This window comes from Schistocerca cancellata, chromosome 3 (assembly GCF_023864275.1).
Source record: "Schistocerca cancellata isolate TAMUIC-IGC-003103 chromosome 3, iqSchCanc2.1, whole genome shotgun sequence".
Taxonomy (NCBI): Eukaryota; Metazoa; Arthropoda; class Insecta; order Orthoptera; family Acrididae; genus Schistocerca; species Schistocerca cancellata.
Window position 1 is genome coordinate 642,005,524 of NC_064628.1, and position 144,179 is coordinate 642,149,702.

The 144,179-nt window shown below is 42.3% G+C and overlaps 1 pseudogene; it reads right to left on the reverse strand.

Annotated features, from left to right (window-relative positions):
• Nucleotides 1–97,919: 97,919 nt before the first annotated feature.
• On the reverse strand, nt 97,920–98,038 carry LOC126177294 (5S ribosomal RNA; annotated as a pseudogene).
• Between the last annotated feature and the right edge of the window lie 46,141 nt (nt 98,039–144,179).

The window sequence follows — 144,179 nt, forward strand, 5'->3', positions numbered from 1 at the left end:
CGAATTATCTGTGTGTTGTCGAAGTACTCCCGTCGCCAGTATGATACCCAGACCTGTCCCTGGTAGAATATACGTTGGACTAGCTCGGACGTCCACTCCGTCCTAGTACAGTACCCAGGCTGTCAAGGGCCAGTTACAACAGGTGTGGGCTAGTTTGCCTCAGGGAACGATGGAACAGCTTTACGACCTGCTTCCTAACGGGATCCGTGCATGTGTCCAGGCCAGAAGGGGTGCAATGTCACACTGATAAGTGGGCTCATACTGCCTGTTTCTTTATGCATTTGGCGTGATTTATAACCATTGAAATAATATCACATAACCTCTAAACCCATGAAATTTTGTTTCCTCCTTCCCTTGTGGATGCTTCACATTTTTTCGATAGGCAGTGTGTATGTGACCTTATTTTTGGCACTTACAACACATAAAGAAACTATTCTTACATATGAAGACATGTGTGATTACATTATGGCTATTGATTGAATCTAACGTTACTGGAAATTATCAGTTGGATATAGCAACACATCATGCTCTGATAACGTGAACGTGCCGCTTACGTCATCTTCCAGACTTGGAGAAAAGTGTTAGTCGACCCGAAGTATAGTCTAAATAAACTTAAGATTTAAAAATATTAGAAAGAGTAACTGCTTTCTCATTAACATTTTAATCAACTTTTAATGTTATTACGTCTTATTCTTGCAATGAAATCAGTGATGTTGAGCTTGCTTCTTCATCATTAGTTCATATCTCGGCACATGATGGGAAGTTGTGACTCGCAACTCTTTCTCATTCGCGATCTATATTTCGTGTTGATGACTGCCAATGGTGAGATGCTACCTCACATATGTAGGATGTTGCAAAGTGTATCGAAACTGGTACGGCCTTGTTATCTACTTGTGAACACTCCTATTTCACGAAGCTCAAAAATCCAAGCAGTTATGTGGAAACTAACTTCGGTTGCAATGTAAAGTCTGAAGAAATATCAAGAAATTGTTCGTGTTCTTCAGTGGTCAGATTCACTGGAAGTTATGCACTGAAAGTATTTTCGACCCGGTTGTGTTGGTCAACTTCTTCTGGAAAGTACCTCGGAAAGTAGTCACATAATTTAGGTAAATGATCCACAACCATGTGAGAAACGTAATGTACGCCATTATACCACTTTTCCTTCTAAAATAGTAGTTTCTTTCTAAAGACCAAAATTTTGTATGATAATTTCAGGCTGTTGGTCCGATTAACTTGAAAAGATTCATACATTCAATGAATTGAGTTTTTCAGAGATGTAGTTTCAAAAGAAAGTGAATCTTTACGAACTTCTCGGAAATTAAATTTTTCTCTTGAATAAGATGAGAGTAAGGATCGTTCCTGAGATCATACTCCATGTTAAACATATTCCTATGTGACAGCCAGCGAGAGTTACAGTAATTAATTAGTGAAATGTACTCAGCTCCCTTATCAATACAGATTTCTTAAAAACACCTCGACTCAAGTTGCTACTTTTGATAAGGCCTAAAACAAATTGCAGAAGACAAACGACGATTAAAAACGATCTCCATTCGACAAAACGTACCTTCAAACTGACTGTTGCTGAATAAAAGCGAGTATATCACCTAGTATGATTGGACTGCCGCACCTGCCACGCTGCTACAGAGACAAAACTCACTTGCCGTCCCGCTAGACTTTACTAATAGTACACACGTTGTTCCTTTACTCAGAAATGGAATAAACTGAAATATTATCTTTATGAAGCCACTAATGAAAGGTAGCGAAATTCTGAAAACCCATGGTATAGACACAGAGAGAGCTTGCACACTGATTAGAATTCTGTGGTGTTGAGCCATTGTTATCGCTTCTGTCTGTGACGGCCAGGTCGACGCCAATGTGTTCGTAGATGAGCTCGTGAAATGTTTCTGAGACACTTACCTTTCCGACTCTTGGAATTATGAGGTGGGATGCCACTGGGTGAACTGGGTGAAGGGTGGCTCAACACTTGGGAGTACATGTCAAGAATGGTAAACTCTCTTGTCGTATCCTTAATAATACGGCTACCAAATGGCATGTGTGCACGTATATATATGTATATATAAACGAATTATCGCGAATCGGTAGATGTGATGTACATGTACGGGCAGACAACTGATTACAGTCCAAAAGAATTGGATGAGTAATTCAGAGAAAGAGCTTTACGAACTGAGCGAGTCAGCAACCCTTAGGTCCAGCTCTGGTCCTTATGCAAGTAGTTATTCGGCTTGGCATTGATTAATAGAGCTTCTGTATCTCTTACTGAGCGATATCGTGTCAAATTCTGTCCAACTGGCACCTTATACCGTCAAAATCCTGGGACGGTTTTAGGGCCTTTCCCATAATGCTCCAAACACTCTCAGTTGGATAGAGATCCGGTGACGTTGCTGACCAAGACGATGTTCGACAAGCACGAACATAAGCAATAGAAACTCTCGCCGTGTGCGGGCCAGCATTATCTTGCTGAAATGTAAGCTCAGGACGGCTTCCCATGAAGAACAACGAAAGGGGGCGTAGTATATCGTTAACGAAGCTGCTGTGCTGTAAGAATGCCGCGGATGACAACCAAAGGAGCTCTGCTGTGAAAAGAAATGGTACCTCAGACCATCACTCCTGGTGGTTGGGCCCTATGGCGGGCGACAATCAGATTGGTGTCCCATCGTTGTCCAGGGTGTCTCCAGACACGCCTTCGCGGGTTACCAAGGCTCAATTCGAAGCGGGACCATAACTGACGACATTCCTATTCCAGTCAGTGAGATTCTAGGTAGCCACGTTTTGTTGCTCTTTATGGCAAGCCACCCTGGGCTTACATTTCAGCAAGATAATGCCTGCCCGCACACGTCGAGTTTCCGCTGCTAGTCTTCGTGCTTGGCCAGCACGGTCGCCGGATCTCTCTCCAATTGAGGACGTTTGGAGCATTATGGGCAGAGCTCTGAGTTCATCTCGGGATTTTAATGTTCCAAAGCGCCAGTTGGACGGAATTTGGCATGATGTCCCACAGGAGGTCAGGAGGACATCCAAAAACTTGGTCAATTATTACAAATCCGAATAACTGCTTGCATAAAGGCCAGAGGTGGACGACGTGTTCAGTTTGTGAAGCTCATGCAATTTTTCTAAAATAATCATTTGTTTGTCTGTTCGTGTAGATCACATTTACGGATTTCCCTCCCATTCGGATAATTCCTTCGTAGTGCGTCGTTTTTGTTTTATCTGAGTGTGTAATTCAGCAGGATATTGCAAGACATCACAATGCAGTTCACACCAAGAAAGTCTTGAGAGATGTACGGATCCTTGATCGGCTTGCGCAGTGCACAGATAGTCACCCACAGAGCTGGTGAGACGCGATAGGAAGACGTATACAGGATGACAGTTACTGAACTATATGAAAAAAAAGTAAATTAGTTGCAAACTGTTGCGTTACATACTTTATTCAACATGTAAACGTCACCCCAGATGTTTGGATTTAGGTTATGGCATGTTCGATATGCCTGCCATCATTGGCGATGATGTGACGCAGACGAATAGCGAAATTCTGCATGACCCGCTGAAGTGTCGGAACATCGATGCTGTCGATAACTTCTTGAATGGCTGTTTTCAGTTCGGCAATGGTTTTGGGGTTATTGCTGTACACCTTGTCTTTTTTTATTGTTATCGAGTTGAGCCTCCATGGACTGCGTACACACCAAGAAGGGCCTGTTTATGTTCTTCGGATAAAGATCCTCTCCGTCTTTTGGACGTTTGGTTCAAATGGCTTTGAGCACTATGGGACTTAACTTCTGAGGTCATCAGTCCCCTAGAACTGAGAAATACTTAAACCTAACTAACTTAAGGACATCACACACATCCATTCCCGATGCAGGATTCGAACCTGCGACCGTAGCGGTCCCGCGGTTCTAGACTGTAGCGCCATTTGGACGTTAATGCCATTTTAAAACCTTAGTAGTTGTTCATCAATCTTCCAAATTTGTTCCTGTCAGGAATTTCTCTTTCTGAGATACCAATCTACCTATGATCTTTTTCACATTCTTCGAACCATCTTGCCCTCGTTTTCTTAGATTGGATGAAACTCCAGTTTCTTTTTATTAGTCGGTCACCGTCCATCCTCATGAGATGACCGTAAAATAACAATCGTCTCTTCTTAATCGATGCTGTGGTAGGTTCTGTATTGCTGTACAAGTCCTCATTTGCTCTCATCTGCCATTGTCCATTAACCCATCTATCACTTACGATTTTCCTTAATATCCTACGCCCTCGCTTTTCCAGCCGCTCAGCTTGACCTTGTCTATTCATGATCAAAGTTTCGGACGCATATAAGCCCTCAAGTTTTACAACTGTATTATAATGTCGGAACTTGGCCCCTATACTCACAAGCTTTTTGTTATAGATAATCTTTGTCAGTGGGTATGCTTGGTCTAATTTCCTCATCCTGACGTTAATTGCTTCTTCTTCTATTCCATGCTCCTGGATGACTTCAACGAGATACCTGAAATTCTTAACTCGTCCGATTTTTCCCAGATTGGTGACCATCCATTCAGTTCCATCACAGACGTTCGTCATATATTTTGTCTTTTGACTAGAGATGTGGAGTCCAACTTTTTCAGCAGTTTCTGACAGCCTATTGATCTTGTTGACTGCTGACTCTATGTTGTTAGCAAAAATGGCCAGGTCATCCGCATAGGCTAAGCAGACTTTAATATAGCCCCACAAATAGAATTCATTTGTGTTCGGATCCGGAGAATACCGCGGCCAATCGAGGCTCATGCCAGTTGCCTCTGGGTACCCCAGAGCCACAATGCGGTCCCCAAAGTGCTCCTCCAAGACATCAAACCCTCTCCTGCTTCGATGGGGTCGAGCTCCGTCTTGCATGAACCACTTATTGTCACTTTGGATGACGGAGATGAAATCATCTTCCAAAACCTTCACGTATCGGTTCGGTAGTCACCGTGCCATCAAGCAATATCGCACAGATTATTCCGTGACTGGACATTGGACACTAACTCGGACACCTGTTGAGGGTGAAGAGAGTTCTCGATCACGAAGTGCGGATTCTTAGTCCCCAAATTGCCCCAATTTTGCTTATTGACGAACCCATCTAAATGAAAGTGGGCTTCATCTCTATATCAAACCATATTCACATCTAAGTCCTGTTCGTCAATTCTGTGGACAGTAGTGTTGGCGAAACACGACCGCTGTGCTATGGCCCTGGGGCTCAATGACTGATGGGTGTGAATTTTGTATGGGAACAGATGTAGGCCTTCAATAACAATTTGTCACGGTGTCTCCCGGTTGATTCCCACCTGTTGTGCAGCTCGTCTGATCGATATCCTGGGGCTGGTTTGAAACACAGCGCGTGTCTTCTCGATGTTTTCGGGCTTTTTCACCTTTTTTGGACGACCGACATTGCCAACACTGTCATCATGAACGCCACCCATTCTCTCAGTTTTGCGAACCAAATTCTTGGTCGTTAGCTCACTTGGACCGATTGTCTTTAGCTTGACCTCGGTCGCAAACTTCCTTTGAACCGCAGTTGGGTTCCTTTACAAGCGCTATGCGCACAAAGTGACAACGTGGCAACAACAAGGTGCCTGCGCATGCGCAAACTAACACCCATCATGCCTTGCAGCCAATCGAGCAGCTTGACGTCCTAACGGAGACCATTCAGAAGTTATGACGATTTTGTTTCTTATCTTTCAATAACTGTCACCCTGTACCATCATTTCAGCCTCTAATCTTCATAAACTGACACAGCATGTGTCTCAGGAATATCTAGAAATTTCGTAAGGTGACATTCGTAGGCTGTTTGCTTCATGACACTGCAAATACAAGAACATATTCGTGCCTTTTGGGTCACTTCTCATGTTAATGTTGGCAGTGGATATCAGTTACGGAAAGAATGTAAGTTAATACCCGTTGTGAGATGATCATCTCCACCGAGTTCGATAAAATTTCAGACTTTTTCAAATGGTTCAAATGGCTCTGACCACTATGGGACTCAACTGCTGTGGTCATAAGTCCCCTAGAACTTAGAACTACTTAAACCTAACTAACCTAAGGACATCACACACATCCATGCCCGAGGCAGGATTCGAACCTGCGACCGTAGCGGTCGTGCGGTTCCAGACTGTAGCGCCTTTAACCGCTCGGCCACTCCGGCCGGCAAAATTTCAGACTGGTGGTTCATAGTGTAACGCTGCCCGTTTCGTTGCTGTCTCGCAATGCATTCATGGAAAGGGATCGTGGAACGTGCATTTTCTGGAAGCGATAAAGCCTTACTATGAAGGTAGTTAAATTTACTTTCGATGAGGAGAAGAAGAGACCGACAACGTTGACAGAAAAGATACGGAACGTGCAAGCAAACTGTCAAGGCTGAGTTTGGTGATGGTATACAAATTACAGTAGGATGGTCACGATGCTGAACGCTGTGTCATTCAGGTGTCTACCCAAAAGAACAAGAAAGACAATTCACAGAGTAAAAATCCGAGAATATTTTTAACGCTTGTGCCAATTGAGAGACACAAGGTGAGCTCTGGGCTTGTCTTTGGTTGTCGCAATATGTTTCAGTTGGACTGCCGAGATACAGATCTCGCTCCATGGACTTAGATGCGGTTATAAAAACAGCAGCACAATGGAACAAAGATACGACAAAAAGGGTAGCCCTAGCAAATGAGTCCTGGGCGTTGGTCCTCTCGTAAAAATGTTAAAGAATAGGTAATTGAAAAGGGAGTCAGCTAACAAATGAAATGAAAGATTCGTCAAAAAGTAACGCCAATTTATTAAAATAACCTCTGCTACAACACACATGAATATGATCTAATGACAGAATGTTACTGTGACCTATAAAACACAGAGAGTGCGAAAACCAACATTTACAAAAATTGAACAAATCAAAAATAACAATTAACGGACTTGACAAAGCCCGCGTGGAATAGATGAATGGAAATGACTATAATCTCACTAGTCATCAATGAAAACACCGCGATGGGCGAACAGTGATAGCTCTGATTTCGCCAGAAGGACGTATGACTACCAAATGCAAACAACAAAGCTACCCTGGTAATCAATGAGCCCTCATTCACTTAAGCAAAATGTAGAAATCACGAAACCTAATCGCCACAAAACAGTTCACCTACAAACAGTTAATAACGCCCGTTCCCCACTCGCCTGTGCTGCCAGTCCTCTTCATACTCTGATACTGAAAAGTGGGAAGCTGTAAGTGATGTGAACAGCTGCCCACAGCAACACATTTGACGTTAGATGTTTTAGTGTACCTCAGAGTAAAGTCTGTCCTCTATTCCACCATAGAGAAACCAAGAGTATAGCTGAAGACCCAGACTCGACTGTCTCCAAAAGAGAAGTGTCTCCTCTCTCTGCTCTCTGAAAAGTCCCCGCAAATCTCCTTCCCCCATGCAAAAGCTCCACTAAACGCTGAGCGGCGATATCATTTTTTTAAAAGAAACTAACTAAATCCCCACTTGAGAAAGGTTTTATGAAGTTAACGGGCCAATCGGCTGTCTTCCCATGTAGACCACTTAAAAAAATATAGTTCCAATCTCTCACTCTTTAGTTATGTCTCTGCTGCAGACAATACTCTTACCTCCCAAGCCTGAAATTTTACCCAGTGATATTTTTCCTCCCTATATTCTAGATGTGACGCTGTTCACTAGGCCTACAATGGCGTCGTAATGTGGGCGCATTGCCCTTATGAAGAGAGGAAAGAATATCGAAACGAAACAGAACTGCACCCATTCCCAAGAGACAACAGAGAGATCAGTGACTGGCCTTTCACTCCCTGTCTTCTAGGAAGTTACCATTTACAGAATAATATATTCTTTAGAACTATACCTTGACCACATGGTACGGCTTGTATGATGGCAATATTCTGCCCAGTACTGTGATCTCGTCACGGTTCATTTTTGACTTCTTTGAAACTTCCTGGAAGATTAAAACTGTGTGCCGGACCGAGACTCGAAATCGGGACCTTTGCCTTTCGGGCAAGTGCTCTACTATCTGAGCTACCCAAGCGCGACTCACGCCCCGTCCTCACAGTTTTACTTCCGCCAGGACCTCGTCTCCTACCTTCCAAACTTTACAGAAGCCCTCCTGCGAACTATGCAGGACTAGCACTCCTGAAAGAAGGGATATTGAGGAGACATGGCTTAGCCACTGCCTGGGGGATGTTTCCAGAATGAGATTTTCACTCTGCAGCGGAGTGTGCGCTGATATGAAACTTCCTGGCAGATTAAAACTGTGTGCCGGACCGAGACTCGAACTCGGGCCTTTGCAGAAGAGCTTCTGTAAAATTTGGAAGTAGGAGACGAGGTACTGGCGGGAGTAAAGCTGTGAGGACGGGGCGTGAGTCGTGCTTGGGTAGCTCAGATGGTAGAGCACTTTCCCGTGAAAGGCAAAGGTCCCGAGTTCGAGTCTCGGTCCGGCACACAGTTTTAATCTGCCAGGAAGTTTCATATCAGCGCACACTCCGCTGCAGAGTGAAAATCTCATTCTTTGACTTCTTAAGTTAGAGACTCCGACTCCACACTGCTCAGGATACAGCTAGTGGAAAACCTTTGCGGCCGCCGTCTGCCAGGTACTTGGCATGACAGTACCTGGCCGTAGCTGCTTACCTACAGCCACCAGATGGGTCGGACATTACTCACCATCCCCTCGTGATATCTCCATTGAAAGCCAGGATGAGCTCCCCAGGGGACTCTATGGGGCTTCGAGGCACTGTCCTACACTTCTCCTCTCGCCTCGTCTCATCGTGATCCAGCTAAATGTTCAGCTACAGAAATATGCAACATGAAAATTGTCACCAGAATAGAGAAAATTTTAAGATAGGATTGTCAGCTTAGTTCTTCCAATCATTGATGATACCCACGATCAACATTAAATATTTTTTATTCGGTAGGGATAAAACTTCTAGCTTCTCCCCATTCTGTTCGTGACTGTGATAGTGATAAATTGCACTTTCTTATGGGGTGAAACGATGCTCTATTCCAAGTGGCTGCATTTATACACAGTGAGATGAGCAATACACGTATAGGGTGTCCCACCTAAACCTGCCACCTCATGTATTTCCGAAACTAAACAAAATGTAAAAAATGCAATTGCCCAGGGATGCATCTGAGTCGGGGGCTCACACAACGGACAGGAATATCCGATCCAAAACTGTAAACAAACATCACTTTCAACAGAAGTTACGTTTTTCTAAATGACACAAGCATGTTTATTCTACGGAAGTGAAAACTAGAAGTACAATTAGAGCCGGTAGACTTGTTTTCAATATTACAAGCCTCACACTTTCTGAAATATGTAGACTTCAAAGGATGGTAACGGCGTCACAGTTTCTACCGTAAGCGCTGAGCAAGGATGGCCTACAGCAGGCTTCAGGTCAGTGCGGGCAACTCTCATTAGGGCAGAAACTGTGGCACCGTTTCGAGAAGGTATAAGGTTGGGAGAAGTGAAACCAAGTCTTCCATTATCAATAGATAAACTCCAGAGGAAGACTATGCAGGAGAGACGCTCAGTAGCTCGGTACGGGCTTTTGTTGAAGTTTCGAGAACATACCTTCACCGAGGAGTCAAGCAGTATATTGCTCCCTCCTACGTATATCTCGAGAAGAGACCATGAGGATAAAATCAGAGAGATTAGAGCCCACACAGAGGCCCACCGACAATCCTTCTTTCCACGAACAATACGAGATTGGAATAGAAGGGAGAACTCCGCCACACACCGTCAGGTGGCTTGCGGAGTATGGATGTAGATGTAGATGTAGAATTGTACCTCTAATTTTCGTTTCGGCAGAAAAAAAACATGCGTGTGCCATTTAAAGAAACCTAACTTCGTGTACTTTTTGAGACTGTGCATTCCTGCCCATTGTGTGAGTCCCTGACATGGGTGCATCCCGGGTCAATAGCATTTTTCACATAATATATGAGATGGCAATCTTTGGTGGGACACTCTGTATGAAGGTAACAATTTTGAATTTACTGAATGTAGACAAGCCATGATGGCTTGTCGAAATCTGTTGGAATTAAATACTAACCGTTGCGACAGAATGGCTCTCGTTCAAAAATGGTTGAAATGGCTCTGAGCACTATGGGACTTAACATCTGTGGTCAGCAGTCCCCTAGAACTTAGAACTACTTAAACCTAACTAACCTAAGGACATCACACACATCCATGCCCGAGGCAGGATTTGAACCTGCGACCGTAGCAGTCGCGCGGTTCCGGACTGCGCGCCTAGAACCGCTAGACCACCACGGCCGGCGTGGCTCTCGTGAATGCGATTCAGTGGAGTACGAGGTGCATTCAGGTTCTAAGGCCTCCGATTTTTTTTCTAATTAACAACTCACCCGAAATCGATGAAACTGGCGTTACTTCTCGATGTAATCGCCCTGCAGACGTACACATTTTTCACAATGCTGACGCCATGATTCCATGGCAGCGGCAAAGGCTTCTTTAGGAGTCTGTTTTGACCACTGGAAAATCGCTGAGGCAATAGCAGCACGGCTGGTGAATGTGCGGCCACGGAGAGTGTCTTTCATTGTTGGAAAAAGCCAAAAGTCACTAGGAGCCAGGTCAGGTGACTAGGGAGCATGAAGAATCACTTCAAAGTTGTTATCACGAAGAAACTGTTGCGTAACGTTAGCTCTATGTGCGGGTGCGTTGTCTTGGTGAAACAGCACATGCGCAGCCCTTCCCGGACGTTTTTGTTGCAGTGTAGGAAGGAATTTGTTCTTCAAAACATTTTCGTAGGATGCACCTGTTACCGTAGTGCCCTTTGGAACGCAATGGGTAAGGATTACGCCCTCGCTGTCCCAGAACATGGACACCATCATTTTTTCAGCACTGGCGGTTACCCGAAATTTTTTTGGTGGCGGTGAATCTGTGTGCTTCCATTGAGCTGACTGGCGCTTTGTTTCTGGATTGAAAAATGGCATCCACGTCTCATCCATTGTCACAACGAACGAAAAGAAAGTCCCATTCATGCTGTCGCTGCGCGTCAACATTGCTTGGCAACATGCCACACGGGCAGCCATGTGGTCGTCCGTCAGCATTCGTGGCACCCACCTAGATGACATTTTTCGCATTTTCAGGTCGTCATGCAGGATTGTGTGCACAGAACCCACAGAAATGCCAACTCTGGAGGCGATCTGTTCAACAGCCATTCGGCGATCCCCCAAAACAATTCTCTCCACTTTCTCTATCATGTCGTCAGACCGGCTTGTGCGAGCCCGAGGTTGTTTCGTGTTGTTGTCACACGATGTTCTGCCTTCATTAAACTGTCGCACCCACGAACGCACTTTCGACACATGCATAACTCCATCACCACATGTCTCCTTCAACTGTCGATGAATTTCAATTGGTTTCACACCATGCAAATTCAGAAAACGAATGATTGCACGCTGTTCAAGTAAAGAAAACGTTGCCATTTTAAGTATTTAAAACAGTTCTCATTCTCGCCGCTGGCGGTAAAATTCCATCTGCCGTACGGTGCTGCCATCTCTGGGATGTATTGACAATGAACACGGCCACATTTTAAAACAATGCGCATGTTTCTATCTCTTTCCAGTCCGGAAAAAAAAAAATCGGAGGCCTTAGAACTTGAATGCACCTCGTAATTTCCGTTCTTACTTTCATTCAGCAAACAGGCTGTGTCTTCCATGATTCTCTTAAGATTTTCACTGCACGGAACAGCTTTTACTTCTCTGGTGTTTTCGATCAGTCATGTGGCTGCAAATGCATGCAGGACACAACACCAGCAGAGAGTGTCCACTGCACCGGACTACGCACATTTGCCGTCTTAGGACAGCCTGGAAACGCGAAATAAGTGACAACAGCTGTCCTTTGGAGTGGACTGATCGATGAGAGGATACGGATCAAAAAAGGTCTAATGAACTTATGTTCGGAAATGCGTGGTTTCCATGCCAGAGACTATTTATTCAGTCCTACTTTGTTACAAAGACTGCGGTCTAATAAGCGCTGTACCAGCTACAGTTACAGGACGCACGATTTCCTCCTAGAGGGTGGTACTGTTCCTCATACGTGTGCCCTAGCGCCCTCTCTTGCCATGTTGTGTCCGATTCACTTCTCTTTCTGACTCAACTTGTACTGGATATGATACAGTGTTGTACGCAATGGTTCCGTAGTCGAAACGAGAGCTCGCCGACATGGTGTTTACTTACAGGATGGCAAACGGCAATGGGCAGCGGGCAGAAAGGTTGTACTAGGGGACCTATTACTGCGAACAACAACCGCAGCATTTAATGTTTGAAACAGTGTCTCACCGTTTGTCTGAGACAGGGTCGTTTCAGGAAGCAGGAAATCATGTGGAACGTACCCTAAATGTTCGGACACCAGACTTGGAGGAAAATGTGATTAACACTGTAGAAAGTGACAGCCGTGTCAGTACCAGATACATGGCCAGCCAGTAAGGGTAAGCCAGACGACCGTGTGGAACATTGTTACTAACATAGCAATTGTTACTACTCTTATCACTTCATGCGTGTGCAGGGTTTACTAGCGACAGACTTTCCACGTCTGGAGCAGTTTTGTTACTGGTTTCTTCACCAGACAATCACGATTCCGGGATTTGTGTCATCTATCCTCTTCACAGATGAGGCCACGTTTACGCAGAGTGGTATCTTCAAATTTCATAACAGTCAATTGTGGGATAATATGCAGAATCCCCATAATATGGTGACAGCGAATCGTCAGCATTGGTTCAGCTGGAATGAGTAGGCCGGGATAATTGGCGACCGTATTTTGCGACTAGTCTTCCTTCCATGTCGCCTAACAGGCCGGAACTATCGGCGTTTCTTGCAGGTGACTTTGCTTCCCCTGCTGGAAGAAGTGCCACTTCGGGTAGACCGTTCGCCTGGTGCAGGTCTTTCGGTTTGACGCCACTTCGGCGACCTGCGCGTCGTTGGGGATGAAATGATGATGATTAGGACAACACAACACCCAGTCCCAGAGCGGAGAAAATTTCCGACCCAGCCGGGAATCGAACCCGGGCCCTTAGGATTGACAGTCTGTCACGCTGACCACTCAGCTACCGGGGCGGACAGTGCCACTGATGATTCGAAGGGTTATGTGGCTGCCACATAGTGGTGCTCCAGCCCACTTCGCCGTTAAAGCCAGGACGCATCTCAGTCGTGTCTTCCCTGGCCGACGGATCGGACGAGGAGTTGCATGTCCTGCCCGTTCACCGGATCTCAACCAGTGATATTTCTGGTCATGGGCCATCTCAAAAGCATCGTGCATGCAGAGCCCATTCTAGAGACACTGGAGCAGCGTATTCGTGCTGCCTCTGGTACTGTTCGGATACAGCCCGGCCGGTGTGAACGTGTGAGACAGAACATGCTACGGAGTGTACACGCATGCGTTGAGGCACATGGAAACCATTTTCAACATATACTGTAACTGTGGCTGTCTGTTAAATGTTATTAGATATGTTTACTCTGGTTTCAGTAAAAGGAAAGTTAACCAGTGGGCAATATAAAATTATTTCGGGTATCAAGTACTGCACTATTTAAGTATCGGTGGCTGGCAACCATAACTTTGATTAGTCAGGCTGCGTTACATTAATTTAGCGTTTATTTATTTTGCAAGTAGGGCAGCTTCTACTTGGGGCTTAGTCGCCAACCAATGTTATAATACAATCACGTAAAAGTCTCCATTACGCACCAGATAAATCTTACAGCGCTGCGGGTTCGATCTGGCGAATCATTCATGTATAGTGAGAATGCTACCGTTTCTGTAGGAATTCGCCATCCAGTATGACGCGCTTGGTTCTATTAGTCAACTATTCATCGAGCCAGTCACGTATTTGCGAAGTTACTCCGTACACAAAATTCAATAATTCTCGCCGAACTGCGCATTCTGTAGAAAGAGTCTGTTAAGAAGTGAAGTAAATAAGTAGACAGTGTTAAATTTTTGGAACTACACGTAGATCGTGGCCTAAAGAAGAAAACCGATGCTATAGAATTAAAAAAGCACCTTAGTTTACTTGTACTTGGAGTGCTGAAGATTACAGCTGTAATTGATGTAAACATTAAGAGCCTTGTTTTTTCTGCATGTTTCCATTCGCTAATGAGTTCCGTAATGATATTTTTTGTTGAAGGTGAACTTAAAGCGGTAGTATTTCCAGAATACATTAATGAGTTCCGCAATTATTTTTGGTGGGTGGGGAAATCAGTGTACAGTAATAACATTTTAAGAACTATATAATTTGGTGTTAGCTCTAGAACATTCTGTAAGCACGTACGGTATTCTGACGACTGTTTCACAACGTCTGTAATCATGAATGCTTTTTCTCATTACAAACATTTCTCATTTCACAAAAAATAGTGTGTAACATGGTTATAATACTATAACAAAATAACAGTCTCCAAAATTTTCAGGGGCTAAAATTAGTACATAAAGCAGAGAGATCCGTGGGTTCATATGTATTTAACAATATGCCAGAACTCGAGTTACCGTTTTATTTTGGTGCTGGTTAACGAACGCAAATTGGAAGAAATTTAAACTGAAAAAAAAAGAGACAATTACGAGTAGGACTCGCACTCTAAGTGTTCCGTACAAACCTGATAATGTATGTAGATAATAACAGTAATACTTTTGTGTGGCTCAGTGTCCTGGTGCAAGCCTTTCTATCAGACACCACTTCGACGATTTGCGTGTCGCAAACCTACAGCAGTTACCCAACAGTGCAAAAGAGACCTACCGTTTAATACGATATCAAAGCCATGTGTTCCTGGCTACTTCTCACATCGTTTAGAGATGAAGACTACGTTAAAACGAAGACTGAAAAATCAGTGGTCCGACCATAATTCGATACCGTGACGCCTTCGGTTCCACGCATGCGCTTTTCTACTAACAAGGGAACCTCCCTATCGCACCCCCCTCAGATTTAGTTATAAGTTGGCATAGTGGATAGGCCTTGAAAAACGGAAATCAGTACCCAGAACCACCACCATTGGTCGTAATAAAGGCCTTCATACGCCTGGACATTGAGGTAAACAGAGCTTGAATGGCGTGTACAGCTTCAACACAATACTACAGTTCATCAAGAGTAGTGACTGGCGTATTGTGACGAGCCAGTTGCTCGGCCACCATTGACCAGACGTTTTCAATTGGTGAGAGATCTGGAGAATGTGCTGGCCAGGGCAGCAGTCGAACATTATCTGTATCCAGAAAGGCCCGTACAGGACCTGCAACATGCGGTCGTGCATTATCCTGTTGAAATGTAGGATTTTGCAGGGATCGAACGAAGGGTAGAGCCACGGGTCGTAAAACATCTGAAATGTAACGTCCACTGTTCAAAGTGCCGTCAATGCGAACAAGAGGTGACCGAGACGTGTAACCAATGGCACCCCATACCATCACGCTGGGTGATACGCCAGTATGGCGATGACGAATACACGCTTCTAATGTGCGTTCACCGCGATGTCGCGAAACACGGATGCGATCAACATGATGCTGTATAGTCTGTCGGTAAACTGAAGAGCGAGCGAGCGAGTCCCCATTCTGCCAACCCAGCTACATCACAGGGCGCTTCTACAGGCTGTTTCACAACATAGTACCCGCCCTGCCGTGGCGCGCGCTTTAAATCTTAGGCGACGTCGTGTGCAGATACGTCTCGGGTGCGTTCTTTTTTAGACAAATGTATTAAGACCATAAGGAATTACAAAAACGATACCTTCTTTCGCAACACAACATTATAGAGTAAATATTATTAACATAAGAACGGAAGTCAGAATTCTACTACAAACATAGAACGGAATGCCTGTTCGTGTGAATGTATGTTCCTCTATTGCTATTCGTAAAACGAACCCCATATAATGCAATCAGTCTGTAGAATTTAAGGCTTGTTCTCATTTTGTGTTTCTACTAAAGGCAGAAGTTTTCTTTGAAGGGCTGCATTGAAACTTAACAATTCTTGCAACACGAAACGTGTTTAAAAAGTAAGCAGAAATTTATAATTTTGCGTGTAGTATTAGTCCGATTTGCACTACTTTTTTGTCACTGTCTTTTTAAACATGCCTCAAAAGTATGTGTACAATGTTATGCACATTGGATGTTTGCTCTGTTGTCAGCTTCCAGAAAGGTTACATGTGTTTTAGTAGCATCAACGATTATTTGTTTTGTATAAAAATAAATTAGAGAATCTGTATTAAATTTTCTTATAAGAATGGAATAAAGTGTATGAAATTTTTAGAAATGGTAAATATTGCTTTTGGTGAGCCTGTTATGAGTAAACCAAGGGCAGACATGTGGTATAAACATTTCAAAGCAGGTCTTAAAGAACAGCGGTTTTACAAGCATGGATGAGATTAAAAATGCTCAGTTAAGAGACGTATAAACTGAGCCGAAGAAACAGCTCCCAAAGTGTTTCGGGAATTGGAAAAAGCACTGGCATAAGTGTCTAGTATGTATTGGGGAATATTTTGAAGAAGATAACACTGCTGTAGATTAACAAATAAAGTTCTTACCAAAAAATAAAAATGAATATGTGAACGCACCTCGAATGTCAATGTTTTTGCGTAGAAGTCCAGAATCGCTATACATGTTTCGAAGGAAATTTCAGCAGTGTTTAGAATAGCTATTGCGCACACGTTTTAAGCAATATGTCTTAGAATCAGGTGAATAGTGACTGAGATACAGATTTAGTGTTCCATAAGCATCAAAGTTTTCACGTGATTTTGAAACTGTCTATAACGATGGGTTTCCTCCCAAAATTATTAGATTTCTTCGTGGCTATTACAGCAAACCATGCGGCTTATTTTTCCGTTCCTTACTTATGTGTCCTATTGGGTGAGGCTGACGTTTGCATAGATTGCAGCCCCTTAATTGGGACTGGTACTATTAGCCAGCAATTCTTTTTGGACCGCCTCTATAATACATGCTGTAATAACATTAGAGACGATCGAACGCTCGTCACTACGCAAATACCTCCACTTCTTCGTATTCTGCGCCGGCCGCGATGGTCTAGCGGTTCTAGGTGCGCAGTCCGGAACCGCACGACTGCTACGGTCGCAGGTTCGAATCCTGCCTCGGGCATGGATGTGTGTGATGTCCGTAGGTTAGTTAGGTTTAAGTAGTTCTAAGTTCTAGGGGACTGATGACCACAGATGTTGAGTCCCATAGTGCTCAGAGCTTTCGTATTCTGCATATTTCTTTGCAATGCTAGACGGTTATCCATCACTTCCGGATATCGAAGTACATCAGTAAGTATACAAAGTTAACTCACTAACACTGGCAACTAAGATCCCACGAACAGAAACGACGTATATCACTGCACGCCGATCTACACCGCTAGACCGATAACAGGCAACAGATTTTGGGTGCCCGTGTAGGCCGGTGACAGCGTTCTTCCGGGAAAGGCCACTTTCCCCACCAAAAGCGCTGCTCGCTCTTGAGTTTACAGACAGATTATAAACAGAACCTGGATTCATCCGAAAAAATGACGTTTTGCCATCCGTGCGCCCAGGTTCGTCGTTGAGTACACCATCGCAGGCGCTCCTGTCTCTGATGCAGCGTCAAGCGTAACCGCAGCCATGGTCTCCGAGCTGATAGTCCATGCTGCTGCAAACGTCGTCGAATTGATCGTGCAGATGGTTGTTGTCTTGCAAACGTCCCCATCTGTTGACTCAGAGATCGAGACGTGGCTGCACGATACGTCACAGCCATGCGGATAAGATGCCTGTCATCTCGACTGCTAGTGATACGAGGCCGTTGGAATCCAGCACGGCGCTCCGTATTACCCTCCTGAACCCAACGATTCCATATTCTGCTAACAGTCATTGGATCTCGACCAACGCGAGCAACAATGTCGCGATATAAACCGCAATCGCGATAGGCTACAATCCGACCTTTATCAAAGTCGGAAACGTGATGGTACGCATTTCTCCTCCTTACACGAGGTATCACAACAACGTTTCTCCAGACAACGCCGGTCAACTGCTGTTTGTGTATGAGAAATCGGGTGGAAACTTTCCTCATGTCAGCACGTTTTAGGTGTCGCCACCGGCGCCAGCCTTGCGTGAATGCTCTGAAAAGCTAATCATTTGCATATCACAGCATCTTCTTCCTGTCGGTTAAATTTCGCGTCTGTAGCACGTCATCTTCGTGGTGTAGCAATTTTAATGGCCAGTAGTGTAGGTAGTTCATCTATAGGGTTTAACGAGTGAGTTTCCGAATGTCAAAATATTTGAATATCTGGCCGTATATTTTGATAGCATTGACGTTGCAGCTTAAATTACTTACACCTCCAAGAGACCATAGGCATCAGTATTTGACTTTAATTTCAACTTAATACATCTATCCGTTCTTGAGGAAAAGGGGTCTTAACAGACGGGAAAGAAAGTGATCCTGTACGTGTTCCGTTTATACTGACTGAGATACGGAGTTCTAAACAGAGTAAAAAATGTTTCTTTTCTTACATGAGGAACGCAGCAGGTAAGTGGGAGCCGACGGCACTTTTCCTCGCTGCACGAAGAGTTCGCGTCGCCGGATGTACTCTTCCCGGACCGACGACCGTGCAAAGCAAGAAGATGGCTGAAGCTGGATTTAACTGCCGTGGTAACTGTTATAACAGCGTAAAAATAAAGAAAATACTGTGAGAGATGAAATAAGTTCAATTTGTATGGAGAGAGCGTATGAAATATTGTATTCACCACCCTCTAGTTAATTTCGCAATTTACAGTACGTGAAGGTTAATAACCTGTTGTAGATTCGTCGTGAAGAACGTATTTATAGTATTGCTGCTTTGTGAAAGTAGTTAAGTAATGCATGTGATTTGAAATGAGAATTTAGTAATTTGAAAAGTAAATGCCAGATGTTAAGAAAAGTGCAAGATCACAAATATCTTTGGAAATCAAATACTGAGATAAAACTGAATTTGCATCGATAAATGGATATTTAACCGAATAAAGGAAAGCAATATATGTCCCCATTTAAAAGAGTACAATATCTATTAATTAATAAGAATGATTAAACTAAAAGTAAAATCTTCCAGTATCAATATAAACATATTTGAAATCAGATACTCTGGATGCAGAGAGTAGTGCTAAACCTGGAGTCAGAGGGGAAATTCCTATTCCAGAATGTTTGGTTGCTACTATAACTGTATCAACTCTGATACTAATACGTATCATTCTAAGTGAGAATTTTGAAATTCATTATAGTAAAAAGAAAAAGATTTTATGTCCGCGGTTTAATAGCCAGAGCGATAAAAAATCTACGTAGACACAACCAGACCCTTCGGATTATTTAAAGTGTGAGGCTAATGGGAGGAGCAATTTCAGTCGTAAAACGACGATACGGATATTACATCCGATAGCCTGAAGTAGTCCCGTAACAGAAGGGTCGTACCACTGCATCAGGTTGTTTCATGATAAATATTAGCACTGAGATATTGTAATATTTCATTAATTCAAAGCATTAAAATTCACTGCACAGCCGGTCGGAGTGGCCGAGCGGTTCTAAGCGCTACAGTCTGGAACCGCGCGACCGCTACCGTCGCATGTTCGAATCCTGCCTCGGGCATGGCTGTGTGCGATGTCCTTAAGTTAATTAGGTTTAAGTAGTTCTAAGTTCTAGGGGACTGATGACATCAGAAGTTAAGTCCCATAGTGCTCAGAGCGATTATTTCACTGCACACAAATAAAATTTACGTATTTGGTTCTTTCCACATACCAAAGCCTCCTCACGCAATGTTGTAACAGTGGCGAAATATCATCGCATTCGTTCAGAGGAGTGATTCATGCAATCACTGAATGAAAAACCTGTTTTCACACTGTCTCTCTGCTAAGGGCATGACGCGCAGGAGAGTCCCGTAGTTTCTAGACAGCATTTCTCGAACAGTGAACGTGGCCGATGAGTGCGGCACGATTTCAATTTGGAACGTCCTTCCCCTCTCCGTGGACTGTCGTGCCAATACTCGGTGGCGTCGCCGCAACCTACACGAAGGCACCATCAGTGTCGGAAAGTGAGGCGTGACTTCATTCAGCTATACGGTTGGAAAACGTACTGCTGTATAAATGCGAATGAGTTGTTGAAATAGCTATGTTGTGTCCCTAAAAAAAAAAAAAAAAAAAAAAAAAAAAAAAAAAAAGAAAAACGCCGAAACACCAAAAACGCAACAAATTACCATGGCTAATACGGTGTAGGAAACCCCGCTGGCATTCAAAACATATTCTTGTCTCTCCTGTATCGTTTCCAGTGGAATGTTACACCGTTCTTGCTGGAGGTTCTCAACCAAAGTATTCGTCGACTCTGTGATGACCTCGGCTGCAGACTGCTAGACCTGCGCTACCACGTGGGGGGTCTGTAGAACTCCCCTTGATAAGTCAGGGGTGCGTTATACAAAGGAAGCAGCTACTCGTGTAACAGAGTATTTGCGGAGTGCACATGGTTTTCTTCGGCCAGGCGGTAGTCCGACATACTCTGATGGACACTCAGTCGATACGCACCAACGGAAGTTCAGACTGCGATCAGAATAAAGGCAATTCGATTGTCAAAATTTTATCAGTAAATTGTCGAAGTATTCTGACAAAGTTTCCGGACTTACTCCCCTCCAGGGAAGTTTTCGGTGTATTTATCGTGTTTTAATGTCCCTGTTAATGCATATCAATAAAATTAATATCCCACTAGACTGATATGCGACCATTCCTTCGATTGGGCACATAAAATTCCGCTTCAAAAATCATTTTGTTTGTAACAGGAAACAAACCAGAGCTTTCCGTCAACATTGGGCGTCGGATGAAAACCGATATCAGCAGTATTTGTTTGGGTTGTCTCCAGGTACTCACTGAAAAAGCGAAACTCCATGAATCTGCAGAAACACTAGAAGAAACGTGCGCGACGACTCTTAGGAGAGACAACCTGCTTGAAACTGCAGTCGCCGTCAGGAAAGAAAGCAAGCATAGAGGATGGAGGTGCAATAATGTTTATGGAGTTCACAACTGTTACGGGAGCCTTCCATTACCACCACACTCGCAAGTAAGTCCAGGTGACTGGCACCCACCGACAGGTGTGAAGAAATGTTCAAATGTGTGTGAAATCTTATGGGACTTAACTGCTAAGGTCATCAGTCCCAAAGCTTACACACTACTTAACCTAAATTATACTAAGGACAACCACACACACACATGCCCGAGGGAGGACTCGAATCTCCGCCGCGAACAGCCACACCGTCCATGACTGCAGCGCCTCAGACCGCTCGGCTATCCCGCGCGGCACCGACAGGTGTAAGTGGCTTAGTTCATGTTTCGAGCAGATGCTCACGTGTTGAATCGAGACACGACTATCGCTCTGGTGCAATAAGAAAGATGACCAGACGATAATTTTCTATTGATCTGCGGTATAATCTCTATGATCTCATGCTCACTGCAATCGTAACAACATGGTGAAAGGTCTCTGTTGGATTCCTTTCATGTTAATTCCTTAAATCTGTTGTCATTTAGGGCATAAATTCCTCTTCAAAATTTACTGTGGCGTTTCTGACTATCTGGGAGGAGACTGAGCAGTGAAACGTGTTACTTTTACACATAAACAAGAACGATCTGTCACACTACTACACTTTAAAACACAGTTTATATGTTATTCATGTCACACAGTCTCATACGGAACCTACATCCGCTTTCTTTTATATACTGTATATGATAAGATACTGTCATCCCCCTTCCCTTCTGTGGGAGAGGATGAATGAGCAAATGTATTTCTAGTTGCATGCTTGAGGGTAGCAGACAAGCCTGTCTGCTAGAGAACAGTAGGACCAACATCGGAACAGGTAGCTACGCTTTCTAAAAGCAAAGAGGTTTCTATCCTTAGTATGGTCCTGTCCGTCCCTTGTCATGTTGGTATAGGAAGCTGCCCCTCTGGCCACTTCCGTTTGTAGTGGGGAGCCACCCCCAGGAAGGGACCAGGGCAGTCTGTCCGTGGCGAGCGTCTGAAGTGGTAAGATCTCTGGCTAAGCGCATGTCTGCTAAGTCCGTAGGACAATGGATTTCTTAAGTTCAGCTAACTAAAAATTTAATCACCTTTATTTCAGGTTTAGCTCTAAAATATCTAATGTTATCTTAAATTGCAACGCAGTGTAATTCGCGTGTGAAGTTCAGATTATTTTCCGGTAGTTGCTTTGTCACTATTTTGTGAGTAAAGTGGAACCACGTGTTGATCAGTAACTCTAAGATGATCAATCTTAAATGCGAATGTGCGAATGTGCATGAGATTATAACGTCTTGTCTTGACAGTATTTTTCAATATAGCAACTTTTCTTTATGTTCAACCCATGTGGGGTGTACTTTGTGAAACCAGTACCACGTGCTTATACAATTGTTTGACCCATCAGGTTAATAGTAAGACGTTAGTAACCAGTTCGAGGTTTTTCTTTTGTAAATTGCTTTTCGATCTAATTTATTTTAACTATCAAAATTATTGTGGAGTTACCTCTTTGTGTAAACCAAGTTGACCACGTGAAGCATGTGGTGCAATCATCAAAGTAGCCCTCAGCTATTCTTTTCGCGAAGATTTCACAAAGAGTTAATACGAATTTAGTATACCAGTGTGTGGTAATTACATGACGGACAGGATTGTGCTACGAACGTAACTTCTTTGGGTGAAAATTGAATCGGTTGGTAGTGGTTAATTTTCTCTTGCATATGTTTCAACGTTCTTTGTGTGTTGTTTTATGAATGCAGTGTTGTATGCAGTCTCCCAATCTTGGCTCCATATTTGATGTGTTCCGTAAGATTACAATCTCACATTTTCACAATCTTAAATAAGGCACCAGTTTATTTATGAATCAAATTTAATATGCTGAAATTTCAATGATCAATGTTAAAATAAATTTCCAAATATAAACTGATTTATTTCTTTTTATTTAAATTCTCTTTTTTTATATATATATCACCGGTTGTCTTATGACTATCAAAAGATTATAAGTAATGTTAGTCTGGTTGCGAATTTGGTAAGCTAAACTGGATGCCTGGTGAAACAGTTGCTCAGTAATGCAAGGTTAACTTCCCCAGACAGCTCACAGCTTTTAAACCGCTTTTATTGTCTATCAGTACCGCTATCATAGCAAATTAACCAACAACGCTATACATGGCCACCCTGTTCTGTAATTCCGCTAGACTCTGGAATCTCTGAAACGTTAGATTGCGAGCGTTGTATAATCTTAATTTTTTTCCCTGCAGCGCTCATACAACTTCTGCGTTGTTTCTGAGCAGACTTTCAAAAGATTCACGGCGTTGTTGAGCGGCGTTGTGTTGTTTGTCTTGTTTTGTTTTCTATATTTGTGTGTTTTATATATGTGTGTGTGTGTGTGTTTTTTTTCGCTTGTAAATTGCACTGTTTTGATCAAAGATAAAAATTTGTTTTGCGTGTGAAAAAGTGCGTACTAGGTTGGGTACCTTTCGTGTGACTGTCGTAATCGCGAACGGAACAATAATCGGGACCGGCCGTATAGAAACTGGGGTAACAGTCGCGAACACAGGTGGAACAACGGAAATGATCGAGGACGTGGACAAGATCGTGAACGCTACAGGTACGGCAACCAGAATCGATACTACTATGAATACGGTGGGAATAGGACTGTAGGCGGAGCACCTCATGATGTTGAAATTCGGCCGGCTAACCCTAGACATAATCCAGCAAATGGAAATGAACAAAATCGGCAATGAAAAAAGATCAGCGCAGAAGGCGCCCAATCGGAACAAATGAGCGACATGGCAAATAAGTAGAAAGGACAGTGAGAATTAGAGAGGACGGTGAAGAGAAACAATTGATTAGTTTACATTTGTGATAAATGCATTTTGAATAATATGTTGGTAAAAATAATGATAAAGATGTTTCTATGTGATTGATTGAAGTGATGTTTTTAGTTTTTTTTCCTTGTGCAATTAGGATTTACGTTGATTCAGATGTGAAGATAAAAGGTTTGTTTGTGAACGAGTGAAATGCTGTTTATGTTTTTATGTGTAAATTGAAAAGAGTCGCTCCTGAGAGAAGCAAGATCTGTGTTGAATTAATGCAACGGGGAATATCCGATCTGTGGGTATTATGGGTCTGGCAAACCCAGGTCCCCAGCTGTTAGTAGCCGTGTTTCCGATTTTCTGCTTTCAGTGCTACTATCTATCTATTACTATTCTATATCTGTCAGTATAAATGAGGATCTCTTACTATAGTATGCGTGCTGTATGAATATTTTAAGATAGGGGAACTCTGAGAAAGGAATGAGTAAGTTTAGAATCTTGAGAACAGGATTCAATAATACGATTGTTTAACTATTGGCTTCCCAATATGCGATTATATGTTAATATTGATGATATATATCTTTTTTGTCCTTTATAGCTGAGTACGTAAAGTGCTGCCTTTGGATTTCGTAAGTAGATTGATTCCCTTCAAGGTGAAAGAAGAGTTGTGGTTTGTCTAATTTACGTGGCCCTGAAATAGTATTATGGCAGTCAAATGACGAGCGGTTTCCCAGCAAATGGAGAATGGAACGGAAATATGGATCCTTTTTGTAGTCTTGACTGATGTTGAGCCAAAGCCTGAAAAATTATTCTTCGTTAATACTTGTCCTAGAAAAGCGACGTTTATGTGTTTTGCTGATGCTGTGAGTATTACAGCTTACTGTTTTCGCTGGTGCGGGATACACTGCAGCCTATATGATTTGTACTGAGGAAATTTCCCTCTTGAAGGTAGAGGAAGATTAAATAATTTTGATTATGGGACCGAAGGAAAGCTTGGTTTAAGGTAATAAGGATGAAGCAAAACATTTGTCATTTAAACTACAGGAGGATTCGGATCTTTTGTGTCTATTGTATGTTCAATATGTTAAGATGAAACTGTTTTACAGAATAGAGGAGACCACAATTTTGCCATTCATGAGAAATGAATCCAGAATAACCACCACAGGCGAAATAACTGATTTGGAAGCGAAAGGTAACTTAAAGAAGGAACGAAATGGGTAAGAAAATGTAGTATAACCTATATAATGAAAATATTTTTACCCTTCTCAGAGTCATCTGTGTGATTAATTCTTGTGATAACGTAATTTTAGATGAAATTTTCTTACTGTTTTATGTGTGAATATATGAGTATGATAAATGTATAATTGCGAATCTCTTATCAGGTGTGTCAACTGGTATAAATGTTTTGGCGTGTAAATAACCATTGATCTTTTTACTGTGTATGTTTAAGGAAAGTTCTCCATATTTATCATGTGACAAGACATATGCCGCGAGCGTCAGGAAGAGGACGAATTAGAACAATGTTATAGTGGTATAAACACTGTGTTGAAGTAGCATTGAAGTAGCTTGTTGGATTAACTAGTAGTGGATTGAAGTAAAATTTTGAGTAATACATCTTTATGGGTAGTTAGTATGTAGTATAGACAACAGGTGTGCATGTGTGTGTGTGAGTGTAAATAACATGTGAACACTATGCTGCCCTGGCCTATACTTGCACAAGGCATAATCCTATTCATTTTTAGTGAATTAATTACTAGCATTTGATTTATTAAAACGCAAGTGAACCACATTAGTGATGTGGATTTAGGTATTATATTGTCAGTTCATTTAATTTTTATTTTTGTACTGTCAAGTCATTTCACTTTTATTTTTTATATTGTCAAGTCATTTAACTTTTATTTTTATATTGTCGATTCATCTAACTTTTATATTTAAAAAAAAATTAAGTCTCACTTTTGTTCTTAAAAATTGTGAAAGACAATACTAAGTGGTATTATGTATGACATTTTGTAATCACATAACTATGATGAACAATTTCTGTGAATGCAGTTGAAAACGTCAAAGCATACCGGCTAAACTCTCACGAGACAGCGGGAGCAGCGAGGAGGAGGACTAGTTGTAAACAGGCAGGTTTCCCAGCAGGACACGCTGTCAACCGGGCCACTTCGGGAGCGCGGTCGACAACAAAAGAAGGGCACGCGACAAACACTTTCCCTTGCACCTGGAGCTAATGGGCGGCCGCCCCAGTGCGACCCTTCTTGGAGGCGATGACCTGAGATGGGCGAGCGGTCCACCGCGCGGAAATCCATCTGCTGGCAACGCACCACACGCACGCGACCGTGGCGAGACGGGCGCGGTGAAACGACAGAAGACAGGGGATAAAGGGGCGTGGAGCCTTTTGACAGGTACTGTCCAGAGAAACTTGCAGACGTCAACGACGCCTATCGACATTTCCTGACGGATGTCTACTGTCAAGCGACAGTAAATCTTGGTTCGATGTTCTCTGGTCGCTAAGGGTGGCACAAAGAAGAGCCATTAAGTGTCATCCTTGCCCAGGAATATCAACCTGGCGTGTCAAACGAGGATACCGCACGAATTTGACAACACAAACATGGAATCAAATCGAGATGTATGCGACTCGGGCCACCAAGAGAAACTTCATGAGAGGACAGAGACGGCGGGATTGCACGCAACAGATGGACAAAAATCCCCACTGACAGCTGCGGCGACGAACGCCCCCCCCCCTTCCCCTTATATTGTGCCTCGGAACAGTGGAACTACTGAGTGTGTCAGTGAACAGTGATTATACGGTTCTTTGTTCAATGCATATACGTGTGTTTATGTCAGAGAAACTTTGACTCGTGTGTTTTGCAGGGGTTCGATTTATTGGTGTTTATTAAACTGACGCTTGTATTTTGCAGGTGTTCTATTTATTGTTTTTTTTTAGACTTTGACTCTTGTATTTTGCAGGTGTTTTATTTATTGGTGTTTTTTTTAGATGTTGACTATTGTACTTTCAGAGCTGTTTTATTGGTCAATGTTTGTTCTTGTGTGATGTATTAGATTTGTGATATTTTGTTTCGTAAATTCATTCCTGTGGCATTGCTTCGTTTATCAGTCAGATAGCTATTCATTCTCATTGGACTGTGATCGATTAGCCTTTGCATGGGGCATATTTATTGTGAGGAACCCCTTAAGGGTAACAATCACATAATTATTGTAGTTTCAGTATAATGACACAGTGCTCATTGTTTGCTAACTAACTGAAATATAGTAGAGTGATTAAATTAGTGCCACAAAGTTATTTTAATTCTACAAATTATTAGTTTTATAAGATATAGAATTTTTTAGTGATAACCACTTTGTAAAACATGTTTTTTCTCTTATATTTTTTTTGCTATTGCGGATTGTGCATTGTAATGTTCTGCTTTGTAATACTGATGTTATTTTCATGTTTTTTTAAATTGCTGTGGCACCTTTGCTATTTTCATTAATTTTACTTATTATTAAACAGTCATAAATTTTCCTGTGATCAGTTGGCTCTTGCAATGAGCAAATACTGGTGAACTCCATAAGGGTAACAACCAGAAATTGTTTTCATATTAATGACACAGGAACCATTGTTTTTACTTGCTGACCGAATTAGGTCTACACTATCTTTTAAATAGGTGTCACAGATTTTTTTTTCTCTTTGAAATTGGTAGATTCTAAAGATGTGTTGAAATTATTGTGTTTTAGCAAGTAGCTGGTGACCTTTTGCCTTTTCTTTACATTTTTGGTTTAAGTAGGGTGTGAGAAGCCTGCTTGGGAATGTCCTAGCATGGCCAGAAAATTCCCTGCACAGTATTTTCCCGGAGCGTTGGGGTTATGAAAAGTCTCTCCTTTCATGTTAATTTCTTAAATCTGTTGTCATTTACGGCATAAATTCCTCTTCTAAATTTACTGTGGTGTTTCTGACTATCTGGGAGGAGACTGAGCAGTGAAACGTGTTACTTTTACACATAAACAAGAACGATCTGTCACACTACTACACTTTAAAACACAGTTTATATGTTATTCATGTCACACAGTCTCATACGGAACCTACATCCGCTTTCTTTTATATACTGTATATTATAAGATACTCTCATCCCCCTTCCCTTCTGTGTGAGAGGATGAATGAACAAATGTATTTCTAGTTGCATGCTTGTGGGTAGCAGACAAGCCTGTCTGCTAGAGAACAGTAGGACCAACGTCGGAACAGGTAGCTACGCTTTCTAAAAGCAAAGAGGTTTCTATCCTTAGTATGGTCCTGTCCGTCCCTTGTCATGTTGGTATAGGAAGCTGCCCCTCTGGCCACTTCCGTTTGTAGTGGGGAGCCACCTTCAGGAAGGGACCAAGGCAGTCTGTCCGTGGCGAGCGTCTGAAGTGGTAAGATCTCTGGCTAAGCGCATGTCTGCTAAGTCCGTAGGACAATGGATTTCTTAAGTTCAGCCTAACTGAAAATTTAATCACCTTTATTTCAGGTTTAGCTCTAAAATATCTAATGTTATCTTAAATTGCAACGCTGTGTATTTCGAGTGTGAAGTTCATAATATCTTCCAGTAGTTACTTTGTCACTACTTTGTGAGTAAAGTGGAACCACGTGTTGATCAGTAACTCTAAGATGATCAATCTTAAATGCGAATGTGCGTGAGATTATAACGTCTCGTCTTGACAATATTTTTCAATATAGCAACTTTTCTTTATGTTCAACCCACGTGGGGTGTACTTTGTGAAACCAGTACCACGTGGTTATACAATTGTTTGACCCATCAGGTTAATAGTAAGACGTTAGTAACCAGTTCGAGGTTTTTCTTTTGTAAATTGCTTTTCGATCTAATTTATTTTAATTATCAAAATTATTGTGGAGTTACACTCTTTGTGTAAACCAAGTTGACCACGTGAAGCATGTGGTGCAATCATCAAAGTAGCCCTCAGCTATTCTTTTCGGGAAGATTTGACAGAGAGTTAGTATGTATTTAGTATACCAGTGTGTGGTAATTACATGACGGACAAGATTGTGCTACGAACGTAACTTCTTTGGGTGAAAATTGAATCGGTTGGTTGTGGTTAATTTTCTCTTGCATATGTTTCAACGTTCTTCGTGTGTTATTTTATGAATGCAGTGTTGTATGCAGTCTCCCAATCTTGGCTCCATATTTGATGTGTTCCGTAAGATTACAAACTCACATTTTCACAGTTCTGAATAAGGCACCAGCTTAGTTATGACTCACATTTAATATGCTGAAATTTTAATGATCGATGTTAAAATAAATTTTCAAATATAAACTGATTTATTTCTGTGCATTTTCAACTTCTCGCGGCGTAATGAATAATCCATTAAATTTCGGGCATGCAGCCGCGCAAATAAAATTTCTTCTACTGGACTAATTAAATTGCAGAGAAGTCGTCACCGTGTCATCGCCGCCGATCAAACATCGATAAGCACATCGAACGTCCGTACGCTTTCGCCACAGGCGGCGCAGCATCTGTGACCCGCATGCGCAGTACCGCCGCGGTGGAGCATATAAGGCCGCGCTTGGCACCTTGTCATCAGTCTTGTGACTCGCTCTGAAGATGGCCGGACGATACGCGGCCGAAATATCAGTAGAAGAAATTTTATTTGCGCGGCTGCATGCCCGAAATTTAATGGATGATTTATTTCTTTTTATTTAAATTCTCTTATACATATATATATATATATATATATATATCACCGGTTATTGTATGCCTATTAAAAGATTATAATTCATGTTAGTCTGGTTGGGAATTAGGTAAGCTAAACTGGATACCTGGTGAAACAGTTGCTCAGTAATGCAAGATTAAATTCCCCAGACAGCTCACAGCTTTTAACCCACTTTTATGGTCTTGACTAGCAGCACCGCTTACATAGCAAAAAAAAGCAACAACGTTACATGATGTTTTAACGAATACCGGATATTCACGGTACACTCATGAAATGGTCGTACTGGAAAATCCCCACTTCGTCGCTACCTCAGAGATGCTGTATCCCATCGTTCGTGCGCTGACTATAACACTGCCTTCAAACTCACTTAGATCTTGATAACCTGCCATTGTAGCAGCAATACCCGATCTAGCAACTGCACCAGCCACTTGGTTGATATATATAGGCGTTGCCGACAGTAGCACCGTATTCTGCGGGTTTACATATCTCTGTATTTGAATACGCATGCCTATAACAGCTTTTTGGCGCTTCAGTGTAACTAATACTCTAGCAGCGACAGCACCGCCCAGACCCGCGCTGACAGCTGCCGCCATCCATAAGCAGCGCACAGTCACTGCCAGAGTACTGGATATTCTTCTCGGTTAGTGGCCCTGTCAATGCGTGTCAATAAAACTAATATCGCACTATAGAACTTTGGGACTGCTCCATCGATGTGGCACATAAAATTTCGCTTTAAAAATTATTTTGTTTGAAACTAGAAACAAACCAATGCTTTTCATCGACACTGTGCCACATGAAAGACTGTTAGTAGGTTGACGACTCTTAGGAAAGGCACCATATATACAGTGTGTCGTAGAAATTTTGCGACATACTTGGAGAGGTTGTAGAGAGTGCCCTGAAGAACAAATCGAGAATAGGAACGTGTATCCGGAAACATCGTAGTATGACACATGGCATCTAAAAATCAATGTGACAAAAACAGTAAGCACAGTCATGCATCTAAACAACAAGGAAGCGAGAAGGGAACTGCGCCTGGTTATAAGTGGTAAAGCTGTCAGCCACGAGAATTTCCCAAAATATCTCGGTATTAAGCTAGATCGCAGCATGACTTTCAGACAACACTTAACTGTTACTGCCCAAAAGCTGAAGACAAGAAATAACCTGCTCAACAGACTAGCAGGCACCACTTGGGGTTGTGATGCTGCCACTCTACGAACTGCTGCACTGGCACTGGTGTACAGCGCTGCAGAATACTGTGCCCCAGTCTGGATCAGAAGCCCGCACGCCAAAAAGGTGGACGTACAGCTAAACGCCACTCTGAGAACCGTCACCGGCACTCTCGGGCCAACCCCCGTTGAGTGTCTTCCGGTGCTGGCAAACATCGCTCCTGCTTCCATACGTAGAGAGAAAGCAACCCAGGACATAGTAGAAAAAATTGAAGCAAACCCAAGGCTACCCATACATGCCGACATGGGAGGACCCACGAGACTCAAGTCCGGGGAAACCTACCGACTGGAGCAGAACATTGGGCTCAGAGGATCTCGATGCTGAATGGAAGAATTCATGGCAGGGTCTGAGAAGAGGCGTCGTGGGAAACCATCACCTAATCCACGACCCAACCAAAAGGGTTGAAGGCTTCAATCTCAACAGGAAACACTAGTCGGCTCTAAACAGGTTTCGCACGGGAGTTGGACGATGCAGATAGCAAACAACCAAATGGGGCTATACAGACGATTCGTATTGTGACTGTGGCGAGGTACAAACAATGGACCATCTTCTGGTTTGTAACATTCATGGTATTAGAGACGGCTCTCCGTTGTCGCTCCACTAGTTAACGGACAATGCCAGGAAATGGCTCCATAATCTTAATGTTACTGTGTAATTAACTGTCTTCAATTTATGTGATTTTTGTTCCATTTATTGTAACAACGTAGTTTCCCTGACATAACTGTAATGTAATAATTGATATAATTTGTTTCCACATTGTAAGTTCCAAACGTTTATTGTGATTTATATTAATCTTACCTGTTCTTTGTAAGATCGAACGAGAAATAAATAATCTGACGGCGACACAGAGCGTTGAATTTATAGGGTCAGCGTCTGCCACTAGGCTAATCCTTCGGTGACTTTGCATGCTGAGGGACCATAGGCGGAACTTCTCTCAGTGTTGCTTGTCATTAGTGACCGTGACTCATTGTCACAATCATCACTGGAGAAGATTTAGCTGCTGCATAGAAAGGCTTTGTCTGTTCCGACGGTTTAGGTTTCAATCAGCAATTAATTTTTCTCCTGGAACCCTCTAAAATTTCCAATGTTTTTCGATATACATGAGAAAAATATACTGCAGATGGAAACCAAGGCAACAGAGCATCATATTCATAGGAGACAAAGCCTGTCTACAAAGCAGATACCTCCATTTTCTCCACTGGCTATCGGTCGCGATCACTGAATAACAGACAACATTGCAAAACGTTCCGCCTGCGGCCCTCGATCACAAAAGGTCACATTTTCTTCTGAAGGTGTAGCTTAGTGGCAGGCTCCGGCAGCTATAACTTCAGTGCTTTGTAGCTTCCCCCCCCCCCCCCCTCGCAAACACACACACACACAAATCCCTACAGAACTAAACTGATGATCCCTTGATGCCTCAGAATGTGTCCTACCATCCAATCCTTTCCTTTAGTAACGTTGAACACAAATTTCACTTCTCCCCAATTCTATGCAGTACCTCCTCATTAGTTGCGTGATCTACCTATCTAATCTTTAGCATTATTCTGTAGCACGACATTTTAAAAGCTTGTATTCTCTTCTTGTTTAAACTGTTTATCGTCAGCGTTTCACTTCCATACATGGCTACAGTCCGTACAAATACTTTCAGAAAGGATTTCCTGACACTTAAATCTATCCTCGATGTTAACAAATTTCTCTTCTTCAGAAACGCTTTTCTTGCCATTACCAGTCTGCATTTTATATCCTCCCTACATACACCATCATTAGTTATTTTGCTTCCCAAATAGAAAAACTCCTTTACTACGTTAAGTGTCTCATTTCTTAATTTAATTCTCTCAGCATCAACTGACTTAATTCGACTACATTCAATTATCCTCGTTTTGCTTTTGTTGATGTTCATCTTATATCCTCTCAAGATACTCTCCATTTCGTTCAACTGCTCTTCCAAAGCCGTTGCTGTCTCTGACAGAATTACAGTGTCATCGGTAAACCTTAAAGTTTTTATTTATTCTCCCTGAACTTTAATTCCTACTCCAAACTTTTCTTTTGTTTCTTTTACTGTGTGCTCAATATACACATTGAATAACAGCGGGAATAGGCTACAACCCTGTCTCACGCCCTTCTGAACCATTGATTGCCTTTCGTGCCCTCGACTCTTGGAACTGCCATCTGGTTTCTGTACAAATTGTGATGTATATTCAAGGTTCTAGTGGAGGCTTGGATTCTAAAAACACCATTACTATGAAGAAATGGCGATGAAATGAATCTGAAAGACAATTACAAACAATGAAGTCATGAAGTCTAAAATACATCAGTGAACATCTGTCGATATGCTGTACATTGACCGGTGCTTTAGACTTCATGTTTTCCAAAGGACCCAACTAATTGTTGTACGTGGTGACGATGTTCTTTCGTGGATCACATTGAAGATGGCTGCTTGGTACCGAAACGATCGTGACGTAATATGTATACAGGGTGAGTCGCGTAAGACGTAACACCCCCTTTATTCCGGGGGCGATTGCACGTATCGGCATGCGGTTTTCGGAGAATCATAGCGGACTATGGGGCACATACGTTGGTGCATGCACAATAATCACAACGTTTGTATTGAGCGAGATAATGAGGCAAGTACATGTTTTTTAAATGGGACGCTACACTTTTTTTTACCATCATTCGAATGCTCTGGAAAAGACGAGTATAGTGATGTAACGCATGTTGCTATTGTGATTCAAACTTTGCTTAAAAGAGGGCGGATGAGGATTTACCTACGTAGCGTAGACCGTGCATGCTGCATAGAGCACAAGTCGGCCTGCGGGTCGCGCGAGGTGTGTTTACAGTCTGCAGCCGCTTTCGACCGCCTACAATATTTCCCAGCGTCTTTTAAGCGAAGTTTGAATCACATATAGCAACATGCGTTTCATCACTATACGCGTCTTTTCCAGTGCGTTCGAATGATGGTAAAAAGTATAGCGTCCCATTTAAAAAACATGTGCTTGCCTCATTATCTCGGTCAATATAAAAGTGTTGATTATTGTGCATGTACCAAAGTATGTGCCCGATAGTCGGCTATGATTCGCCGAACAACGCTTGTAGATACGCGCCATCGCTCCCGGAATAATGAGGGTGTTGCGTCTTACGCGACTCACCCTGTATGTATACTTTGTCCGTACACCAACCTGAACCTGTGCGGATGCAATCATTAATATAAAGCGCCGACATGAGCATGACGCGTCATCTTACGTTGTTTGTTTAGGTAGCAACCATGACGATGTGTACATGCTGTAGAAACCTTTCGGGGCAATAGGCAAAAGCCGTAAGTCATGAACCAGCGCGTTATTGTTTGAACGGCTGCTCCTGTTACGTACGCTGCTCGTCTGGGAGCGCCGAGACGTCGGCGACCGTGTAAATGAGACGCGGCGCTATGTCTTCATCGGCGGAGAGGCGTGCCTGCCGTGACGACACGGCGGCCCGCCTTTCATTCCGTTGGCTGGCCGGGGTGCCCGATCCTGCACGCCGGGGCTTAACAGGCGGGAAACGCGCAGCCCGGCCGCCAGCCGCGTCGCGTTCTCCCATCCCGGCGGCCCATTGTGCCGCCACTTTCTCTGCCGATCTCTGAAAGAAGCGGCGCGTAGCTTTCCTCTGCACGGTATCTATCGAGCCGCGGACAGAAGAAAGCCTACGGCTGCGCAAACTGACCAGCTGGGTCCGAAAGTGAAATTCACTCTTTTTAAGCCAAACCCTGTTAACAGCTCTAATGTATTGGATCGTACATTTTTTATAAGTACGACACGTCGATTTTTCTCACGACGTCGTTGGGTGCGAAGGGTAATTTTTTTTTTCAATTTACTTGACTTTCTCTGGTTTCTCGTTACTATTAGCGTTTTACCTGCAAACAGGCACTGTATGCGATTGCAGTCTTTCTCGGCGTATTCCACTGATGAATTCTTCTCGGGTTATCAGCCGAGTGGTGGCGTCGTCTTGTCGCAAAGTTTCAATGAGTTTCGTACTCATCATCTTCTGGTGAAGTGTCGGGACGCTGCTGCTGCTCTCATCTGTTACTTTCCCCTCTTTGGGGAAGCGTGAGAGGGAGTTTGTAGCCTTTCGGCATTTACTGCCCTGTGTACGTGTGTATGTGATTTTTTTCTGTTGTTTTTTGGTCTCTGTGAAATGTGATGATTGTTCTGTTTGTGCCTGTTACTTGCCTGAGGTTGGCGAGATGGTTGGTGTTATATGAGAAGGAGCAGGATTAAGGAATTGGGTATTGGAATTTTCTCTTCGACTTAATCGTCGAAGATCGTCATGGGGAGCTTGTGCTTGTCGCGGGACATGTCATACCGACCTAGGGAGTGGATGAGGGCGTTTCCTGATGTGGAAGAACCTTCATAGAAGGCCCTTGCCAGATCTTGGAAACGCTCTCTCAGGAGTGGGACTTCAGCTGCGGCGTGCAGATCATCTACGGGGAATCCAAGAGGTAAATGCGATGCCCTCCAGAGGGCGCGGTTCTGCAGCCTCTGGAGTTTGTCCAGGTGCTGCTTCGCCGCGTATCCCCAGACAGGGCACGCATAATCCATTACTGGCCGGATCAGGGCCTGGTACACATTTACTGCTACTGGGCAGGGAAGGGAGCTGGTTGAGTTCAGGATTGGGTATAGGATGGACATTCTGGCGCAGACCTTCCTGTGCACCTCGTCTACATGAGGTTTCCACGTAAGACGAGAGTCCAAGGTTACGCCAAGGTACTTGGCGGTTCTGCGTCAGGGGAGTTGGGTTCCATTTAGGTGAAGTTGGAGGGGGGGACGTTGAGGAGGTTCGCGCCTTCCGAGCCTGCTGGTAATCAGCATAGCCTGTGTCTTTTCAGAGTATATGGTGATTCGCCAGCGACGGGTCCAAGTTTCTGTGTCATTTAAAACCCTTTGTAGCCTACGGATGACCAGGTCCTTATTCGCATTTGTCGTGTAGAAGGCTGTGTCGTCTGCGTACTGTGCAGTGTGCACCAGGGGGGTCGTTGGTGTGTCCGCAGTGTACAGACTGTACAAAACGGGCCCCAGGACCGATCCCTGTGGCACCCCAGCACGAATACGCCTTTTTGTGGAGGTGGCAGTTTCTACTTTGACGGAGAAAGTTCTGTTCGTGAGATAGCTTTTAATCAGCTTAACTATACTCACGGGAAACCCTTGTGTGTACATCTTGTAGAGTAGCCCTCTATGCCATACTCAGTCAAAGGCTTTGACTACGTCTAGTAGCACTATCCCGCAGTAGCCTCTGTGAATGAAGCCCTCTGTGGCTGCTTCAACCACTCTCATGACCTGTTGTGGGGCAGAGTGGTTCTGCCGGAACCCGAATTGGAAATCCGGCAGAAGTTGCTCTCTGGTAATGTGTTCCTGTATGGTCTTAGCAGGAGGCGCTCGTAAATCTTGCTGAGAGTTGGCAAGAGGCTAATCGGCCTGTAGTGCTGCGGGAATAGAGGGTCTTTCCCTGGTTTGTGTATCGCGACCATTTCCGCATGTTTCCAGCAAGCTGGGAACTCGCGGGATCGAGTAATCTCTTGACGACGTTCGCGAGGTGTGTGATCGCCGTGGGTGGGAGATTTTTGACTAACTGATTGGTGACACTGTCGTGTCCTGGCGCCTTTTTTGTGGGGAGCGACCAAATTACTTTTGCCACGTCCTCGGGGGCGAAAAGTATGGGTTCGTCCTCTGGGTCCTCCTCAGCATTGAGGAAGACAGCCAGTTGACGACTGACTACCTCTTCATGCTCTTCATCCTGGGGTTCTGCCGCTTGAAACTGCTTCTCGAAGGAGTCGGCGAGGGCGTTGGCCTTCTCAGCATGGCTGTAGACCAGACCCCGCTCGCCGTGCAGTGGCGGCATCCTAGCGCGTCTTTTTGTGGACTGTTTGGTTGCTTGCCATAGTGTATGATCGTCTGCTTTGAGAGCTGTGAGGCGGTTTGCCATTGCTGGTTTCTGTGCTCATTGAGCGTTACCTTCAGCTCTCTCTATAGACGATTGAGCAGCCTCCGGGTGGCCTGATTTCTGATGATATTCCACTCTTTTACCACTCTGTTCTTATGTCGAATTTGAGCTAGCTAGTGTTCCGGGAGTTGTATTTGCGGCGGTGGGCCATCCCTTTGTGGAGGGGTGGCCTCTTCCACTACCTACAAGATGGTGCCTGTTAAGTCTTGTAGCCCTTGTTCTACTGTTTCGGCAGTAGGTGGCGGAGCGCGAGCGATATCAGAGGCGACAGTTTTTCGGTATCGCTCCCAGTCTGTACGTTTGTAAGACGTCTGGTACCGTGGGAGTGCTACCAATTCTCCCACATCGACCTCTAGGATCACTGGGTTGTGGTCGGAGGACATTGTCCTTGCGGCCACAAACCCTGCGATCCTCCTAGTGAGAGCTGTGTCTGACATGTCGGGCCTGCCTCCATTTTTTGGAAAATGTTTGGGCTCGACCGGACCCCATGTTTCGAAGTGGTGGATGCGTGCTAGTTGTTGCAGTTTGGCACCTGCTCTGGAGGTTACTCTAGAATTCCAATCAGTGTGTTTGGCATTGAAGTCACCCCCTATTATGAGGTTGCCTTCAATTTGAGCTAGAGCAGCTATGTCTCCCTCATCTACTCATCTATCTGGTCATGTGGGGGTCGGTAGACTGCAACAATTGTTAGGGGTTCGGTGGCAGTGGTTACTTCCACCGCCACTGCTTCGATTTTGTTGGTAGCTCGTAAGAATACCTGGTGGTGGGGGATCCCTCTTTTTACGTATATGGCCACTCCTCCGCCTTGGGTTGGCCTGTCTTTACGGTAGCTAACGTAGTTGGGGACTGTCGCTTTTATTCCCGGTTTTAGGTGGGTTTCCCCCATCATGCATATGTCGATAGATAACTCCTTCATGATTTCTCTGAACTCGACCTCTTGATTGCCAATGCCGTATGCGTTAAAGACGAACGTTGCCAGGCCTTGGATATTTGGTCGTCTATTCATGATGGGGTTTTGAAACTACTGAGGAAGTCGCAGAGGGGAGCGACTGCTGGACTGCTGCCTGAAGGGCAACGAAGATCTGTGTGTTCTGCTTCTGGGCTTGCTTGAATTCCTTCATCATTTCTATGACGAGGTTCATGGTTGCACCTAAAGTTACTAAATTATAAGGTTGGGCAGTAAGCGCTCTGCTCTGCCATTGGCTGGCCTAGTGACGTCAGCGTGGAAGCAAGCGCTCACAAGCAGACGACACGGCATGCGCGCTTACGTCAAATTTTTGGCGGAAGATTTTGTTTATACCAGAAATGAGATGTCTAAACTGCTTTTCTGCTGCTAAAATATTACAGTTAAAACTGATGAGTTATATTCTTTCGCAGCTTATGCCTCACACATCGGTAAAATGTCAGATCACAACCACACTGACACACACTTGAAATTCGAAATCTCGGCTCAAATAAATCAGAAACTATTCATTTAATCGCATTGAAATGAATTTACTTAAAGAGCTCGAAGTTGCACACACTTGTTTGTAAGAACAGCATTCCTTCTTTCTAAAGCCGCTATAGTATTCATCAAAGTAACTTTATCTGAGTCTGAAAAAGAAACTGTCATCTGTACATGTGCTCTTATTATGATGTTTCTTATTTGGTGACAGCTTTTCCAGAGTTTCCAGAGATTTCTTATGTAGTTCTCGTTTCTTATACCGTTTGGTTCTATCTTCTGTTGCGGGTGACACATTGACAGTCGCACTACTGCACGGCAAATTGCGCGAAGGAACTGCATCTGGCTTGAGCATTCTTTTTCGGGGCAAATTAAGCAATTCAGACTGTAAATCCCTTAAGTAATCTGTTTCTGCGAAATGGCGAGAACATATTCTTGCATGCGCAACATTTACACTGTCTTTCCTACAACATTTTGAAAACCATAGTTTTTGTAATGTTTCATTACGCGGGAAACTGTGATACATTACGTCAGTTCCCTTTGTGCTCCAGTTGTAGGAAAAACAGCCCGTTACAGCACAGCCTGGCATTGTAAAAATTAATTTTCTCACTCACTTGTAGGTTCTCCAATAAGAATTTCACAGGACGAACCATAAACTATAGAGCTGGCGAACACAATGTTGATTCCGCTGTCCACTATCGCTAACTATTTCAGTTCCGAATCAAATATCAATTACAGCAAAAACCGTTAACATTGCCGAATTCCGAATGTTTCCGCTGTTGACTGAGTACCTCAGAAGAAAGAACTCAATCAAAATACTCCTTCAAACACGAAACAACACAAGAAAAACAATCACATACAATTCGAACTGTGTACTGTTTGGCACAGCTGCTTCCACCGTGACGTCATGCGCACAACTGAGAAAACACGTTGCTTTCTGCGCCCCCCTGGGTTGCACCATTACGCCTGACAACTGATCCACGGGGAGGGGGGGGGGGGGTGACTGTGTGTTGGGTTCCCTAGAGCTTTCGTCGGGATTGTGTGTTCTGCATATCTATATAGCTGTTTGGCCGTCGTCCGCTACTGTAGGCCGGCCAATCACGTTCCTCCGGTAGGGGTACCGCGTCTGTAGAGTTGGAAGAGGGGGGGGGGGGGGGGGCGACACGGACCTGTGGCTATCCAATCTGTCTGCGGACGCCGCTGCCTTCAGATCGGAGCGTTCCTGACGTATTTTGTCATTTGTGAGATTCCACGCTGCACTGAGCTGAAAACCGCTCTCCCTGTTTACTAAATTGTTGTGCAGGCGTATCTCCACTGCCTCTTTGAAGATCGAGTCCCAGAAACCGATGGCGCTGCACAGCTTCTTCGTTTTTTCGAATTCGAAGGCGTGTCCCTCGATAATGCTGTGTTGTGCTACTGTGGACTTGTTTGCCTGTCCTAGTCGTGCGTTCCTGATGTGTTCAGTACAGCGCTGGGAGATACATCGTTGACCTCTGCCCGATGTATTCCATCCCACATTCGCACTCAATACTGTAAATGCCCGGCGTCCGCAACCCCAGTTGGTCTTTGGTTGAGCCAAGTATATTTTCGACTTTTTTCGGTGCCCGAAAGATGGTCGTTATTTCGTGCTTCTTTAATATTATTGCGATCTTGGCTGTTGGTGGTCCAGCAAACGGCAGAAACGCCACACGTTTTGCTTCGTCTTCTTCTGGTTTCTCCTCCCGCCTCTTGTCTGCACGCGAAGCGTGTCTTATTTGTGTCTCGGTGTAGCCATTCTTACTGAAGGTTTCCCACAGATGTGCTAAATCACGCGGCAAACTCTCTTTGTCACAGATAGATCTAACTCTTTGTACTAAGGTGTTCAGTACTGAGTTACGCTGTGATGGATGTTGGCAGCTCCGAGCATTGAGATATAAGACCATGTGCGTCTTCTTCCTGTAGACAGAGTGCCCCAACGTACCGTCCGGATTTTTATTGATCAAAATATCCAAGAAGGGAAGGCAGCCATTCTCTTCTACCTCCATGGTGAATTTGATGCTGTCATGTATGCCATTGAGATGGCGTAGGAACTCCAGTAGTTTTTCTTTGCCATGGGGCCACACGACAAAAGTGTCGTCTACGTATCTGTAGAACACCTTTGGTTTATGGCGGGCGGTGTTCAGTGCCACATCTTCAAAGTGCTCCATGTACAAGTTGGCAATAACTGGGGCCAGGGGGGAACCCATGGCAACACCATCTGTTTGTGGATAGAATTTCCCACCACATTTGAAGTACGTTTTGGTTAACACGAGATGAAAGAGTATGGGTGTGTCCTCATCGAAGTATCTTCGAGCAGAGCTAAGGAATCATCCGGCGGCACCCGGGTAAAAATAGAAGTGACATCAAAGCTGACTAGTAGATCCTTCTCGTCCAGGCGTAACCCTTGGAGTACCTTAACAAATTCGGTCGAGTTCTTGACATGGTGAGGGCAGTGATCCACGAGTGGTTTTAACAGCTCTGCTAGGGGCTTCGGTACACCATACGTCGGACAATTTATGGTATTTAATATAGGGCCTAGTGGGACATTCTCCTTATCGATCTTCTGGAGGCCATACAGTCGCGGTGGAGCCGGTGCCCGAGGTTGAAGCTTCCTGATGGTGTTTCTGTCAAGTCCTGAGCTGTTCAGAAGATCGATGGTCTTGCGTGTAACAGAAGCAGTTGCGTCTTTCCCCACTTCTTTGTATGCTGGATCTTGTAGTAAGGCGTCGATCTTCTGCCAGACACTTCGCCAGAAGATGATGGGTACGAAACTCATTGAAACTTTGTGACAAGACGACGCCACCACTCGGCTGATAACCCGAGAAGAATTCATCAAGATGCACTCTATCTGAAATACATCAAATACCTCTTTATAGGCTAAACCATCTCGACATTTTTAAGGTATCAGACTGTACGGTTTTTATAATTACGACACCCCCATTTTTCTCAAGAAGCCACAGGGTGCGAAACGTTTACGGGTTTCGTACCTCTACCGGTAAAAACGGAACTCTTACAGGATTACTTTGTTGTTCGTCTGTCTGTCTGTCCAACTGTTACAAACCCTTTTTCTCAGGAACGGGTAGACATCAAATTGAAATATAGGTCACATACTAGGCTACGTAAAAAATTGAAGCTTCGAAGTCAATGCATTCACAACATACGGCCATTTGTGTAACATATTTTGATACTCGCAAACTTCACATCAAAACCTGCTGGGTACTTCCCGTTGATCTAGACTCATCAAAATTTTGCATCAAGCAAGGTTTCGCATTACAGGTAAAAGAAAAAAAATCACGAAATTATTTATTTATACTTATATCACACGAAAGAAAATCATCTCGAAAGTTCTGGAATTCCCCGACGTATTGCCAGTGTCGATATCGATAACAGGTACAAATCGTCTCGATTCTCCATTGTAGGGATGGACGAAATAACTATATACATTATTAAGTTTATACGGAACCCTCGGTGCGCAAGTGCTACTCGCAGCTACTCGGATATTTTAAATCCACTTAACGTCTACTGTTTCTGTCATTTGAATTTGATTCTTAACAGCATAACGCAAAATGTTTATTGCTTTTACACTTGTACTGTAAATAGACTGTGGCAGTTATTGAACTATAAGAAATAAAATCGTCGTGACTTCTGAACGGTTTGCGTTGCGACGTTCAAACTGCGCGGTTGGCAGCGGAGCATGATGGGAAATAGTATGCGCTGTATGGTTTGGTTTAACGACGAAGCCCGATTTTTAGTTGGATGGGTTCGTCAGTAAGCAAAGTTGGTGCATTTGGGGGACTGAGAATCCGCATTTCGCCATCGAGAAGTCTTCTCACCCTCCGTGGGTGAATGTCTGGTATGCAGCGTCCAGTCACGGAATAATCGATGCGATATTCCTTGATGGCACGGTGACTATCGAACGGTACATGAAGGTTTTGGAACATGATTTCATCCCCAGTATCCAAAGTACCCTGATTTCGACAAGACGCGGTTCATGCAAAACGATGCTCGACCCCATCGAAGCAGCAGAATGATGTCCTGGAGGATCACTTTGGGGACCGCATTGTCGCTCTGGGGTACCCAGAGACCACTGGCAGGGGCCTCGATTGGCCGCCGTATTCTTTGGATCTGAACACATATGAATTCTGTTTGTGGAGCTATATTAAAGAGTGCTACGGGAATTCCACTGTTAAATGCAGAGGAGAAAGCAGATAGGTGGAAAGAATACATTGAAAGCCTCTGTGAGGGTGAAGATTTGTCTGATGTGATAGAAGAAGAAACAGGAGTCGATTTAGAAGAGATAGGGGATCCAGTATTAGAATCGGAATTTAAAAGAGCTTTGGAGGACTTACGGTCAAATAAGGCAGAAGGGATAGATAACATTCCATCAGAATTTCTAAAATCATTGGGGGAAGTGGCAACAAAACGACTATTCACGTTGGTATATAGAATATAAGAGTCTGGCGATATACCATCTTACTTTCTGAAAAGCATCATCCACACAATTCCGAAGACGGCAAGAGTTGACAAGTGCGAGAATTATCGCACAATCAGCTTAACAGCTCATGCATCGAAGTTGCTTACAAGAATAACATACAGAAGAATGGAAAAGAAAATTGAGAATGCGCTAGTTGACGTTCAGTTTGGCTTTAGGAAAAGTAAAGGGACGAGAGAGGCAATTCTGACGTTACGGCTAATAATGGAAGCAAGGCTAAAGAAAAATCAACACACTTTCATAGGATTTGTCGACCTGGAAAAAGCGTTCGACAATATAAAATGGTGCAAGCTGTTCGAGATTCTGAAAAAAGTAGGGGTAAGCTATAGGGAGAGACGGGTCATATACAATATGTATAACAACCAAGAGGGAATAATAAGAGTGGACGATCAAGAACGAAGTGCTCGTATTAAGAAGGGTGTAAGACAAGGCTGTAGCCTTTCGCCCCTACTCTTAAATCTGTACATCGAGGAAGCAATGATGGAAATATAAGGAAGGTTCAGGAGTGGAATTAAAATTCAAGGTGAAAGGATATCAATGATACTATTCGCTGACGACATTGCTATCCTGAGTGAAAGTGAAGAAGAATTAAATGATCTGCTGAACGGAATGAATAGTCTAATGAGTGCACAGTATGGTTTGAGAGTAAATCGGAGAAAGACGAAGGTAATGAGAAGTAGTAGAAATGAGAACAGCGAGAATTTTAACATCAGGATTGATGGTCACGAAGTCAATGAAGTTAAGGAATTCTGCTACCTAAGCAGTAAAATAAACAATGACGGACGGAGCAAGGAGGACATCAAAAGCAGACTCGCTATGGCAAAAAAGGCATTTCTGGCCAAGAGAAGTCTACTAATATCAAATACCGGCCTTCATTTGAGGAAGAAATTTCTGAGGATGTACGTCTGGAGTACAGCATTGTTTGGTAGTGAAACATGACTGTGGGAAAACCGGAACAGGAGAGAATCGAAGCATTTGAGACGTGGTGCTATAGACGAATGTTGAAAATTAGGTGGACTGAGAGGGTAAGGAATGAGGAGGTTCTACGCAGAATCGGAGAGGAAAGGAATATGTGGAAAACACTGATAAGGAGAAAGGACAGGAAGATAGGGCATCTGCTAAGACATGAGGGAATGACTTCCATGGTACTAGAGGGAGCTGTAGAGGGCAAAAACTTTAGAGGCAGACAGAGATTGGAATACGTCAAGCAAATAATTGAGGACGTAGGTTTCAAGTGCTACTCTGAGATGAAGAGGTTAGCACAGGAAAGGAATTCGTGGCGGGCCGCATCAAACCAGTCAGTAGACTGATGACCAAAAAAAAAAATTAAAGACAAAGTGTACAGTATTAACCTCAAAACCATTACAGAGCTGAAAACAACCATTCAGAAGATCTCGACAGCATCAATGATTCGAAACTTTTGCTAGTGATGCAGAATTTCGCTATTCGCCTGCGCCACATCATCGCTAATGATGCCATGCTTATCGAACATGTCGTAACCTAAATCCGAATATCTGCAGAGACGTTTAGATGTTGAATAAAGTGTGTGCGCGAGGTAGTCTGTAAGTAATTTATGTTTATTTTTCACATAATTCACGTGAAACCTGTTATAGCTATCTGTGTACCGTTCCTATTACGTATTAACATTTAGAAGTTTCAGATACACTTGATAATAGCCTAATATAAAGGCCGAAACCGGTCGTGTGTCCTTAATAAAGCAACTGGAGTGGCTTCTCATTAACTGAACCGCAGTTGAAGAATCAGCATCACACAAACATGGAGAAATTAATAAACCCTCATTTGGGTCAGTATATTTTCTGACCAATTTTGCTTCCAAGTTCGTCGCAAATATAGGACTAGCATTAAAATGATAACGGTCAGGAAATACACTGACTGACAAAAAAAGTGAAGCACTCAGAATGTGAGGAGGAAATGAAATGAAACTTCACAGGTCGAGAGAGTATGTGATCTATTTCGCTGATCACAATATCGTATCAAACCAACAAAGAACTTGGCTGACTTGACTCCCCTCTAAGGAGGGGGAGGGGTGTGAGGGAGTGGTGAGAGTAGAGAAATATGCATTGATTCGAAGCTTACTCGTAGATTAAAACTGTGTGTTGAATCGAGACTCGAACTCGGGATCTTTGCCTTCACGGGCAAGTGATTTATCAGCTAAGCTACCCAAGCACAACTCACGACCTGTCTTCACAGTTTCAGTTCTGCCAGTACCTCTTCACACAGTCACTATGCTAACTGGACTGCGGTTGCACTTTGGAACTCACGAGTGACTCCTTCCACGGGTATAACGCGATTTTTTACAGTCTGTTCTTGGACTTGGTTTTGCTGTAGTTGTTCATTCACCTTTCCACTCCACGATCACATCACCAACAGTCGACTCGGGCAATTTTAGAAAGGTTGAAATGTACCTGATGGCTTTGTTACTCGAGTGACATCCAATGATAGTCCAGTCACGGAGCTCTCCTGGCAGATCCATTCTGTTGGCAATACTCCCGCCTCCTTTTATACTGGCCAGTCCACCTCTCGTGGTCAATTCCGCTTGACATAAATGTCCAATCTGCTAGGAGTCTTACCCCGGAAACCCTGAGACCTCCCGGCACACATTTATCTGATGCTTTATGCCGCTAGCGGTAGTTTCGATTGCCGCTTTCGGCAGGAAATATGGAGCCGGGATATCCGCCGAGGCCGTTTCTCAGTCTGGCGCGGGCCGTTCCGTTAGCACTCGTGATTACGGCCCGGCCTGGTCCCAGCGCGGCTGGCGCCCGCAGCTGCCCGCTGTCTGGGGCACGATTAATGACGACGCCACAGGCTCACCACACATCTGGACACACGGAAGCAAAGGGGCGGAGGCAATGGCGCCGTTGTTATCGCCCACACGGAAAGCACACCACACTGTGTGAGAAGCGTGTGCTCACAACGCACACCACTCGCAAACTCGAATGAGGAAGGGGGATGGCCTGGGTTTAAAGTCCCGTCGACGATGAAGTCACTAGTGATGGAGCATTTGGTGGTAAGACCTCACCAGCTCCGAAGAATTTTGGGTCAACTGAAGAATGCGATACAACTCGTCGGCTTTGCCCAGTGACGTCATATTTTATCCATAGTTATTAATTTGTTTATTTTCCAAACATAGATAATAAATCGGTTATCTTCTGTAGCGAAGCACCATAATCGTAAATAGAAATAAATGCATGTTTTATTAAGGGAAAGATTTTGTGTACGCTTTTTGTCGTTTTTGGTAATTTTACATCATGTATGTAATTTTACATCATGTGTGTACATTTTTTTAATTATGCGTTTGTCTGACAGTGAGTCGTTCCAATTGCTGTTTGCTCTGAAATTGATTTGTGTTTTGTACTACGTAGGTCAACTGCAGAATAAGAGACTACTATCAGCGAAATCCAAAAAAGCGGCCTACATAACACTGGCATCCCATACCTCAGCTGAACTACGCAGGCTGTATCTCATTTTTCAGTTGACACGTTGGTCAATTTAAATAAAGGACACAAATTTTACATTTGTCGCTTTTTTTTCGCCTTCGCCAGTTCTAGTATTCTATTCTTCAGTTGATCTATACAGGATGGTCCATTGATAGTGACTGGGCACAATATCTCACGAAATAAGCATCAAACGAAAAACCTACAAAGAACGAAACTCGTCTAGCTTGAAGGGGGAGACCAGATGGTGCTATGGTTGTCCCGCTAGATGGCGCTGTCATAGATCAAACGAATATCAACTGCATTTTTAAAAATAGGAACCCCCATTTTTTATTACATATTCGTGTAGTACGTAAAGAAATATGAATGTTTTAGATGGACCACTTTTTTCACTTTGTGATAAATGGCGCTGTAATAGTCACAAACGTATAAGTATGTGGTATCACGTAACATTCCACCAATCCGCTTCGTGATACATTACCCCTGTTAAATTAGACCGTTTACCAATTGCCCGAAAAAGCCGATATCTTGTTGATGTATGGCTATTCTTATCAAAATGCCCAACGGGCGTGTGCTATGTATGCTGCTCTGTATCCTGGACGACATCATCCAAGTGTCCGGACCGTTCGCCGGATAGTTACGTTATTTAAGGAAACAGGAAGTGTTCAGCCACATGTGAAACGTCAACCACGACCTGCAACAAATAATGATGCCCAAGTAAGTGTTTTAGCTGCTGTCGCGGCTAATCCGCACATCAGTAGCAGACAAATTGCGCGAGAATCGGGAATCTCAAAAACGTCGGCGTTGAGAATGCTACATCAGCATCGATTGCACCCGTACCATATTTCTATGCACCACGAATTGCATGGCGACGACTTTGAACGTCGTGCACATTTCTGCCACTGGGCACAAGAGAAATTACGAGACGATGACAGATTTTTTGCATGCGTTCTATTTAGCGACGAAGCGTCACTCACCAACAGCGGTAACGTAAACCGGCATAATATTGTAAGTAGGCTGTTTAGATTTTTATATTGGTAATGCCACGTAGCGCTCTGTATGAAAATCACTGGCTGTGCTGTGTGCAGTATGTGGCTAGTTTGCATTGTTGTCTGCCATTGTAGTGTTGGGCAGCGGCAGCTGGATGTGAACAGCGCATAGCGTTGCAGTTGGAGGTGAGCCGCCAGCAGTGGTGGATGTGAGGAGAGAGATGGCGGAGTTTTCAAATTACATATATTATGACTTGTGATGATATTAAATACATTGTTTGTTCTCTATTAATATCTTTCGTTTGCTAACTATCCCTATCAGTAGTTAGTGCCTTCCGTAGTTTGAATCTTTTATTTAGCTGGCAGTAGTGGCGCTCGCTGTATTGCAGTAGTTCGAGTAATGAAGATTTTTGTGAGGTAAGTGATTTCTGAAAGGTATAGTTTAATGTTACTCAGGGCCATTCTTTTGCAGGGATCTTTGATAGTCAGATTGCGTTGCGCTAAAAATATTGTGTGTCAGTTTAAGCACAGTCGTGTATAAATTGTTCTAAGGGGACGTTTCATATGGCGACCCTGCCAGGATACCTCACTGGAATCTTCTGATTTTTTCTTGTACTTTGTGTGTTTAGTGTTGCTTTTGTTTATTGCTAGCTCGTAATTATAGAGAGAATTTCCTTGGTAGTTGTGGTTTTTCATTGTTGCACAGTAAAACAGTTGTGGCATGCATGTAGATTTGCACCAAGTATTTTGCAGCTGCAATTAACTAGATATTATTTTCAGTGCTATGTTAATGTGTTCTTTTATTTTTGCTCTTCAAATTGTGTTTTTCTGTGTTATAGTGTGAAATATTGTCACAATAATGGCGTGTGAAAAACGTAACACTAGGCTCCAAAGTAAACTGAGAAATAATAGTGACGACGAGCGTAGCTTATCAGCACCAATGTGTAGTGAATTAACAGACGTTCCAAGTAGTAATTTGGTAATTGTGCATAGGGAAATGGAGCGGGCGGCAAATAATGGTGTAGACAGTGAAACAGGTTGTGAACAGGGAAGCATTGTCGATCGATCGGTCGGCAACAGCTCGCCCCAGGAATCCGAAATGACTGGACACAATTTTACAAATACTGTAGATTCAGGTTTTGCGTCCTCACCGTTTTCTCAAATAAGTCAAGACACATTTTCAGCTTGTCAAAATGTGAATGTTTCCGGTGCAAATGCACTGCCGAAAAGCGTAGAGGAACAGATTCCAGACACTAATGCATTGTTATTACAACTAATGCAACAAATGGAACAAAATCAGAGACAAACACAGCAAAAGCTTCAAAAGTTAGACACAATGGAACAAAATCAGAGACAAACACAGCAACAGCTTCAAAAGTTAGACTCATTGGAACAAACTCTCGAACAAACACGTGAAGATTTAACTGCTGAGTTACATAACATTGAATCAAAATGTCAGAAAGTCTACAATGACGTAAAAACACAAATTTGTGAGCATTTCCAACCTATTTTTTCGCGTCATAAAATGCATTACTGAATCATGAAGCAGCCATAAAAGAACTGAGAACTATTGTTCATGAAAATCACGAAACCTTGCAAGCTAAAATTGACTCAGTTGCATCTACCAATTCGGTTACACAACTTGCAAAAACTCAAGAAAACTTAAAGGACACAGTAGATACGATTTCAACACAAATGGACACTCTGAAACCTGGTTCAGAAAAACACACTGAGGAAATAAGTACACTATCGGAGAAAGTAGCCGAACTTTCGGATCAGGTCACTAACTTATCTACAAAGGTAGATGATGATCTGAATGACACAAGACCCGTAGCCTTCACTGACACTGAAGAGTATGAACAAATAAGAAAATTCAAACAAAATCAAAATCAAATCAATACACAGTACAAAAGAGAAATCCGGGAAGTACAAGATCAGTTGACGCAGGCAATACAAGAATTACATATTTCAGAGGACACTCGCGCTCCAACACGGGAAGAGGGACATAGAAATACGGAACAGCCACAAAATAATAATTCAGGGCACTTCGGAAATTATGAAAGAAATTGGCAAGGTACACCGAATTTTGAGATGGAACCGCTGACACTACGTAACAATGACCGATATGCTACTCGCCGACACGATGATTTTGACTATAAGCTGTTCATTACTACACGTAAATTCAAAACGTTTAAGAATTCTGCCAACGACATTCATCCACAAGCGTGGCTCCATAAATTCTCTCATTGTTTCCCTCCTAACTGGTCATTGGAACACAGATTAGAATTTATGTGTGGCTACTTAGAGAATGAACCAGCTGTAAGAATGCGATCGGTCATTCACGATTGCCACAGTGAAGGAGAATTTTACCATGCCTTCCTCTCAGCATATTGGTCTCAAGCCACACAAGACCGAGTAAAACATGGCATCATAATGATGAAACATTTTGAACAATCTGAATTTTCCAGTCTTGTGAAATATTTTGAAGACATGTTGCACAAGAATCAGTACCTGTCAAACCCGTACAGCCCCTCAGAACTCATCCGCATTTGCTTAATCAAATTACCTGAACATTTATGGCATATTATTTTGGCAGGACGTTGCAAAGACGACATTGAAGCTTTTCAGGGACTCTTACAAGAATTAGAAATTGACACAGACAGTCACGGGATGCGAAAACAGGAAAACAATAACTACAGGTCACATCCGTCGCAATTCCGCGATGAAAGAAATAATAACTGGACACGACACGGCTATTCTCATAACATAAATCGTGACCAAAACAGACACCACCCGTATGACAACCATTGGCAGAGTAGTAATAATTACAGGGAAAGATCACCTCTCCGTGGTAATGACTATCATAGAGACAATCAGAGAAACAGACAATATGGGAACCAAAACAATTATTATCAAGGGAGACAGAATAACTTTAGACGCAACGGTCCAGTGCGCAGTTACGACTCAGGGAGAAATTCTCCACCACGTGACCGACACGAAAGAAACTGTGTAAACTACCGACAAAACAACAGACCTGAATTTCATCAGAACTGGCGAGCTTTAAACACGGCTGGGCCCTCTCGGCAAGGCGAATTCGTAGAAGTTAGGCCTCCTAATCCCAGTAACGACACGCGCCAACAAAGAAACAGACAATAACTCGCACCGCAGGCAGCCACCTGCGCCCGCTGGCTCAGGGAAAAATAACATTGACGCTAACCTTGAGCAAAATTCCAGTATTCTTTACGGACGAATACCGCATGATAATTGCATTCAAGTTGAAACTCTGCGTACTGGGAAGAGTAAAGGTTTACACCACATTTCACATGTAAAACCGTTTATTGAAAGATAATCTGCTTTTTAACTTTGTCTTTGCCATAAAACGTTTCACTTCACGTTACTAGTATGCTTTAGAAACTGTTACCATGCAACAATGTTTGAAGTTAAATATCCAGTCAAGAACCAAGAGAACTTATTCAAACAGAAATTACGAATGCATTGTTATTGCGAACAGACGACACAGTGTTATTGTGTGTGTACATTCTTGCTTGTTAGTTGCACGATTAGAACATTTACCAGTACTGCTAATGAGACTTTAATGCAACATTTTGGTTTACTGGAAAATACTTTTGGGATTTAAAGTACTTTCTGTGAGTTTAAAGATGACTTAGTATTTGGTTTCTTTGACAGCTACACGGTTATATTACGACACTACTAATGTGTGACACAATTTACATTGTTGCTTTTGCGGTGTATCTGTTTTATATCTGCACAGTTTTTCTGAATTCTTCTGGAAAGCAAAACATGTTTTATCAGTAACTTTTGTGGTATAGCTACAAGGAGACAGCCTTTTCCATAGCACAACAATACGTTACAGCACAGTACTTTCATCATCACAACAATAAGCGTAATAACTAAGAAATCTATACGCAAAGCATTTCACTTTTGTTTATCATGAGGTAAGTACATTGGCTTCTGCTGAACTTAGCTTTCGGAGGACAATAACTACGACACTCCCACAGAGATAATCTTACAGCAAGACGCACATTTAGCGCTACAGGACACGTATTTGAGTGATTAATTTTGTACTTAAAACATTTATTTTTAAAGATTTTTGAATTACAAAGAAAGTTTTCCGTGATACATTTCATTCCATTGCTGTAATCTGTAATACCTGAGGGTATAATTACATTAATCCTCAGGGGGGTACACGCCTACTTTGTGTACCATGTGTTTGGCAAGCACAAGGAGCCCTAGCTAATATGGTATTTACTTATACAACTTTACACATCGGTACCATATTTCTCTAACACACAAATTACACAGCTATCTGATCATTAAACAGAGAAACAAACATCTTTTTACTACGTCAGTGACACATGTTTACGCAATTACACAGTTGGGTAACTTATGAAATTGTATTTTGTCTGTACTGTGTGAACTGTTCATATTTTTTCGGAACCATTGTGATACTATGAGAGCTTTGAATGATGTATTTGGTATGAGATCATGATTTTTAAAGTACGTTTGAGGCAGATGACACTATTCAAATGAGCAGAGATTATTTTTATGGTTTGAAATTATTGCAGAAAGCTACGACTTTTTTGAGATTTGACTGAGGTGTTATGATGTTATTTTTACGACGACGATGTGTATTATGCTGTTGAGGTATGTTTATGGCAATAAGATGATGCTACCATATATGAGGAATGTGATTACGTGTTTATATGTATATGAATAATGAATAGAAGTTAGGGACTCTTGACTTGTGAAAAAGGATGTTGGAAACCAAGAATCGTACTTTAAGAGTTATGAAATGTGTGTAAATGCGTGAATGTATCACAATGCAGCCGAAAATTTTTTGGACACTGTCATATCAATAGCATTTTGTTTCTACAGATTTGTAACGCAAATTCTTGACCTGTGAAATATTTTGTATATGAGACTGTCACTGTAGCGGAAACTGCTGTCGTAAATATTTCCGTAAGAAAGTTAAGTGACCACCTGCACGTAATGCGTCGTGGGCACGCAGCTGTGTCAGACGCCGGGAGAACAAGTCATTAGTGAGTGCCTCGCCAGAAGCACAGGTAGAAAAAAAGAAAGGGGAGGCCATTGTCCTCGCTATTGACACTTCCTTGTTGAAAGCATACTGTGGAGCTCGTGATATGATATTTACTAAAATGCCTAATGAAATGATATTTACTGAAATGCCTAATGAAATGACAAGAAATATTTTTACATCTGCACACCTGATTACGACAAGCGTCTTTCTACGAGAGTTGAGAGAATTTATACTAACTTATGAAATGGCACATGACTATTGAATGATATTTTTATGCTTTGGTTTGCGTAATTGCTTATTTCATTTGATATCTGGTTTCCAGCTGTGTTGCAGCATTGCTTTGATAAAATAAAATGCATTTGCTAATGTGAACACTTTCTGTCAACAGATCTATTAAATAATAATTTTGTAATCCACATTCTTTAAAAAAGGAGCACTTAGAAAGGAAAGAACAATAAGAAGGGACTAGTAACAGTAACTGAACACATAATTTTCTTTTCAAGTACAAGGTAATATTTTTTTACAATAAGTTGTTGTGGTGCACCACTTTAATTACATAGACATTAAGATGTGAATAGACATTTCCCTTTTCTGCATTGTTGTTTTTACTGTAATATTTTTTTTGCTTGAGCTATGTCATGTCTAGGTATAAGTTGCTGCTGTTTGCCAGGCATAGTGTTATTGAATTTGTCTTTGTATTATTATGTTAAGCCAGTTTTACTAATGCTTTAGTTTTCTTGTTTGCTGCACAGTGCCTTATATTAGTTGTAATATTGCAATTGCTTTGCCAATTTGTATTTTCTTGTCATTGATGTTTGTGTTAATCGTTTTGTGCTGCTGCATTGCCTCGTCCCTTAGTTTAGCATCTGAGCTCAGTAGATTTAAGTTAGCTTAAGAAGGGGTAGACTATATAAGAAACTAACTATGATGAAATGGAAGAAATGCATTAAGAAGCTATAAGTAAATAGTTTGGCCAAAAAGTAGTGCACAGTGGAGAAAAATTATTTTTGAAAGAGGATGTGAACAGAATACAGAAAGCATGCTTGGACAGGATTTTTTTGGTGGAAACAAATGTTGAAATAAGACGAAAGATCTATCGAATGAAGTTGTGGGGTGGACTGCAGTACCAAATGTTACACTGAAAACGAACCCTGTCCTTTCCTTTTGTGTTATCCCACTATGTGTTTGTGTACCCTTGTGTATTTGTTTTCTTCCTGTCTCTGTGTAGTTTCATAGAATTTTTTCTTCTTTTAATATTAAGCTACATTCACTATGATGAGGAATACTGTTCTCCTCAAATATAATTTGCATTAATAATCTGTTATGTACTTTGTAAATATGCTTAGACATTATTTATTCTGTTTTGTTTTAATGCTCATGTGTGAAGTTGATGTTTCAATAATTATTCTGGTCTTTTATGTATGTACTCATGTCATAATTCCTGTAACACTGATGTATATGTCTATTTCTATTCTTTTGTAAAGCCTGTATTACTACAAATGTTATCTGTATTGTTGTGTTCTTTAATGATGTATTTTGTACCTTTGTTATTGTATTTTTATGTTATAAAATTGTAATTGACACCAGTTCATCAAATTAAGTAACTTGTAAGTTCCATTTCACTGCACACATTTCTGTTGGTCATAGTATATGGACAATATGTGAGAAGTTGGGGCTCTTAGTTTTTACATGTGTGTTGATAATTCAGCAAGGGACTGGTTAACAGAAATTGCTGGTTCTAAGGACAATTAGAAAAAAAAACTTTGTGAGTGCACGAGTGGTGGTTTATGGACTTGCTATATTATCCGCAAGACTCTTCAATGGTGATTGTGCACCCGCACAGTCGCAACAGATGGCACCTCTGGTGGCCCACCAATACTCTCTACCAGGACTGCAGTGGGTCTGCTCTGTGATGACCTACCTACCAATATCCTTCATAACTTCGACTGTCTCTGCTGTGGGTTTGCTCTGTTGTGGCCCATTACCTGTCTGCATGTCAAGAGTCAGCACAGTCTTTCCGTTGGAAGAACAACACTACTACTTCACGACTGCATGGAAATCCACTACTTCTGTGTGCAATTTTTTTTACTAATGAGACTTTGCAAAAAAAAAAAAAAAACTGTAATTACTATTATGATGAATGATCAGGACTGTCTTTATGGACTGTGAGAAAATTTTAGCTTTTGACCAACATTGTATCAATAAGTGTGTGCATTGGATATCTTTGTTAGTGTAATTATAAAAAAATTTATCAAATCATTATTGGCCACTGGCCAAAAAAATTTGTAAAATTTTTTGTGGGGAGCATGGGGGCCATGTAAGTAGGCTGTTTAGATTTTTATATTGGTAATGCCACGTAGCGCTCTGTATGAAAATCACTGGCTGTGGTGTGTGCAGTATGTGGCTAGTTTGCATTGTTGTCTGCCATTGTAGTGTTGGGCAGCGGCAGCAGGATGTGAACAGCGCATAGCGTTGCAGTTGGAGGTGAGCCGCCAGCAGTGGTGGATGTGAGGAGAGAGATGGCGGAGTTTTCAAATTACATATATTATGACTTGTGATGATATTAAATACATTGTTTGTTCTCTATTAATATCTTTCATTTGCTAACTATCCCTATCAGTAGTTAATGCCTTCCGTAGTTTGAATCTTTTATTTAGCTGGCAGTAGTGGCGCTCGCTGTATTGCAGTAGTTCGAGTAATGAAGATTTTTGTGAGGTAAGTGATTTCTGAAAGGTATAGTTTAATGTTACTCAGGGCCATTCTTTTGCAGGGATCTTTGATAGTCAGATTGCGTTGCGCTAAAAATATTGTGTGTCAGTTTAAGCACAGTCGTGTATAAATTGTTCTAAGGGGACGTTTCAATATGCACTATTGGGCAACGGAAAATCCACGATGGTTGCGACAAGTGAAACATCAGCGACCTTGGCGGTTTAATGTATGGTGCGGTATTATGGGAGGAAGGATAAGTAGCCCCCATTTTATCGATGGCAATCTAAATGGTGCAGTGTATGGTGATTTCGTACGTAATGTTCTACCGATGTTATACAAAATGTTTCACTGCATGACGGAATGGCGATGTACTTTCAACATGATGGATGTCCGGCACATAGCTCGCGTGCGGTTGAAGCGGTTTTGAATAGCATATTTCATGACAGGTGGATTGGTCGTCGAAGCACCATACCGTGGCCCGCACGTTCACCGGATCTGACGTCCCCGGATTTCTTTCTGTGGGGAAAGTTGAAGGATATTTGCTGTCTTGATCCACCGACAACGCCTGACAACATGCGTCAACGCATTGTCAATGCGTGTGCGAACATTACGGAAGGCGAACTACTCGCTGTTCAGAGCAATGTCGTTACACGTATTGCCAAATGCATTGAGGTTGACGGGCATCATTTTGAGCATCTATTGCATTAACGTGGTATCTACAGGTAATCACGCTGTAACAGCATGCGTTCTCAGAAATGATAAGTTCACAAAGGTACATGTATCACATTGGAACAAGCGAAATAAAGTGTTCAAATGTACCTACGTTCTGTATTTTAATTTAAGAAATCTACCTGTTACCAACTGTTCGTCTAAAATTGTGAGCCATAGGTTTGTGACTATTACAGCGCCATCTATCACAAAGCGAAAAAAGTAGTCCAACTAAAACATTCATATTTCTTTACGTACTACACGAATATGCAATAAAAAAATGGGGGTTCCTATTTTAAAAAACTCAGTTGATATGCGTTTGACCTATGGCAGCGCCATCTAGCGGGCCAACCATAGCGCCATCTGGTTTCCCCCTTCAAGCTAGACAAGTTTCGTTCTTTATCGTTTTTTCGTTTGACGCTTATTTCGTGAGATATTTGGCCCGGTCACGATCAATGGACCACTCTGTATATGTCAACCGATGTAAAAGGTAAAAATTTTACGTTTCTCGTTTTTTTTCGCCTTCGCTAGTACTAGTATCCTGTTCTTCAGTTGTTACTAGTGCTTGCGAAGCCGAAAAACCCGATGTACGTAAAATTTGCATTTGTGTCAACTGAGGTAGTCTGTGCCAATGTTAGGATGCCGCCGTTTTTGCTTTCGCTAGCACTAGTATCGTATCCTTCAGTTGACGTATATAGGTCATCTGAAGAACAGGAAGAAGGAAGATTCAGTTTAACGTCCCGTCGACATCGAGATCACAGACGGAGCACAGTTTCGGATTGTGTCAAAAAGGGGAAGGAAATCGGCTGTGGCCTTTCAGAAGAACCATCCTATCATTTGCCTACATCGATTTAGGGAAATCACGGAACATTTAAATCTGGATAGACGGACGCGGATATGAACCGTTGTTCCCGGGAATGCGAGTCCAATGTGCTAACCACAGCGCCACCTCGCTCGGTGAAGAATAGGATACTAGGATTATCTACTATGAAAAAAGTAACATTACATTCGAAATATGGACGTACATTATACATGTCCATGTCAATATGCGGATTTAATTAGATATATAACTGCGACAAATATCTAAGATGCTTGTCGTTGCCAACTATTTGGTGAACGAATTGACATTACTTTTCTATAAATTTTTTACAGATGGAAAAAAATTCATGTTACTTCCGAACAGATTCAAGTATTTCAGACGACATCGAACTTTTTTCTTTAAAAGCAAGTCAAAACTCTTCACAGAAACTTTACACACTTTTTGATAATTTTATTTCATTCTCCACATATAACATGAATCACGTGATGTAAGTAATGAATACTCCTACCATACAATACATTATATAACAACCATCTTTAGTAAGAACATGACTCAGACTGGCCCTAAACAATTAAAAAATTACACGACATGTTCTTTTTTTTCGAAAGTAGTCGCTGTCTCATGTCGACACGCGAGGCATCTTCTTCCCCGTGGCCATTGACTGGATGGTGCAGTCCACCAGATACTTTGACGGCTGACTGGGTGGCTGAAGATTGCCGTCGTCGTCGACTGCTGCGTCGCTCACGTAAAACAGAAAAAAAGACCATCGTTTGTAGGCACCAGATAAATTGATATCTTACGATGCACAAACAAGAAAAAAATTAACAGCTACACTTATCTGTTACGATCGGCGTATCATTTGCGCCGACCAAGAAAACTACATAAGTCAAAAAAAGTTTTGCATCACCACGGTTCCGGAATTAGAGTAGAGGTCAACATAAACATCATTTCCGCCCTTTTTATTGGTCATGAAAACCACACATTGCATGTTGTACCACCATATAGCGAGACCTCCAGAGGTGGTGGTCCACATTGCTGCACACAGCTAACTCTAATATCCATTAGCAAGTCCTCTTGCGTTGATACATGCCTGTATTCGTCGTGGCATACTATTCGGACGTTCATCAAGGCACTGTTGGTCCAGATTGTCCCACTCCTCAACGGCGATTCGGCGTAGATCCCTGAGAGTGGTTGGTGGGTCATGTCGCCCATAAACAGCCCTTTTCAATCTATCAAAGGTTCAAATGGCTCTGAGCACCATGGGACTTAACAGCTGAGGTCATCAGTCCCCTAGAACTTAGAACTACTTAAACCTAACTAACCTAAGGACATTACACACATCCATGCCCGAGGCAGGATTCGAACCTGCTACCGCAGCGGTCGCGCGGTTCCAGACTGAAGCGCGTAGAACCGCTCGGCCACAACGTTCACTCTATCCCAGGCATGTTTGATAGGGTTCATGTCAGGAGAACATGCTGGCCACTCTAGTCGAGTGATGTCGTTATCCTGAACGAAGTCATTCACAAGATGTGCATAATGGAGGCGCTAGTTGTCGTCTATGAAGACGAATTCATCGCCACTATGCAGCCGGTATGGTTGCACTACCGATCAGAGGATGGCATTCATGTATCGTATAGCCGTTGGACCTCGCCATGGACATCAGGAGTGAAGCTGGGCGTCATGCAGTCTGTTGCGCACAGTTTGAGTCGTAACAAGATGTCCTGTGGCTGCACGAAAAGCATTATTCAACACGATGGCGTTGCTGTAAGGGTTTCTCCGAGCCATAATCTGTAGGCAGCGGTCATCTACAGAAGTAGTAGCCCTTGGGTGGCCTGAGCGAGGCATGTCATCGACAGTTCCTGTCTCTTTGTATCTCCTCCATGTCCGAACAACATCGCTTTGGTTCACCCCGAGACGCCTAGACACTTCCCTTGTTGAGTACCCTTTCTGGCACAAAGTAACAATGCGGACGCAATCGAACCGCGGTACTGACCATATAGGCATGGTTGAACTACTGACAACACGAGCCGTGTACGTCCTTCCTGGTGGAATGACTGGAACTGATCGGATGTCGGACCCCCTCCATCTAATAGGATGTATATTGATCAAGCAGTAAAGGAAACAAAAGAAAAATTTGGAGTAAACCATGGGGAAGAAATAAAAAAATTGAGGTTTGCCGACGATATTGTAATTCTGTCAGAGATAGCAAAGGATCTGGAAGACCAGGTGAACGGAACGGACAGTGTCTTGAAAGGAGGATATAAGATGAAAATCAATAAAAGCAAAACGAGGATAATGTAATGTAGTCGAATTAAATCAGGTGATGCTGAGGGAATTAGATTAGGAAATGAGACAGTAGATGAGTTTTGCTATTCGGGAAGCAAAATAACTGATGATGGTCGAAGAAGAGAGGATATAAAATGTAGACTGGTTATGGCAAGGAAAGCGTTTCTGAGAACAGAAATTTCTTAACATCGGATATAGATTTAAGTGTCAGGAAGTCTTTTCTGAAAGAATTTGTATGGAGAATAGCCGTGTATGGAAGTGAAACATGGACGGTAAATAGTTGGGACAAGAAGAGAATATAAGTTTTCCAAATGTGGTGCTACCGAAGAATGCTGAAGATGAGATGGGTAGATCACGTAACTAATGAGGAAGTGAGAAATTTGTGCCGGCCGCTGTGGGAGAGCGGTTCTAGGCGCTTCAGCCGGAAACGCGCTGCTGCTACTGTCGCAGGTTCGAATCCTGCCTCGGGCATGGATGTGTGTGATGTCCTTAGGTTAGTTAGGTTTAAGTAGTTCTAAGTCTAGGGGACTGATGACCTCAGATGTTAAGTCCCATAGCGCTTAGAGCCATTTTGAGAAATTTGGGGCACAACTTGACTAGAAGCAGGGATCGGTTGGTAGGACACATTCTGAGGCATCGAGGGATCACCAATTTAGTTATGGGGGGAAGCGTGGAGGGTAAAAATCGTAGAGGGAGGCCAAGAGATGAATACACTAAGCAGATTCAGAATGATGTAGACTGCAGTAGTTATTAGGAGATGAAGAGGCTTTCACGGGATAGAGTAGCATTGAGAGCTGCATCAAAGCTGAAAAAAGCTCTCTGGGCTGAAGACCACAACAACAACAACAACAACAACAACTTGTTCTCTAACTTACTTTTCGACATTTCACAGTTCACTACAAAATATTTAAATTCCATTACCTCTTGAATTATTTTTACATACACTTCCAGTTTGCATCTAATTAGTTCCACAGATGTGGCCATAAATTAGTTTTTTTGTGTGGGTATGACCGTATTTAGGTTTTTGAGTGCCAAGTGTATGTAAAGGTTTCTACAGGTTTGCAGTCACAACTACATCGTCAGCCTAATAAACGGTTTTCATTTCTTCGTCTCCCACTCTATAACCATTAAGAGCCAGTACCTTCTTTATCATCTCGTCCATGACGACTAGCGGCCTCAAAGAGTCATCTTGTCTAATACCACTAACTGCAGCTAGTTAACATGGAACCGATTCCCTCCTGGATGTAGTAGTTGCAATAAATGTATTCACTTCTTTTTCTTAAGTTGGAAAGAATCCCCGTGCTCTAGAGGAGATTTAAAACATCCATTGATTGAATCCTGGCGAAAGATTTCTAAATCAATAAGACAAATATATGCTGGTCTGTTGTATTCAGCTGACTTCTCTGCAACCTGTACAAGAATGAATACTACTTACGCGCACAACCTACCGGATCTAAAACCATACTTCTTCTCTGGAAGGCTTCTTATTTTATTTTGTTATGAATTTAAAACTGACATCAGTAGATTTATTCCTCTATATCTGGATGTATCTTTCTTGTCTCCTTCTTTGTACACGATAATTATAATACTAATTCTCAGTTCGTTTGGAATGTTATTAGCAATTACAATACTGTGAAACAACTTGGTTGGTTATTCAGTTAGTGGATATTCTCCATAATTCAGTAATTCTTTGGGAAACCTGTCTTTCTCTGGAGATTTCCTCTTAACAGCTTCTTCTACCTCTGTATGTGAAACAGCTACATTATCATCTACTCATATACTGTTCTATGACCTCTCTCTGTTTTCTGATTTTTTACCTTTATACAACTCGGTTAAATATTTAACCTCTATGTCGTACATTTTCAAAATTTCATTTAATTCTTTCTCCTGCTGTCGTATCATCTTCCACATTTGTTTCTGCAACCTATGTAAGTCATCTTCTAAATTTTTAAAAGAGATTTTCCATTGTTCCTATTTAAAACCGTTCACTAATGATTTTGTCTTTTTACGAGTTATTTTGTAATCTTCATAAGACTGTTATGTTTTGTTTTATATTTCAATTAGGCACAATTTTTTTACACGTTTCTTTAAACTCTTTGCGAAACCATGGTTTTCTATTTCTTTTCGTTTCTCTCTTTATAACTCCTTACCTAGTGTCTCTTGAGCTGCTGTTTCAGTACTTTCTTTGATTTTTCTTTCAAGCCATTAATGCGTTACTCTTTTATTTTCTCTTGTAATCGTTTCTGATATAAAGTATTTGTAGATTTTTACAAAATGATTCGACATAAATTTCTTTTAAGATTGATTCTTCAACAATCTTACTCCTCCTTGCATGAAATCTGATTTTTGCCACGAGTAGGCTGCGATCAATCCCTACGTTGTCAGACTTGAAGTCCTAACGTCTAGCACTGACTGAGGATGGACGTTCCTTGCTGTGTAAGACTTCACACACACCGGTAAGGAGAAGTAGGCTACAGAGTAGTCAGCAACTGTCATTGTAGGAAAGCTGGACAGGAGTAGAAATGATAAGCGAGCGAGTTATTACAGTGAACAGAAAATTTACTTAACTTGTATTCCTCCAAGCATTATTACAAATAATGCAGCACGAAACAGAGTCCAGCTATCACAATGCAAACCAGGGTGATGCACAAACAAAGGTGTTGTAGCGTAGTGGCTCCATGTGCAAGTAGGCTGAGCAGCTGCCACTGGCCAACCTACAGTATATTGCAGCAGCAGCAGAGGGCGCCCGTAGTACAAAGTTGCTGTGGAGGTGTGGCTCAGCAGACCTGTATCATTGGGTCCGCCAGGTATAGCGCGACCGCTGTCGGTGACAGACGGAAACTTATCATTCTGTTATCAATCTTGATAATCTGTGGGATGCTATCAATACTTGATACCACAGTACCTTTTTGTAACAGGGTAATCAAATGTAGACTTATGAGCTGTTGTGTTCTGAAATGTGTATTCATACTGTTCTTCGTGTTCATAAAAGGTATTATTTATTTTAGTTCGTTATTCTTGAGCTTAAGATGGTAATAATATCACTATTTTCATTTAGAAAATTTCCACTAAATCATTGTTTAACTCCAGGAATAACACTATTTCCAATAAGAGCAATGAAATTCCACATTATGACAGCCAGTCCATTTACAGGTATCATATTGGTAATTTCTTGTAACTGCTCACAGAAGGCCTCTCTTTCTGTTCTACATTTATAGTTCTCTGGGCTGTACATGGAGATAATGTACAATTAGTGATGTGCGACTTTCAGTTTTAGTAAAACTATTTTCTCAGAAATGTATTGGCACTCCTCTATAAGAACTTTGTGTATCTTGTGGATATGTATCCCTACTCCTGCTTTAGCTCTTGTCTCCTTTGAACTCCACTATAAATGAGTAGAAACTTGTCATATTCTTTCTGCCCTTTGCCTATCTTTTTTACCTCTTGGATACTACATTGTGAGATTTCCTGATGTTTCAATCCTCTTACAATCCTGTTATTAATAGATTTTGTGTTTCATGTTCCAATTCTCAATAATTTTTTTTTTTTAATGTCATACTCGTTCCTAGATTTAGTCGTCATATTTTTAGTCCGTCCTTTCCGAGGCACAGTACTGGTATTAACAGCAGTGAAGCAGCAACCCTAGTAGGTCACTGACCTGACTGTCGGTGGGTTTGTTTTCAGGATTTTCCTTTCGCTTGGCTGGCTGCTCTCACTACAGCTTAGGAGCACAAGCTGCCCTATCAGCCTTTGTGCTCCCACAGAATTAAATCTGCAAGGCAGCAGGATGCGCTGTTTTTTGTCCTGCATAAGTTTCTTCCCTAAGTCTTGGGTGATCCAATATCCTATTCTACAACGCAGCAGCTTTCAAGATATGAGTTGAGGACAGAAAAAGAAAGATTCCCGTGAGCTCTGACTACAGTATGGGCCACAAATGGGGAAATCCACTGACTTAAGCGGCTTGGGCAAAGGGCAGAGTGTAATGGACGATGCCTGACAACGAGCATTGTGCCTTATACCTCTCGAAACATACTAAGGACTTGTCAAATCCATGCCAAACCACGCTGTATTAAGGATGGAACATCACTTTTGTTAATCAGGTGATCAGAATGATATTGCTTATCAATGTAATGGTGGGGCATAAACCTAATGTTATTTGTGGAAAGACGCAGGGAACGATTGAAAATGCTAATTTACATATATTCCAGTCGTGGATGTTTCAGTTCTGCTATGGCTGTAAAAATTTTTGTGAAATCACTCACCATAACCTCAGAGAATAATAAAGGTGATAGAAAGCCTAAATAGAGGTACAAAAATACGAATAAAGACCCACCATTAATCGGAAGACATACCTACGAACCAAGGGGTCCGCCAGGGCTGTAGCTTATCACCCACACTCTTTGATATATATATAGACCATACGGTTGAAATATATCATGTGACATATTTTTTAAAACAGTGCTTTTGTAGACAACCTTGCAATGTACAGGAAGCGAAACTTCGCTACAAAGATTCATCTATAAAATTAACCAAGTTTCTAAAGACTATGATATGAAAATATCCATTCCCAAAACAAAAGTGGTGGCTTTCGAAGGAATAACAGCGCAGAGGTCTAAAATCATACAAGGAAACAAAATCCTTGAACATGTTAGTCACTTCAATTACCTGGGAAGAATTACAAGGGTCGTTCAATAAGTAATGCCCCGCATTTTTTTAAAGAGCCATTAATGTACATAGACACACGTCCTTATTGGTGCTTCAGATTTGATGTTTGTTCTGTGCTGCGGTGAAGTTTCGAACTGTTCTGGCAGGTGGCAGAGCCGTAGTACAGTGCCAAAATGGTATCTACGTACGACTCACGTTACAAGCAGCGTGCTGTTATTGTATTCTTGTGTGCAGAAAAAGAAACCGTGGTGATCATCCATAAACATTTGTGTGCAGTGTAGGGCGATACTGCTGTTGATAGAGATGGGAGATGGGTAAAGAAAGTTACAGCCTCAGGAAATACAGAAACAGAGATCCATGATGAGCCACGCTCGGGACGTCCTGTCACAGCCAACTGCTCCAGACATGCTGAATCGTGCGGATGCCATTATTCGTGCCGACCATATCTTTAGGCTGCTTAAAGATTCACTACGGGGAACACACTTTGAAGATGACGAGAGTGTCAGTCATGCAGTGAAAACATGGCTACGCCTACAGGACAAGAGCTTTTACCAGCAGGGAATACATGCTCCTCCACAATTTTGGTGTACGGCCATAGAATGTGATGAAGACTAAGTAGAACAATAGGGCGGATACAAAACATGTTGATATACAGGGTGAGTCACCTAACGTTACCGCTGGATATATTTCGTAAACCACATCAAATACTGACGAACCGATTCCACAGACCGAACGTGAGGAGAGGGGCTAGTGTAATTGGTTAATACAAATCATACAAAAATGTACGGAAGTATGTTTTTTAACACAAACCTACGTTTTTTTAAATGGAACCACGTTTGTTTTGTTAGCACATCTGAACATATAAACAAATACGTAATCAGTGCCGTTTGTTGCATTGTAAAATGTTAATTACATCCGGAGATATTGTAATCTAAAATTGACGCTTGAAACCTCCGACGTTCAGTTGCGTGTTGTAACAAACACGGGCCACTGTTGGCGAGCAGCATCTGCAGGGACATGTTTACGATGACGACCGTGTTTACAAGTGTGGATGTAGTGCACTGTTGTGGTTTGGTCTAGCTGTCGCAGTGTCCGCATGTAGCGCTTGCTGCTATTGTTATTCTGCATTCGTCTCTGCACGCAGACCAACTGTAGAACACCGTGTTACCAGCTGAAGCCTGCAGGGTGTACGCAGAACGGTACCCGGGCAGAGAGCATCCAACGTGCCGCACATTGCAAAACATCTACCTCCAACTGTATGCAATAGGTATGGTCGTAGCACGCAAACGGGTCCGTAACAGGCCCGTCACAGGAGAAGCGGGTGCAATTGGTGTGTTAGCTGTTGCCATGAACCCACACATGAGTACACGGGACAAAATGGCTCTGAGCACTATGGGATTCAACATCTGAGGTCATCAGTCCCCTAGAACTTAGAACTACTTAAACCTAACTAACCTAAGGAAGACACACACATCCATGCCCCAGGCAGGATTCGAACCTGCGACCGTAGCGGTCGCGCGGTTCCAGACTGAAGCGCCTATAACCGCTCGGCCACGTTGGCCGGCTACACGGGACATTGCGAGAGCCGGTGGACTGAGTCAAAGAAGTGTCATGCGCATACTGCATCGTCACCGCTTTCACCCGTTTCATGTGTCGCTACATCAGGAATTACATGGTGATGACTTTAATCATCGAGTGCAATTCTGTCAATAGGCATTAAAAGAGAATGCGTTGCAGTTCTATCTGTTTACCGATGAAGCGGGTTTCACAAACCACGGGACAGTGAATCTACGGAACATGCATTACTGGTCCGTGAACAATCCTCGTTGGCTCAGACAGGTAGAGCGACAGCGACCGTGGACTGTAAATGTATGGTGCGGAATCATTGGCGACCACCTCATTGGTCCTCACTTCATTGCAGGGGCCCAAACAGCTGCAACATACATCGCGTTTCTACAGAATGATCTGCCAACGTTGCTCGAAAATGTCCCACTGGAAACGCGTCGACGTATGTGGTATCGGCATGATGGTGCACCTGCACATTCCGAATTAACACTAGGCTGACCCTAGACAGGATGTTCGACGGCCGTTTCATAGGATGTGGAGGACGCATAGATTGGCCAGCCCGTTCTCCTGATCTTAACACCTCTGGACTTCTTTCTGTGGGGTACGTTAAAGGAGAATGTGTACCGTGATGTGCCTACAACCCTAGAGGATATGAAACAACGTATTGTGGCAGCCTGCGGCGACATTGCACCAGATGTACTGCGGCGTGTACGACATTCATTACGCCAGAGATTGCAATTGTGTGCAGCAAATGATGGCCACCACATTGAACATGTATTGGCCTGACATGTCGGGATACACTCTATTCCACTCCGTAACTGAAAACGGAAACCACGTGTGTACATGTACCTCACCCCTCATGGTAATGTACATGTGCGTCAGTGAAAAAGACCAATAAAAAGGTGTTAGCATGTGGACGTAATGTGCTGTTCCAGTCTCTTTTGTACCTAAGGTCCATCATCGTTCGCCTTGGATCCCTACGTAATTCGGTGCTCTCCGATGCACACGATCGAACAGCGGAGGAGTGGTACTCAAGCGTCAACTTTAGGTTACAATATCTCCGGATGTAATTATCATTTTACAATGCAACAAACGGCACTGATTACGTATTTGTTTATATGTTCAGATGTGCTAACAAAACTAACGGGGTTCCATTAAAAAAACGTAGGTTTGTGTAAAAAAACATACTTCCGTGCATTTTTTATGGTTTGTATTAACCAATTACACTAGCCCCTCTCCTGACGTTCGGTCTGTGGAATCGATTCGTCAGTATTTGATGTGGTTTACGAAATATATCCAGCGGTAATGTTAGGTGACTCACCCTGTATATTGTCACCAAATTCCGACTCTTAGCAACAAATATGTTCTGAGAAAAAAAAGTGGAGCATTACTTATTGAACGACCCTCGTATAAGCTATCAGAATGAACTCGGCATTGAAAAAAACAGACTGCCGAAATATCAAATGATATTCAGAAAAATCAATAGAACATCACGAAATAGAGCGAGAAAAGACACAAAAAAACAAGTTTCGCACGGTAATGGTCACCCCTACATTGCTATTTGGAAGTGAAATTTGTACAACTACTGAAAAGCAAGAAAGCACATCCGAGGGAGAAATGAAATTTCTCAGAGGGATGAAGAGCTGCACAAGATTAGATTGACTAATAAAGGAAGGCATAAGAGCAGAGTTTGAGATTTATGCTATAAATGAGAAGGTCATGTATAATCGACAAAGCTAGTTAGAACATCTACAAAGAATACCAGATTCAAGCCTACGAAAACAAACCTTAAATGTCAGACCGTCAGGTACATGATCCGCAGGAAGATCAAGAAAAAGATGGCTGGGCACTTACAAGACGGAACAGGCGTATGGCCTAGACCATCATGAAAGAAGAAGATCACTCACCATGCCTAACGGCAGCAAACAACCTGGATACCCATTGCTTACTAGGCTCAAGGTGTGAGTTCACGAAAGTGTATACTGCCACAGCAGGTCTACAATGGCCCTCACTGAAATAAAAGTAAGAGGGTATTTATAATTCGTTCCTTGTTTGTCCTGATAAATAACTTCGTTTGTGGCACCGCAATAGTTTCATCACGATTTTAGGTAATCCCTACTTCATAACTACCCGGAGTATTAAATTACTGCACACAGAGCACTAGCAGACGTATGTCTTTGCAGGATTGGGTGCACTATAATCGTAAATATAACTAACTGGAAATCTGCGTAAGTGCTTGAAACTTCTAATGGCAATAAAATAAAAGATTTTCTAAATATATATTGGTTCTTTGCGATCTCCAACACTTTATAAAAACAGTACGTTCGGGCTAGTAAGTACACATGAGAACTTCCTGTCGAGTTTCGAATCACTAACCTGAAAATGAATGTTCGACTGCAGAGACTACCGTGATTGAAAAGAGATGCAAGATTAATAGATTTTTACCTGACCTGTCATTAACCTATGAAAACGAAATACTTGTCGGGTTAGTGAACAATAAATAGTGGTATTTAATTGTTTACTTGTCCGCCTCCGTAGCTGAGTGATTAGCACAGCTGACTGGAGCGCTGAGGACTCGGCTTCGGTTCCCGGTACTGCCCGGGAATTTTCCAAGGTGGGAGGACTTGAACGGGATGCACTCGGCCTCGTTGAGGCCAACTGAGGAGCTACTCGACCGTTTAATAGCGTTTCCAAGGTAAAGAAACTCGACAACGACCGGGAGAGTGTTTTACTGACCACATGCCGCTCCATACTGCATCCAGTGAAGTCACTGACAGATGATGACACAGTGGTCGGCCATCAGGCCGTCTAGAGCAAGAGTGCGGAACTTAAATAGAAGTTTATGTTGAACGAGGACAGCCAGCTTTATTTCCTTTTGTATCGATTATTAGACAACTGCCGTAATTTTACTTCTCAGTAATATATCTCAGTTTAATGTTTTGGATATTTACGACGATTCTAGCAGCTACTCCGACGTCTAAACCTCCCTACCGAATTACCCAGCCGCTAGTTCTATGCTGTCACTTCTGTTGCTAGCATGACAATTGCCACTAAAACTCCAGTCACTTTCACCACACTTGTTGGGAGTGAATGTGTTAGTATACGTACATAAAGACGGAGAAATTGCTCAAGTCACACCAATACCCAAAAAGGGAAGTAGGAGTAATCCGCTGAATTACAGGCCTATATCACTAACGTCGATTTGAAGTAGGGTTTTAGAACATGTACTGTATTCGAACATTATGAAGTATCTCGAAGAAAACGATTTATTGACATATAGTGAGCACGGATTCAGAAAATATCGTTCTTGTGAAACGCAACTAGTTGTTTATACTCATGAAGTAATAAGTGCTATCGACACGGTTCCCCACAAGCGTCTTCTAATCAAACTGCGTGCCTACGGAGTATCGCCTCAGTTGTGCGACTGGATTCGTGATTTCCTGTCAGAAAGGTCACAGTTCGTAGTAATAGACGGAAAGTCATTGAGTAAAACAGAAGTAATATCCGGCGTTTCCCAAGGAAGTGTTATAGGCCCTCTATTGTTCCTGATCTATGTTAACGACATAGGGGACAATCTGAGTATCCGTCTTAGATTGTTTGCAAATGATGCTGTCATTTACCGTCTTGTAAAGTCATCAGATGATCAAAACGACTTGCAAAATGATTTAGATAAGATATCTAAATGGTGCGAAAAGTGGCAATTGATCCTGAATAAAGAAAAGTGCGAAGTTATTCACATGAGTACTAAAAGAAATCAGCTAAATTTCGATTACGCGATAAGTCACACAAACCTGAGGGCTGTAAATTCAACTAAATACTTAGGGATTACAATTACAAATAACCTAAATTGGAACGATCACATAGATAATATTCTGGGTAGAGCAAACCAAAGACTGCGATTCATTGGCAGAATACTTAGAAGGTGCAACAGGTCTACCAAAGAGACTGCTTACACTACGCTTGTCCGCCCTATTCTGGGGTACTGCTGTGCGGTGTGGGATCCGCATCAGGTGGGACTGACGGATGACATCGAACAAGTACAAAGAAGGGCAGCTCGTTTTGTATTATGGCGAAATAGGGCAGATAGTGTCACAGACATGATACGTGAATTGGAGTGGCAATCATTAAAACAAAGGCGTTTTTCGTTGCGACGAGATCTTCTCACGAAATTTCAATCACCAGTTTTCTCCTCCGATTGCGAAAAAATTCTGTTGGCACTCACCTACATAGGGAGAAATGATCAACACGATAAAATAAGAGAAATCAGGGCTCGCACGGAAAAATTTAAGTGCTCGTTTTTCCCGCGTGCCGTTCGAGAGTGGAACGGTAGAGAGACAGCATGAAGGTGGTTCATTGAACCCTCTGCCAGGCACTTTATTGTGAATAGCAGAGTAATCATGTAGATGTAGATGTAGTATTACTGAACTTTGCAACGAAAAGTAGCTATGAAGGAAAAATGCACTCAGGAGTATATACGTTGCTTTGTTTGACATATTTGTGAGAACAAAAGACGGCAGTATGAAACTAAGCATCTTGAGACTGCACGAAACAGTTTGCGAATGTAGTAATGACCACTAGTTACGGTAATTACAGTAACACCTCTAATTTTATTCGACAAACACGGAGAGTACGGTAGACGTCCATGACGGAGAACAGAAATTTAAAATAGAGTGGATGAATGGTTGTGAGTCTGTTACCTAGTTGTAATACAATTACGAATACCGCTAGTGAAAGAAGCGTGTTTATGACCGCTGGATACCTGCTTCTGACAGTCCCAGTGAGAAGGATAAACAAACTCTTGTCCAGCGGCATAGTGAATCTCTTCCGGAAGCTAACTGTACCGCCGAAACGCACTCAAGGAATGCTAACTATAGAAGTATACGAAATACCATGGCCAAGCTCCCAAGCCGAGTGACCTGCCTGCACCTTCGCCGATGAAGATGTGCGGCTCTGTCACCCTGAACATCGAAATAAAGTAAATGAGCCAGTAAAGAACACTCAGACTGGGTTCCATAATAATATTTCCGATTTATAAATGTATTCTCGCCGAAAGTTTCCCAGTTTCGAGAGTTCCCATATCGTACTCCTCTTCACAATTGTTTTTATAAATTTCTGTATTGACTTCTGTGCATCACTGTGATGGGCCAGAAAGTATCCGCCGACAATTGCAGTACGATAACCACAGTTTGTTGTTTGAATCACTTTTTGCTAATTAAAATGGCACAATTTCATTTTCAAGTGTCTTATTAATGCTTAACTATGCGTCTCATCATGCAGCCTGTTGAGAGGCAATTTGTTTAGATTGAGTTCAACTAACGTTTGCGTTGCAAGAGACATAAAAATCTGTGTGGTGATCTAACTGACGAACAAACACATTTATGAACAACAGTGGTGCTACATTTCATCACGTTGTTCATCAGGGCATGTTTGGCACTGCAAATGAAAATGACATAAAAGGCAAGAATACCATAAAATGTGGACACAGACGACACACCCGGATTTAAGCAAAAAAAAAAAAAAACTGAAGAAAATGCAGTATGTCAAAAATAATACATGAATCATATACGAAATCAAGTCTTTTTAGATCCACAAACCAACCTCAAATTGTAAATATGTCTAAAAAAAGCCGTGCTTGAAAATAAAATAAGCTTCTTTTGTTCTTTCATAGAAGATTTCAGAATTATGTAAGTAATGTGTTGTATCTATCTACCAGAGATTAAAGTCGCTACATACGTTTTTTATGAAAGGAAACTGAAATTTTCGCTACTAGTTCAAAGTTAGGCTGACAAATTATTTTACTCTATGTATTCTACGTTTCTTAATGGAAAGCAGCCCTCGATCTCTGGGTTACTTTGAGTCCTGCATTGCTTTACTGTGCATGGTATCTCCTACTAGAGTTGTTACGCTCTTACCTTCCTCCGAACCACAGTGCTAAGTATATATGTAATGAGCGTTCGCATAAAGCTTTGCAAAGGGGGGCGAGATTCAGAACCGACCTGCGATTCTACGAGTTTGTTCCGCACAATTCAGGAATACAGAAATACAAGTCACTAAGGTATGAAATAAGTAGAAAGTTTGGGGAAACTGAGGCGAAATGTCTGCATGAAAAATGTGAAGCTATCGAATAAGAAATGATCGTCGGAAGGACTGACACTGCATGTGGAAAAGTCAAAACAGCCTTCGGTGAAATTAAAAGCAAGGATGGTAGCATTGAGAGTGCGATGGGAATTGCACTGTTAAATGCAGAGGAGAGAGTGGATAGGTGGAAAGAGTACATTGAAGGCCTCTATGTGGTGAAGACTTATCTCATGACGCGATAGAGGAAGAAACAGGAGTCGATATAGAAGAGATAAGGGATCCAGTATTAGAATCAGAGCCGAAAAGAGCTTTCGAAGATTTAAGGGGAAATAAGGCAGAAGGGATGGATGACATTCCATCAGAATGTCTGAAATCATTGGGTGAAGTGGCAACAAAACGATTATTCACGCTAGTGTGTAGAATGTGTGAGTCTGACGTTATACCCTCTATATGACCTTGGCTGCAGAATCTGTGAGGAAAGGAATATATGAAAAGCATTGAGAAGAAGAAGGAGATAAACATTTCCATGGAAATATCACCGTGAAAAGTCAAACGGGAGGATTAACAAAAACCTTCGGCTCCAGCTACCACAGTCGGTTTTGGTCAGGAGACATCTGGAAAAGACCATGATTCCATGGCCTTAATTAGCGTGAAAAGTTGAAAAAGTGTTGCAATTCTGAACTAATTCAAAGTGAGGTATTTAACAGTCTCCACAGCAAATCACCTTTGTCAGGATTGCAGAGAAAAAGAAATGACTCTTTAACGCAATAATTTTTCAGCAGGCCTAATATGCGTTTATATAGTTATTTTTGTTGTGATTGCTACGCAGTCGCGAGTAAAGTGGAGGACGCTAAGCAAATACACTGTAACGAGCCCCCCCCCCCCCCCCCCCGCGTCTCCACCCTCGCTGACGGGTCTCTTATCGTTCCACCGCAGTAACAAGTAAGTAAGTACGTCTGAAAAGCCCAGTGGTAGAATCGCCGTTTGGAGGAAGGGGGGGGGGGGGGCTTAGTGCGTGCTCAGTTTCTATTTGAGCTAGGAACGTGAGATGAGAATTTTTCGCTTTAGCTCGGACCAGCGGCAATTTTTACAGTCATTCGAACAATTATCTTACTGTATCTATGTTACATTATACTCCTATTAAGCAAGGTTGAACGACGAACCTGAGCTGCCCCCCCCCCCTCCTCCCTAGGCAAATTGCGTGAATCAATTACTTCCTTTTGAAAGAGGTTATAATTGGTCTGAAATTAATGTTCAGGTAACAGCACCATTTGCATTCACATCGTTCGGATTTTACGTAACTACCCTCGTTCGGATTAAGTGACTAGCCTCGTTCGGATTTTACGTGAGAAAACAGTCACCTTTAAATAGAGAGACTGATGGTTCAAATTTGATCCACCGGCGTATCGGACATTGGTTTGAGATAAGCTTAAAAAATCTTGTTTCGTTGGGATTTATGTGAAAAAACACGTTTTTCTGGGAAGTTTTTGAAGCGAGCCACTTTTACGAATCGACTCAAACATTGCACGAACGTAGATAAATGGGTAAAGTCGAAAATAACTTTCTTTTTATTCAATGATCTTTATCCGTTGTCGAGGTACGATGGTTTAAATTGCAGCGAAATGTAGGACGTAAAATTCGTTCTTACGTGAATTGAATACGCAGAAACGATTTCAAGTGAATCGAATAACAATAAAAATGCATTCTTAGGATAAAATTGAAAGCTTGTTTCATTATAGTTTTATTCGGATTTTATGTGCAAAAAACAATTTTTTGTCAGGTTTTCTTCTTGTTTTGTTTTTTCTTTTTTTTTTACACGCCGTTTCTATGTTTCAGACTTGGGCGAAACCGTTCACGTTTTGTTAGATGGTAGACAAATTCATTTCATTAATAGTCGTCCTGTTGTTTGTGAAAACTTTATCCATTGCCACGATGTAAGCAATATGGTTAGAAAGCTAATAAAAAAACTCGCAGGATCAGTCGTCGCTCAAGTTAACCTATAGCAGTCTGATGTCAAAATTATGGTAGAATAAAAATAGGGAACCAAAATTAAAAATGCTCCTGCCGTAGCAGAAAAAAGGTAAATATGTCCTGGGCAGAGTTAGAGATGCAAAAGAAGTGAACTAGCTTTGAGACTTACCTGACAGCTTCAAAGACATTTAAACCAAAACATCATGACATATTCGCCCTTTTTTCACGAGTTAACCCTACTCCTCCAATGCAGTGAGACGACCCCTGTTATATGTATGGTGAAGGTTGTAAGACCAAATAGACATGAATTTATGTGCTTTAGAGAGTGGGATGCATCTGCAATAGGAAATATCCGAGCGTGGGGTGCGTCAATAATAGGAAGTATTCGGGAGTGGGAATGCTTGTATCCTAAACTTTGATGACACTTCTTGTCATACTGTATGACACGACAAATGCCATGTTGGATGATATGACGGGATGTGTCATGTTATATGACATGACATTGTGTATCATGCTACTTTACGTAATACGATGCGTTATATTGCATGACATTGGTACTAATACCGAAAAGTAAGAAAGAGCGAATGTGTCCAGATGTTTTGATTTAAATGTCTTTGAAGATGCCAGGTAAGTCGAAAAGTTCCTCTCTTTTACGTCCCTAACTTTGTCCAGGACATATTCGCCTTTTTTGTGCTACGGAACGAGCAGTTTTCATTCCAGTACAGATATAGTCAAAAGAAAACGCTGAATAAAGTCCAACTTCTTGTCTGCGACGTTCGTGCCCACCCTGTATAGACGGGTCTTGAGCCTTTTCACTGCTGAAGCCAAGCCGTGTCGTCACGTATGGCGGGCCTCGCAGAGTGAGAACTGCGGGCATTTGTCTTCTGCTTGGTTCAGCACAGCTTGTGGCGTGACGGCAGCTAGCCAGCGTCCTCGAGCCGCGTGTGTTGTTAACGGCAGTGGCCGATACACGAACCGCAGCTAAGCACACGGGCCGCGGCGAGGCAAGGCCACCAACCTCCAACGGAGACCTACCTACCAGACAGTCCGTTACACGAGTGGACGCGTCACCGCCTCTCCTAGCCGTGAACTGTACATAGGCCGACGCTGGTGGTCCGTGCTGTTGTCGCTTCTCGTGGGTGTCAAAGAATAAATGTCTCGACACATCTGCTGTAGCGATATTATCTCTCTTAGTTGTTGTTTCGTTACTGTTGCTGCGGTGGAGATGCTCGAGGAAGACCAACGATGTACCTTTCAGCACAACATCCGTCAGTGCTAGAGAAAGCGGGGAAAATTATCTCGCGCTCCATAGAGACCCTACGACACAGCGTGTCGTTCCTTGCGGAGTATAGATGTAAATTCAGAAATGCTGTTAAGTTACATTTTATGTTAACTGCAGATTAAGCTGTTAAATAACGCAATTACAAAACTTGAAATAGAGATGTCACGAATATAATACAGGGTGTCCATCATAAAACCCGTACACCTCACGTACCCAGAATGAAATTTTCACTCTGCAGCGGAATGTGCGCTGATATGAAATTTCCTGATAGATTAAAACTGTGTGCCAGATCGGAACTCGAACTCGGGACCTTTGGCTTTAGCGGGCAAGTGCTCTACCAAGTGTTCCGCAGGAGAGCTTCTGAGAAGCATGGAGGACGAGTCGTGAGTCGTGCTTGGGTAGCTCAGACGGTCGCCGGCACGGTAGCTCAGCGTGTTCGGTCAGAGGGTCAGCAGCCCTCTGTAATAAAGAAAAAACTGAGTGGACGGATCAACGAAGAACCTGAACGGATGTCATCGGACGTCCGCCCCGAACAAATTCAACGAGCAATATAGAGCAAAATGAGATCAACTAAAAAAAAAAAAAAAAGTTAGAGCACTTGCTCGCGAAATGCAAAGGTTCCCAATTCGAGTCTAGGTCCGGCACACAGTTTTAATCTGCGAGGAAGTTTCACCTCACGTACCGGTTAATGATCTCTAGTTAAATTCGGTATAAAAGTTTTCTGGGTATGGTACCGCGTCATTTTGTATAAAACTACTGCTGGAGGAAACCAACGTTTCGGCCATGGTTGCAGCGGCCTTCTTTTGGGTCTACTGGTGCGTTCTAGCTCTGCAGTGTCCCTTATATTTTGTTATTACTGTTCACTGCGCATGCCATTACGTCATAATTTTAAACCGATAGTTCATTTCTTTGTTCACTTAAGGAAGGAGAAGAGGGAACTTTATTTTAATGGTAGAGAGGTCAGCGTTGGCCGTAATATTGATGGTTTATTGACAGCAAAATAGATTTTCAATCACATAGTGATCATCTTCAGTGCTGTGGTGTACAAATTAAACTCGTAGGCACTGGTGTCAAGTTATTATCAGTAACCAAAGCTTATGAAACGATAACAACAATTTTGAGTTATTGTGATCGTTTCATAAGCTTTGGTTACTGATAATAACTTGACACCAGTGCCTATGAGTTTAATTTGTACACCACAACACTGAAGATGATCACTATGTGATTGAAAATCGATTTTGCTGTCAATAAACCATCACTATTACGGTCAACGCTGACCTTCTCTCTAATTTCACGTATATGGTCGTTGTGCACACAGGACTCTATGGAGTCGCCAATCAATTTATTTTAATAGGTTACTGCGGTGGAAGGAGAGCGTAGCCTCTGTTGTTCATTGGCTCTTGTATTATGTGCCATTTTTGGTGGTCACCGGCGAATGAGAAGTTGGCTCCTGTTTACCAAATGCTGGACGTCGGCCGCTCAGCGGCAGTTACTCGCAGGTAGTGCTCGCGCCTCGTGTTGACAGTGCGGTGAGTTGGGCAGCCAAGATGGAGCAAGCTCAAATTGCTCAAATGGCTCTGAGCACTATGGGACTTAACTTCTGAGGTCATCAATCCCCTAGAACTTAGAACTACTTGAACCTAACTAAGCTAAGGACATCACTCACATCCATGCCCGAGGCAGGAGTCGAATCTGCGACCGTAGCGGTAGCGCGGTTCCAGACTGTAGCGACTAGAATCTCTCGGCCACTCCGGCCGTCAAGATGGAGCAAGCCTCTCTATTCATGTTCTTAGGATGTTTAAGTATTTTGATGGACTCTGATTTTGTGTTTCGTCATAACCGGCTGCTTGGCCAACACACATGCTTCGCTGAATTTCATTTATTTTCCGCAATCTTGCTGCTGTTCTGCCACTGCAGATTTATTGTGTTGCCCTAGACGAACATAGCGCCCGTGTTCCTGAATGTGCGTTGCTATTGGCCTGCCAATCTCACCGATGTATGCCTCTCCACATTCGCATTCCACCTTATTCACGCCTGCAGTGTGTAACGCATCCACCTTGTCTTTAGTGGAGCCTAGCACGTCCTGCACCCTGCGACCGCTATAGAAGACAGACTGCACCCCAACCCTTCGGAGGTGTTTGCCTATTGGGTCAATAACATTTTTCACGTAAGGTAAGCGCACTGCTGGCTGCAGTTTGTCTATTTCTTGCTTCTCTTGCATACTTGTATTCGTCGACAAGGCTGTGTGGATCGACTTATGGCTGTAGCCATTCAAATGGGACTTAACTGCTAAGGTCATCAGTCCCTAAGCTTACACACTACTTAACCTAAATTATCCTAAGGACAAACATACACACCCATGCCCGAGGGAGGACTCGAACCACCGCCGGGGTCAGCCGCACAGTCCATGACTGCAGTGCCTAAGACCGCTCGGCTAATCCCGCGCGGCACTGTAGCCATTGTGGACTGACTCTGGCCGCGGAAGCCTACGCAATTATCTGTTCAAATTTCTCGTGAAATGGCAACACTGTCTCGAAAGCTAGCTACACTGCATTTTATTAGAAAGTTGAGTGCAGCTGTGTGTTCGTACGTAAGTTGTTGTGAGAAGCTCGTATCGTTGCGTTGTTGTAGAAACGGTGCAGTTTGCATTTGAAAAGCGAATTGATACCGTGGAGTGTCACATAAAGTCAGGGTCCTTCAAGGAATGTAAAGAAATCAAGCGAAGTATCCTGGTAGTAAGCTCCCCACGACCAGCACTATTCAAGATCTGCGCAAGAAACGGAGGACTGTAGTATCCAAAAATTGGTTCAAATGGCTATGAACACTATGGGACTTAACTGCTGAGGTCATCAGTCGCCTATAACTTAGAACTACTTAAACCTAACTAACCTAAGGACATCACACACATCCATGCCCGAGGCAGGATTCAAACCTGCGACCGTAGCGGTCGTGCGGTTCCAGACTGAAGCACCTAGAACTGCTCGGCCACACCGTCCGGCCCGTAGTATCCATTTTGAATGGATACGCGAGGAATACGCGGCCGATAGTGAGCTCCCCTTAAAATATGGACAGAATTCACATCGACATTCCGAGAAGTCCCCGAAAGACGGGAAGGAGGTTATCACAGCAGGTTGGTGTATCTCGTACATCGTTTGATCGTGTACTAAAAGAAATGAAATTAAAAGCCTATCGTGTGAGCGTGGCGCAATAGTTGGAATCTGAGGATCAGGAAAAAAGAGTCTGTTATTGTAACCGGTTGTTAATATCAATTGTTAAAGATTACTTGGACCCCTTGTTTTACTTGATGTCGAATGATGCTTGACTTCATTCGATGGATTATGTAAACTCCGAGAACTGCAGATACTGGTTGCAGGACAACCCACATTTTCTATATGGTGAACCTCTCCACCTCTTGCATTGGTGTGTGTGCAGGCATGCACATCACTGGCCCAATGTTTTTCTGTTACATCTTAAAGAGTGCCAGATCTTTGACTCTTTATGTGCACAACAATGCACGAGAAGCTGTATGCAGTATTCCAGCAAGATGCAGCAACCTCTCACACATCCAAACACAATGTGACCTACAACACCAACGTGCTCCCTGAAGACAGACTTGTCAGTACAGGCCTCTGGCCCCCAACTTTCCAGACTTAGTGCGCTTTTCATTTATGGGGCACACTAAAAAACAAAGTGTATGTTTACAATCCTCGCACAATAGACGATCTTAAACGGATCATTACTAGAAAAATTAGCAGCTTCACGCCTGTACAATCACTGCGTGTTTCTGGTAACCTCATCACAGGAAGTCAGAAATGCCTGGATGCCCGTGTGTGTGAATTGCTAAGGGAGCAAACTGCTGAGGTCATCGATCCCTAGACTTAATTACTACGTAAGCAAACTAACTTATGCTAAGAACAAAACACACACACACACACACACACACACACACACATGTCCGAGGGAGGACTCGAACCTACGGCGCGAGTAGCCGCTCAATCCGTGACATTGCGCCTCAAACCGTACGACCACTCCGCGCGGATGCCCATGGCCATCACTTCCAGCATCTCTTATAAACAGGAATTACGTTTTTTAACCTTACTATTGTCTATTATCTCTTAGTTCATTGTTACCCGAATGCTGGGTGTGTTTTGTACCGGCTATATGTGGGACACCCTGTATTTTTATTAGCAATGGACCTGCAATAGTTCATATAAGTCATGCAACTATACGTTTTTATACATAATTTCAATTTTACACTCTTCAGTTTCAGCCCGTATAATTTTGGCGACTCAATAATTCACGAGCGAAAGGCCGCATCTTGGTACCCAGCGTGCACAGTATTTCGGCAAAGTGCTTCGTTGTCATTATGAGGTACGCTGATCACCTGACTTCCCCAAGCAAGCTGCAGTAATGGCGGGTTTTTCCCTATTCTTCGATTTGCTACGGAGTTCAGACCTCGACGGCTGTGCCTGCAAACTGCATTTTTTTTTTTTTTGTTACGTTTTCCAACGTGCTGGATGGCCTCTCTTGTACTGCTCTTCTGTTTGCGTCTCCTCTTTGTCAGTGATACTGAAACTTCAGTTCCTGCGGGGCCATCTAGCGGCATTCAGACGTTCCACGCGTCTCCCAAGCGTTCATATGTGGCTGTAGATCTGTCTTCTGGTAGAAAATCCGCGCAAACCATTGGAATCTCTCACATACGTGAGGAACCTAACTGATAATGTGGAAGTCGGCGAAAGTGACCGCCTCGGGCCGAGCACGCGGTATTTGCACTCTCTGATCAGAAGTATCCGGACACTCCTATGTAATGTGGAATTGACCACTAGATGTTACGAGAGGCTCATCGGCCATTATACAAAGAGGGGCGGAGTGTTTTTGGTAGGTAAGCGGCAACAGCAGAATGGGTCGGTCATGAGCACGCAGTAACTCCGAACGTGGATGGATCATTGCATGTCACCTCAGTAACAGATTTATCAAGGACATTTCAACACTTCCAAAGCTGCGCAACTCGACTGCTGATGTTGTGATTATGAAACAGAAATGCGAAGAAAGAACCACAGCTACACAATCGCCAGTCTGACCACATGTACTGGTGGACAGGACCCCAACAAGCATTGCGGAGGGTGATTGTAAAAAATCGCATGAATTCAGCGGAAGGAATCACTCCTGAGTTCGAAAGTGCTACCAGCAGTCGATAGAGCACAATGACTCAACTTAGGGAGTCAAAAAGAATGAGATGCGATGGTGGAGCAGCTCAGAGTAAGCCACATACACTATGTGATCAAAAGTATCTGGGCACCCCCAGAAACATAAGTTTTTCATGTTAGGTGCATTGTGCTGCCACCTACTCCCATGTACTCCATATCAGCGACCTCAGTAGTCATTAGACATCGTGAGAGAGCAGAATGGGGCGCTCTGGGGAACTCACGGACTTCGTTCGTGGTCAGGTGTTTGGGTGCCATTTGTGTCATGTGTCTGTACGCGAGATTTCCACACTTCTAAACCGCTGATTCCAATGTGATCTACATCTACATCTACAGCCATAGCCCGCAAGCCACCTGACGGTGTGTGGCGGAGGGTACTTTGAGTACCTCTATCGATTCTCCCTTCTATTCCAGTCTCGTATTGTTCGTGGAAAGAAAGATTGTCGGTATGCCTCTGTGTGGGCTCTAATCTCTCTGATTTTATCCTCATGGTCTCTTCTCGACATGTACGTAGGAGGGAGAAATATACTGCTTGACTCCTCGGTGAATGTATGTTCTCGAAACTTCAACAAAAGCCCGTACCGAGCTTCTGAGCGTCTCTCCTGCAGAGTCTTCCACTGGAGTTTATATATCATCTCCGTAACGCTTTCGCGATTACTAAATGATTCTGTAACGAAGCGCGCTGTTCACCGTTGGATCTTCTCTATGTCTTGTATCAAACCTATCTGGTACGGATCCCACACTCGTGAGCAATATTCAAGTACTGGACGAACAAGTGTACTGTAACCTACTTCCTTTGTTTTCGGATTGCATTTCCTTAGGATTCTTACAATGAATCTCAGTCTGGCATCTGCTTTACCGACGATCAACTTTATATGATCATTCCATTTTAAATCACTCCTAATGCGTACTCCCAAATAATTTATGTGATTAACTGCTTCCGGTTGCTGACCTGCTATATTGTAGCTGAATGATGAAGGATCTTTCTTTCCATGTGTTCGCAGCACATTAAACTTGTCTACATTGAGATTCAATTGCCATTCCCTGCACCATGCGTCAATTCGTTGCAGATCCTCCTGCATTTCAGTACAATTTTCCATTGTTTCAACCTCTCGATATACTACAACATCATCCGCAAAAAGCCTTAGTAGACTTCCGATGTTATCCACAAGGTCATTTATGTATATTGTGAATAGCAACAGTCCTACGACACTCCCCTGCGGCACACCTGAAATCACTCTTACATCGGAAGACTTCTCTCCATTGAGAATGACAAGCTGTGTTCCGTTATCTAGGAATCACACAATTGGTCTGATAGTCCATATGCTCTTACTTTGTTCATTAAACGACTGTTGGGAACTATCGAACGCCTTGCGGAAGTCAAGAAACACGGCATCTACCTGGGAACCCGTGGACGAATAGCGCGAGCTGGGTTTCACACGATAGTCTTTTTCGAAACCCATGCTGACTCCTACAGACTAGACTTCTAGTCTCCAGTGAAGTGGAAATGTGAAGGGACAAGTACAGCACAAAAGCGTGCAGCTGACCGCGTCTGTTGACTGACAGCGACTGCCGACAGTTGAAGAGGGTCGTAATGTGTAATAGGCAGACATCTAAGCAGAGCATCACACAGCAATTCCAAACTGTACTAGGATCCACTGCAAGTACTACGACAGTTAGGCGGGAGATAAGAAAACTTGGATTTCATGGTCGAGCGGCTGCTCATAAGCCACACATCACGCCAGTAAATACCAAACGACGCCTCGTTTGGTGTAAGGAGCGTAAACATTGGATTGGTTCAAATGGTTCAAATGGTTCTGAGCACTATGGGACTCAACTTCTGAGGTCATTAGTCCCCTAGAACTTAGAACTAGTTAAACCTAACTAACCTAAGGACATCACAAACATCCATGCCCGAGGCAGGATTCGAACCTGCGACCGTAGCGGTCTTGCGGTTCCAGACTGTAGCGCCTTTAACCGCACGGCCACTTCGGCCGGCCATGTAAACATTGGACGATTGAACAGTGGAAAAACATTGGTGCAATGAAGAATCACGCTACACAATGTGGCGATCCAGTGGCAGGGTGTGGGTATGGTGAACGCCCGGTGGACGTCATCTGCCAGCGTGTATTGTGCCAACAATAAAATTCGGAGACAGTAGTGCTATGGTGTGGTCGTGTTTTTCGTGGCGAGGGTGGGGGGGGGGGAGGGGGAGGGGGCTTGCACCCGTTGTTGTTTTGCGTGTCACTATCACAGCACAGGCCTACATTGATGTTTTATTCACCTTCTTGCTTCCCACTGTCTGGGAGCAATTCGGGGATGGCGATTGCATCTTTCAACACGATCGAGCGCCTGTTCATAATGCACGGCTTGTGGCGGAGTGATTACACAATAACATCCCTGTAATGGACTGGCCTGCACAGAGTCCTGACCTGAACCCTGTAGAACACCTTTGGAATGTTTTGGAACGCCGACTTCGTGCCAGGCCTCACTGAGCGATATCGATACCTCTCCTCAGTGCAGCACTCCGTAAAGATTGGGCTGCCATTCCCCAAGAAAACTTCCAGCGCCTGATTGACCGTATGCCTGAGTGGAAAATGTCGTCAAGGCTAAGGATGGGCCAACACCGTGTTGAATTCCAGCATTACCGATGGAGGGCGCCACGGACTTGTAAGTCATTTTCAGCCAGGCGTCCGAATACTTTTGATCACATAGTGTATTTCTGCAGTCAAAGTTAAGCGATGCTTGGGGTGGCGTAAAAATCAGCACCACTGGATAGTGGAGTCACAAATAACGCCATATCCTGTAGCAATGCGATGGAAGGACGTAGCTTTGGCGAAGCATGGAGAACGTTACCTGCCATCATACATAGTGCCATCGGTGAAGTACAAAGGCAGTGGTGTTGTGGGACGGGGGAGTTAGGGTGTTGTCCCATTATTGCACAAAACATTAAGTGTAGGAGGATATTATATCATTGTGTACTGCGTACATTAGATGAACAGTTCGGACACAGCGGTTGTTACCGCGCGACCGCGGGCATGGATGTGTGTGATGTCCTTAGGTTAGTTAGGTTTAAGTAGTTCTAAGTTCTAGGGGACTGATGACCTTAGCAGTTAAGTCCCATAGTACTCAGAGCCATTTGAACCATTTTTGAACAGCGGTTATTTGTATCAGATGTCAATGCACTTTGACATTAAGCAGCATATGTGAGTCATTGGTTTGTGGACATATGTTCTTGAAATAAACTGGGATGTCCAGAGCCCCGACGTGAACCTTATGGAACATCGTTAGGGTGAGTTAGAACGTCTGACATCACTATCTTCTCTGGATTCGGTTCTTGAGGAAAAATGGGCTGCCATTCCTCTACAGACGTTCGGACATCTCAGTGAAAGTGTCCCCAGCTGAGTTCAAGCCCGTCATAAACGCGAAGGGTAGACACGCCCGATACTGATTTCTAATGATAGGTGTGCGGATACTTTTGATCAGACTGTGTGCTCCTCCTTCCCTTACTCTCATTTGTCAGCCTTACGACTTGCTCTGTAATGCGTTCTCGTCCATGTACATGCGCTAGAGACGTGTCCTTTGGTGAAAAACCTGTTCCCAGCAGCAGTTCATTATGGTTGTTGGATGTCTCCTTCCTCTTCCCAATAAAAGACAGTGATTGCCCCTTTGCCTTACTAATGCTGCAGCCGCAATCACGGTTGATCAGCTGGTCCCTCGAATTGCTTCTTAATTTAATTCTTAATTCCGCACATGCAGGGCTCGGTTGTGCAAGATCACCGTTACTATATTACGAAAATATAATGGAGATTTACACTTTGACCGATCTTAGCCGCTAGACGGCATTTACATGTGAAGAGCAGAAAATAAATAAAATAAAAATAGTTTATATTTTTTATTTAACAGAAACAAATTATCAAGTTATTTGTACCGATGTGAATCACAGAGCACGCCGGATCTCTCACACTATGGATTCTAAGCCGCTTTCTATACGAATGTGGCCTCACTGCTTATTGAGAAATAAAACGCGCCCTGTACCTCCCCAAAGAGTAAGCCAAGGGTTGGATGTTTCCCCAGGGAATGGAGTCTTCGCCGAAATAAGAGCTTGGAGACAGCCATAACACGCAGTTTGTCCGTAATGGGGACAGTAAGCTCTGACCAGCTCCGGCCAGTGCAACTTAGACTTCCCTGTAATGAAGAAGTGTGAAGCGATTTCTGTTTTGTTTCCACGCTGCGGTGAGCGGATACTACATCCTCAACGCAACTAAGTCAACGTTTTCTTCATAACACAGACAACATACGAAATATTGGGTGATAAAAATTGATTTATATCACTTCTTTGATCCAATTTAAGGTACGTTGACCAAATAATCTCGCTTTAGCTAAGTGTTGTATGTTACAAAAATAATTTATTGGTATTTGAGCATCTGAAGATGGCTGTATTCGGCCACACCATATCATGCCAAGTATCTTGGGTGATAAAAAGTGACTGAACCAGAGATTGTACTCACTTTTCTAAATTTCCTTAGATAGTCACTGACTTCACCAAATCTACTTTGATATGAATAAGGCTTTGTTTAAATTCTGGTAACGCTAAAAAAACTGATACCCGTTGTTAGTAGTGGGGTTATGGCGATGCTGGCGTAGTTTTGATATCAAATTGATACGCAAATTAATTAAATTGATCAATTAATTACCCCATGCCCCAACCCCCAGATGACGTCATCAGTCTTTCCCAGCCAGCACGTGGGTCATCACAACACCAAAAAATAAGAAACATATAGTAATGACTGTTTGGAATACATTTGTCTAGTAACATATTTAAGTGATTAATATCGCAAGGTCAAAGGTTAATGCAAGCACGAGAAGAGCCATTGCAAATGTGAAATGCTGGTACATTAACAATCGGTGTAACCGCCAAAACGTTTAATGAAAGCATGCAGACATGCATGTATCGTGTTGTACAGGTGCCAGATGTCAGTTTGTGGGATGGAGTTCCATGCCTGTTGCACTTGGTCAGTCAGTACAGGGATGGTTAATGCTGTTTGTGGATGACGCGCGAATTGTCATCCGATTATATCCCAAATGTGCTCCAATGGGGCAGATCTGGTGATCGAGTAGGCCAAGGCAACATGCAGAGCATATAGGCCTACAACAACAGTATGCGGAGAAGTGTTATCCTGCTGGAAAAAACCCTCGAATGCTGTTGATGGATGGCATCGCAACGGGTTGAATGAATTACCAGATAGTCGAACAAATTCGCAGTCGGGGTGCTTGGGTTAGCCACACGAGTGCTCCTGCTGTCATACGAAATTACGTACCAGACCACAACTCAAGGTGTAGGTCGAATGTGTCTAGCACGCAGACAGGTTGGTTGCAACCCCCTCAGCTGGCCTCCCTCCAACCAACACACGGCAGTCACTGGCACCGAGGCAGAACCAGCTTTCATCAGAAAACACAATAGACCTCCACTCTACTCTCCAGTGAGCTCTCGCTTGACACCACTGAAGTCGAAAATAGCGGTGGTACGGGGTGAGTGGAATGCATGTTGCATGGCGTCTGGCTGGGAGCTGTGCTTGAAGAAACCAACTTGTCCCAATGCGCTGTGTCACTGTGGCGTTCAGATTTCTGCCGCAGATGCAGTACGATGCATACGTCGAACACAATGGTCGTCCGTTTCGGTAGTGCCACGTGGCTGTCTGGAGCCCCGTCTTCTTGCGACCCTGTATTTCTGTGACCACTGCTGCCAGCAATCACGTACAGTGGCTGCATTCCTGCCAAGTTTTTCTGCAGTAGCGCAGAAGGAACATCCCGTAGCCCTGTTACACGATCTTGTTAAAACTCAAAGGGGGGTTGGTATTGGCGTCTTTGTCGCCTTAAAGGCATTCTTAACTAACATCAGTTCAGCACGTCCAATCTCAAAGATAACTAATGCTCACGACCGTTACAGCGTGTATTTATAGTAAAACTGTTTTGCCTCCTCAAAGCGGCGCTATAGTGCCACTCTTATGCAACTGGCGTGAAATTTGAATAGGCGTCATCTTTTAGATGTAGAAACACGCCTATGAACTTTAGTTAATGTCGCACAAATTCTTGGTGCTCGTCAGTGTGTTTCACTAGTTTTAGAGGAGATTTAGAAAGATTATGAAAGTTGACATTAAAACGATTTCTACACAGACTGCAAGTCTGAAATATTTATAATCTTAGGAACCACTTGGTCAGTGTCAAGCCAGTCGAATGCACGATCATTTTTATAGTATATAGCACGCCATCAGTTTTCTTTCATCCTTATTCTAGTTTAAAGCGTTCTCCGAGGAGGGTTACAGGTAGATGGAAAATTGTTTTCTAACTCTACAACGTTGTTGCGATGTGGCAGATGTGGTTAGATACAGAACAGATCAGGTAGTTTTGATTGTTTTTGCGCTGTCAGAATCCTTATCCGATGCATATTTTCAGTTAAAGAATACCAGTGTAATTCTACTACGAGTCACGATTTTGTATTTTGTGCATCTTTAGTGGGCCTTATTGATTAACGTTTTGGTGAATGAAATTCCTTCCGTTATGCGTGGACGTTTTAACCTGTCACGTTCGATATTCAGTCTTAGTCATACGTAATGTGAAGCATTATGTATATTCAACATCAATCAGCTGGAGGTAATGTCTGAATATTTAAGGTCAGCGAGATGAGTCAGCATTACCAATTTAAGATCGAAAACATCGACAATAGATGCCATATAATACACACATTTCATATAGCACTCCAGATCTAACTTTTACTGTCGCTGACGAATTAAAAATGACACTATCACTCGCGACATACAGCCACGAAGCAGCGGCGTCCTTGATCCCAAACCGTTGACTGGCTTGCTTGTCGGCGAAAAATCTTATTTTATTCTTCCTCTTTAGCGACCCAGAGGTTTCTCCATCTCCAAGAAGTCTTTTTATTAACAAGTTTAGTATTACAACCAGTGAAAAATATTACAATCAGTAGTCATGGCAAGTTTGTTGGACTGATTGTTTTCCGATTTAACTAAACAAATATGTGTTTTTAAATAATTGCAGTAAGAAAGACATTATATGCACTGTTTGGCAGTGTAACAACTGACACTTGCTAGGGAACAACTGCCAGCAGCTGCAGAACAACTGACAACTGCTGCGGAACACCCGACAGTTGATGGTAAAAGGAAATGTAGAGGGCGGGATGCGTTATCTGCAGCGAAGCCTGTGTACGAACACTCTGTATACATTCGACAGTTCATGCAGAACGGTGTTCCACGAACGCTGTTGTGGAATCGATTAGTATGACGTCCCGTGTGGTACGGCAACGTGTCTGCAAGACATCAATTGAGCGCTTACAATCCTGGTCGAACAGCTGGACGGCCAGAAGCCGGTCAGAGTGGTCGTATCAGTGCGAGTAGTGTGTGTAAAAGTGTCATCTTGCTGCTAAAAATAGGCCGCCGAAGGTCGAAATACTATGTAACAGCATACTGGTGGTCGTACACGGATCACTACGTAGTCCTAGTGGGGTAAAGGAATGGATATCTAGGCAGATTGCTGCAGATCTTGCAACCACTACTGGTACACATGTCTATGAGGCTGGTTTTTAAAGCCTGTAAATGGGCCTCACTTCAGCCACAGCCATCATCGAAAAAGAGTTCGTTTGTGTAGGGAGCATGTTAGTTGGGGCCAGCAGAAGTGGTTCACTGTCTCTGACGAATCCCATTTCACTGTGGCAAGTGATTCTGGCTGTGGAGAGAGAGGGGAACACGATACACACCACATGGACGTCATCGTTATGGCCTAGGTGTTGAAATGTCGGACACACTGGAGAGCGAAGATATTGGATGAATAGAATGACCTGCTTACTCCTAGAACTTACATCCTACAGAACATGCCTGGGATGCTATTCGACACCCCCTCACTGAACCGTGCAAGAACTGAAAACCGCCTTGAGAGGGGAGCGGGACAATATTTAAAAAGGACTTCTCAGCAGCCTGGTAGACAGCATAACAGGTGCTAACTGTGGATTAGTGCCCGAGGAGGGCATATTTCTTACTGAGAGTCCGACATTGACCTTCATGTTAAGAGTCTGACCTGTGTCAAATATGAACATGTCTGTTATCCTGCTTTCCCGTATAGTGAAATCTGTACCATTTTTCGTTGTAAATAAACTGCTCCAACTCTATTACGTATCTATGAATATAATTAGGGCATTGAGGATTTCTCACAGGTTATCGTTAGCGGCTATATGCGAATGATATTTTACTGAAAACGAAAGCATTTTTAGAGTCGAAATTCAAGAACCTCCCTTTAGTGTTTGTGATACAAGCAGCTCCATGGTTACGCCATAAGGTTAACAACAGGCAAGTTGCCTCTCTGAGACCATGTTTTCTAGCGAAGCACATCAACCTACAAACGATCATGTAACCAATTTGTGTAACATTCATTCGTGGAAAAAGGAAACAGATCTGGTCTCTTTTCATCTCTTCAATTTCAAGACCATTGACAATTCACGACGTATCTTGCTGTCTCATTTTCAAATTATATCCCCCTTTAGGTTACTGATGAGATTAAGTAGGGCAGCTTCTAAATTACAGCTCACCGGGAAAAAGTCAAAGCAACATCGTTAACGCCACTATGGGACGCGCAGAACTTTCTGAAACAGTTCGAAAATTCCCTGTCCACATGCTGTACTGAAGACTGGTATGACACTTTCCTACATCAGCTTTCAGTACTGAGGTGCGACCTACAAGCGATCTCACAAAATAACAGTGAAAATCCGATAGTAAAGCATCATCAAAGGAAATACTTAATTTTCACTTCAAAGAAAGTACGTTAATTTGTTACTTCTCTAGTTCGTCGCTAAGTCTTTGATTTAATGGAAACGATAATACCGAGTGCTTTAAAAGCTGCTCTGCTTTATTCTTTGCTGGCGCAACAGTACTCTGTAAGGATCTGTGCCCTCACGTCGGATTACACTTTCTAAAGGTCACGATAATTCTATAGAAGCACCGCCCATCATCAAATGGTATCGAGTGCACGAGAGATTGTGCTTACGGCAGGAGTTAGCAACTGCTTATTCCACCCATGCATCATGCTACAACTTTCTGGTGAGGCTTAAAGTGGTAACTTCCTCCCTCCTGATTCGATCACGCAAAGGCTTTCTGCTGGAAGGCAGATTGCTGGAGGTCCGAAGGTCTTCTCTGGCACTGGAGGCAGAAAAACCCGCAACCTTTACCTGTTGACGCTACAACGAAACTATGCATGTGTCATTATGGATTACAGTAGATGGCGATACAGCTGTAATCAATCTACAACACGATACACCTTTTGCCGTTTTCACGATTTGTAATATTGCTAATGCATATTTTCTCAATCTGGGTTCATTGGTTTATTTCGATGTTTGGGGACGAATAATTACACAGCTCTACAAAATAAATTTTTTTTTTCGTTGCCAGGGAAGTTTGAACGAAAATGGGATATTGTTATGATACTCATTCCGAGTATATTTGTACTTTTTCCAAATTGGCTCTGGTTTTTGAGATATAGGTTATTTGTGGAAATGAGAGTTTCATGTGGATAATATCGACTGCAGGGTCCATATATGGTGTAATGTATTTGCTACCTGTTTTTTAATTAGTGATATTGTACTATCTTTATTAAACAATTGTGCTCAGGGAGTGCATCTGTGTGGTTGAGGATTACATCATGCAAACATCACACTGTCAGCATGTGTTCAGTCCTGTTGTGCGGTGCGTGTGTTGAAGATATTGAGGGTTGTGCAGATTTGAATTCGGCGGTACTCGACATTCATTTGTTGGCCGAGGTAATCCCCGCAACAGCCGATAGGTAGCGTTCAGTGTAAACAAGAAAAATGGCGATGGTCGAAAGTCACACACATGTGCAGTGCAGCTTCAAGGAGATAGAACCTTTTCATCGTGACGTAGCAAATAAGAGGTGAGTATTCATTTCACACAAAACAATTAATGATGTTTGTTGGATGTGATTGACATGCAAATACAAGAAAGTTCTGCATAATATGTAGTATTTGTGCAATTTTGTTTTAGGAAAACATGAGTTCTTCATGCCGTCTTTGCGTGAACCATCCAGATGAGTTCTGCTACATTTGTGGTGAATACGTTCTTCAAAAGAACAGGAAGAATATCACTCCTTTTGTGAAGAAAGCGTATCTGGCATATTTCGGAATTAAACTTGGAGATCAAGACAAGGCGTGGGCACCCCATAAAGTTTGTAAATGCTGTGTGGAGTGCTTACGGCAGTGGACAAAACGAAAAAGGAAAAGCTTAAACTTCGGAGTGCCTATGGTATGGCGAGAGCAGAAAACCATACAGATGATTGCTATTTTTGCATTGTTAATGTGAAAGGTTTTAATAGGTTCAAAAAACGAAAGTGGGAATATCCCGATTTGGAGTCAGCAAGAAGACCGGTGGTGCACAGCAACGATGTTCCTGTACCAACCTTCACAACATTACCCACGCTAACATCATCAGATGACGAGGTGCACGGCGAGGAATGTACAAGTAGTGGTTCGGAATACGAAGGACGTGAGACACAACCCCAGCAGTTCGACCAGAAGGAGCTCAGTGACTTGATACGAGAACTCAATCTTTCAAAGCAAGCATCAGAACTCTTAGCATCCAGGCTTAAGGAAAAGAACTGTCTTCATCCAAGTGTTAAAATAACGGCTTACCGGACGAGAGAAGAAAACCTTCTTCCATACTTCAACCAAGAAGAGGTTATAGTGTATTGCAGCAATATACCTGGACTTTTACTTGAATTGGGGCTGCCGGAATATAGACCAGAGGACTGGCGTCTCTTCATAGACAGTTCCACTAGAAGTTTAAAATGTGTTCTCCTACACAATGGCAATCGTTACGCATCTATTCCAATTGCCCACTCAACAAAACTTTGTGAAGCATATGCTAACATCAAGATGGTTCTGCAGAAAATTCAGTATATGCAGCACCAGTGGTTGATTTGTGTTGATTTGAAAATGGTGAACTTCTTGCTTGGACAACAAAGTGGATACACAAAGCACCCATGTTTTATCTGCATGTGGGATAGTAGGGCAAAGCACGAACATTGGAATCAGAAAACATGGCCTCCAAGGGAACATATGGCTGTTGGTGAAGCAAACATCATTAATGAACCTCTGGTTAGTAGGGACAAGATTGTTCTTCCACCATTACATATTAAGTTAGGACTAATGAAGCAATTCACCAAAGCTTTAGACAGAAATGGTAATTGCTTCTCATACATCTGCAATACGTTCCCTGGACTCAGTAGTGAAAAACTTAAGGCAGGAATATTTGATGGTCCTCAAACTCGCAGGCTCATCAACGATACCAATTTTACAAGTGTCATGGCTGTCACTGAAGCATCGGCCTGGAACAGTTTTGTCGCTGTTGTAAAATGTTTTTTGGGCAATCATAAAGCTCCCAATTACGAGGAACTGGTCAAAAACATGCTCACTAACTTTCAAAACTTAGGAGCTAACATGAGCATAAAATTGCACTTCCTTCACAGCCACTTGGATCGATTTCCTCGTAATCTAGGTGATTTCAGTGAGGAACAAGGAGAGCGGTTCCATCAAGATATGAAAGGAATAGAGGAAAGATATAAAGGAAGATGGGACAGGCATATGATGGCAGATTATTGCTGGAATCTGCAACGTGACTGTTCTGAAGAGACCTATAAAAGGAAAGCGTGCAGGAAGCGGTTCGTCATGGACGGAAAATGATATACTTATAGAGAAACTTTTCAATTATGTTTTATACGTGGACAAATCATGCATTATCTCAAAAACTAGAGCCAAACTGCATAAATGGTTGCTATATTCGTCCTCAGCACCACTAACCCATCCTAAAGCCACTCAAATATCCTTGGCAAGAAAATGAGTGTTGACCAGTGTTATTATATCATGTTTATTTGTCTTCTTTTATTACGAAAGGCCATCTAAAATTAACTGATTGTTCAAAAATTAACAAAATGCAACTAGTATGTGATGTAAAATATTATAGTTAAATATTACCTGATCCGGCCGTTGTGGCCGAGCTGTTCTCGGCGCTTCAGGCCGGAACTGCGCTGCTACTACGGCCGCAGGTTCGAATCTTGCCTCGGGCATAGATGTGTGTGATGTCCTTAGGTTAGTTAGGTTTAAGTAGTTCTAAGTCTAGGGGACTGATGACCTCAGATATTAAATCCCAAAGTGCTCAGAGCCATTTGAACCATTTTTTTGAATATTACCTGTGTTTAAAAGTCGATATTTATTACACTCTATGAGTTATCGATGTAAAGCTTACGTTTCTTTGGTTTATGTTTTCTCTGGCTGCTAGTAGTAGTAGAGAGTTGGTTGTGAGCTGTGATGGAAAGAAGTCGAAATATAACTCGTCTCTAACCTTAATGTACAATTAATATGGAAAATTGTTTTGTGACTGTTTCAAAATGAAGAACACGTACGAAAATGAGGCTAACTGGTGTGTCTTTTTAAACAAGTTACATTTAATACCTGTTTAAGTCGTTTTGAGTACAAGACAAAGCTCCATTCTTGATGACTTTACTGAATGAAGGAATTACATCACAGTTCTGAGAGCGAGAAGTAGATTAACACATTATTCTCAAACACTTCCAACATACAGGGAACCTCTCTATGACATAATATACCATTTGTTTTCAGCACAACGCGCAACTACTACAAAAACAGTGACTACGGCATCAAACAGAAAGATCAGTATTGTTCTCAATTAATGACTTTTCGTAACATTCAGTGGTAACGTAAACAGTTCTGAGATCCACGCACCTTAACTTTAATCATTTTTATGTCTGAGAATCGCGACAGAATTTTATTAGGCCAATAATTAAAGATTTTTCAACTGTAGGCAGGACATAGGAACCATTAAAACGCCACTGGTTTTCCAGATTCGTGACAACTCAGTTCCAGATGTCAGTGAGGTGAGAGCCAGTCTTCGTGTTTCAAACATTTTATTTTTCATTTTGTATTTTCGTAAATCCCTAACATCTCAGTAAGAGTACGGCAGTACTATTTCTGTAGACATCAACAAATTATTACACTTGTTAATATCCTGAGAACTACTGCATGGATACTGGTACTGTCTTATTTGACACAGAACATGAAGATGCTTTGTATTGTATTGTAACGAACGTTTAGCCGTCTCTCGCTACCTGATCACGAAATCAGCCAAAACATCTACCATTTCTACCACATTTAATACAATACTCATCTTCATCACACTTCCCTCCTTTTCTTTCCATATGCTTGACTCGGGTGTCCTCATGCCCAACCCATCCTACATCTATACCAAAACCTTCAACAACCATCCTCCCGTAAGTCCAGTAACACTAAAACCATTGTTAAGTGACTGAATTTTTAAAAACTAACGATCTTTTACTATAAATTTGCACTGTACAAGCACCGGTTTTAATAATTTTAGAAACATGTACTGATTTCATATATTTTTTAATAAAGTGTTTTGTATTTTATTACTTCTTTTGGCTGAAGACTGGTACTGTAAAGGTGCTAGCCGACTCTTCTTCTGACAGTCGAAGGAATGAAATGACAAGAAAGAAAGAAAAACTGCTTTACTCCTCATGTTTTGTCTTACAAGGCTTTTACGTTTATTTAGATCTCCTAAATAACCTCTATAGTTGCTTGATAAACTATGTGACAAGAAAAATAGGAAGAATGAGTAGAGTTTAATATGCGGTTTACGACGAGGTCATTACTGCTGGAGTACATAGTCTTATAGGACAGGAATGGACGAGAAAATTGACAGTGTTCTGTTCGAAGTAAAGGTCCCAGCAATCGCCTTAATCGGTTTAAAAAAATAATGAAAGAAACATAAGTCTGAATGACTGATAATGGAATTTGAATACCTGTCCTCCGGAATGTGAATTCTTGCCTAAATCATGACACGAACTCGCTCTTTTGTGACAAGATATTCCCTAGTGTTAATTAAACAGGCAGTTAAATGTTAATCTAAGACAACAGACTTTCTGGTTTTATTAACTCTATCACCTACTAAATATATAACTAATTTTTTTTACCCCCTGAAAGTGTCGGATCGCTTCTGCTAACAATCGTGGCCTTGGCACGATCCTGAAGTGATACAGACGGGAAAGTTGTGTACACGAATAGCCTAACAATGTGACACTTTAACTCTATAAATATCACCTTCACTAAGTCCGCCCCAGTAGCTGAGTGGTCAGCGTGACGGATTGCCGTCCTCCGGGCCCGGGTTCGATTCCCGGCTGGGTCGGAGATTTTCTCCGCTCAGGGACTGGGTGTTGTGTTGTGTTCATCATCATTTCATCCCCATCCGGCGTGCAGGTCGCCCAATGTGGCGCCGAATGTAATAAGACCTGCGCCAAGGCGGCCGGACCTGCCCCGCGAGGGGCCTCCCGGCCAATGACGCCAAACGCTCATTTCCATTTCCATACCTTTACTAAAACCATTAAGCCACAAAAAATACTCTAACGATTTTAATTTATGTGAAAGGTAACCGTACTCTAAAACTTGATCAAATTTCTGTGAAAGCTATCGCATTTTCCGAAACGTCTAGCTGATAATAATATGACCGTTGGCAAAGCACTTTTCCCTGCCACTTTTCTAATTCACTTGTAAGTTGCCTGTTTGTATGTTGGCGGCGCTGTAGACTGTATTAATATCGCTGACAACGCTCTGCGCCCTCGGCAAGAGGTTCTGTGGTTGGACGGACTAGCAGCTGGCTAGTGGATAGGAAGTGTATGGACATGATATTGTTAGTGGAGGCTCTCTGTTGGTAGGACATGCAGTGTAAAGTGGGATGAAATGATGTGTTTATAAGAAAATACGCAAGGAAATGTATGATGATGGATGTCACGTAAAGAAGGTAAAATTTTCTAAATACATTGTTTGCTCTTCAACAAAATCTTTCTTTCGCTGACCATATGCCTCTTAGTAGTTAGAGTCTATAGTAGTTAGAATCTTTTTATTTAGCTGACTGTAGTTGCTACTTGCTGTAATTGCTGTAGTTCGTGTTACGAAAATTTTCTGTGAGGGAAGTGACTCATGAAAAATAGTGGGGTTTGCACTGTTGGGATTCGTGATTGAAATGAGTTTAGACAATTAACAGAGTTGAAGGTAGTTTCATATTTCCTTAATTTAATATTTTTTGAATTTGTATTATTATTGTTAGGATTTCTTGCAATTCAGGGCCATTCTTTTGTGTTAATTATTGGAGGTCATGTTGTCAATATATAGCAGTCAGATTGCGTTGGGCTTGTATATTGTGGTTAATAAATAAGTAGGTTAAGTTTGAGTTGTTTTTGTCAGTGAAAATTGTGTAGGTGAACGTTTAATAAAAATTATTAAAGAGATAGTTTCACAATGAGTTATTCTTCAGAAAGTTTTGTTATCCACTAACCAACGGTGGATGTTATCCTCTAACAAACGGTGGCAATATTACGGTACGTTGATAACTTTTACTTTGAGAGCGTCTAATTACAACTGAATGGAACACATTTTGCGCTATACGAGTTTCCATTTATTCTTCGCAACGAATTTTCAGTGGCCTGGAATATGTACAATTTTTTGTTTATGCTATTTAGTTTACATTTAGGACATTATATATAGATTATAAACACTTCTTGCTTTTCTGTACTTCCATAATGCAGTAATAATTTGAAGTTCTGTAGTTCAACAAGTACGAATTTTGTGAGTAGAACTGTAAATTATTACGTCATCATAGAAAAAGCAAAAAGTACCGGAACTGTTTATAATATATGTAGACAAGGTCCTAAACGTAAGTTGAATAATATATACATATTCCAGGCCACTGAAGATGCCTTGCAAAGAATAAAGACTAAACGCGTAAGATAAAAAATTGTGTTTCATTCAGTTGTAATTAGACGGTCCCAAAGTCAAAGTTACCAATATATCGTAATATTATAGGCAACAGAGGATGACAGGATTACAAAAGTCGAAGATGCAACGATGGCAATATTCACAAGAGAGGAACCAATATAATCTTACCTTACGTGAACCCTTCTGTTAAAAACATTAAAAAAGAAAAAAAAACGGTCGCCAGGCCAGAAGGGAGACAGACAAAGGAAAGAAAACTGCGTCTTGCCTGAAGTCAGTGGGTAAATAGACAATAAGAATGTTCGTTTACTTTAGTAAGAACCAGGATGAATGAAGGAAGCAAAATTTTAGCATATTTACAATCAAAATGTCGAAGACTTTCCGTAGTGAAATATAAGCAAATGTAAGTTCTTTGTTATCCGAATGGCATTTCCGCATTTTTCTCCTACAATTTTTCTGAGAATTTCTTTTCATGTTTTCAGATGAGTTTTATTTGGGAGCTGCCAGTCTCTTATTGTACTTTCAGACGATTAAAAAGGTTCTGCTCTGATAGCCGTCGTATATTTTTCTTTGGTGACATAGAATTTTTTTTTGTATCTGTTCCAAGCGAGTTCGTACGCTCTTTGCAGTTTTGCAATTCTTTCTTTGTTAGGTTTTCGATTTAGCCCTACCGGTTCAATAATTTCTCCTATGTACCTGAATTTATCTACACGGGAGATTTTGCTGAATTTGTTGGTTAAAGGTTGATATTTGAATCTTGCTCTGGTCCCATCCATATAGTGCATCTCATCATACAAAATTTGGAGACCAGTTTTTGCCTCTATTTCATGGAGTTTCTCTACAGATAGTACAACTTCTGGCCTGTTATTAGAGAGGTTTGCTATATCGTCAGTAAATGGTAGACAATGAACGCCAGTTTTAATTTTGCGACTTGTACCATTATTTATAGCTATAGTTTCAGTTTGTCATTTTCTGACCACTTTTCACAGAACCAAATTAAAAAGTAATTCCAGTAGTCCTATTGTCTGATCCCAGTTTTTATCTTGAATGGTTCAGACAGTTCTCCCAAAAGTTTTTGATGTATTGGCCAGAGTTCGTTTTATCAGTTCCCTTGCTCTTTTTTTGTCAAGTTGGAATTTCTCTAGTATATCAGTGTCCATATGTATACAGATTCATATGCTGTTCTGAACTATAGTTATGAAAAAAAGACCCAGTGGGTTACGGTGCCCTGGAATCTGAATCTTAGTAAGTTGTACAGAGTAACGCATAGTTTTTTGTATTGCAGTTAGTAGTGCTTAGTTTTCTCGTAGTTTTACTTTCCATATTCTTATGGTATACATATGTTTTTAAATAAATGGATCTCATTTGAAGTGCAGGTCGGTATGGTCCTGTTCAGAGTTTTAACCGAGTAGCAACCTTATGGTCTGATATTCATTCGCTTTACTAAATAATATATTTCCAACCTGGTTGCTGTTAGTAGCAGACCTGTTGTGATTCTCTGGGTAACAGACCTATGTTTTAACTAGATATAAATCATCTCAACAACAGGGATATGCGTCATGTACACTGGGCTCAGTGTGTCCACTCTGCGTAGTCTCTGTCTGAAAGCTGTAAGTTTTTCTTTCGACGTAGAGCTTTGGAGACGCCTTCACGTACAGTCCAACTGACGGTTGGGGACGGGAGAGCAATTCAGGCCGTTCCCCAGAAGCGACGGCGCATAACCTGCGGCAAGTAAAGGCCGATTGGCCACAGAGCTGCGTTTCATTGAGTCATGGGTTTGCAGAGTCACCACTAGTCGTTACCAGAGGCAAAGAAATGCTGGAAAATCTCAGAGGCACGGAGCAGTGGACTATACATTCACCGATAGTCAATCTGGAGGAATCAAAGGCAAAACAGTCGAAACGAATATTCTGAGGACAACTTCACGACAGACTCTGCAAGATTTTTACTAGCATAACTGGATCTAATGGGCTACTGAGTCTGCGAATTCTTCCAGTGATAAATGCAGGGGTTGGAGAAAAAGTGCGAGAAATGCGTGATTGGACGAAGATGCAAATGCTAGCCAAGCCTGTAGGTTGCGCTGTCGTAATTGACCACGAACGGAACCTATGCAATGTCCTCAACAAGCTGCAACTGTCAGCAGTTCTATGCAGCTGTGAGTGAATTATGTAGGACCTAAGTGAATTCGAGCGTGGGCAAATTTTTTGTGCTCATATTCTGGGTGTTTCCGCAATCACGGTAGCCGAAATGTCTCGAGAGACATCGTATCGAAGTTTTATTCAACACAGAGGGAAAGTGGAAAAATATCGTCTCGCAAAGTCACAACGCGGACGGAAGTATGTGTTGAATGTTCGTGGCAGACGGTCATTGATGAGGAGGGTAACGAAAAATACACTAAAACAAAACTAAACTCCGTCCGAACAGGCTGTGGAAGGCCCACAGGAACCGACCGGCCGCCGTGTCATCGTCAGCCCTCAGGCGTTACTAGATGCGGATATGGAGGGGCATGTGGTCAGCGCACCGCTCCCCGGCCGTATGTCAGTTTACGAGACCGGAGCCGCTACTTCTCAATCAAGTAGCTCCTCAGTTTGCCTCACAAGGGCTGAGTGCACCCCGCTTGCCAACAGCGCTTGGCAGAGCGGATGGTCACCCATCCAATTGCTAGCCCAGCCCGACAGCGCTTAACTTCGGTGATCTGACGGGAACCGGTGTTTACCACTGCGGCAAGGCCGTTGGCGAACGAAAAATACACTGAGGTGACAAAAGGTCATGGCATAGCGATATGCACATATGCAGATGGCGGTAGTACAGCGTGCACAATGCATACGAAAGCGGTGCATTGGCATAGCTGTCATTTGTACTCATGCGGTTCATGTGAAAAGGCTTCCGACGTGATAATGACGGCACGACGGGAATTAACGCACTTTGAATGCGGAGTGATAGTCGGAGCTAGACGCATGGGCCATTCCAATTCACCATTCCGAGATCTACAGTATCAAGAGTGTACCGAGAATACTACATTTCGGGCATTACCTCTCAGGGTGGACAACAGAGTGACCGACGGCCGTCAGTTAACGACCGAAAGCAACGGCGTTTCCGTAGAGTTGTCAGTGCTAACAGACAAATAACACTGCATGTATGTTGTTGTTGTGGTCTTCAGTCCTGAGACTGGTTTGATGCAGCTCTCCATGCTACTCTATCCTGTGCAAGCTTCTTCATCTCCCAGTACCTACTGCAACCTACATCCTTCTGAATCTGCTTAGTGTATTCATCCCTTGGTCTCCCTCTACGATTTTTACCCTCCACGCTGCCCTCCAATACTAAATTGGTGATCCCTTGACTGCATGTAATAACTGCAGAAATCGATATGGAATGTACAACGAACGTATTCTTTAGGACAGTGCGGCGAAATTTAGCGTTAATGGGATATGGCAGCAGACGACCGACGCGAGTGCCTCTGATAACAGCACGACATAGCCTGCGGCGCCTCATCTGGGCTCGTGACTATATCGGTTGGATCCTAGAAAACCGTGGTCTGGTCAGATGAGCCCCGATTTCAGTTGGTAAGAGCTGATGGTGGTGTTTGAGTGTGTCGCAGACGACACGAAGCCACGGACCAAAGTGTGGACTATGTTTACATGGAACGGACTGAGTCCTCTGGTCCAACTGGAACTATCATTGATTGGAAATGGTTATATTCGGCTACTTGGAGAAGATTTGTAGCTGTTCATGGACTTCACATTCTCAAACAACGATGGAATTTTAATGGACGATAGTGCGGTATGTCATCGGGACACAGTTGTTCGTGATTGGTTTGAAGAACATTCTGGACAATTCGAGCGAAGATTCGGCCACCCAGATCGCTCAACATGAATCCCATAGAACATCTACGAGCCGTTATCGAGAGGCCAGTTCGTGCATTACAACATGCACCGGTAACGCTTTCGCTACAGAGGCGACATGGCTGAATATTTCTGCAACTTCCAACTACCTGTTGAGTCCCTGATACGTCGAGCTGCTGCACCACGCTGGCCAAATGAGATCAGACAAGATATTAATAGATATCCTACGACTTTTGTCACCTCAGTGTAAGAGGAACGCAGTTTCAAAAGTAGCTGCAGAGCTGAATGTCGCATTCGCGCATCCTGCTAGCACCGAAACATTAAGGAGTGAGTTCCATAAGCAGGGAATCAGGGAGAGCCGGAATTCATATGGTTCAAATGGCTCTGAGCACTATGGGACATAACTTCTGAGGTCATCAGTCCCCTAGAACGTAGCTTAAACCTAACTAACCTAAGAATATCACACACATCCATGCCCGAGACAGGATTCGAACCTGCGACCGTAGCGGTCTCGCGGTTCCAGACTGTAGCGCCTAGAACCGCTCGGCCACTCATGCCGGCGAGCCGGAATTCCAAAAGCACTGATCAGTGATGCAAGTTCCCGTTCAGGAAAACGTAATGCCGAAGTCATAAAACCTAGACTACGCACAATGGATGAAATTCATGTGGTCGGATGAGGCTTGCTACACAGTTTCCAATTTCTGCAAGTTTACGTCACAAGCGTGAATGATGGAAGGGGTCTGTTGATGATATGGGCAGCCATGTCGTGTTATTCCACGGGGCCCATGGTTACTCTCCACGTAGCATTACTGCCAAGGATTATGTGACCATTTTGTCTAATCAAGTCCATCCCCTAGTACAATTTTTGTTCCGCAATGGTGATGTTGTGTTCCAAGAGGGCGTGACCCCTGCCCACCCAGATCTCATTGTTCAGAACTGGTTTTGTGAGCACGACGATGAATTGCCTCATCTGCACTGCCACCACAGTCATCAGATCTCAGTACTGTTGAACCTAATTGGTCGACTTTGGAGGGAAGGCTGCGTGACCGCTATTCACCTCCACCATCGTTACTTGAAATTATCGCTATTTTGCAGGAAAAACCATACAAGGGTCCCTTGAAGACCATACTGGACCTGTATTTATACTTTCCGAGTCTACTGGAAGCTACTTTGAATGCCAACGGGTTTGCTGCATCTTAATAGGCATGGTAACGTGTTGTTTGTTTTGCATCTCCATATTTTTGCCCAACTGCTGTGCATCCATAGATATCACGAATAAACTACCAATGAATGACAACACATTGGAGTACTACACTTTTACATGATTAAGCAGCACACGGCGATTCGCCACTCTCTCTTGACAGGTGTAGCTGCAACTTACAGCACAGACTTTCATAAAGCAGGATACAATTGAGGCATCGACGCGGGAAAGCATGAAAGTCGCAAAAATACGAAAAAGATTTTCAGGTGAAAATAAAAAGTGCACATGTATTCTGGTATGGTCAGATACGTCAACGTCCTCCAGTCGATGTCACTGGCAACTACCAGCTCGTAATCCTGGCATAGGCGCTGTGACAGCGTGTGCTGTTGCATTGTGATACATTAAATAATCACAATTTTTGTTGTTATTACATCTCCGAGAGCGGCTTTCAGTGTAGTATCTGAATACCTGTCAAAAGGTGTAATTTGGTGCGAAAGGATCGCATAATAATTCGTGTTGTACAAGTTGCACTCCACGCTTCTGTTTTCACCTCAAGCAAAGAATCTTACTGTAACTAATTTTTTGAACTCAAACATCTATTTCTCTGCGAGTTCACGTTCCCCGACAACTACAGCCATGTTTCATCAGAAAAACAGAATCTTTCGAGATAAACCTCTCCATTATACACAATACGATAGCCAGCCATCTACAGTAGTGACGTCGAGCAGCAATATCTCAATTGATCAGTCGATGCAGCAGCGTTATTTCGTAGGGTTTCAAACTGACTTCTGCCGATACGTTTCATTTACAATCGCATCTGAGTCAACCAAATAGTATCTAAAATAAAAAATAGTAGTATCTATTTTTAAACTGAAAAGTTCGGCGAACACAATGTTCTAACAACGGTGTACTTATTTGATTTAGCTATAATATTGTAGTTGAAATTTTTTCTTATCCTACCCGGACTGATAGAGGGACGTGCAAAATCCAAGGAAACTCGTTCCCATTGTGGAATTCAGAATCAGTGTTAGTTGTATACATCTTCCATTTATTACAGTTTCAGCTTTGCTGTCGATCGTTTACACATAATTCACTATATTACATTACAAGAATTTAACATTTTCAGTTAAAATAATTTTTACCACCATTTCTCCCACGAGTCCTACACAAGAAATTTTGCAAAAAGCTCCACCTTTGAACTGCTGTTATTTAAGCCCTGCTTACTGCCTGCTGTCGTCCTTAGGAATGTTTGTGTAAAAACCGAATGTTGAAACAAATGATTTGCTTAATACAATATTAATTATTGCTATTTGCAGACTTTCAATAAATCAAGTTTTTTATGTAAGACACTTAAATTTCAGTTTGTTTTACGATAAATTTTTGTAGTTTAGTTTCCAGCTATTATTATTTGACCAGCTACGTCATTGTAATGCTTTACCTATTATTCTGAATATAAGTCTAATAGGACGTAATAAGGCCCATCAGTTATGCAAACATGTTTCAGCACCACTATGCCATCATCAGTGGGTTACCGTTTTATTTCATCTGTAATGTGAACATTTTTACTAAATCATTACAAAAATTATGTGGATATTTAGTTCAAACATTAATTCGTTTCTGTTTGTTAATACCTTTACACTTGACGTGCATGATTTTTTTTGGGCCACTTGTGTATTATTTATTACAGGTAGCTTGTCATCTGCAATCAGACGATGTTGATGAGAAATTTTGTTGGGAATTAACCTATCATCTAAACGTAATTTAATTTTTCGCGATATTTCGCGAATATATTCGATTTTACTTACGTTTTCATGTGGCAGGCCTTCTTATTCTTAGCATCATGGAGAGGTGTTGTGACGCACATGTAAATATAACACGTATTTTCAGAAATAACGTCGTAAAAGCACTTTGCACTTCACCAAAACACAATGTAATTGTGGTTGTTGTGTGTTCCAGCCCAGTCAGTGTTAATTTGTGCACCAGTGACTTCAGCGCCAAATTTGAATTTAGTTTACATTTTATCTATGCGAGTGTGTGTGTGTGGTTTTTTTCTGTATGCTTCTTAGCTGTGTGTGTTGTCTTTTACAATGTGTTCCTTTTGTGTGTAAAATGTTGAGTCTTTGCTGAGTGTAGTGTATCCATTTTCCGTGTGTGTGTGTGTGTGTGTGTGTGTGTGTGTATGTGTTTGTGTTTGTCCGTGCCTGTCCATGTGTCTGTGTGTGTGTGGGTAGACTTTGAAACGTCCCCTTAGAACAATTGTACAAGACTGTGCTTAACCTGACACACAATGTTTTTAGCGCAACGCAATCTGACTATCAAAGATCCCTGCAAAAGAATGGCCCTGACTAACTTTAACCTATACCTTTCACAAATCACTTACCTCACAAAAATCTTCGTTACTGGAACTTCTGCAATACAGCGAGCGCCACTACTGCCAGCTAAATAAAAGATTCAAACTACTGGAGGCACTAACTACTGATAGGGATAGTTAGCAAATGAAAGATATTATTAGAGAACAAACAATGTATTTACCTTAATATTCATAATTGACATCCAGTCTTACAGATTATCAAAACTCGGCCATCTCTCTCCCCACGTCCACCACTGCTGGCGGCTCACCTCCAACTGCCCAGCGCTACGCGCTGTTCGCATCCAGCTATAGCAGTTCATGACAACAATGGCAGACAACAATTCAAACTTTTCATATAGAGAGTGCTACGTAACGTTGCCAATAAAAAAACATAAACAGCAAACTTACATAAAGAAAACATAAACAGCCTACTTACATAAAAACATAAACAGCAAACTTACATAGCCCCCATGCTCCCCACAAAAAATTTTTACAAATGGTGTTGGGCACTGGCCAATACAGATTTGAAAAAATTTTTCATAATTACAATCACAAAGATATCAAATGCACACACTTATTAATACAATGTTGGTCAACAGCTAAAATTTTCTCACAGTCCATAAAGACAGTCCAGATTGTTCATCATAATAGTAATTACAGTTTCTCATTAGTAAAAGAAATTGCACACAGAAGTAGTGGATTTCCATGTAGTATTGAAGAAGTAGTGTTGTCCTTCCAACGGAAAGACAGTGCTGACTCTTGAAATGCTGACAGGTAATGGGCCACAATGGAGCAAACCCACAGCAGAGTCATTCGAAGTTCTGACGAATATTGGTAGATAGGTCATCACAGAGCAGACCAACTGCAGTCCTGGTAGAGAGTATGGTATTGGTGGGCCACCAGAGGTGCAGACCCACTGCAGTCCTTGTAGAAACTGTGGTACTGGTGAGTCAGCAAAGGTGTAGACCCACTGTAGTCCTTGTAGAAACTGTGGTACTGGTGAGTCAGCAAAGGTGTAGACCCACTGTAGTCCTGGTAGAGATGGCCAGCAGCCATCTGCTGCGACTGTGCAGGTGCACAATCACCATCGAAGAGTCTTGCAGAGAAGATAGCAAGTCCATAAACCACCACTTGTGCACGCACAAAGTTTTTGGGAATTGTCCTTAGAACCAGCAATGCTGTTATCCAGTCCCTTGCTGAATTAGGAACGCACGTGCAAACACTAACAGTCCCTACTTCTCACATATTGTCCATATACTAAGACCAACAGAATGTGTGCAGTGAAATGAATGCTTACAAGTTAATAATATGATGAACTGGTGTCAATTACAATTATATAACATAAGAATACAATTACAAAGATACAAAATACATCATTAAAAACATAACAATACAGATAATATTTGTAGTAATAGGGGCTTTACAAAAGAATAGAAATAAACATATACATCAGTGTTACAGGAATGATGACATGAGTACAAAAATAAAAGATCAGAATCACTTTTGAAACGTCAACTTCACACATGAGCATTAAAACAAAACAGAATAAATAAAGTCTACGCATCTTTACAAAGAAAATAACAGAGTATTAGAAAAATTCTACAACATAGCTCTCATCAGCTAAACACATAAAGACAGGAAAAACACAAATACACAAGGGTACACAAACATATAGCAGAATAATAGAAGGAAAGGACAGGGTTTGCTTTACTGCAGTATTTTGCAAACAAAACTTTCTTTACTTCTCGGAGATCTCCCTTCATTCATCATTATTCCCAAAAAGTCCTATCTATACCTCCTTCCTGTATTCTATTCATATTTCTTTCAAAATAATTGTTTCTGATTGTACAATACTCATTGGGGCCCAAATCTTTCTTCGCAATGCATTCTTTACCTATTCTCCATAGTCAGTTTCTTATATAGTCTACCCCCTCTTAAGCTAACTTAAATCTACTGAGCTCAGATATATATACCAAGGGACGAGGCAATGCAGCAAAAAAAAATAATTAACACAAACATCAATGACAAAAAATAGAAATGACAAAGCAAGCAGCATAAATTAGCAAAGCAAGTGCAATATTACAACTAATATAAGGCAATGCAGGAAAGAAGAAAAACTAGCTTAGAAGAGTAACACAAAGTCAAATTCAGTAACACTATGCATGGCAAACAGCAGCAACTTATACCTAAACATGACATAGCTCAAGCAGAAAAAATATTACAGTAAAAACAACAATGCAGACAAGGGAAAAGCATATTCACATCTTAATGTCTATGTAATTAAAGTGGTGCACCATAACAACTTATTGTAAAAAAAAATATTACCATGTACTTGAAAAGAAAATTATGTGTTACTGTTATTAGTTCCTTCTTATTGTTCTTTCCTTTCCAAGTGCTCCTTTTTTAAAGAATGTGGATCATAAAATAATTATTTAATAGATCTGTTGACAGAAAGAGTTCACATTAGCAAATGCATTTCATTTTATAAAAGCAATGCTGCAACACAGCTGGAAACCAGATATCAAATGAAATAAGCAATTACGCAAACCAAAGCATAAAAATATCATTCAATAGTCATGTGGCATTTCGTTTCATAAGTTAATGGCTCTCAACTCTCGTAGAAAGACACTTGTCATAATCAGGTGAGCAGATGTACGAATATTTCCCATCAATTCATAAGCATTTCAATAATTAGCACAAAGTGCGAGTAATCATATGTTTTTAAGTAACGAGGGTGTCGCATTAGCGATGAAAGGCACATCCTAATGGCTTATTCTCCAGGTGTTTGACACAGCTGTGTGCCCACAACGCATTACAAAAATCATATGTTTTTAAGTGACGAGGGTGTCGCATTAGCGATGCCCTCTACAAAGGAATGTCATTAACAGATATATAGGCCTCTCTTTGTCCTTCTCTTCCACCTGTGCCTCTGGCACACCCTAATGGCTTTCTTTTCTACCTGAGCGTCTGAAAAGGCTTGTTCTCCAGGTGTCTGACACACCTGGGTGCCCATGTCGCATTATGTGCAGGTGGTCACTTAACTTTCTTACGGAAATATTTACGACAGCAGTTTCCGCTACAGTGACAGTCTCATATAAAAATATTTCACAGGTCAAGAATTTGCGTTACAAATCTGTAGAAACAAAATGCTATTGATATGACAGTGTCCAAAAAATTTTCGCTTGCATTGTGATACATTCACGCATTTACACACACATTTCATAACTCTCAAAGTACGATTCTTGGTTTCCAACATCCTTTTTCACAAGTCAAGAGTCCCTAACCACTATTCATTACTCCTTACCTTATTCGTCGACACTTTTTCCATATTTCATCATAACAGATACATAGCATAATCAAATAACTCATATAGCATCAGCTTATGGATCATAAACTTACCGCAACAGCATAATACACATCGTCGTCGTAAAAATTACATCATAACACCTCAGTCAAATCTCAAAATCGTCGTAGCTTCCTCCAATAATTTCAAAACCTAAAAAAATTCTCTGCTCATGTCAAAAGTGTCATCTGCCTCAAACGTACTTTAAAATCATACTCCCTTGCCAAATACATCATTCAAAGCTCTCATAGTATCACAATGGTTCCGAAAAAATATGAAGAGTTCACACAGTACAGACAAAATACAATTTCTTAAGTGTGAAATAATCCAACTCTGTAATTGCGTAAACATGTGTCACTGACGTAGTAAAAAGGTTTGTCTCTCTCAGTTAAATGATCAGATAGCTGTGTAATTTATGTGTTAGAGAAACATGGTACCGATGTGTTAAATTGTATAAGCAAATACCATATTAGCTAGGGCTCCTTGTGCTTGCCAAACACATGGTACACAAAGTAGGCGTGTACCCCCCTGAGGTTTATTGTAATTATACCCTCAGGTGTTACAGATTACAGCAATGGAATGAAATGTATCACGAAAAACTTTCTTTGTAATTCAAAACTCTTTAAAAATAAATGTTTTAAGTACAAAATTAATCACTCAAATACGTGTCCTGTAGCGCTAAATATGCGTCTTGCTGTAAGATAATCTCTGGGAAGTGTCGTAGTTATTGTCCTCCGAAAGCTAAGTTCTGCAGAAGTCAATGTACTTACCTCATGATACACAAAAGTGAAATGCTTTGCGTATAGATTTCTTAGTTATTACGCTTATTGCCGTGATGAGGAAAGTACTGTGCTGTAACGTATTGTTGTCCTACGGAAAAGGCTGTCTCCTTGTAGCAATAGCACAAAAGTCACCACTAAAACATGTCTCACTTTATAGAAGAATTCAGAAAAAACTGTGCAGATATAAAACAGATACACCGCAAAAGCGACATTGTAAATTGTCACTCATTAGTAACATCGTGATATAATCGTGTAGCTGTCACATAAACTAACCACTGTGTCATCTGGCATTTCACATAAAGCACCTCAAATCCAGAATCCACTCGTAAGCAAACCAAAATGTTGCGTGTTAACAGTTTCTCAGTGTGACAAATTGTACAAGTAGCGTGAAGTGAAAATTGCAAAGACTAAGTTAAAAAGCAGATTATCTGTCAATAAATGGTTTTACATGAGAAATGTGGTGTAAACCTTTACTCTTCCTAGTACGCAGAGTTTCAACTTCAACGCAATTATCATGTGGCATACGTCGGATTCTGTAAGGTCCATTGTAAACTAGAAAGAATTTGTGACTCAAGTGTTTCTTCTTATGTGACAATGAATGAGCTTTAATGAGAACTTTCTGACCAATATATAATTTCTTTGCATTTGCTTTACCGTGTAGTTTTCTCCTTTTCTCTGCTGCAGATTTTATATTTTTAAGAGCCAAATCAATTATGTCTTTGTGTCGCAGTTTACGTGTATTCGGGAAAGGTACAAGCTCTCTGATTCTGTTCGGAGGTTCTACATTCTTCAGTACAAGAGTAGGTGGTAAAGCAGTGGAATCATGAGGCATTTCATTCAGCACATTTTGAAATAAGTGTAAATATCTGTCCCAATGCTGATGCTTTCTGTGACAATAAAGTCTGCAAAGCTTATTGATTTCTTTCATAATCCGTTCAGACGGGTTACAATGTGGTGAATACAATGAAATAGAAACAGGTTTGATTTTATGATTCCGAAGCATGCGTGACCAAACAGCAGATCTGAATTGCGGTCCGTTATCTGAAATGACTTTACTAACGTGTCCAACTTCACGTAAGAAATTTTTAACAAAGGCGTTGGATACAGACCGTCCAGTGGCTTTACGTAACGGAGTGAAAGAAACAAATTTTGAAGTAAGTTCAACAGCGACTAGAACGTACGAAAATCCATTCGATGTTCTGACAAGGGGTCCCAAGAGATCAACAGCAGCAAATTCTTTTAATTTAGAAGGAATAATTGGAAACAACGGAGCACGATGTGAGATAGTAGACGGTTTCGCCTTTTGACAAAGTTTACAAATAGACAAGACTCTTCGAATTCGCTTTTCCATATTGTTAAAATAACAAGTCGTTCGAAGAATATGATAACATTTTCGTGGGCCAAAATGTGCATAGCTGAAATGAATGTACCAAATGAGCTTATTAACAAAATCGTCTGGAATGCAAAGTACCCATAGCTTGTCATCAACAGTGCAGCGTTTGAAGAGTATGTTGTTTCTAACCAGATAATAATGCCGAATCTGAGTGTGTGTCTTTTCATGCCATTTACTTTTGATATCTTTCCAAATCGGATCTTTATCTTGTTCATGAGCAATGTCCTTTAAAGATGTGGTGATGAAGTTTTCAAAGGCGACTTTCTGAATGTAAAGAATACTGAAATTTTTCTCGAGGTTGCCTTCTGTGTTACTTTTCTCAAGCCCAGCCGGTGCGCGTGACAGCGCGTCCGCAACAATGTTCTCCTTGCCGGGAATGTAGACTATTGTGAAGCGGAATTCTTGCAGAAACAATGCCCAACGTTTTAACCTATCATGATTTAATTTTGAAGACATAAGAAATTGTAATGCACGATGATCACTGTATACTTTTACGTGCTTACCAGAAAGAAAGAAACGGAATTTGTTAAATGCCCAAACGATAGCTAAAGCTTCTAATTCAGTAACGGAATAATTTTTTTCAGATTTTGTTAGCACTCGGCTAGCAAAAGCAATGGTTTTCTGAACAGTAGTGTCATTTTCTATGGCTTCTTGAAATAAGTGGGCACCAAGACCGACTTTAGAAGAATCCGTGCTAAGGCAGAAATCTTGTGACAGATCTGGATGAGCTAGTATTGGCGCGTGAAGTAACGCTTCTTTCAAAGAATTGAATTCCAACTGTGCTTGTTCGTCCCAGTTCCAACTAGTATTTTTTCCAGTGAGAGAACAAAGTTTTGGTGTAACTAGAATTTGCATATTCAGAAAACGACGGTAAAAATTTACGAGACCTAGAAAACTGCGGACTTGTCTTTTTGTGGATGGAACAGGAATGGCTCTGATTGCTTCTAACTTTTCAGGATCCGGCTGAATGCCTTCAGAAGAAATAATATGCCCCAAAAACTTCACCTTTGACCTACCGAATTCTGACTTTTCCAAGTTAACTGTAATTCCAGATTCTGCAAAAATACGTAACAAACTGTTGAGGATGCGGTTATGTTGTTCCCATGAAGCTTCTGCTATTAGAATATCGTCCACATATAAAGTGATGTGACGTTTTAAGAACTCAGGTAATATGGAATTTAGCCCCCGAATGAATGCCGCTGAAGAAATGTTCAAACCAAAAGGAAGTTTCCGAAACTGATAACAAACGCCGAAACAAAGGAAAGCTGTGTATTTTCTGCATTCTGGATGAAGTTCGATCTGATAAAAGCTGGATCTGAGATCAATGGAAGATAACACTTTTACACCATTAAAATTTTGAAGAAGTTCTTCCATCGTCTGCGGCCTGTCTGTTTCAGGAATGATGATAGTATTGATTTGTCTCGAATCTAAGACAAGCCTGATCGATCCATTTTTCTTCTCAACAACATGTAACGGATTGTTGTATGAGCTTACTGCAGGCTCAATAATGCCCTCGTCAAGCATAGATTGTATTTCTGTTCTAACACGGTCCCTATAATGTGCTGGAATTACGTATGGTCTAACACAAAATTTAGTATGCTCACGAACACGAAATTGGTATTGAAATCCCTTGATTGTTCCTGTTTTGTGAGTAAAAACTGTGGAATGTGCTTGTAAAATCTCAAAAAGGCCCTGCCTATCAGTGTCATTACAATTCTCAATTGTTTGAATTTTATTCTGAATTAACTCATTAATTTCAAATATGCCGTCGATGTCATCCCTGTCAGTACTTGCAGAGTGATTGTTAGTGTCTAGTTCCATAGAAAATTCCGAACTGTTATCTAACAGAAGGTAAAGCCGATTAATTTCCTCATCATGGTTTGAGAGCCAATCTTCAAATTTCAAAGCTATTGACTTACCTTCTTTCTCTAAACTTATTTCAGCATCGTGAAAACTTAAGATTGCTTTATATTCATTCAAAAAGTCTACTCCCAGTATAATTTCCGTCGACAATAATGGAACAATAAGGAAGTTCATAGGGAAGCTGTGGCTTTGACAAAAGAATTCTAAGTGTGTTTGTTGGCGTACATCTACACTTTTTCCAAAGATTGCACCTTGTAATTTAATCTTACGTAACGGAAGTGTGGGGCAATCGTTCGCTTTGTTGCATTTGCTAAAAGCTGTTTCGCTAATTACTGAAATGGGACTGCCAGAGTCAAGTACTGCCGTAAATTTTACGTCATTTACAGTAATGTGAATCACAGGATATGCAATGGTGTTATATGTTACGTCGTGTTCCTGGAGTAAGATGTCCCTAATGTCTTCCATTTTTACGTAATTACTAGCTACGGCAGCTGCGTCATCAGTTTCATAAGTACGTCTTGTGGCTGCCAGTGGTGTGAGTCATCGCCTATTGTCTCTTTGTTGGCGCGCGTCGTTATTGGGATTTGGAGACCTAACTTCTACAAATTCACGTTGACCAGAGGGCCCAGCTCTGTTAGAAACCCGCCAGTTCTGATGAAATTCACGTCTGTCGTTTTGTCGGTAGTTTACATAGTTTCTTTCTTGTCTGTCACGTGGTGGAGGATTTCTCCCTGAGTCGTAACTGCGTGCTGGACCGTTGCGTCTAAAGTTATTCTGTCTCCCTTGATAATAATTGTTTTGGTTCCCATATTGTCTGTTTCTCTGATTGTCTCTGTGATAATCATTACTGCGGAGAGGTGATCTTTCCCTGTAATTATTACTACTCTGCCAACGGTTGTCATACGGGTGGTGTCTATTTTGGTCACGATTTGTGTGGTGAGAATAGCCTTGTCGCGTCCAGTTATCGTTTCTGTCGTCACGGAATTGTGACGGATGTGACCTGTAGTGATTGTTTTCCTGTTTTCGCATCCCACGACTGTCTGTGTCAATTTCTAATTCTTGTAACAGTCCCTGAAAAGCTTCAATGTCGTCTTTGCAACGTCCTGCTAAAATAATATGTCTCAAATGTTCAGGCAGTTTGATTAAGCAAATGCGGATGAGTTCTGAGGGGCTGTATGGGTTTGACAGGTAGCATTAATTGCAATAATAATGTATTAGTGTCTGGAATCTGTTTCTCTATGCTTTTTAGCAGTGCATTTTGACCGGCAATATTCACATTTTGACAAGCAGAAAATGTGTCTTGACTCATTTGAGAAAAAGGTGAGGACCCAAAACCTGAATCTACAGTATTTGCAAAATTGTGTCCTATCATTTCGGATTCCTGAGGCGAGCTGTTGCCGACCGATCGATCGATAATGCTTCCCTGTTCACTACCTGTTTGACTGTCTACGCCATTGTTTGACGCCCGCTCCATTTCCCTATGCACAGTTACCAAATTACTACTTTGAACAATAGTTAACTCATTACACAGTGGCGCTAACACATTGCTTTCGTCTTCACTGTCGTTTCTTAGTTTACTTTGGAGCCGAGTGTTAAGTTTTTCACACGCCATTATTGAGACAATATTTCACACGATAACACACAAAAACACAATTTGAAGAGAAAAAATAAGAGAACACATTAACATAGCACTGAAAATAATATGTAGTTAATTACAAGCGCAGCTGCGAAATACTTGTTGCAAATCTACATGCATGCCACAACTGTTTTACATTACAAAAATGAAAGACTGCTAAAGTTAGTCAGGGCCATTGTTTTGTAGGGGTTATTGAAAGTCAGATTGCGTTGCGCTAAATAATATTGTGTGTCAGGTTAAGCACAGGCTTGTATAATTGTTCTAAGTGGACGTTTCACATGTAAAATTGTTCAAAGGGGACATATGAAACGTCCCCTTAGAACAATTGTACAAGACTGTGCTTAACCTGGCACACAATAATTTTTAGCGCAACGCAATCTGACTTTCAATAACCCCTACAAAACAATGGCCCTGACTAACTTTAACCTATACCTTTTACAAATCACTTACCTCACAAAAATCTTCGCTGCTCGAACTACTGCAATACAGCGAGTGCCACTACTGCCAGCTAAATAAAAGATTCAAACTACTGGAGGCACTAACTACTGATAGGGATAGTTAGCAAATGAAAGATATTATTAGAGAACAAACAATGTATTTACCTTAATATTCATAATTGACATCCAGTCTTACAGATTATCAAAACTCGGCCATCTCTCTCCCCACGTCCACCACTGCTGGCGGCTCACCTCCAACTGCCCAGCGCTACGCGCTGTTCGCATCCAGCTATAGCAGTTCATGACAACAATGGCAGACAACAATTCAAACTTTTCATATAGAGAGTGCTACGTAACGTTGCCAATAAAAAAACATAAACAGCAAACTTACATAAAGAAAACATAAACAGCCTACTTACATAAAAACATAAACAGCAAACTTACATAGCCCCCATGCTCCCCACAAAAAATTTTTACAAATGGTGTTGGGCACTGGCCAATACAGATTTGAAAAAATTTTTCATAATTACAATCACAAAGATATCAAATGCACACACTTATTAATACAATGTTGGTCAACAGCTAAAATTTTCTCACAGTCCATAAAGACAGTCCAGATTGTTCATCATAATAGTAATTACAGTTTCTCATTAGTAAAAGAAATTGCACACAGAAGTAGTGGATTTCCATGTAGTATTGAAGAAGTAGTGTTGTCCTTCCAACGGAAAGACAGTGCTGACTCTTGAAATGCTGACAGGTAATGGGCCACAATGGAGCAAACCCACAGCAGAGTCATTCGAAGTTCTGACGAATATTGGTAGGTAGGTCATCACAGAGCAGACCCACTGTAGTCCTGGTAGAGAGTATTGGTATTCGTGGGCCACCAGAGGTGCAGACCCACTGCAGTCCTTATAGAAATAATGGTATTGGTGGGTCATCAGAGATGCAGACCCACTGTAGTCCTTGTAGAGATGGCCAGCAGCCATCTGTTGTGACTGTGCAGGTGCACAATCACCATTGAAGAGTCTTGCGGATAATAGAGCAAGTCCATAACCACCACTTGTGCACTCACAAAGTTGTTGGAATTGTCCTTAGAAGTCTTACAGACAATATAGCAAGTCCATAAACCACCACTTGTACACTCACGTAGTTTTTGGAATTGTCCTTTGAACCAGCAATGCTGTTATCCAGTCCCTTGCAAGACTCTTCAATGGTGATTGTGCACCTGCACAGTCACAACAGATGGCTGCTGGCCATCTCTACAAGGACTACAGTGGGTCTGCATCTCTGATGACCCACCAATACCATTATTTCTATAAGGACTGCAGTGGGTCTGCACCTCTGGTGGCCCACGAATACCAATACTCTCTACCAGGACTACAGTGGGTCTGCTCTGTGATGACCTACCTACCAATATTCGTCAGAACTTCGAATGACTCTGCTGTGGGTTTGCTCCATTGTGGCCCATTACCTGTCAGCATTTCAAGAGTCAGCACTGTCTTTCCGTTGGAAGGACAACACTACTTCTTCAATACTACATGGAAATCCACTACTTCTGTGTGCAATTTCTTTTACTAATGAGAAACTGTAATTACTATTATGATGAACAATCTGGACTGTCTTTATGGACTGTGAGAAAATTTTAGCTGTTGACCAACATTGTATTAATAAGTGTGTGCATTTGATATCTTTGTGATTGTAATTATGAAAAATTTTTTCAAATCTGTATTGGCCAGTGCCCAACACCATTTGTAAAAATTTTTTGTGGGGAGCATGGGGGCTATGTAAGTTTGCTGTTTATGTTTTTATGTAAGTAGGCTGTTTATGTTTTCTTTATGTAAGTTTGCTGTTTATGTTTTTTTATTGGCAACGTTACGTAGCACTCTCTATATGAAAAGTTTGAATTGTTGTCTGCCATTGTTGTCATGAACTGCTATAGCTGGATGCGAACAGCGCGTAGCGCTGGGCAGTTGGAGGTGAGCCGCCAGCAGTGGTGGACGTGGGGAGAGAGATGGCCGAGTTTTGATAATCTGTAAGACTGGATGTCAATTATGAATATTAAGGTAAATACATTGTTTGTTCTCTAATAATATCTTTCATTTGCTAACTATCCCTATCAGTAGTTAGTGCCTCCAGTAGTTTGAATCTTTTATTTAGCTGGCAGTAGTGGCACTCGCTGTATTGCAGTAGTTCGAGCAGCGAAGATTTTTGTGAGGTAAGTGATTTGTAAAAGGTATAGGTTAAAGTTAGTCAGGGCCATTGTTTTGTAGGGGTTATTGAAAGTCAGATTGCGTTGCGCTAAAAATTATTGTGTGCCAGGTTAAGCACAGTCTTGTACAATTGTTCTAAGGGGACGTTTCATAACTTTATCTGTTTGTGTTACCTTTTTGTGAAGTAATTTTTGTAATGATTCAGTAAAAATGTCCACATATCAGGTTAAATAAAACGGAAACCCAGTGGTGCTGAAGCATGTTTGGGAACTTGGAAGAACGGTATTTCGCATTACTGACGAACCTTACATCCTATAATTTTAACTGCAAACACGGTCAACACAAGGAGCTGCAAATCCGAATGATGAATATCAGTATAATAGTTGCAAAAGTTGTAATCAAATATTTGTCGTTACCACATTGAATAGTCGATTTCTATTGATTAATAAGCAACAAAATTGTAAGATTTCCCACTTTCTTTTCTTTATAGAACTTTATGTCATACTATATTTTAAATGCAGTAGTTTGGGTTTGAGTATGTTTGTTACTCGTTCATGGCTGGTCTGATTTGGAAGAAATTTGGAGTAAAATTAGCTTATACTCTGAATTAACACATTAGATACTTTTAAAAGTGTGTAGTACAAGACATTTATTGATATTTAATGATATAACGCGAAATGTGGAAGAATTATTACTCTTAGAAAAAACTATTTGCTCTTAGACTTTAGAACTGTACCGTGTTTGTGAAAATGCTTTTATTGTTTATTATGTCCTAATAGTCAATGCAATACAAATCTTATACAATTCTCAAAGTGTTTAATCTATACTTCCGTATCAGCCCTCTGCATTTTAGCCACTGAGCGGCATGTGTATGTCACAGCTTCTGATACGCTTGTAGACTCACAACGGCAGAGTCATTTAAATACTATGCGACCGTGCCTTTGCACGTAGCATGCGGCAGACTTTTAGTGAGGCTGGATTTGATTATGAAATGTGAACGTGTCTGCTGCTAATATTTGCTGCTAACAGTCAGACATATGAGGGCAGGTGACACTGTTGCATGTACAAATATAAAATTTGCGTTGCTCCGAAGTAGAAATTGCTTATTTTCTTTCTTCGTCGAGTTAGTGTGTTCGTCCGCCTTCACACTGAAGGGGCTAGACTGATTTGGATGAACTTTCGAATGGAGATAGCTTATACCCTGAATTAACACGTAGGCTATATTTTACTATAAAAATAGCACGATTCTCGTTTGATGGTCAATGAGACAGCTGTTTCCGTGGAAGGAGTACCGTGAGTAAACAGTCATCCATGAAGGTTAACTATCAAGTGAATGCATTAAGTTTAGCGTAGATGTTAGTTTTTCCCTTAAGTAAACAAGTGGGTTTGAGCGGCATTTATTTTGCCAGTTTCTTCCATCGTATCATTTTTCTTGTTTTTTTCCCCGATTTTGCGGTGTTTGCTGGGCCGAATGTCGCTTGCGCCACAGTACGTTATTAATATTCTTTATAAATTACTGTTTAGTCGAGGGTAACACTACGGGGTGCAGCTTGTTTCTTTTATGAAAGAAACGTTTGTTCAGATTTTCACACAAGATAAATAAGCTTAATTAAAGTACGTCTGAAATGCAATGCAGGATGTAAGTCTTGCAGATAAGTTACTTTCCAGTGATATAAATCTTCTATACATGTCCTCAGAACATCGACAGTCTTAGTAACTTGTACGATAACTCGCCTGTAGACAAACTTTAGTGAACCTACCGATAGGCAGCCGCTGTGGCCGAGCGGTTCTAGGCGCTCCAGTCTGGAACCGCGCGACCGCTACGGTCACAGGTTTGAATTCTGTCTCGGGCATGGATGTGTGTGATGTCCTTAGGTTAGTTAGGTTTAAGTAGTTCTAAGTTCTAGGGGACTGGTGACCTCGGATGTTAAGTCCCATAGTACTCAGAGCCATTTCTTTTTAACCACCCGATACAGTTATATTAAACGCTCTGTGAACACGTGTCACTGCCACAGCAATCCGAAAAGCTAAACGACTCATAGACCCAATCGGGCTCATTCCACGGTTGCTCCTAGTTTTCCCAGGTTACTGTCAGTGGAAATCAGTAGCCCGCCTGATGCAGTGTCCCATCAGTGGGCTGGAGCGTCCTGCTGTGTTCGCAGCCCGCCTGCAGAGGTATCGGTTCCCACTCAGCGCCAGATACAACTTTTCTGTTGTATGTGAAACATCCTGCAGAACAAGGGAGGTGTTAGTGTAACTTGTAGAAGTGTGTTTTGCATTCATAGGTATCAACAGTTGGTGAAGAGGAGGGGGGCGGGGGGGTGGACAGTTGTTACCTCCTAGAATCCGGGCTACAGGTTTCTTATTCATTACACAATTCTCTGCATTTCTAGGTATGGCTGAGCAGTGCACCGCCTCATATCGATGAGTTACGAAGTGCGGCTAGACACCTTCTTACATCGTTATTGGCTGACGGATTTCGAGGCGTCTCGCGAATGGGTACGCGAGGAGGCGGCTAGAAAAATTGAGCAGGACGTGCCTCTGCGGGCATGTCTTGGTCGGTGCGCGGCCTGGTGTTGGTGGATTTGAGAGTTATAGGACGGACGTGTCGTACCTAGTGTTTATACCCTCATGAGAGATGGAGTGTGGCGTACCGAGAGGAGGTGTGGAGTTTAGCAGTAGTGTCGCTGTCTGTGGTGCGTCGCAATGGGTGGAAGATAACCGTCGGGCGGTTACTGAGGCAGATTTCATTCATGATTTATTGGGATTCCGTCTAGGCAACTGGCCTATGTTGAATCTGGTGAGCCTTTATTTGTTAAATCTGAACTAATGGTTTCGTCATTGGAGATCCATTTTATTGTAATGTCTTAGGCCGTATTTTGTCGAAATAAAATTCGAGCTACAGTGTTAGGGGCTATAAACGGTTTAATATCGTGTTTTTCATGTGGCGAGGCAAACTTGTATTTGGTTATTTCTCCAGAAGCTAATTACTTTTCTTGTGTACTTATCGGTAATACACGTATATTATGATTTTCGTGCGCAGTGACGTGCTGAGTATTGCTTAGCCGGTAATTATTTTCGGTAAAAATTTCATCTTCCAGGGCCCATTCATGGGTGTATACCTTTGTGTAATTACATTTATGGTACGTTTGTTCTCTGTTTTCTTTATATTGTACTAAAGTGGCCGATTATGAGTAGTGGGCATTGTAAATTGTAAACAACACGTTAACCTGTAAGAAGCCGACCTTGATCGATGTGTTGAATCAATGGCCTTACTACAGAAGAATAGATTGTAATTCGTTATTACTTTCAATCATATGAATTTCGTTCTATTTGCTAATCGAGATAATGCTAAAGTAATTGATTTTAATTGAAGTTTGTTTTCCTATCAAACCCTGTTAAATTTCTTGAAGACTATTTTTGTAATTACAATAAGCTAACTGTAGATTGTCCCAGTTCATTTAACCTTCCTCTGTTTAAGGGAGCTTCGCCTGAAAATTATTTTCTTCACTGATGTTACATTTTACTTGAAGCTTGTCTTTTAAATCGTGCCAGATTTCCTTTGCGGACACATCTGCTAAATAAAAACAATTTGTTCTGTGAGAACTTTCTGGAGCCCAGCACCTTACCACTCCCTCCTCTATGCATTACCACCAGCTTTCAGTGATTATCTGTGATTGTAGCACACCGTAGATCTAGCAATACAGAGTGCTATGAGAAACATTGCGTCTTCAGTAGTGGCCGTACGAGTTTGTTTGACTGTTTAGACAGATCAGAGGAAATTACACCTTATGCACTGCACGGTGGTGGCTTTGCCTGGGTCCTCACCCCAAGACTATTGTGAAGATTTATAGAACACTATCATTATCAAAAGCCAAAGTAGTCTCATGCTCAGGGAGGGGACTGGGTGCAGGAAGCGTGCATCGCCAGTCCACTCAAGAAGCTAGTCGAGGTGGTTTGCAATGTCCTCGCCCAATCTGTTATCCGAAGTATCAAGTGTGTATCCGTAGCGTGTGGATGACTGTAATGAGTACATGTACTGTGTAGTGGTAGTTTTTTGCTATTATGGATGAAGGTAAGGAAGAGGGTGAAACCCGATGATGACACGCAGCATACTCCTCACGAACAGCATCAAGGGGGTCACCGAGTTTAATGTCTCCATCGGTGGATGGATCAGTGTCAATCACATACCTTCACTTCATCAGTCACTCCAGAGAGATTTAGAATTTAATCCAGGGCTTTAACGCAAAGACTGGTGATTAGGAACTTTACATCAACAAACATACATCATCCCCTTTCCGGCCAAATACTCGGAGTGATAAATTTCCACCACTATGATTCGGACAGGCTTAGCTTCAAGTTGAGTGCTACGACACACAGGTGCATTACCGTCCTCGGCTACTGAGGGGCTGTGGAGGTAGTGGGGAAATGGGTATTGTCAGAGAAAACTCCAATATTTACTGCACCACTTCCACGTACATCAAGCTGCAGAAATTCATTATTCCAACATGTGGCGCACTGCTTTTGTGGCCTATTCCCAATATAAAATAAACACGGTTGCAATAGACCCACTAAACGCCTATCCCAGCTTTCCACGGCCGGCCGCTGTGCCCGAGCGGTTCTAGGCGCTTCAGTCCGGAACCGCGTTGTTGCTACGGTCGCAGGTTCGAATACTGCCTCGGGTATGGAGGTTTGTGATGTCTTTAGGTTAGTTAGGTTTAAGTAGTTCTAAGTCTAGGGGACTGATGACCTCACATGTTAAGTCCCATACCGCTCACAGCCACTTGAACCAGCATTCCACGAGATCTGCTCTTTCTGCTGGACAACTTATGACAACTGTCGTCTGTCGTGTCCTGCTCACTTGTCTGATATACGGTGCCTAGGAAGTTGTTTTCCCGGATGCCTAGACAACATTCAAGCAAAACTTATTAATGGAGTTTATTTCAGCAAATTAAATAGACAATACTTAACTTTGCTGGGCTGATTGTCGCTTTCGCCTCAGTTCGTTACAAATATTTCTTTGTAAATGACTGTTTAATCGAGGGTAACACTGCGAGGCTCGACTTCTTTCTTTTATAAAAGAAACGTATTTTCAGATTTTTACACAAGATAAATAAACTTCACTAAACTACGTTTGAAATGCAACGCAAGATGTAAGTCTTGCAGATAAGTTACTTTCCAGTGATATAAATCTTCTATACATGTCGTTAGAACATCGACAGTCTTACTAATTTGTACGATACCTCGCGTCTCGACAATCACTAGTGAACCACCCTATACCGTTATATTAAATCCTCTGTGAGCAAGCAAATGGCAGCATCCAAATAATCAATGTCCTTCGATATATACAATTTCCATGCAAGCAAATAACACAGAACACAAGTCACGGCTCGCCTTCTAGTGCTCATCTTGTAGTGCGGCCGCGGCTATGCGGAGCGGCGCTTATAATGGTTCAAATGGCTCTGAGCACTATGGGACTCAACATCTTAGGTCATAAGTCCCCTAGAACTTAGAACTACTTAAACCTAACTAACCTAAGGACATCACACACACCCATGCCCGAGGCAGGATTCGAACCTGCGACCGTAGCAGTCCCGCGGTTCCGCACTGCAGCGCCAGAACCGCACGTCCACCGCGGCCGGCGCGGCGCTTATATTCTCCTCGTATAGGGGCCGCTCCTGTCGTGGTGCCGTCCTAGTCAGCGTACTATTGGCTGTAGTCTCACAGCCATCACTGCTTTATCGTTCCAGGACGACGTGCCGGCGCTTGATGTTACGCCGAAACATCGTTTACCATTTGTCTTCGGCAAAGAAGACCCTTCATACCTTGCTGATACCACACTCCGTTCTAGAATTGCAGGACTGTTCTAGTAGACTCTGACGAGCATGGTTTCGAATTACTGTAGGCGTATAATCTGTACTTCATCTGTGGACCCAAATTCATCAATCCAAAAGAGAAAATACTGTGACATTACCGCCAAATTTCGGTAGGCGATATCTATTCATTTCAAGGCTAATATTTCGCCGATACGTTTGTGGGCATTTGGACTGCGTGAAGGAAGAGAAAGCTACGCGTCCCACTGGCGTTTTCAGGTTGGGCAAGAGATCCTTTTCTCTGCCGAGAACCTACGGTAAATAACGTCGCGTCAACCACGCCTTCGTAGTGACAGGATAACCTTGGCATGTCAGGTCGGTCCGCGGCACCACCATTGTGTGTAGGCCTTTGGCGCCAGTCTGGATGGCAGACATTATGTTTGCCTTGCCAACCACTGGAGACAAGTCGAGTGCGACAATCTGGCTTCTCTGTGCTCACTTGTAAGACCGATGCCACAGGGCCAGCTGGCTATAGTGGGACTTTCGTCTCTGTTTTCGCCCCAAAAATTTGGGTCATCCAATGAGATTGTATTGTGTTCGGCAAGGCCGCAGGTCGACCAATCCAAATTTTCTTCAGTCCAGTGCCACTCTTGTGAAGGTAAAATGTGCGCCGCTTACACAGAGAGGGGGAAGTAAGCTGTATTTTCCCCGTTTTTTCGAAAATTTTGTTACAGTTCTCGGTCGTCACATTGACAACAGTATCGTGTCAGCCCCTACTGGAATTTTTGAGAGGTTGGACAGGGGGAAGGAATTTTTTGGGAATTAGGGGACAGAGGTTCTAGGGACGATTGAGGCAGACAGGAGCTGGGCAATCTGTGGCTGTTTGCCTTGCTCTGCTGACATGGCGCAGAAGTAAGTTTTCTCAGTCTGCGCTAGCGTGATTCGTAATCTGAGCAGTTCGCTTCCCACACTTTTTGGATGTGCAACCTAAATTGATGACGTAATCCCAATTTCAGTAATATCTTTGTGCTGTAACCGCCATGCAGTCTTCTTTCCATAGGGTTCCTCCCGCAGTGCTAGTGTCACCTTTTATGAACAAAATTCTAGGTTGAATTAATTTTGTTCACTGATAACTTTTGAGTAATCTTTGCTTCAGTTAAGAGTGAATGAGAGTATGTTAAAGGAAGATTCCTTGTAATTAACTTTTTTTCAATTACGAGTAGATAATAATATGTTAAAGGTAGATTATATTCGATCAACTTTGTTTCTTTTAAAATAAAAGGGAAATTCTGTGAAAGTAAACTAACTTTTGACTTACTTTTGTTCAGGTTTAAAGTAAATAAAAATTCCGTTAAAAGGAGACTTTAATTACATAACGAGATCTTTAACTTGTCCTACAGTTTTCATGATTGTTGTTGTTGTTGTGGCCTTCAGTCCTGAGACTGGTTTGATGCAGCTCTCCATGCTACTCTATCCTGTGCAACCTTCTTCATCTCCCAGTACCTACTGCAGCCTACATCCTTCTGAATCTGCTTGGTGTATTCATCTCTTCATCTCCGTCTACGATTTTTACTCTCCACGCTGCCCTCCAGTACCAAATTGGTGATCCCTTGATGCCTCAGAACATGTCCTACCAACCGATCCCTTCTTCTGGTCAAGTTGTGCCACAAACTCCTCTTCTCCCCAATTCTATTCAATACCTCCTCATTAGTTATGTGATATACCCATCTAATCTTCAGCATTCTTCTGTAGCACCACATTTCGAAAGCTTCTATTCTGTTCTTGTCCAAACTATTTATCGTCCATGTTTCACTTCCATACATGGCTACACGCCATACAAATACTTTCAGAAACGACTTCCTGACACTTAAATCAAAACTCGATGTTAACAAATTTCTCTTCTTCAGAAACGCTTTCCTTGCCGTTGCCAGTCTACATTTTATATCCTCTCTACTTCGACCATCATCAGTTATTTTGCTCCCCAAATAGCAAAACTCCTTTACTACTTTAAGTGTCTCATTTCCAAATCTAATTCCCTCAGCATCACCCGACTTAATTCGACTAAATTCCATTATCCTCGTTTTGCTTTTGTTGATGTTCATCTTATACCCTCCTTTCAAGACACTGTCCATTCCGTTCAACTGCTCTTCCAAGTCCTTTGCTGTCTCTGAGAGAATTACAATGTCATCGGCAAACCTGAAAGTTTTTATTTCTTCTCCATGGATTTTAATACCTACGCCGAACTTCTCTTTTGTTTCCTTTACTTCTTGCTCAATATACAGATCGAATAGCATCGGGGATAGGCTACAACCCTGTCTCACTCCCTTCCCAACCACTGCTTCCCTTTCATGTCCCTCGACTCTTATAACTGCCATCTGGTTTCTGTACAAATTGTAAATAGCCTTTCGCTCCCTGTATTTTACCCCTGCCACCTTCAGAATTTGAAAGAGAGTATTCCAATCAACACTGTCAAAAGCTTTCTCTAAGTCTACAAATGCTAGAAACGTAGGTTTGCCTTTCCTTAATCTTTCTTCTAAGATAAGTCGTAGGGTCAGTATTGCCTCACGTGTTCCAACATATCTACGGAATCCAAACTGATCTTCCCCGAGGTCGGCTTCTACCAGTTTTTCCATTCGTCTGTAAAGAATTCGCGTTAGTATTTTGCAGCTGTGACTTATTAAACTGATAGTTGGATAATTTTCATATCTTTCAATACCTGCTTTCTTTGGGATTGGAATTACTATATTATTCTTGAAGTCTGAGGGAATTTCGCCTGTCTCATACATCTTCCTCAGCAGAAGTTAGAGTTTCGTTAGGCCTGGCTCTCCCAAGGCTGTCAGTATTTCTAATGGAATGTTGTCTACTCCCGGGGCCTTGTTTCGACTTAGTTAATATATATATTGTTAGTATAATGCGCACATACGTTACTCAGATAGTGTATCTTAAAACTAACCCCCCTCCCCTCCCTCCCCCGCCTTCCAACACCATTTTGTGCGACAGAAGAGAGCAAAAAAAGAGAAATTTCATGGTCGAAAAGTTCTCAATTCCAGGAAACACCTTCTTTAACACCGTGGTTTGCAACACAGCTCAAGATGCTGTTACAGAATTATGAGTCTAGCAGTCCAGCTTTCATGCTGCATGGTAATGTGTCAAACTAGGAAGACAAGCACCACCTTAGTTGAGTCGCAGGCCTTAAGAGTCGGTTGTACCGGCCAGTTTCGTAAGGTTTCCCATATCCATTTCTGCTGATGCTAGTACGAGATACATTGCACCCAAACAAAACTTGAACAGTTAACTCTGAAAAATACAACCCATCAAAATAACTCAATAAATCCATTAACAAGATGTGATGTGAACTTTTATTTGCAAGCGAAGTGTTATAGATAGCAGAGAGTTGACTAACAGTTTCTGAAATATATATACTGCTTCTCCACTTTGAAGAGTGTGATTCAGTGACACTTCTGCCGGTTGTTTTTGTAAACGACCAACAAGATTTTGTCAAGTTGTCAGACTGTTGTTTTTATTCATGTTTTTTATTTTTATCATCACACTATCAAATGGTTCAAATGGCTCTGAGCACTATGGGACTTAACATCTATGGTCATCAGTCCCCTAGAACTTAGAACTACTTAAACCTAACTAACCTAAGGACAGCACACAACACCCAGCCATCACGAGGCAGAGAAAATCCCTGACCCCGCCGGGAATCGAACCCGGGAACCTGTGCGTGGGAAGCGAGATCGCTACCGCACGACCACGAGATGCGGGCCATCACACTATCATTTCTGGCATGTGGACAAAAATATCTTTGGTTAATATTTACAGCTTTTGTTTTCAAACTCGATGGATGCGCTGGATTCAGGCGTATCGGGGATATTGTTACATAGAAAAGGTGGAGTCTACATTCATGCTCATACTACACAATGTTGTACTTTGCACATACTGATGAAGTATGCTTACCTTTCAGATATACTGATATTGGTTTGAAACTATGAATCATTGGACATGAATACGGTTATTAGACTTCCTGCTAAATTTCGTTCGCAAACTAAATCACTTGTATAAAAAAACCAAGTGCGAATAGGGTTCATGCCCTGAAGGTGCCGTACAAACTTAATTACGTACATACACACATCAAAAAAAGTTTTGGATCACCCCGGTTCCCAGATATCCTAAAGATAGACGTTGACTGTGGATATTGTATCACAGACACAGTCTTTTTGACTGTTCAGAAATGTCACTAAACCCACCCAAAGATGTAAACAACCATGCATGAGCAGCGCCTATTAGACGGACGGGGTCCGACAGCCGAACGGTTCCAGTCTTTCAATCAGGATGGAGGTACACGGCTCGTGTTGTCTGTAATTCAGCCATGCCTAGACGTTCAATGCTGCGGTCCAGTCGCGTCCGCATTGTTATTTTGTGCCAGGAAGGGCTCTCAACAAGAGCAGTGTCCAGGCGTCTCGGAGTGAACCAAAGCGATGTTGTTAGAACATGGAGGAGATACAGAGAGACAGGAACTGTCGATGACATGCCTCGCTCAGGCCTCCCAAGGGCTTTATAAATGCTCAGCCTGTTGAGAATGGTCTTTCTGACCATGGTGCACAGCTAGTTACAATATATGACATAGCTCCATTCAGCAATACTAAACAGTCCTCCAAAGTAGTACGTTCAGTCAACGATTTAACAACTGCAAATTTCAGGGAAAGCCTACAGCATTTAGACTGGGATGAGGTGTACCGTGAACCTGATGCCAATTTAAAATATAATTTATTTCATGACATTTTTGTAAATGCATTTGAATCACTCGTTGCTTTCATATGGCATCATATTTTGGGGTAATTCATCACTGAGGAATAAAGTATTTATTGCACAAAAGCGTGTAATCAGAATAATAGCTGGAGTCCACCCAAGATCATCCTGCAGACATTTATTTAAGGATCTAGGGATATTCACAGTAGCTTCTCAGTATATATACTCTTTTATGAAATTTGTTATTAACAACCAAACCCAATTCCAAAGTAATAGCAGTGTGCACAACTACAATGCTAGGAGAAAGATTAAATCTAACTTTGGCACAGAAAGGGGTGAATTATACTGGCACTAAAGTCTTTCGTCACTTACCAAATAGTATAAAAAGTCTGACAGATAACCAACAAGTATTTAAGAAGCAATTAAAAGAATTTCTGAATGACAACGCCTTCTACTCCATAGAGGAATTTTTATATATATATTAAAAAAAATATTAAAAAATAAAAAAAATAAAAAATGAAGAAGTTGTTATATTAACTTAAGTATCTTGTTAAATTAACTTAATTATGTCATGTATTGGAAAATTTGACTCGTTCCACATCATTACGAAATATCGTATTCATGATCCATGGAACTAGTATTAATCTAATCTAATCTAATGTAATCTAATCTACTACTGTAGTGGATGGCCGCTACCTACGGATTATGAGTCGGAGGAACCCTGACAGCAACGCCTTGTTAAATAATGCTTTTAGTACGGCCACTGGACGTCGTGTTACGACTCAAACTGTGCGCAGTAGATTGCATGATGCTCAAACTCACTTCCGACGTCCATGGCGAGGTCCATCTTTGCAACAATGACACTTTGGAGCTTGGTACAGATGGATCCAACAACATGCCGAATGGACCGCTCAGGGTTGGCATCATGTTCTCTTCACCGATGAGTGTCGCGTATGCCTTAAACAAGACAATCGTCGGAGACGTGTTTGGAGGCAAAACGATCAGGCTGAACGCCGTAGACGCAGTGTCCAGCGAGTGCAGCAGGCTGGAGGTTCCCTGCTGTTTTTGAGTGGCATTATATGGGGCCGAAGTACGCCGCTGGTGGTCATGGAAGGCGCCGTAACGGCTGTGCGATATGTGAATGCCATACTTCGACCGGTCTTCAACCATATCGGCAGCATATTGGCGAGGCATTTGTCTTCATGGACGACAATTCGCGTCGCATCGTGCATATCTCGTGAAAGACTTCCTTCAGGATAACGACATCGCTCGACCAGAGTGGCCCTCATGATCTCCTGACAAGAGCTCTATCGAACATGCCTGGGATGGATTGAAAAGAGCTGTTTATGGACGACGTTACCCAGCAACCACTCTGAGGGATCCACGCCGAATCGCCATTGAGGAGTGGGACAATCTGGACCAACGGTGCCTTGATGAACTTGTGGATAGTATGCCACGACGAATACAGGCATGCATCAAGGCAAGATGACGTATTAGTGGTACAGGGATTACAGTAATTTGGACCATCACCTCTGAAGGTCTCGCTGTATGTTGGTACAACACGCAATGGTTATCATGAACAATAAAAAGGGCGGAAATGATGTTTATGTTGATCTCTATTCCAGTTTTCTGTACCAGTTCCGGAGCTCTTGGAACCGAGGTGACGCAAAACTTTTTGTGCTGTGCGCATAAAGTTCATTCATCCAGAGAATCGAGAATCTCAACGATTTTTGTCTGTTATTGATATCGATACTGGCAAAATATCGGTCCTGGGTATTCAAGAGTTTCGAGAATGCTTTAATTGTAAGCTTTAAGTTTAAATTTTTGTATAATTTCGCGTTGCTGTTGTGATTAGCGAGGAAAAGGGATCTTAACTGATAGACAGTGGCGTCGGAAATGACAAAAAAATATTTTTTTTCATGCTTTTTCCAAATTTCATGATTCTAGATCAACGGGAAATTTTCAAAAAATGGTTCAAATGGCTCTGAGCACTATGGGACTCAACATCTGAGGTCATAAGTCCCCTAGAACTTAGAACTACTTAAACCGAACTAACCTAAGGACATCACACACACCCATGCCCGAGGCAGGATTCGAACCTGCGACCGTAGCAGTCCCGCGGTTCCGGACTGCAGCGCCAGAACCGCTAGACCACCGCGGCCGGCACGGGAAATTTTGATAAATCAGTTTGCGAGTATCAAAATATGGGATATAAATGGCCGCATCTTTTGACTTAGAAGCTAAAATTTTTACGCCGCCAACGGTCCATATACCTAAGTATGTGACATAAATTTCCAAGTTGTAGAATGAAATTTTCACTCTACAGCGGAGTGTGCGCTGATATGAAACTTCCTGGCAGATTAAAACTGTGTGCCGGACCGAGACTCGAAATCGGGACCTTTGCCTTTCGCGGGAAAATGATCTACCAACTGAGCTACCCAAGCACGACTCACGCCCCGTCCTCACAGCTTTAATTCCGCCATTTCAAGTTGATATGTCTTCACGTTGCTTAGAGAAAGAGTTATTAACAGTCGGACAGAAAGACAGTGAAGTGATCCGAGGTACGAAACCCTAAAGGTGGGAAACGTCCACCTGATTAGCTGAACGGTAACGCGTTTGCTTACCATGCAGCCGCCCCGGATTCCATTCGCGACCGGGATGGAGATTTTCTCCGCTTGTGGGCTGGGTGTTGAGCTGTTTTGATCATCATCATCATCATCATTATCATCATCATCACTAGCGCACAAGTCGCCCAATGTGGCGTCGACTGTAATAAGAATTAAAACTCGGCGTCCGAACTTTCCCAAATGGGGCGTCCCTGCCAACAATGCCACACGATCATTTCTTTTCTTTTTTTGTGGAAGTTTTATCTCCTTTTGAATAAATTTCCATGGACGCTCTTATTTGTACTGGAAATCAACCCTGGAGTATGACGCCAACCGCTTTGCCGCAATGGTAACACCGGTTTCCGTCGGGTCACCTAACCTATGCGCCATAGGGCTTTGGTTGGATGACGTCCGGATCTGCCGAGTGCTATTGGCAAGTGGGGTGCACTCATACCTTGTGAGGCCAGTTAAGGAGCTTCTTGACTGAGAAATAGCGGCTCCGGTCATGAAAACTGTCAACGGCTGGGAGACCGGAGTGCTGACCATGTGCCACTCCATATCCGCGTCCAGTGACGCCTCTGGCAAAGGATGACACGGCGGTCGGTCGGCGCCGTTGGGCTCCCCGAGGCCTGTTCTTACGGAGTGTTAGATTTCTAGAGAAAGACAGACGACATGAAAAACGACAACGACGAGAACTTTGTGACCAAAGTGAGGCAGTGATGACGAAACTTCCGAACGCTCGAACTGTGAAGAACGACGGAGAATGTGGGTAGCCAATTGTCCGCTGGAATCCATTTTTAGCGGTTAACTCGCACGGTGGGCAGACGTGCGGGGAATGGACAACGGGTCTCACGCCGGGGAAGTCTGCGGGCGGCGATGAGTGGGAGGCGACACAAAAGGTGCGAAGGGGCAGGGGGCGGCCGCCACAGTGGCAGCCGTGCTGTGGTGGGAGGCGCGAGAATGCGCCCAAGAACAATGGCGGCGCGCGCCTCGCCGCATTCCTGGCGGGACGGCGGCTTTTGTCACATCTCGCTACTCCGCGGTTTGGCCAGCGATGCGCACAATGCGACGCCTGCCGCAATCGCGAGGGAGGGTTCGCTGGCGTCATTTCCCGGTCCATTAGCACCGCTGTTTTCGGTAAATTGGAAGCGACGTGACACGTGACGGGAACAATGTCGAACATATGACAATGTTCATATCGCTCATTTGCTACGCAGAAGCCGCGTTCTGCGGCTACACTGGTGGAAATTAAAGTTGCAACGCCGGGAAGAATAGCAACAAGCGAAATCATAATATTAATACGTGAATACGAAAACTGAAGTACCGATTTTTAAAATTAATTATACAAGGAGGGTGGCGAAACTTATATAATTCGAAGTTCACTTTGCAATAGATGAGCACAAAGAAAACATCATGCATGCACGTAGCAATTAAGAGTGGTAGAAAGAAATAGGTTCTTTCATATACATAACTCTGATGATATTAAATCCGTCACGTATTAAAATCTCCAATATGTGAACATTAAAAATAAAATAATTTATGGTAATGAATACGAAATTAATTATTACTGTCCAGTAGAATTTCTGAATTCTCTGTCTGTAAATGGTTTACCACCTCTAGTATGATAAAAGAAAAAAAACTAATAGGTTAAATATATTTCAATTTTTTTTCAATTTTAATCTGATAATTATATATATATATATTTATATATATTGTGTTTCATACTAGAATGTCGTGTTCCCAGTTTGGCACAGCGTTGCTACAGGAAACACGAAAGCGGTCGAAGAAGTCCGTCTTCTGGTCGGCTCCTGATCGTTGTCAGAAAAAGGCTAGTTTTTGATTACGCACAGTCTTCTATTATTTGGAAGAGAACAACCCGGATTTCTTCACGTAATTAGTATGAAATTTATAATCACATAAGGACCTTTAACAATGAACAATAAAAAAATTGCATTTGCAAATGAAATCATTAATAAATGGGGCAGCTATGAGTTGTATAGAAGACAAGGAGCGGCCTTCTGTCTACGACCAGGATGCCGCAGTAGTAAAGGCTGTTTGATATTTACAAAAATAATTTGACATGGAGGTAAAAAAAAATGAAGGAAAAGAATAGAATAAGAAATCTGGTAAACACTAAATATATTCAAACAATTCTCACAAGCAATTAGGGCTTATTTATAAACAGTATAACTTACGTAAGTACTTTTCTAACTGTACGGTGCGATCAGATTTCAGCCTGTCTTCTTGGTTCACGTTTTTGTCACAAATTACAGTCATTACTTTTCTCCTTCCTTCAAGACAATTCTTGCACCGTTCAACACCTTCATAACAATAACTTGCCGGTTTACAGTATCGAACATAAATTACTCGAATTTTATTAATTATTAGTGTTGTCTGCACGCTTGCAAGACCGCTCACTTTTGTGGCTTAAAGACGACCTTCTTTACGCTTTCACATTACAAGCAGAACTACGATAAAATCTGAAGATCTAGAAAAGTTTCTATTGTCATCTTTTATTTAGATCGAAGCGGAACGTTCAGTTCAGCTTCTGTTAAAATGTTTCTTTGACTGCGCAATCGATGTATTAGCGTCCGCGCTAGATGTGCATCTTTACTGTTACGTAAATTTTGTAAAACAAATGTCTTTCAAAGAATAGGTCTCATCTCATAAGTTGATCATTTAATATACAGATAGGTGAATGCCTTTTCCAGGATAGGCCTACTCACAGCTTTCATACGACGGAAATCCCAATAATATTACACACCGCACAAATGGCAATTGAAAATTAATTGCATTGTTCTTCGTGTCAGAAACTTAAATGCAAAAGAAAGATTAGTTAATGGAACCAGAATGCTCATCAAATGTTTATATTATAACACCATTGGTTGGTAAGTTTTAACTGTAATCATACAAAAAAAGGAATTTTTATTCTGCGTGTGCATAGGACTTATTCGGGTACTATTTTACATTTTCAGTTTCAAAGAACACAATTCCCAATTATTCCTGCTTTTGCTACTACCATTAATAAGTCACAAGGACAGGCATTCGAAAATTTGGTATTTTATTAAAACAACCAATTTGTATGCATGTGTAGCTGTACGTTGCAACAAGCAGAATTCCATCTTTCGATGGTTTAAAATTTCATATTTGTGAACATAGCGAGCAAGGACATTTTGCGAATGATGAAAGAATTTTTACTAAAAGTATGCCAGCCGCGGTGGTCTAGCGGTTCTAGGCGTGCAGACCGGAACCGCGCGACTGCTACGGTCGCAGGTTCGAATCCTGCCTCGGGCATGGATGTGTGTGATGTCCTTAGGTTAGTTAGGTTTAAGTAGTTCTAAGTTCTAGGGGACTGATGACCACAGATGTTAAGTCCCATAGTGCTCAGAGCCATTTGAACCATTTTGAACTAAAAGTATTGTTTGTACCGAGGTTTATAGGGCTATGTTAACTTTTAGAATAAAGCAATTATTTCCATCATTTGAGTTCTTCATTCTCTCATGCTTCTTCTTACCCTTTCTTACTCTTTTCCTCATGGTGTTCAGGTAAGACCTAAAAATCTGCATAGTATTCAGACAGGAACTAAGAATCTGCATACAAATAAATTACAATTACTTACGCATAAAATAAATTGCGTTTCGTTACTTAATAAACATAATTTGTCGATTTTCGACCACAGGCGACACTGGTTTTATTTATTGTGCCCACGGTATAGCGCGAAGAATTCACGACAAAACTTTTTACCGAGTTGCACGTGTGAACTTTAGCACACAGAGGTGCCACCTCTGGCGGCAACAATGGTTGTAACCCAGCCATGCATCGAGTGGAATTGAACTCAGATGACAGACAGGGGTATGTCTTTCACACTGTGTCACTTCTGAGCCAGAGTTTCTCAGTCATAGTAACTAACGAATGGTCGCACAGTCTCTCGGCAAACCAATGGCAAGACGTTATTCGAGGGCGAGAGACGTGTAGAATGTATTGGCCAGAGAAATAGTCGAATACTGGATGTAGGATGAAGGGTCTCCATGTTAGCCCCTTCATAATGTTTCAGTGAATTTTAACGTCATTTCACATGTCTTTTAGCATCTTATACTTTCGGCGCATTCAGTAAACATGCGAGGAGAAAGAATCAGCAGCTGAGTGTGCTCGAATCAGCCACCACTGTAGACATTCTTTAAATTCATATTTATTCTATGTCTATTTGGTAACAATGTATTGATTTACTACGTATTTGTTCTTCCTATATGCTCCCAGCACTTGATTGCAATATGTTTATATTGTACTGCTATCCTTCTTTCCCATTCCTAGCAGCCGGCCGCTATGGCCGAGCGGTTCTTGGCGCTTCGGCCCGGAACCGCGCTGCTGCTACGGTCGCAGGTTCGAATCCTGCCTCGGGCATGGATTAGTGTGATGTCCTTAGGTAAGTTAGGTTTAAGTAAAATATGGAGTTTCAGTCTTCGATCGCTATTCTTTATTTTCAATTACCGGTTTCGGGCTAGCTGCCCATCTTCAGATCATATGTTGTAGTTACAGAGTAACTTGTCCGTACAGAACACAGACAAGTTACTCTGTAACTACAACATATGATCTGAAGATGGGCAGCTAGCCCGAAACCGGTAATTGAAAATAAAGAATAGCGATCGAAGACTGAAACTCCATATTTTACTTATTGAACGATCGCGGAATTCCCAGTGAGACAACTATGTCTAGTTTTGATAAGTTAGGTTTAAGTAGTTGTAAATGTAGGGGACTGATGGCCTCAGATGTTAAGTCTGTCAGTGCTTAGAGTCATTTGAACCATTCCTAGTATCTTAGAAAGACAGAGTGAGTGAATGTGTATGTATATTGAGCTTTAATAGTATCTGGCGGCGGATAAACTGCTTGTCTGCTACTGTGGCAGTTTAGCGAACGGTTGCGTAAGAGGTTTCGTTCCCTTCTGGTTGAAGCGCTATTGTGCTTAAGTTTGTAAGGTGCGGCCTGCCGAAGTGACCGTACGGTTCTAGGCGCTGCAGTCTGGAACCGCGAGACCGCTACGGTCGCAGGTTCGAATCCTGCCTGGGCGACATGGATGTGTGTGGTGTCCTTAGGTTAGTTAGGTTTAACTAGTTCTAAGTTCTAGGGGACTAATGACCTCAGAAGTTGAGTCCCATACTGCTCAGAGCCATTTTTTTTTGTAAGGTGCGGCGAGTGTGTTCTCTGACAACATCCGCTACCTGTGTGTGGACCACGATTAGGTCAGAGTGCTGGTCACTCGGTCCTGGAATTCTGAAGAGACAGGTTACTCGTAGAAACTCGTTTGCAATAGTGAGAGTGGTAAATGGGTCTGTGCATGTTTCAGCCTAGTTGAAGTTTTAATCCATATCTTTTCTAGCTTCAGACCTTCATAATCACGCAGAATGGAAATTAGTAGAGTTTTTGTAGTTGCACTGTTTTACCGGCAGCTTCTTAGTCCAATCAGAACTTAGAAATATGGGAGCATGGTGAGCTCTGCTTAGTCTCAATTAGAATTCGTGTTTCCCAGTGTGAATGAGCATGTGCTTGTATTTCTTATTTATTCTCCTGTTTTGTTACTTTCGTCAGCATTCCGTAATCCCTATTCGTTAGTGTAGGTGCCTTTGTTCGTTCAATCCCACGTGTTCGTCGTTGTCTTGGAGAACCTTCAGTTCTTGATCTGTCTTTATGTGCTAGGGCCACATGTTTAGAAAGCGAATAAGCCCTTAACTCTTCGGTTTTCAGTTCTTGTTCTACACTTGCAGGACTTAAATTACATTTTTTTTACGGCCATTCTAGATCTGATATACATTTCCGATCGTAATTCTCCTTCACTTCCACGACTTGAGTTTTCCGTGTTTTGCGTTAGGTCGGTGGAGCAAAACGTTTGCCAACCATACGGGTTGGTAGTGCATTTTTTAGTTCTTCTATTTTCTTTTTTATCTTCCGTGTGGTGTTAACTATGTATCTGAAGTGTGTGTTTGATTCCACATTATTAAGTGATTCCTATTTTATGAGACCGTAATGATTTTTGAGCCCATCAGCCAAGGTATTTAAGGCAGGCACCAGCAACCATCATGTTTTTATATAAATATGTAGTGTCTTTCTATTCTGATTACATAAAATAAATGTTAAATTAAATTACACTGTTAATTTTTTATCCCACTTATCACAATGCCTGTTTCATTCTATAGCGATTGTTCCTTGTGCAGTTCATACAAGCTTATTTATTTAATTGCTTGCTAAGCAAAATTTCAGTTTTATAAAGAACCTTGCCTATGAATAGATCGATTGTCTGAATGAGAACAGAATGCACACTCTCATTTGATTAGAGAGCTTTGTCCTGCACGTCGTAAATTATTTTTCGCGGAATTTTAACACACACCGTTAGTAATTTCAACAGACACCGTTCAAGGTTAGTACAAACAGGACAACATGTAGTACTGTGTTATTTTATTTTAGGGTAAACTAGTGAAACGGCTTCCGTTTAAGTTGCCAGTTATTTGAAGCATAGGAGATCACCTGGTCTACACAATGAAATGCCTAACCACTTGGCAACATTCGTTCATCTCAGAGCCTCCACTCACAGGTTCGTCCATTGTAATGCTGCACGTAGAACCATGACCCATCTCGAAAGACAGTGTGGTGCCACTCATATGTTCAGTGTTGTTGTTGGACACACCACTGTCTACGTTCTTCTCTTTGATGCCGTGTCAAGGAATCTGCAGCAATGAAAACTGTACTGACCATCTATGCTGCTTCACACCGTCGCACAGTCCTTGTGGAAACTTTTCTTTTTTCAGACAAACCAGTTTCCCGACTGGACGTACGTGGCATAGCTGTGAAGTTTTGTGCAATAATAGGTCCTCTCGGGCAATAGTAACGTGAGGCCCTTTACATTTTGCATTACGTTTTATGTAACCCTCCTGAACTCATCAATTCCATATTCGCAAGACAGTCCTAACATCATGACAAATGCGGACAGTAATACACACATCAAAAAAAGTTTTGCATCACTGCGATTCCCAGAACTCCTGAAGATAGACGTTGAGGGATGTCACTAAACCCTCCCAAATATGTAAAAACCATGGATGAACAGCGCCTATTAGATGGAGGGTTCCGACAGCCGATCACTTCAGGTAATTCCACCAGGAAGGAGGTACACAGCTCGTGTTGTCTGTAGTTCAACCACGAGTAGACGGTCAATACGCGTCCTCATTGTTATTTTGTGCCAGGAAGGGCTCTCAACAAGGGTAGTGTCCAGGCGTCTCGGTGTAAACCAAAGCGATGTTGTTCGGACACGGAGGAGATACAGAGAGACAGGAACTGTCGATGAAATGCCTCACTCATGCCGCCCAAGCGCTACTGCTGCAATGGATGGCCGTTACCTACGCATTATGGCTCGGAGGAACTCTGACAGCAACGCCACCATGTTGAATAATGCTTTTCGTGCAGCCACAGGACGTCGTGCTACGACTCAAACTGTGCGCAGTGGGCTGCATGACGCGCAGCTTCACTCCCGACGTCCATGGCGAGCTCCATCTTTGCAATCACGACACTATGCAGTGCGGTACAGATAGGGCGAACAACATGCCGAATGGACCGCTCAGGAATGGCATCACGTTCTCTTCACCGATGAGTGTCACATATACCTTCAACCAGACAATCGTCGGAGACGTGTTTGGAGGCAAACCGATCAGGCTGAAAGCCTTAGACACATTGTCGAGAGAGTGCAGCAAGGTGGGAGTTCCATGCTGTTTTGGTGCGGCATTATGTGGGGGCGACGTACGCTGCTGGTTGTCATGGAAAGCGCCGTAACGGCTGTACGATACGTGAATGCTGTCGTCCGACCGTTAGTGCAACCATATCGGCAGCATATTGGCGAGGCATTCGTCTTCGTGGATGACAATTCGCACCCCCATCGTGCGGATCTTGTGAATGGCTTCCTTCAGGATAACGACATCGCTCGACTAGAGTGGCCAGCATGCTCTCCAGACATTATTCCTATCGAACATGCCTGAGATACAGAATGAGATTTTCACTCTGCAGTGGAGTGTGCGCTGATGTGAAACTTCTTGACAGATAAAAACTGTATGACGGACTGAGACTCGAACTGGGGACCTTTGCCTTTCGCGGGCAAGTTCTCTACCATCTGAGACACCCAAGCACTACTCAAGCCCCGTCCTCACAGTTTTACTTCCGCCAGTACCTCGTCTCCTACTTTGAAAACTTCACAGAAGCTCTCCTGCGAACCTTGCAGAACTAGCACTCCATGTCTTCGCAATATCCTTTCTTCCAGGAGTGCTAGTTCTGCAAGGTTCGCAGGAGAGCTTCTGTGAAGTTTGGAAAGCAGGAGATAAGGTACTGGCGGAAGTAAAGCTGCGATGACGGGTCGTGAGTCGTGCTTGGGTATCTCAGATGGTAGAGGACTTGCCCATCAGAGGCAAAGACAGGAGAATGTTTGATGTCCTTGAGGAGCACTTTCGGGACCGCATTGTGGCACTGGGGTACCCAGAGGTCACTGGCATTGGCCTCGACTTGCTGCCATATTTTCTGGATCTGAACACAAACGACTTCTTTTTGTGGGGCTATGTTACATACAAGGTGCACAGCAATAACTCCAAAACCATTGCTGAGCCGAAAACAGCCTTTCAGATCATCGACAGCGTCGATATCTCGACTTCAGCGGTTCATGCAAAGTTTCTCTATTCGTCTGCGCCACATCATCGCCAATGATGGCAGGCATATCGAACATGTCACAACCTAAATCCGAATATCTGTAGTGACGTTTACATTGTGAATAAAGTTTGTGCACTCCGTAGTTTGTAACTAACTTACCTTTTTTTCGTATAGTTCAATAATATCGCATTCGGTGCCGTATTATACATCTCTGTAAGTTATTTACTTGTTTCACAAATAAGGGTTGCCCGCATCTCGTGGTCGTGCGGTAGCGTTCTCGCTTCCCACGCCCGGGTTCCCGGGTTCGATTCCCGGCGGGGTCAGGGATTTTCTCTGCCTCGTGATGGCTGGGTGTTGTGTGATGTCCTTAGGTTAGTTAGGTTTAAGTAGTTCTAAGTTCTAGGGGACTGATGACCATAGATGTTAAGTCCCATAGTGCTCAGATCCATTTGAACCATTTTGAACTAAAGGTTACTGTTGCATAACTGATTTGTAAACTTCCTTTAGTTCATGCAGAAGTCAGTGTGCGGCTCGTAACCACACATTCGCAAATATGTTTACGTCAGCGCTTTTGGTTCTGGTAGAGCTTTGGCTGTTAACTATAGTTCATTCTATATATTGTTTCTTGAGGTCTACGAGAAATAATTTGCTGGTGACGAGGGGCGCCATAGTACTGAGAGCGCCAGCAGAAGCGATCAGGCGTGGTTGTAACGTTTTGTGCGTCTGAAAGTGCGATAAGGGCGTTAATGGCGTCGGCGACGTGCCCGGCTTGCAGTCGCCCTGGTGCAAGGACGAACACGCGTGCGCCCACAAAGGCGCTCCCTGTCCAGCACATGTGCTCGGCGAGCATTCCGCGTTGACACACACGTCCGCGTTCCTCACGCCTGCTACAGCTGACTCACTGCCGGGGAACTGCACGCACGTCAGAGAATCTTCTTTTTCTATGCAGCGGAGAAAATTAAGCCTCGCAGAAAATGACTTAACTTTCAAACACGCAGAGACAGGCGAAAAATGTAATCACCTGCTTCCTCTTCGTCAGTGGACTGAATAGGAAGAAGACCTGGCGCAGGTGAAGGGGTTCTGAGTATCCCTTCGGCCCCCACAGACAGCCCCCCCTCCAACATTTTTACACAAATAAGTTTCCAGTTTCACAGCCAGTCTCGAACGACGAGATAGCGTGAAAATTAAAGTGTTTCGAAAACGGTAAAGACTTTTAGAACTTGCAAGCTACGTTTAACACAGGTCACGTTTCAGTTGTTTGAGTGAAAGCCGGACCACGTGGATGGGCTTTCGACCTGACCCGTGAGAAGCTGTCAACAGCAGATCGGAGACGATTTTTGAGTCCACGGGTAAAAATGGCAAACCACAGGAAATTGGGTAAGGGAAGACATATGGAAAGGACACTCCACCAATAAAAATAACTAATGGAAAAAAATACTTCAGAACGTCCAAAAGAAGCAGTGATCACATCATTAACGCGCCAGCATATCCATACTCTGCAAAACTGTGTTCACAGTCGTAGTGTTAATCTGAATAATGATAATGTTCTGTGCACGCTTAGATTTGCATCATTTAAAATATGTCTTTATCAATGTTGTGACGTTTTGTTGTTGTTATAGCCCTCATATCAATCGCATGACGCGTGTACTTCTAAGATTTTTGGTGACAATGTCTTTCAAATGCCGTATTTCTTTGAATAGCAATTTCTTGGACATTATGCTAAAGCAATGTACTGGACACTGATGTAAATAAATTATTCATCTACATCTACATTACATCTACATCTACATGGATATTCTGCAAACCACATTTGAGTGCATGGCAGAGGATTCATCGAACCACCTTCACAATTCTCTATTATTCCAATATCGTATAGCGCGCGGAAACAACGAACACCTACATCTTTCCGTACGAGCTCTAAGTTCCCTTATTTTATCGTGGTGATCGTTTATCCCTATGTAGGTCGGTTTCAACAAAATATTTTCGCATTCGGAGGAGAAAGTTGGTGATTGGAATTTCGTGAGAAGAATCGTCGCAACGAAAAACGCCTTTTTTTTTAATGATATCCAGCCCAAATCCTGTATCATTTCTGTGACAATCTCTCGCGATAATAAAAAACGTGCTGCCCCTCTTTGAACTTTATCTATGTACTCCGTCAGTCCTATCTGGTAAGGATCCCACACCACCGAGCAGTATTCTAAAAAAGGACGGACAAGCGTAGTGTAGGCAGTTCCTTAGTAGGTCTGTTACATTTTCTAAGTGTTCTGCCAATAAAACGCAGGTTTTTGTTAGCCTTCCTCACAACATTTTCTATGTGTTCCTTTCAATTTAAGTTGTTCGTAACGGTAACACCTACGTATTTAGTTGAATTTACGGCTTTTACAGTCGATTGATTTATCGTGCAACCGAAGTTTATCGAATTCCTTTTAGCACTCATGTGAATGACCTCACACTTTTCGTTATTTAGGGTCAACTGCCAATTTTCGCACCATTCAGATATCTTTTCTAAATTGTTGTGCAATTTGTTTTGGTCTTCTGATGACTTAATTAGTCGATAAAAGACAACCTAAGACGGCTGCTCAGATTGTCTCCGAAATCGTTTGTATGGATAAGGAACAGCAAAGGGCCTATAACACTACCTTGGGGAACGCCAGAAATCACTTGTGTTTTACGCGCTGATTTTCCGTTAATTACTATGAACTGTGACCTTTCTGACTGTAAATCACAAATCCAGTCACATAACTGAGACGATATTCCATAAGCACGCAATTTCACTTTAAGCCGCTTGTGTGGTACAGTCTCAAAAGCCTTCCGGAAATCCAGAAATACGCAATCTGTCTGAAATCCCTTGTCAGTAGCACTCAACACTTCATCTGAATAAAGAGCTAGTTGTGTTTCACGGTAACGATGTTTCCTAAACTCATGTTGACTGTTTGTCAATAGACAGTTTCCTTCGAAGTAATTCATAATGTTTGAACACAATATACGTTCCAAAATCCTGCTGCATATCGACGTTAACGATATGGGCCTGTAATTTAGTGCATTACTCCTACTACCTTTCTTGAATATTGGTGTGACCTGTGCAACTTTCCAGTCTTTGGGTACGGATCTTTTGTCGAGCGAACGATTGTATATGATTGTTAAGTATGGAGCTAATGCATCAGCATCCTTTGAAAGGAACTTAATTGGTATACAGTCTGGACCAGAAGACTTGCTTTTATTAAGTGATTTAAGTTGCTTCACTACTCCGAGAATATTTACTTCTACGTTGCATATGTTGGCAGATGTTCTCGATTCGAATTCTGTTATTATTTTACACTGTGGTGACAAAAGTCATGGGATAACGATATGCATACATACAGGTGGCGGTAGTATCGCTTACACAAGGTGTAACAGGGCAGTGCATTAACGGAGCTGACATTTGTACTCAGGTGGTTTATATGAGAATGTTTCCGACGTGATTGTGGCCACACGACGGGAATTAACAGACTTTGAACGCGGAATGGTAGTTGGAGCTAGACGCAAGGGACATTCAATTCCGGAAATCGTTAGATAATTCAATATTTGGAGGTCCACAGTGTCAAGAGTGTCCCGAAAATACCACCATGGACAACGTACTGGCCGACGGCCTTCACTTAACGAACTATAGCAGCGGCGTTTGTGTAGATTTGTCAGTATTAACAGACAAAAAACACTATGTGAAATAACTGCAGAAATAAGTGTAGGACGTACGACGAAAGTATCCGTTAGGTCAGTGCGGCGAAATGTGGCGTTAATGGGCTATGGCAGTAGACGACCGATGTGAATGCTTTTGCTAACAGCACGACGTCGTCGCAGCGTCTCTTCTGGGCTCAACCATACCGGTTGGACCCTACACGACAGGAAACACGTGGCCTGCTGACAAGAGTCGCGATTTCAGTTGGCAAGAGCTGAGGTAAGGTTCGAGTGTGGCACAGGCCCCACGAAGTTACGGGCCCAAGTTGTCAACAAGGCGCTGTGCAAGCTTATGACAGCTCCATAATAGTCTTGGATGTATTTGCATAGAATGGATTGAGTCCTCTGGTCAACTGAGCCGATAAGTAACTCGAAATCGTTATGTTCAGCTACTTGGAGACCATTTTCAGCCATTCACAGACTTCATGTTCACAAACAACGATGGATTTTTTATGGATGACAATGCGCCATATCACCGGGACACTATTATTCGCGATCGGTCTGAAGAAAAAAATGGTTCAAATGGCTCTGAGCACTATGGGACTTAACATCTGTGGTCATCAGTCCCCTAGAACTCAGAACTACTTAAACCTAACTAACCTAAGGACATCACACACATCCATGCCCGAGGCAGGATTCGAACCTGCGACCGTAGCAGTCGCGCGGCCTGAAGAAAATTTTGGACAGATCGTCCTTCATGAATCCCACAGAATATGCGTGGGACATAATCGAGAGGTCAGTTCTTGCACAAAATCCTGCACCGGCAACAGTTTGTAACGCCGGAAATGCATATCCTCCTATTTCCATCTATTGTACTATAAATTTGTTTTCCTTATTTTTGTTACCTGAATATATGACATTTCTGTGTCTTTACATATTGTAATTGTTTTACTATTTGTATATATATATATATATATATATATATATATATATATATATATTTATGCATTTATGTCGATGTATAATTGGTTTGTTTCGTAAATATTATTTGTATTTTTACGCTGGGTCTTGCCTAGGGAAAACTGCTATCGAACGATTACATCGATAGGTCGTGTGAAGAATCAAAGTGTGTAGGATCTTTGGTAGTGTTAACTCTGTCGCGTGGAGCGTGGGCAGAGAAGAGTCTGGCTGGGGTAGGGCGGTGGAGCAGGTGTGTTGCGTGACGCTCCCGCGAGTTGCCGCGCTTTCGGCGTTGGGCGGCATGTACTTGCGCTCGACTTGCTATAATAGTTTCTGACACGGTGTCGCGGACGGGAAGCATTAGCTGGCGCACATCAAGAGCCCGTTTCGCCTAGTGACCGTGTCGAGAAGAAGGCGCGCCAACATCCAGCTTCTGCAACAGCGACGGCCGACAATGAGTGACTGTCGCCACCTCCTCGATCGACGGCTTCAAACCTTCAATCAACCAACAAGGAAGACTGGAAGCACGTAAAGTTTTAGAACTGTATGGCAGATCTCAGCTTTTCGAACTGTTCCATTTCCGTAACTATAATTACAGCAACTTAGCATGAACATTTGTTGCTCATTGTCCCAATTCCATTAGCAAGTAGGGTCCCTTCCTTTTCCGGATAGAACCCGAGTGTCGTTGAAATTCAAACGCCAGCATTAAAGTAAATTTATTCCATTTCACTGTTTTAATCTCAAAGTTCAGTTAAAGTATTCATAGCTGGCTACAATATTTAGATTACACGAGCACAAACAAAGAGTGCGAGTTTTGTTAGCATATTTTAGCTTACCTGTGACTGCAGCTCAGCTTGGTACGTACTAAATGTTACTATTGTTAATTGTCCAGAATCATTTAATTCAAATTCAAAGTTAAATCTCTTATTTCTAAATTGCGTAGATTCAAGTAGCTTTAGAAATGATTGTTGAGGTATCCCAAGTCTAACCTTATTTTACTGAATTTCGTAGTGCTTCAGAAACAAATCTCACTATTAATTTCAGTCACTAAATTAACTTCCAATTTTCCGGTTTTATTAATTCTTTTGCTAAATTAAGTCAGAGAGTAGTGAAATGTATTACTTCGGACAAACTTTCAGTTTTTACACTACACGTGTCTACCTTCAGTTGCCACGCTTCTAGTGCTAATTATATGTGCAATAACCTTTCTTTTTCAGTTACTATAGTAATTGTCCATACGACTGGCGACCGCAATTTTCCCCAAATCTCAAGTATCTAATTACCGCTAGTTAATTGTTAACGTAACAGCCGCACATTTACTTTCTTTATTAACTTTACCCCTTTTCAAAATTAATTTCCACCAGTTTCATTTGCATTTTTCCTTTCATTTAGATGTAACCCTTTCCTCCCTCTTTACCGACAGATTAACTTCGGTGACGATTGCTTTTCCCAAATTTCCATTAGGTACACGGGGTTTAATTTTTCACTGTCATTAAGGTCGATAAGTGAGGGGGAGGTTACAAGTTTCGCAATTACGGACGGCTATGGAGGCAACATGGCTCATTATTTCTGCGGCAGCTTCCATCGACTTGTTGAGTTCATGCTACGTCGAATTGCTGCACTATTCTGGGCAGGAGGAGGTCCGACACGATATTGGGAGGTATCCCATGACTTTTGTGATCTGAGTGTAAAAACAGTTTCAGTAATAAACTATGACATCCTGTGGAACAGAACTGAAGATCCGTGTCAAAAGAACACTCACGTAACGGAAGAAATTTTACTGTGATCAGCAGCACACACAGGTAAATGTTGTCTCTTTGTGATTCTTGGGGATTATCTTCCATCAGCCGGCCGGGGTGGCCGAGCGGTTCTAGGCGCTACAGTCTGGAACCGCGAGACCGCTACGGTCGCAGATTCGAATCCTGCCTCGGGCATGGATGTGTGTGTTGTCCTTAGGTTAGTTAGGTTTAAGTAGTTCTAAGTTCTAGGGGACTGATGACGATGTTAAGTCCCATAGTGCTCAGAGCCATATCTTCCATCGTCTACAGTTCGCGCGCTGGCGCATCGCTAACAGGTAATTGTGACAACGTTAGTGGAATACAGAAATAGTAGTTTTATGCAATTGCTTTCGATGGTTTACATTTTTACATTGGATGAAGTGCTTGTAGCGTTCCAAACCGTGTAAATGGATCACGCAAGGGCTTCAAAGTCCCGCGTGCGAATTCTGATTGCAAAATAACTTGGGTTACACAAGTCTACTAATAAAAATCGTAAGTACTGATATTTATAAATTGTACAGTAATTTATATTTGAAAGATTGAGCTATAGGAATGCATGTGCGCAGGGGGCACACGGGATACATCGAAAAAACGTCTGAGGTTGTTCAAGAATTTTTTCTGGCATTTTGGTAATAAGGGACTCGTTACAAAGTAAGTGCATTTCGTTTGGTTTCTTACCCATTTCATATTTGTAGATTACTGAAAATGTTTGTAAGGTATGCGCTGTGTCTTATCTGGAAACAAACTTGTTCCATTCACTCACGGTACTGATGGCTGGCAACAACAATGCACACTCCAGTATTCGCTTGCATTCAGTACTATTCGTTTCTGTCCAGGGTTTGTTTCCCGACAGTAAGGCAGGCATGTTACAGCGATACACAGCAGAAGGACATGTTTACTGATGAGGGTTGACCGATGTGCATTTAAGGCGTTGGTTCATTGAATTCAACGAAGAAGTGTTTTCAGCTATTAACGCTGCAACGACAGCCAGATAACAATAGATTTGCATCTGTACATAGGCGCGTGTAGTAAACCAGATTCTTCCATGATCGCATATTACAGGATTTTCACTGTTGTAAATTTATGTTCACGGAAACAAAGGTAACTGGGCTAGCAGACCAAACAAATAATAACGACATTATTTCTCTGTGACGAGCTACAGAACATCACGGGTCCCTGCTACAAAATATTCCTGAAGAAACTCGAGAATTAATATCCTGGAGTCTGTTGAGAAGGGAGTGATGCAGGGTCTTAGCCTATCCCCAATGTGATTCAGTCTGCACATCGAACAAGGAGTAAGGGAAACAAAGGTGAAATCTGGAAAGAGGATTAAAGTTCAGGGGCAGTTTCTCGATGACATTGTAATTGTGTCAGACGGCAAAGTACTTGGAAGAGCATCTGAACAGAGTGGATAATGCCTTGAAAAGAGATTATGAAATGAATATAAACAGAAGTAAAAAAAAGAGTAATGGGATATAATCGAATTAATTCAGGTGATGCTGATAGGATTAGATTCTGAAATGACACACCGAAAGCAGTCTAGTTTTGTTATTTGGGCAGAAAATAACTAACGATGGGCGAGAAA